General features: G+C 49.5%; 3 protein-coding genes and 1 long non-coding RNA gene across 4 annotated transcripts; 1 reads left to right on the top strand and 3 right to left on the bottom strand.

Annotated features, from left to right (window-relative positions):
- Positions 1-61,761: 61,761 nt before the first annotated feature.
- LOC308530567 lies at positions 61,762-69,498 on the bottom strand. Its single transcript, XR_013996864.1, has 4 exons — positions 69,116-69,498; positions 68,515-68,598; positions 67,193-67,295; positions 61,762-61,999 (listed from the first exon to the last, which is right to left on the bottom strand). It is a non-coding gene; the product is annotated as an uncharacterized lncRNA (long non-coding RNA).
- A 1,166-nt stretch (positions 69,499-70,664) lies between these two features.
- ZNF606 (zinc finger protein 606) lies at positions 70,665-89,512 on the bottom strand (the record flags this gene model as incomplete). The annotated part of the gene is made up of 7 exons (XM_081107432.1): positions 70,665-73,858; positions 75,893-75,988; positions 76,402-76,528; positions 85,353-85,504; positions 85,790-85,897; positions 86,705-86,797; positions 88,840-89,512. 7 exons carry the CDS (start codon positions 89,510-89,512, stop codon positions 71,883-71,885), a joined length of 3,225 nt encoding a protein of 1,074 aa, XP_080963558.1. The 3' UTR covers positions 70,665-71,882.
- A 15,222-nt stretch (positions 89,513-104,734) lies between these two features.
- LOC308530546 (uncharacterized protein) lies at positions 104,735-111,104 on the top strand. The gene is made up of 4 exons (XM_081107266.1): positions 104,735-105,380; positions 105,499-105,625; positions 108,437-109,835; positions 110,005-111,104. Exons 1-3 carry the CDS (start codon positions 105,348-105,350, stop codon positions 109,831-109,833), a joined length of 1,557 nt encoding a protein of 518 aa, XP_080963392.1. The 5' UTR covers positions 104,735-105,347; the 3' UTR covers positions 109,834-109,835; positions 110,005-111,104.
- Positions 111,105-118,178: 7,074 nt separating this feature from the next.
- Positions 118,179-120,972, bottom strand: LOC308530564 (zinc finger and SCAN domain-containing protein 18-like). The gene is made up of 2 exons (XM_081107288.1): positions 120,913-120,972; positions 118,179-118,840 (listed from the first exon to the last, which is right to left on the bottom strand). Exon 2 carries the CDS (start codon positions 118,621-118,623, stop codon positions 118,312-118,314), a length of 312 nt encoding a protein of 103 aa, XP_080963414.1. The 5' UTR covers positions 118,624-118,840; positions 120,913-120,972; the 3' UTR covers positions 118,179-118,311.
- Positions 120,973-144,179: the final 23,207 nt, after the last annotated feature.

Below are 144,179 nucleotides of genomic sequence, written 5' to 3' on the forward strand. Positions count from 1 at the left end.
AGAATCAAACATGGGACCCTTCATTACACATCTATTCACTGTGCCAAACTGGCTAGCCCCCCCCCCCTTTTTTTTTAAATCCTCACCAGAGGATATGTGTATTGATTCTTCCTGAGAAGAATGGAGAAACATTGATAGGTTGACTTCCCTCTGTGCCCCAACTAGGGATCAAACCTGCAAACCAGGTATGTGCCCTGACTCAGAACCGAACCCGTAAACTTGTCTTGTACAGAAGGTTGCTCCAACTGAGTCACTCAGCCAGGGTTTCTCCCACTTATTGATCCACTCATTGGTAGATTCTTGTATGTGCCCTGACCAGAGATCAAACCCACCACTTGGCAATTTGGGATGACACTCTAACCAACTGAGGGACCCGGACACAGCTAAATTTTCATTTATTCACATTAGAGAAGATGTCAGAGAGTGAAAGAGAAAAACATCAATTTGTTGTTCCATCAATTTGTTGTGGGGTTTATTTATGCTTGTATGTGCCCTGACCGGAGCTCGAACCCATAACCTTGGCATATCAAGAAGACACTCAAATGAGTTTACACAGCCATAATTGATTTATAGTGTTAAAAAACAAAATTCGCCTTGACTTGCTTGGCTCAGTGGATAGAGCGCCGGCCTGCGGACTCAAGGGTCCCAGGTTCGATCCTGGTCAAAGGCATGTACCTGGGTTGTGGGCACATCCCCAGAAGGGGGTGTGCAGGAGGCAGCTGATCGGTGTTACTAACTCTCTATGCCTATCCCTTCCTCTCTCTAAAAAAAATCAATAAAGTATGAAAAAAATTTTAAGATGTTCTAAAAAAACATTAAAAAATCAACATATATATGTTTAAAAATAGCCTGTTGTTCTGAAGCACAGACAACATGTGGGCTTTCCATTGGCATTTAAGGAGAGGATCGCGCACAGACTTGTGGGGCTGAGCCTGTAACCAGTCTCCAGGTGGGTGGGGTCAGAATGGAGCCTTTGCTGTAGTTACCCAGGAGCCAGTCCTTCCCTCCGGGGGCAGCATCACTTTGCAGCAGCGGTTCTCAACCTTCCGAATGCCGCGACCCTTTAATACAGTTCATGCTGTGGTGACCCCCAATTTCATTGTTAAATATTGAACATAATGAAAGCATAGTGATTAATCACAAAAACAATATGTAATTATATATGTGTTTTCTGATGGTCTTAGGCAACCCCTGTGAAAGGGTCGCTGGACCCTGGAAGGGGTCTCGACCCACAGGTTGAGAACCGATGCCAGGATTTCCCCAGGGGCTGTCTTAGTGGCTCACAATAGCAAGCCTGTGGCCTCTGGACCGCCTGGAACTACATTACCCAGAAGGCCGTGCGCGGTGTCCCGCTTCGGAGAGGCCGGTAGGAAAGCATTTCCGGGATTTTGCCACCTGACTTCCGGCCTCCTCCGGTTGAACCTCTTCGGTCTTTGGGGTTCTCTGTGGGGTTTTGAGGCGACGGAACAGAGGAGGCGCGGCCCCCGCCGCACAGACGGGCGGACGGAGCCCCGAGGCCCCGCGACACCGCGAGGGACCCGCTTCCGGGCGGGAGGGGACCGCCCGCCGCCCCCGCCCGCTGAGCGCCATGGCGGAGGCCGCGCCGGGGCGCCCGACTGAGGTGAAAGCGCACCGGGGCCTCCCCGCCTCCCTCACCCAACCCCGCAGCCAGGGGTGGGGGTGGGGGCCCCGCGTCAGGACAGCGAGGCGCCCGTGGGTGACACCGGGGAGACGGGGGTGCGAGGGGGCGGGGCTGAGGGTTCCCCGGGGAACACCCCGCGAGCACCTGCACGCGTGGGGCTGAAATCGGGGAGGGAGGCTCGGGAGGGAGGCTTGCAAATGTGGGAGCTCCTGCCCTGGCCGGTGTTTCTCAGTGGGTAGAGCATCGGCCTGCGGAGTGAAGGGTCCCGGGTTCGATTCTGGTTGAGGGCATGTGCCTTGGTTGCGGGCACATCCCCAGTAGGAGATGTGCAGGAGGCAGCTGATCGATGTTTCTCTCTCATCGATGTTTCTAACTCTCTATCCCTCTCACTTCCTCTCTGTAAAAAATCAATAAGATATATTTAAAGAAATAAGGGGGAGATCAACCAAAGGACTTGTATGCATGCATCTAGGCCTGACCAATGGACACAGACACGGGGGCGAGGGGGCATGATTGGGGATAAGGACACATATGTCATAATTTTTTAAAAATATATTTTATTGATTTTTAACAGAGAGGAAGGGAGAGGGATAGAGTTAGAAACATCGATCAGCTGCCTCCTGCACACCTCCTACTGGGGATGTGCCCGCAACCAAGGTCCATGCCCTTGACCGGAATTGAACCTGGGACCCTTCAGTCCGCAGGCCGACACTATCCACTGAGCAACACCAGTTAGGAACACATGTAATAATCTAATCAATAGAGAAATTTTTTAAAAAGTGGTAGCTTCCTGGTGGGGGGTGGGGGGGTGGGAAGGGTAGATCAACCAAAGGACTTATATGCACGCATCTAGGCCTAACCCATGGACACAGACACCAGGGGGTGAGGGCATGAGTGATGGATTGGGGGGGTGATGTGGGGATAAGGACACATATGTAATAATTTTTTAAAATACTGACTTTTTACAGAGAGGAAAAGGAGGGATAGAGAGCTAGAAACATCTACCAGCTGCCTCCTGCATATCCCCTACAGGAGATGTGCCCGCAACCAAGGTATCTGCCCTTGACCGGAATCGAACCCGGGACCCTTCAGTCCACAGGCCAGCGCTCTATCCACTGAGCAACACTGGTTAGGGCCACATATGTAATAATTTAATAAATAAATACATTTTTTAAAAAGTGGTAGCTCTTGGGGGAGAGATCAACCAAAGGACTAATGTGCATGCTTACAGGCCTAACCAATGGACACAGACCACAGAGGGGTGAGGGCATGAGTGAGGGTTTGGGGGGGAGGTAATGTGGGGATAAGGACACATCCTATATAATAAAAGGCTAAAATGCAAATTGACCGAACATCAGAATGACCGGTCACTATGATGCGTACTGACCACCAGGGGGCAGACACTCAACGCAGGAGCTGCCCCTAGTGGTCAATGCACTCCCGCAGGGGGAGTGCTGCTCAGCCAGAAGCTCTGAGCCCGGCTCACAGCTGGCGAGTGCAGTGGCGTTGCCGGGAGCCTCTCCTACCTCCAGACTGCGAGGGCACAGGCCAGGCTGATGGACCCCGACCGCCCCCACCCCGAGTGCACAAATTTTTTGCACGAGGTCTCTAGTATGTAATAATTCAATCAATAAAGAAAATTTTTAAAAAGTCATAGCTCTTTTCTGCACCAGGACAAAGGAGGCAGAGCTGAGGGAGGGAACCTGGTGTGTGAAGATGGGAAGCAGCTGGGGGTTACACAGTGGTGTGAAGACAAGAGGATGTTTGAGCTGATGGTCCTGGGTGCCTGGTGTGTGGATTTATTTTAAAAAAAAATAAATTTCTTTATTGATTTCGGAGAGGAAGGGAGAAGGAGAGATAGAAACATCATTCATGAGAGAGAATCATTGATCGGCTGCCTCCTGCACACCCCCTATTGGGGATCGAGCCCGCAACCCGAGCATGTGCCCTTGGCCGGAATCGAACCCGGGACCCTTCAGTCCACAGGCTGACACTCTAGCCACTGAGCCAAGCCGGCTAGCGCTGGAGTGTGGATCCAAGGGTGAAGCACAGCCCATGTTTTGCTGCGTCCTGCAGGAATGACCTGGGACATCCCAGTGGATTTGCGGGGCCGGAATGATGGAGCCCTTCTGGCAGGGCCCCGAGCTGTGGTGGCATTTACCTGCCCCCCTCCCCTCCCCTTCCCCTTGCCCTCCCTGTTGTTGTGAGGATGATAAGAGTGGTTAATGGGACTGTGATGACAGAGCAGGCAGCCCTGGCACCAGGGCTGGGTGTCTTCTCAGAACTGGGGGCCCTGGAGGTGGTGGGTTGTGAGGAAGAGGAGGATTGTGGGTTCTCCGACGGGCTGTTCCTGACTCAGATGTATTCATTCCGACAGGTCGGTGTGGCCTTTGAGGATGTCGCCGTGTTCTTCTCCAGGACAGAATGGCGCCTCCTTGATGAGGCCCAGAGAGGCCTCTACCTTGAGGTGATGCTGGAGAATTTTGCTCTCATATCCTCACAGGGTAAGACCTTCACTCTCCTGGTTCCTTCTTCTTTGCACTCGCCTGCATCCCCCTTAAGTCAGGATTGTACTTTGTTTCTTCTGTTTGAAGCCCTGAAGGTTTTGAGGAGACTTGCCCCCAGGCAGCTACGGGCAGCGGAAACTACCCTTGGGCTAACCTCTGATCTGTTCTTTATTTTTAAATATATGTTTTAAGTGATTTTTTTCAATATATTTTACTCTTTTTTTAAAGAGAGGAAGGGAGAGGGATAGAGAGTTAGAAACATTGATGAGAGAGAAACATCGATCAGCTGTCTCCTGCACACTCCATATTGGAGATGTGCCCGCAACCAAGGTACATGCCCTTGATCAGATTCGAACCCAGGACCCTTGAGTCCACAGGCTGACGCTCTATCCATTGAGCCAAACGGTTAGGTCTTTTAATTGATTTTTTTAAAAAAATATATTTTATTGATTTTTTACAGAGAGAAAGGGAGAGAGATAGAGAGCTAGAAACATCGATGAGAGAGAAACATCGATCATCCGCCTCCTGCACGCCCCCCATAGGGGATGCGCCTGCAACCCAGGCACATGCCCCCGACCGGAATCGAACCCGGGACCCTTCAGTCCACAGGCCGACGCTCTATCCACTGAGCCAAACCGGTTTTGGCTTTTTTATTTTTTATTTTTTATATATATTTTATTGATTTTTCACAGAGAGGATGGGAGAGAGATAGAGAGTTAGAAACATCGATGAGAGAGAAACATCGATCAGCTGCCTCCTGCACATCTCCCACTGGGGATGTGCCCGCAACCCAGGCACATGCCCCCGACCGGAATCGAACCCGGGACCCTTCAGTCCGCAGGCCGACGCTCCATCCACTGAGCCAAACCGGTGTTGGCTTTTAATTGATTTTTTACAGAGAGATGGGGACAGGGATAGAGAGTTAGAAACATCGATGAGAGTCCCTTCCCCTCCCCCCATTTAGGGACCATTTAATGTATAAAAGCCATTTTCTCAGATTCTAAGATGTGTTTTGAACATCATTCAATAGAATCATGCCTTGGTGTGATAGATGGACATTTATGATGAGATTTCCTTTTTTTTTCTTTTTAAAATACATTTTCATTTATTTCAGAGTGGAAGGAAGAGGGAGAGAGTTAGAGAGAGAAACATCCAGGACGGGAGAGATTCATTGTTTGGCTGCCTCCTACAAGCCCCTGACAGGGGGATTAAGCCCACAGTCTAGGCATGTGCCTTACTGGGAGTCAAATCCTCACCTCCTGGTCCATAGGTTGAACCACTGCGGGCCGGCAAGATTACCTTCTGCTATAGGACCAACATGTAATTCACCAGGCTTTCCTTTTCTTCAGGTTGCTGCTGTGGCAGTCAGGATCTGGAGGCATCCACTGAACAGAGCGTTTCTGTAAGAGTGTCACAGGCAAAGAAGACCAACGTAGCTTTGTCTTCCCAGATGAGCCATCCCTGTGTGTGTTGTGCTGCAGTCTTGAGGGACATTTTCCAGGTGGTTGAGCAGCAGGGAACGCCATATAGTACGACACTGCTGAGGTGTGGTGCATGTGCAGAGTCATTTTATTTTAGTACACAGCTTCACCAGCACCATAAGCAGCACATGAGAGCAGAGTGTGTGGACAGGGCCTCACTTGTGAAGAGCTGCACATTCAGTGTGTCCCAGAAGCTTTTTACCTATCAGAAGGTCAGAGACAGCATCCTTACTGCCTCCGGACAACTCCAGCACCAGGCTCCTCATCCCAGGACGAAACCAAGTGAAACCTCCATGTCTGGGGTGACATTTCAAAACAGAAAAAGTTACCATAGCAAGAAAGACTGTAAAAAAGCCATGAGAGGCAACGACACACTTGGTCTAGATCAAGCTGTCCATACTGGAAGGCAGTGTTTTGTGGGCACCGAAAATAAAAACTATTTTAAAGAAATCTCTGGACTTAATTGTCATCAGAAAGTTCCCTCATTGGAAAAGCCGTATGAGTGCCGTGAGTGTGGAAAATGTTTTAAAGAACACTGGATCCTTATTCAACACTGTCGAGTTCATTCTGGAGAAAAGCCTTATGCGTGTGGTGAATGTGGAAAGTCCTTTAGCCAAAGTGCTGGCCTCACTAGACACCAGAGAGTTCACACTGGAGAAAAGCCATATGAGTGTGGTGAATGTGGGAAATCCTTCAGCCAAAATTCCAGCCTCATTCACCACCAAAGGGCTCACACTGGAGAAAAGCCTTATGAGTGTGGCGAATGTGGGAAAACCTTTACCCAGTGTTCCAGCCTCATTGAACACCAAAGGGTTCACACTGGAGAAAAACCTTTTGACTGCAGTGAATGTGGAAAGTGTTTTACCAGAATAGCCTGCCTTCGTCGTCATCGGAGACTTCACTCTGCTGAAAGGCCTTATGGGTGTAATGAATGTGGAAAATCTTTTAAGAGGAAATCTCTCTTTTGTTATCATCAGAGATTACACACTAGACAAAGTTTGTATGAGTGCAGTGAATGTGGGAAATCTTTTATCCATAGCTCTGGACTCCATTATCACCAGAGAGTTCACAACGGAGAAAGACCTTATAAGTGCACTGATTGTGGGAAATCTTTTATCAGGAACTGTGACCTTCATAACCATGAGAAACTTCATACTGGAGAACGACCTTTTGAGTGCAATGACTGTGGGAAATCTTTTATCAGGAACAGTGACCTTTATAAACATCAGAGAGTTCACACTGGCGAAAAACCATATAAGTGCAATGATTGTGGGAAATCTTTTACCCATAGCTCTGGATTCCATTATCATCAGAGAGTTCACAGTGGAAAAAGACCTTATGAGTGCACTGATTGTGGGAAATCTTTTATCAGCAATTGTCATGTTCGTACTCATCAGAGTTCACATAAAAGAAAGGCTTTTTGAGTACTGTGAAGGTGGGTAAATTTAACAAAAATTCTAGCCTCAGGGCAAATGAGCTTACACATTAGAGGAAATTTTTAGATGTGGAGGAACTGTAGTTTCCTTGTTCAGTGTTAACAACACTGAAAGAAATTCAGGCTTCAGATATGGGACTTTCAGCTCATAAATCCCATCCTCACCAGTAGGGAGATTTTGCATAAAGTTAGTTGTTGTATGTTTGTTCCCCCTCGTCCCACGTGGTTTAGGGTTCAGGATCTGGAAGAGGAGCCGAACACAAATGAAAGAGAAGAGACAAGAGGTCATTTGGAAATATTGGGGGGCCAGGCGGGCAAGTCCAACTCAAGGGGAAGGACCTCCCCAGTGCCCAGGCCTCACCAGCCTTTTATTCAGCTTTGGTTAAACATAAAGCCCTTAGGGTGGTAATTGCAGTAGCAGACAGGCTATCTTAAAGGTCAGTAAATATTAGAAGGATTTACTCTGAGACTATTTGATCAGGAAATAGCTTGAGCCCCCATTGTCAGGACAAGACAATCCGTGCATAACTCAGGCCCTGCCGTGGGTACAAGGGTCACCAGCCTTCTGGGATCCTTGTTTGCACTTCTCTGCTAGTGAAGACAGTGGGTGGCGTCCTGCATCTCCCGCATCTCCCCCGTTTCTGTTCCTTAATAATTCTTGAAAGGTGACAGCTGACTGAAGGGTTCGAGTCCTTTTAAGACTCTTCATTCCGCATCTGCAGACTCAAAATAAGCATATGAGAACAAAACTGAGACAAGCAATAGTGGTTATGCTGAGAGGCAAATGTACTGAGATCCAAGGGAAGGGGTTGAATTCTTTCATGTCCTTTTTAAATTGTTGCCAAGCATCTAAGGAATTGGTAAGTTTGCCTTGGATAATTGTACAATATGCTGTTGTAATTCTACAATATCAAGGGTTGTGTTACCTTTACCCCAACCACCAAGAAGGTGATTTTTTTTTACTGATTCCCAAGGGTGCAAGGTACTATTATAAGGAACAGGGGTAACACAAATCTGAGAAAAATTATAATGACACTGCAAGGATATTCTTTGCTCTAGGCCGTGGATTTTATCACCCATCCACAGGACTGTAGACGTCAGTGCTGTCAAGTCAATCTCAAACTGGCTGTCAATTTTCTTTTGTATAGACAAGGTCTTAGTTACATTTTCCTTAACTTGTTGCACAAACTGAGAAGTTTGAACAGTTTGTACCATGGATGAAGCAGCGATGCCCACAGAAGTAGGTAACATTACGAGGGCAAAGATTCCTGCAATTAACATTCCAAGAAATCTTTTTTGTCTTTTTAAGATTCTTACCAGATCATGTAACAGTTGGTAGGTTTGATGAGATTCCCAAGGCTTGGTTAGGTTAGTAGGAACCCAAGCGAAAGCTGGTTGTTTTAAAAGCATAAGGGAGTCCGTTTGGAATGTAGAATTAATGCAATGGGATAGGGTGCAGCCTGTGCATGACGCTTCATATAGATGGCTTGTAACATTAAGGTGCATCTGGATGGGATCTGAGAGGAGTACAAAAGGATCAAATACACAAATGGTGGCAGATACTGTCTTATTGGGAGTTCCCCATAAGGTATGAATGGAATTATCTGTGCCATAATGAAAACTATACCATTTGATAGGTGCAAGTGCAGCAGCTAATTTCCATTGCGTATTTTGTAGGGGCCAATTGTCATGTTGTAGTTGAGATCCAACAAATCCTCCTCCACGCCATAAAACAGGGTGATTAGCTTTAACATATAGATAAGATGTGTTCCCCTCCCATTTTAGGGTGCGATTGTTACTATATGCAGACCCGTGGGGGCTCCAATCCACAAAAGAAAAACTGTTACTAACTTTGCTGCTGGTGGGGTGGTCACTGTAACAGTCTTGCCAATTAATTTCTGCCTCAGTGAGGTGCCATTCGTAAGACTTTATACATAATGGCTTAGTCGGGGGGTGACTTAGTACAGTTACATTTTCTGCACCTCTGCCCGGAGCAAGGAGGGATAGTATTTGGGCACTTTCTTCCCCTTCCTTTGGTGTCCATGCAAACCAGAAGCCTCTCTTTAATTTTACACATCAAGGAGCAATGGTTTGATTCTGTGTCATACAAAAGGGAAGCTGGGTGGCGACACCCGTATAATTATACTTTGCCCATATACTTCCTTGCCCCACCCATGGTCCTCCTGGGTGACCAAGGCATTTGGTATTATTGGTGACTACATTAGGTGGGAGATCAGCCCACGTAAGGGGTCTCACCCATGGTGGGTCAGGAACATAAGTCCAGAATACTTCCCCATTTGCCCCTGGTAATATTACGGCACAGCTGATTACTGCTAGCATGTTCTCAGGCGTTCTTGGGGTTCTGGTCTCCTCACAAATTCGCTCAGATTTCTGGACCGTCTTCTTCACCTTGCCCCAGGTGACCTCTGGGCTGTTTGCTGCCTTTCTCGTCCTCCTCCCACTCCTTATCTTCAATGGATTGTTTGAAGCTGCTGCTGTCTGCGGCTGGGTTAGCTGATTGTCTGCAGCTTCAAAGCATGGCTCCAGGTGCAGGGTTCTCATTAACCTGGCCAGTTCCTCCCTCGGATCCATGTTGAAGTCTAATATTCCTTGCGGGAATCCACACGGGCTTGGAGAAATTTTCTGGAAATACACAAGCGTACCCTCGGCCGAATGTTAAGAGGGGATCGGGGCCCTTCCATAACCCAGACTCAGGATCTTTCCATTTAACCAGACGGTTTTCCTTTGACTTATTCTGACACCAGTGTGTACTTCCATGGGTGTCTTGCCATCAGCATCACAAGTGAAAAAATTTAAAGGAATTAAAGCTTGGTGTAGTCTACTTACAGGCGATTTCTCCATAATCCCCCCTTTTTGCTGCTGAACTGAGGTCAAGTCGTCACCTGGTGTCGATTTGCCACCAAGGGCTCTAGCAAGTTAATTTAACCTGGGGAGAGCTTCATAGGATTTATAGGATTTTGAAAATTCTTATTTCTGTATTTTTACTTATTAATTTTATAGAGGGTGAGAGAGAAACATTGATGTTTTTGTTGTTGCTGTTAAACTTTGTTGTTTTAATCCTCACCCCAGGATATGTTTATTGATATTTGGAGACAGGAAGGGAAGGGAATAAATATTGTTTTGTTGACTTCCCTGTGTGCCCTGACCGGAGATCAAACGTACCACCTTGATTCTAACCAACTGAGGTACTCAGCCAAAGCTAAATTTTTATTTATTTACTTTAGAGAGAGTGTGAGAGAGTGAAAGAGAGAAACATCAATTTGTGGTTCCATTTCTTTTTTTTTTTTTTGACTGTTTTTTTTTGTTTTGTTTTGTTTTTATTGCTTAAAGTATTACAAAGGGTATTACATATGTGTCCATTTTATACCCCCACCCTAGACAGTCCCCTAGCCTCCCCTATCCCCCAGTGTCTTATGTCCATTGGTTATGCTTATATGCATGCATACAAGTCCTTTAGTTGATCTCTTACCCCCCTACCTCCTGCCCCCCAACCCTCCCCGGCCTTCCCGCTTCAGTTTGACAATCTGTTTGAGGCAGCTCTGCCTCTGTATCTATTATTGTTCAAAAGTTTATAGTGCTCTCTATTATCCATGAATGAGTGAGATCATGTGGTATTTTTCCTTCATTGACTGGCTTATTTCACTTAGCATAATGCTCTCCAGTTCCATCCATGCCGTTGCAAATGGTAAGAGTTCCTTCCTTTTTACAGCAGCATAGTATTCCATCGTGTAGATGTACCACAGTTTTCTAATCCATTCATCTGCTGATGGGCACTTAGGCTGTTTCCAGATCTTAGCTATGGTGAATTGTGCTGCTATGAACATAGGGGTGCATATATACTTTCTGATTGGTGTTTCTGGTTTCTTGGGATATATTCCTAGAAGTGGGATCACAGGGTCAAATGGGAGTTCCATTTTCAGTTTTTTGAGGAAACTCCATACTGTCTTCCATACTGGCTGCACCAGTCTGCATTCCCACCAGCAGTGCACAAGTGTTCCTTTTTCTCCACATCCTCTCCAGCACTTGTCGTTTGCTGATTTGTTGATGATAGCCAGTCTGACAGGTGTGAGATGGTACCTCATTGTTGTTTTTATTTGCATCTCTCGGATGATTAGTGACTTTGAGCATGTTTTCATATGTCTCTTGGCTTTCTGAATGTCCTCTTTTGAAAGGTGTCTATTTAGGTCCTTTGCCCATTTTTTGATTGGATTGTTTATCTTCCTTTTGTTAAGTTGTATGAGTTCCCTATAAATTTTGGAGATTAGGCCCTTATCAGATATGACATTGGCAAATATGTTTTCCCACACAGTGGGTTTTCTCGTTGTTTTGTTGATGGTTTCTTTTGCTGTGCAGAAGCTTTTTATTTTGATGTAGTCCCATTTGTTCATTTTCTCTTTAGTTTCAAGTGCCCTAGGAGCTGTATCAGTGAAGAAATTGCTTCGGCATATGTCTGAGATTTTGTTGCCTTTGGATTCTTCTAGAATTTTTATGGTTTCCTGTCATACATTTAAGTCCTTTATCCATTTTGAGTTTATTTTTGTGTATGGTGTAAGTTGGTGGTCTAGTTTCATTTTCTTGCATATATCTGTCCAATTTTCCCAACACCATTTACTGAAGAGACTATCTTGGCTCCATTGTATGTTCTTGCCTCCTTTGTCAAATATTAATTGAGCATATTGGTTCGGGCCGATTTCTGGGCTCTCTATTCTATTCCATTGATCTATATGCCTATTCTTGTGCCAGTACCAGGCAGTTTTGAGAACAGTGGCTTTGTAATACAACTTGATATCTGGTATTGAGATCCCACCTACTTTGTTCTTTTTCAGGATTGCTGCAGCTATTCGGGGTCTTTTTTTATTCCAGATGAATTTTTGGAGAGTTCGTTCTAGATCTCTGAAGTATGCCATTGGTATTTTAATGGGAAGTGCGTTGAATTTATAGATTGCTTTGGGTGGTATGGACATTTTAATGATGTTGATTCTACCAATCCATGAACACGGTATGTTCTTCCATCTGTTTATGTCTTCCTCTATATCTTTTTTCAACGTCCTGTAGTTTTCTGAGTAGAGGTCTTTTACCTCTTTAGTTAAGTTTATTCCTAGGTAGCTTAATTTTTTTTGGTGCGATGGTAAACGGGATTGTTTTTATAATCTCTCTTTCTGAAAGTTCACTATTGGTGTATAGAAATGCCTCAGATTTCTTGGGATTAATTTTGTATCCTGCTACATTGCCAAATTCATGTATTAAGTCTAGTAGCTTTTTGATGGAGTCTCTAGGGTTTTGTATGTATAATATCATGTCGTCTACAAATAAGGACAGTTTTACTACCTCTTTTCCAATTTGGATGCCTTTTATTTCTTCTTCTTGCCGAATTGCAAAGGCTAACACTTCCAGTACTATGTTGAACAGGAGTGGTGAGAGGGGGCATCCCTGTCTTGTTCCTGTTCTTAGGGGAAATGGTGTTAGTTTTTGTCCATTGAGTATGATGTTGGCTGTGGGCCTGTCATATATGGCTTTTATTATGTTGAGGTATGATCCTTCTACTCCCACCTTGCTGAGAGTTTTTATCAAAAATGGGTGTTGAATTTTGTCAAATGCTTTTTCTGCATCAATTGATATGACCATGTGGTTTTTTTCTTTCAATTTGTTTATGTGATGTATCACGTTTATTGATTTGCGGATATTGTACCATCCTTGCATCCCTGGGATAAATCCTACTTGGTCATGGTGTATGATTTTTCTGATGTACTGCTGGATCCGATTTGCTAGGATTTTGTTGAGGATTTTGGCATCTATGTTCATGAGGGATATTGGCCTGTAATTCTCTTTCATTGTGTTGTCTTTACCTGGTTTTGGTATTAGGGTGATGCTGGCTTCATAGAATGAGCTTGGAAGTGTTCCTTCCTCTTGAATTTTTTGTAGTAGTCTGAGGAGGATAGGTTTTAGTTCTTCCTTGAATGTTTGGTAAAACTCCCCTGTGAAGCCGTCTGGTCCTGGGCCTTTGTTTGCTGGAAGCTTTTTGATGACTGCTTCAATTTCTTCCATAGTTATTGGCCTGTTGAGATTTTTAGATTCTTCCTGATTGAGTTTTGGAATGTTGTATTTTTCTAGGAATTTGTCCATTTCCTCCAGGTTGTCTAGTTTGTTGGAGTAGAGCTGTCCATAATATTTTTTAACAATCATTTGTGTTTCTGTGGGGTCTGTTGTTATTTCGCCTCTATCGTTTCTGATTTTGTTTATTTGGGTCCTCTCTCTTTGCTTCTTGGTGAGTCTGGCTAGAGGTTTGTCAATCTTGTTTATCCTTTCAAAGAACCAGCTCTTGGTTTCATTGATTTTCTGTATTGTTTTTTTGGTCTCTATGTCATTTATTTCTGCTCTAATCTTTATTATCTCCTTCCTTCTGCTCACTCTGGGGTTTTCTTGTTGCTCTCTTTCTAATTCTTTGAGTTGTAGAGTTAGCTGATTTACTACCATTTTTTCTTGTTTTTTGAGATAGGCCTGTAGAGCTATAAACTTCCCTCTCAGGACTGCTTTCATTGTGTCCCGTAGGTTTTGGATTGTTGTGTTTTCATTGTCATTAGTTTCCAGGATGTTTTGAATTTCTTCTTTGATTTCATTGGTAACCCAATCAATATTTAATAGCATACTATTCAGCTCCCAGGTGTTTGAGTATTTTGGGTTGTTTTTATTGTAGTTTATTTCTAATATTATGCCATCGTGGTCTGCGAAGACGCTTTTTATGATTTCAATCTTCTTGAATTTGTGGATACTTTGCTTGTGACCCAATATGTGGTCTATTTTTGAATATGTGTCATGAGCACTTGAGTAGAATGTATATTCCGTGGCACTGGGGTGAAGTATTCTGAAGATGTCTATTAAGTCCATCTGATCTAGTGAGTCATTTAGGATTGCTGTATCTTTGCTGATTGTTTTTCTAGAGGACTTATCCAGTGCTGTCAGTGGTGTATTAAAGTCCCCTACTATGATTGTATTGTTGTCGATCTCTCCTTTGATATCTTCCAGGAGTTTTTTTATGAATTTGGGTGCTCCTGCATTGGGTGCATATATGTTTACCAGGGTTATATCTTCTTGTTGTATTGATCCCTTTAGTATTATGAAGTGGCCTTCCTTATCTCTTGTTATGGCCTTCACTTTGAGGTCTATTTTGTCCGATATAAGTATTGCTACCCCAGCTTTCTTTTCCTTTCCATTTGCCTGAAAGATATTTTTCCATCCTTTCACTTTCAGTCTGTGTGAGTCCCTTCTAATGAGGTGGGTTTCTTGTAGACAGCAGATGTATGGGTCATGTTTTTTTATCCATTCAGCCACTCGATGTCTTTTGTTTGGAGCATTTAGTCCGTTTACGTTTAAAGTTATTATTGAAAGGTACTTGTTTGTAGCCATTTCTTTTTTTTGTGTGGCTGTTTTCTTTCTGAGCTTTTTATTATTTTTATACAAGTCCCTTTAGCATTCCTTGCATTGCTGGCTTGGTGGTGATAAACTCCCTTAGCCTTTTTTTGTCTGTGAAGCTTCTTATTTCCCCTTCAAGTTTGAATGATAGCCTTGCTGGATAGAGTATTCTTGGATTCAGTCCTTTGCTTTGCATCACTTTGTAAATTTCAGTCCATTCTTTTCTGGCCTGATGCGTTTCTGTTGAGAAATCATTTGACAATCTAATGGGAGATCCCTTGTATGTAACTTTCCGTCTCTCTTTTGCAGCCTGTAAGATTCTCTCTTTGTCCTGAACATTTGCCATGGTAATTATGATGTGTCTTGGTGTGGGTCTTTTCGGGTTCACCTTGTTTGGGACTCTCTGGGCTTGTGTGACTTTTTTCTTCCCCACCTCAGGGAAGTTTTCTGATATTATTTCTTCTAATAGGTTTTCTAATCCTTGTTCATTGTTCTGTTATTCTGGTACCCCTATTATTCGCATGTTGTTTCGTTTCATGTTGTCCCAAAGCCCCCTTAGGCTCTCCTCCTGTCTTTTAATTTTTTTCTCCAATTGCAGTACATTTTGGGTGTGTTTTGCTTCCTTGTCTTCTAATTCACTAATTCGGTCCTCCGCTTCTCCTAGTCTACTGTTGATACTTTCAATGGAGTTTTTCATTGCAGCTATATCACTCTTCATTTCTTCTTGGGTCTTAAGTTGTTGATTTTTTCATCTGTTTCTTCTAGCTTCTTCCATATGTTATCGATTTTTTCATCTGTTTCTTCTTGCTTCTTGCTGAGGTTGTCGATTTTTTCTTCCATCCGGTTTATGCACTCTAGGACCCTTATTCTGAATTTTTTTTCTGTCATGTTGCATGCCTCTGTATTACTTAGCTGCTTTTCTGGAGAGTCCTCCTTCTCTTTCCTTTGGGGGTTTCTTTGTCTACCCATGTTTGATCTCACTGACATATCTAGACGTCGAGTCGTTCAGTGGTTGCCCCCTTGGTGGCAGTGACTCCTTGATCTGTGGTTGCTCTTCGGGGGGTTGTGGTAGCAGCTGCTCTTCAGTTGGCAGCAGCTCCTCTGGTGGGTGCTGTTCACAGCTGTGGTGGCTCTTCTGGCTGGTGGGGCGAGGTTTCACGTACAGCTGCTGTTCCTCAGCAGAGGGTGTGTGGCTCAGGAGGTTGCTGTTGCTTGGATCTGCTGCGTTGATTTAAAGGCACAAAATACAACACAACAAGGCACCACGTACCAGGCAGTATACACAAATATATTCACGATATTAATAACCCCAAATAAAGGTGACCACCGGAATTAAGAGAATTAGGGGATAAGGAGGAAGGAAGGGAAAAAGATAAAAGAGAAAACTAAGAAAAGAAAAGTAGGGACCAAAAAAAGGAGTACAAAAGTGAAATTGGGAAAAAGGAGGGGGGAAAATAAAAGCAAGAAAAGAAAAGAAAAGAAAGAGAAAAAAGAAAAAAAAAGAGCGGAAAGAGAGAATGAAGTGGAAGAGGGGAAGAGACTTTTAATATGAGGAGAATACTCCTATAGAACAGCCATTAATCCCAACAAATTCCAGCAACAGCTCCCTGGAGATGAATGCAAACTAGAAACAACCAATAATATAATGATGAAAATAGAATGGAGAACACTAATCCCAAAATAAAATAAAGAGAAAATAAAATGGCACTTTAAAAAATGGTAAAATGGTAGCAGTAATAATACTGGTTAAAAATAAGAAGGTAGTAATTAAAAGGGTAAAATCACGTGATGGAAAAAAGAAAAAAAAAAGAAAAAAAATTGGTTTCTTAGTTAAAAGGTGAAAAAAGAAAAAAAAAATTGCAGTAGTGAAGGTCCTTCGGTTCTTCTATTCTTCAGTGTGGCTCGCCTTAGACCTGCCAGGTATTCAGGAGAGTGTTGGGTTTCCCTGCGATACACTGTTCCTCTGTGTTGTAAACCACAGTCCTTATTATAAAGCAGGCTGCATTTGTTTCCCAGACTGCCTTATTTTGTGTTTAGCAAAGAGTCAGTTTGTGGGTCAGCCTCTGGGTGGCAGTGTTCTGGGGTTGGCCTCTGAGGCTATAGGGCCTCTCTGTCCAGTGGAAGTTCACTGCCCAGAGCTGGCTGCGTAATAGTTAGTTACCGGCGCTGTGTTGTTGCTGGGATTGAAAATCCCTCTATAGGCCAGACCCTGTTAACTCCCAGGGACTGATCAGGTTATTTTAATCCTTGATCTCCTACAGGGTGGAATCTGGGTGTGGCTGTGCTCCTTGCCTGGGGGCTGGGGGGAGGAGTCTCACTCTCCAGAGAGAATGGCTGCCCCAGACCTGGGCTCAGGGGTGTCTCAGCACTCAATTCGCTGCCACCTCTCCCCGCCCCCCTTCTCTCCTCAGTCTCTCCCCAGATTCCACTCCTCCGCACACTCTCCCTCTCTTCAGCCCAGGTGAGTGTCTGTATCCGAAATGTCCCATGAACAGGATTCAGTGAAAACAAACAAACAAACGCGGGCCGCGGTAACGCGGAAGGCTTGGTTTCTGTAAGCTTCTTCTCTTACCGGGACTGTATGGTCTGGTCAGCTCTTCAGGCTGCCCCCTTTAGGCTCAGTCCTGTGTGATCACAGAACCCGGCTCTCAGTTCCCCCGGCGGCGCCAGGAATCCCGCGGTTCTCCTTTCCCCCGTCAGGGGCTATGCCTGTCCCAAGGGACGTGGCTGTCTGCCACGCGGTCTCCCTCCGACTCTCTGGGCTCAGAGGTCTGGCAAACTTTCCTGCCCAAATCCCTGGTTTTTTTTACCTTTCCAGGGGAGTTCTGCTCTTCCCGGCTGCAAACCGTCTCACCAGCTGAGCAATTTCGCCAATTCATTGTGGGTGCTATTAGTTTCAGCTGCTCTCTCCATTTGCTCCGGGACACGACCTGGGACGCGTCTGCCTATATCACCGCCATCTTCCTTCCGTCTATGGTTCCATTTCTTTATATTTTCATTGTGTGATGCTTGTGTGTGCCCTGACCAGAGATCTAAACCACAATATTGGTTTATCAGGTTGACACTCTACGTGACTTACCTGGCCACAATTGATTTGTAGTGTTAAAAACAAACAACAACAACAACAACAAATAGAACTTGCCCGGCCTGGGTTGCTCATTATTTGAGTGACAATCCATGAACCAGTTGGACGTGGTTCTATTCCAGGAAAAGGCACATGGCCCATGTGGGCTCAGTCCCGTGTGTGGGGCCTGCAGGAGGCAGCCAACCAATGAGAGAAGCACCAGCCAAGGCCCTGCGGGCTGTAGGAGATGCTCTCCCGCAGGGAGTGGCTGCTCCCAGGGGGTGGGGGTGGCGCCAGGGCCAGAGAGCATCGTAGTGGCCAAGTGAAGGGCAGCCGGGTGAGGGGTGGCGTGGGCCACCTCCCCAGTGAGAAAGTCCCGGAGTGTGCCTGTGCGTCCGTGTGTCCACCGGTTGTCTGGAGCCCACGTCCTTGCTTGTCTAAAGCCGTCAGTAGCACTCCTCCCCGCCGCTGGCCCTATGTAGTGACTTTCTCAGGGGAAGCTTACCTGGTGCCTGGAAGGGGCGGGGCCGGGTGCAAATATTGGGAGATCCCGGGATCCAAAGCCAGATGACCACGCACCTCCCATGCGACTGCTTCCCTCCCTGCTCCTTAATGCATTAGGAACCAAAGAGTAAACTGAGTCAGCAACCCCCCAGTGCCCTCCCTCCGCTCTCATCCCGGTCCCCAAGGGCTGCCCCCCGCCACCAAGAACTGCTGGAGAGAGATTCAGGCCCGATGGACAATGGGCGGGCGAGAGGGCAGAGTGCGCCCTGGGGCGAGCTCGGTTCGGGAACTGGACCTCCTGTTAGCACGTGGCGGCCGCAGCTAACGGTGGGAGAGAGAGGCCGGTGTCAATGCTGTACTGGTTTACAGCGTGTGCTTTTTTAAAAAAATATATTTTATTGATTTTTTTTTATAGAGAGGAAGGGAGAGGGATAGAGAACTAGAAACATTGATGAGAGAGAAACATCGATCAGCCGCCTCCTGCACACCCCCTACTGGGGATGAGCCCCCAACCAAGATACATGCCCTTGACCGGGATCGAACCTGGGACCTTTCAGTCCGCAGGCCGAGGCTCTATCCACTGAGCCAAACCAGTTCCAGCTACAGCGTGTGCTTTTGTTATTTATTTATTTATTTATTTATTTTTAAAATATATTTTATTGATTTTTTACAGAGAGGAAGGGAGAGAGATAGAGAGCCAGAAACATCGATGGGAGAGAAACATCGATCAGCCGCCTCCTGCACATCTCCCACCGGGGATGTGCCCGCAGCCCAGGTACATGCCCTTGACCGGAATGAACCTGGGACCCCTCAGTCCGCAGGCCGACGCTCTATCCACCGAGCCAAACCGGTTTCGGCCAGCGTGTGCTTTTGATACCTGCAATGAATTCATTCAGATGTTTTACGCAACCAAGGACTAACCCAGACTTCCTGCCTCTGTGCTCTCAATCCGCTTCACTGTACAAGAGGTGCCCGCGGGTCCATGGCCGAAGCCTGGGTCGCCAGCTCACAGCCCTGTGTCCCTCCGTCCCTCCCTTGGTCAGAATGCTTTCGCTGGGTGGTCTCGGCCACCATCTCTGCACGGCAGCGGCCTTCTGTCATTTACACACGTTGTTCTCATGAAAAAGCGAATTATCCTCGGAAAAAAAACAAAAGAAAGAGGAATGCCATTTGGTGCCTGTGGTTTTCTGTTCAAAAAGTAGCCTGTTGTGCCCAGCTGGTGTGACTCAGTGGTCGAGCTTGGACCCTTGAGTTACAGGAGGCCAAGGTTCAATCCCTGGTCAGGGCACATGGTCGGGTTGCAGGCTCCATGCCCAGGAGGGGCCTTGCAGGAGGCAGCCGGTCCCTGATCCTGTCATCACTGATGCTTCTCCCCCTCTCCCTTCCTCTTTCTGAAGCGAATAAAAACGTGTATCTTTAAATGAGCCTGTTGTGCCCTGACGTGCGGCTCGGTTGGCTAAGTCAGGTCCCACTCATCAAGAGACCCCCCAGTTCTGTTCTGGGCAGGGTGCCTGCCCCGGGCTCAGCTGGATCCCCAGTAAGTGGCATGGAAGAGTGTTTCTGTCTCATGGATGTTTCTATCTCCCCCCTCCCTTTTTCTCTCTCTAAAAGCAATTAAATCATTGATGCTTCTATCCCTCCCCCCTGTAAAACCAATAAAAAAATATTTTAAAAATAAGGAGAAAAATTCAGTGGAGTAAATTTGAATATCGAATTGTCTTTGATTCAGAAATGGAAAGCAACCCATGAGCTAAATTGAAGGGTATATTCAGAATCGTTCTGAAGCACGAATAACAACTGGACTCGCAATTGACATCTTAGGGGAGGGGCGTGCACAGCCTTGTGGTGCTGAACCCGTAACCAATCCCCAGGTACATGGGGTGAGAATGAAGTTTTTTTTCTGTAGTTAAATTAACCAAGAGCAAGCCCGTTCCTCCAGAGAACAGCATCACTTTACAGAATCCATCCAGGGGCAAATATCCTGGTAACTCACAACGGAGAACTCTGTGGCCTCTAGAGCGCTGGGAACTACATTACCCAGAAGACAATGCACGGAGTTGAGGCGATGATAGATCAGGATGAAAGCATTTCCCTGACATTTCCCCGACTTAGGGCAGGGCTTCTGGCTTTGTCCTACTTGTGGCCTTTGGGTTGCTGTGCAGATGTTTGCTTTTTTAAAAATAATTTTTTAAAATATTAATTTTTCACAGAGAGGAAGGGAGAGGGATAGAGAGTTAGAAACATCGATCAGCTGCCTCCTGCACACCCCCTACTGGGGATGTGCCTGCAACCAAGGTACACACCCTTGACCAGAATCGAACCTGGGACCCTTCAGTCTGCAGGCCGATGCTCTATCCACTGAGCATCCAGGGCAAGAGATTTTACTACAACTGGAAGATGTTTCCCCCAAAAAACACACCTGAAAAATGATCTTATTCCAGGAGCTTCCCTGGAGTGTCAGAGCAGGCCTATAATCACTGTGCCAGAAGCCGTGTGCTGGAGACTATTTTTATATTTTATTTGTTATTGTTGACAGCATAACAGATGTCTCCCATACACCCCTGTAGACCCTCCACCCTGCCCACCGCTACCCGCACCCTTATTCTGAGATGTTGAACTGTGCCATGCATCAGAACGTATTTCCTCAGTTTGTTCATTAGATCCCATAGATAAGCAAGATCATGTGACATTTACCTTTAACTGCTTATTTCACTGAGCATCATCATCTCCAGGTCCATCTATGCTGGTAAGAGATCTGTTTTACAGCCCCGTCGTATTCCATTGTGTAAATACATCACAGCTTTTTAACTCACTCATCCACTGGTGGGCACTTGGGCTGCTTCCAGATCTTAACTATTGTAAATGCTGCTGCGATGAACACAGAAGTGCATATATTCTTTCCTATGTTTCAGGATTCTTAGGAAGCATCCCCAGAACTAGGATTGCTGGGTCAAACAGCAGTTCCATTTTTAGTTTCTTTGAAGGAACTCCGTCCTCCTTCCACGTGACTGCACCATGTGCATTCCCATCAGCAGAGCACCAAGTACCCTCTTGTCTGCCTCCTCACCAGCACTTGTTCTGATTTATTCAAAGCAGCTAGTCTAGTATTTGTGAGGTAATACTTCATTATATTGACCTGGACCACTTTTTCATGTACATACTAGGGCCCCAGTGCACAAATCTGTGCACCTTAAAAGGAACTGTGGGTCATGAGGCTGCGGTGGGCACAGGACCAGGTCTCAGCCCATTCTCCGTGCCCCTCCCCAGCCCTTCCCGCTGCAGTCCCACTCGAACCGCCGGCCAAGCTCACACCTGCAGGTGGCACTGGCAGCAGGTGCAAGTGGGGCCATTGCCAGCTGCAGGTGCGAACAGCAGCTGATGGGCCCCGATCGCCCTTCAGGAGCAGGGGAAGACGGAGAAGCCCTCAGAGGCAACTGGGGCCAGCAGTGGCTGCAAGGGGGCCGTGGCGTGCAGGAGCCAAGAATTTTCAATAACCACCAGCGGCTCGCCCTGATGAGCATGCCCAGCGCCCCATCTTGGTCTGGCACAAATGCTCACCTGCTCCACCATCCCGCCGCAGGCAATGCCTGCCATGCTCAGCATGCGCCCCCTGGTAGTCAGCTCCCATCATAGTGACCCGTTGTTCTGCCATTCAGTCTATTTGCATATTAGCTTTTTATTATATAGGATATTGGTCATCTGTACATCATCTTGGGATAAATGTCTATTTAGGTTCCTTGCCCATTTTTTTGAATTGAATTATCTTCCTTTTGTTCAATTGTAAGAGTTGTATCATTGCCAGGTGCAAGTGACCAGGGCTGTGAATCGACCCACAATGGAGTAAGGTTTTTATAATTTCTGGGAAATGTTTTGACATTTTTCTACTCCCGTCATACTTTGCTTTAGTATTTCTCATAAAAAAAAATCCTCACCAGATGACATTTTTTCCCATTGGTTTTTAGAGTGGAGGGTCGGGAGGAGGGAAAAAAGAGAGGACCATCAGCATGAGACACAGGGATTGCTTCCCCAAACGCCTCATTGGCGACTAGGGATTGAACCTGCAACCCAGGTACCTGCCCTTGACCTGGAATCGAACCTGCTACCTTTCTGGTGCATAGGTCGATGCTCAAACCACTGTACCACACTGGCTTGGGCAACACAAATGTTTTTTTATTTTATTTTATTTTTTTTTTAAATATATTTTATTGATTTTTTACAGAAAGGAAGGGAGAGAGATAGAGAGTTAGAAACATCGATGAGAGAGAAACATCGATCAGCTGCCTCATGCACATCTCCCACTGGGGATATGCCCGCAACCCAGGTACATGCCCTTGACCGGAATCGAACCCGGGACCTTTCAGTCCGCAGGCCGACGCTCTATCCACTGAGCCAAACCGGTTTCGGCTCACAAATGTTTTTTTAAATTATGTACATTATTGTTTGAAAACATAATGGTATCGTACATTTCACAGACTACAGTGATGTAAACGTAATTTTTATGTGCACGGTGAACCATTAAACCTGTGTGACCGGCTTTATTACAGTTGTTCTGGAACCAAACACTTGTCTTCCCGGAACGTGTGTATGTCACACCATTGATGTCCTTAACTTGTACTCCTTTGTTTGCAATAAATACGTAGTTGGAGCCAAAGGCATTAGATCAAATCCTCCTTGATTCTAGCCACACTGCTGCACAGGCAGAGCTTAGACTTTTGATTGCTTTAGGCACAGATGCTATAAGTATCAGTCATTTTTGTGTTGTGAACGTTCCATAGTGAGTTTAACTGTTAAAAGGTTTTTCATCCAGTTTCATTTTTACCCATTGAAATTTTGTCTACTCTGCCGGCTGTCACTGAATATATTTGGTTGAAGTAATTGGTTGATGATTTGGGGCTAAATCATTTTATGAGCTGTTGAGACATGTCTGCATTCTACAAAACTTTATCAGGATGTTAGCACTTATTAAATAGAAATCATCTCTAAGTTTTCCTAACTTTATGTTTACCCAAAGTACATTTTAGACATAAAAAGAGAGGAGAGCATAATTCCCTGATTTTGGTTTCCCATATTAAAGATGTCTTTTCGCCCTTGCAGGTATGACTGAATGGTTAGAGCATGGGTCCACATACTGAATTATCTCAGGTTGATCCTAGTCAATGGCATGTACCTGGGTTGTAAGTTTAGTCCCTGGCACCTGATTGGAATATGTGTGGGAGTCATCTAATACAATGTCTCTCTCACACTGATGTTTCTGTCTCTCACCTTCCCTTCCACTTTCTCTAAAATACAATGGAAATAATACCCTCAGGTGAGGAATAATGACAAAGAAAATATAAGGCCTTGACTGTTTGACAAGGCAAAGCAATGTGCAATAGGCACTTCCAAATCTATGAACTGGAAGCTGGTAAATTCCATCACAAGTGTCAGGTGAGACCAACGCATCCCTGGAACCGGTAGTCATTTCTCTGTAAGCTTGAAGCAGAAGTCAGGATATTCACTGAAATCCATGTCCAAATTAGTCATAAAGGGAAAGCTGACCACTGAGGGTTTGGTTATTCCTAGATTTCTACAATATATGAAACCAGAGGTCAGCTTCCCAGAACACATTAAGCCATGACTGTTGCAAAAATTCTAAGGACATGCCAGTGGGAAAGGTTAAAGAACTTTAGCCACATAAACCTAGGAAGAGGCCCAGCCAATCAGAGAGTGTAACATATTTACACAGGCTTCTCATAAATGAAACTTACAGGGAATCTATCCACTGTACATATTTTCAGACGTATGAGTCTCAATTCAGACAAATGAGTTCTGAAATAACTTCCTCCGGGGCTTTTACACTGAACAGAAAATTTCACATCTAGCACTTCTAAGGCCTTTCCCTCACGTGAACTCTCTGATGTTGCGAGAGCGTAGATTTTCGTATAAAAAGTTTCCCACATTCACTGCACTCATAAGGTCTTTCTCCAGTGTGACCTCTCCGGTGTTGACTGAATTGGGAACTATCCCTAAACAGTTTTCCACATTCAGTGCATTCATAAGGCCTTTCACCAGTGTGAACTCGATGATGATAACGAAGTTTGGAGCTACAGATAAAAGATTTCCCACACTCACTGCACTCATAAGGCCTTTCTCCTGTGTGAACTCTCTGATGATAACGGAGGGTGGAACCAGAGGCAAAAGATTTTCCACACTGACTGCATTTGTAAGGCTTTTTTCCTGTGTGAACTCTCTGGTGATAAGAAAGTGTGTCACTACTGGCAAAACATTTCCCACATTCACTACACTCATAAGGCCTTTCTCCTGTGTGAACTCGCTGGTGTCGAACAAGTATTGAGCTACTGGTAAAAGACTTCCCACATTCAATGCACTGATATGGCCTTTCTCCCCTGTGAAGCCTCCGATGATAACCAAGACCAGAGGTAGAGGTAAAAGATTTACCACACTCGCCACACTTGTAAGACCTTTCTCTATTATGAATTTTCTGGTGTATTGACAGGGAAGATTTGTGGCTAAAAGATTTCCCACATTCATTACACTCATAAGGTCTCTCTCCAGTGTGACCTCTCTGGTGTTTAGTGAATTGTGACCTATCCTTAAACGTTTTCCCACATTCACTGCACTCATATGGCCTCTCTCCAGTGTGAACTCTGTGATGATAACGGAGGCTCGAACTAAAAGTAAAAGATTTTCCACATTGACTGCATTTATAAGGCCTTTCTCCTGTGTGAACTCTCTGATGGTAATTGAGGGTGGAACTAGATGTAAATGACTTCCCACATTCACTACATGCATAAGGCCTTTTTCCCGCATGAGTTCTCAGATGATAGGAGAGGGTGGAGCTAGAAGTAAAGGATTTTCCACATTCAGTGCACACATAAGGTTTTTCTCCTGTGTGAACTCTCCGGTGTTGAATGAGTGTCGACTTATTGTTAAAAGATTTCCCACATTCACTACACTCATAAGGCCTTTCTCCCGTGTGTACTCTCTGGTGTAAAATGAGGTTATTTCTTCGAATAAAGGATTTTCCACATTCATTACACTCATAAGGCCTTTCTCCTGAGTGCGTTTTCTGATGATACTGGAAGTCAGATCTGGAGATAAAAGATTTCCCACATTCACTGCACTCATAAGGCCTTTCTCCTGTGTGAACACTCTGGTGATAACGGAGGGCAGAGCTCGTAGTAAAAGATCTCCCACATTCACTGCACTCATAAGGCCTTTTCCCAAGGTGGCCTCGCTCATGATACTGAAGTGTGGAACTACAAGTAAAAGATTTGCCACAATTGCTGCACACGTAAGGCTTTTCTCCTGTGTGAATCCTCTGGTGTCTAACAAGTGTCCACCTATTGTTAAAGGATTTCCCACACTCACTGCAGTCATAAGGCCTTTCTCCAGTGTGAACTCTATGATGATAACGGAGGCTAGAACTAAAGGTAAAAGATTTCCCACATTCACCACACTCATAAGGCCTGTACCCTGAATGAACTCTAAGGTGTATAAGGAGGTTATTTCTTCGGGTAAAGGACTTCCCACATTCACTACATTCATAAGGCCTTTCTCCAGTGTGAACTCTCTGATGGTAACGAAGAGCTGTACGGGTGATAAAAGATTTCCCACATTCACTGCACTCATGAGGCCTTTCTCCAGTGTGAACTCTCTGATGGTAACGGAGGTCAGACCTAGAGATAAAAGATTTCCCACAATCACTGCACCCGTAAGGTCTTTCTCCCGTGTGAGAGCTCTGATGATAACTGAGGGCAGCGAGAGAGGTAAACGATTTTGCACAGTCCTTACACTTATAAGGTTTTTCTTGCGTTTGAACTTTCTGATATTCAATGGACACTGAACTATGACCAAACGGTAGTGTACATTCACCGCACACATAACTGTTCTCGCCATTGTGTTGTTCCTGGGTATTAACGAGGACAGGTTTGTGGCTTAAGGATTTTCCACATTTGCTGCACTTGTACTGCCTTTGACTTGTATCAATTTTTCGATGCTGACTGAGGGTTGAGCGTCCACTAAAGGTTTTCCGACCTTTGTCACACACATAAATACTTTTTTCAGTGTGGACTCGGCAGTGAGTAACAAATGAGGATTTGTACCTGAATATTTTTCCACATTCACTGCACACAAAACATTTCCTTGCAATATAGACATCTTGATCCTGAACAAGCAGGCGTTTGGGGTGAAAGGCCTTTTTGCATTTCCCTGGATGGTCAAGACATATTCTGCTCTGTGAAGATGCTTCCCACTGGGGGACCTCCTTCGGCTCCTTCGCTTTACGAGTGGGCTGTGGTTGCTGATGTCCCAAGCTGGGTAGAAAGTCCCTCTCATTCTGCTCAGAGGCCAAGGTCTTCCCTGACAGGTGGGTGCTGCCGCTCTTCATGAATGAAGCCTTGTCCGCACGACTTCTGAAGGGCTCCCCTACCACGTGCTGCTCCTTAAGCTGGTGACACTTTGCACTGAAATAAAACCGTTTTGCGCACGCCCCACACCTCAGCAGTTTCTGGCTGTGCTGTGTCCCCTGCTGCTCGACCAAGTGGAAAATGTCCCTCAAGACCGGCCCGCAGCTCTCGCAGGGGTGTCTCTTCTGGGAAGATGAGGCTGCCTTGGGATTCTTCCCCTGTGAGATTCCCACAGAAACCCTCTGTTCGCCGGGTGCTTCCACATCGTCGGCTCCACAGCAGCAACCTGAACGCAAAGAAATGCTTTGGAATTACATGTTGACTAAAGGGAGGGGAGAAACACATCTATATATGAAATGCTTTGCAAAGGAAGAAAATTCAGTGGAAGGACTGGCCGACTGCTTTGTGCTCCTAGGCTTCTAAGGTCAGAAAATGGTGAAAACACACCAGGGGGAGGATCTGGGTCTGACACAACAAGGAGAGGCACAGCATACAATGCATTTTCTATTGCAACCGATTCCTGCATATCCTTCTCTGCTGCTGAAGCAGAGCTGGGGAGAAGCACACATGTAAGAACATCACAGTGCAAACACTAGCTGCTGTCCAAGGTCAATACAGAAACTTTCAACATCTCACAGCACATATGTGAGGGGCAGTGTTGAAGAGCACTGAGGAAAGAGCGGGGAGAGAGCAGGTGAGATGGGAGTCCAGGGAGGGGGCACTATTCCTGGGCTAGAAACCACAGTAGACATGGGAAAGTGCCAAAGCTGCAAGAGGAAGAGGGGAAATGGGTCTGGCTATTGGCAATGACACAAACCCTCTGGTTGAGCAAAGACAGGTTCATGGTATGATCTGAACAATGTCCTGACAGCACAATTTTCACAACTGCCAATCACTAGGACCACACCCTCTGTGACCCCACTTGGCCATGGCTGGACAGAGATGCATCCTGTGATACACGCAGAAAGGACTCTTCCCCAAAAGTCTTAGCAGGGCAACTACATACAACATGGATGATACAAGACAAAAACAGAACATGTGAATGGAGAGCTCTTTTCCAGAGTAACTCAGCACACAACACACCTAGACACACATCTAGTGAGTGATGTCAGCAATGTGGTCAAGGACACCAGCTTTTGTCACCAACAGCAAAACATTAAGGCAGTTCTTTACAAGCAAAATTTGCCCTTAGCGTTCTCCAGAACACAATTAAGACACAACAGCAGCCCATGGAGCATATAAAGGAGAATAAACACACAAAGAATAAACATCAGCATAGTGAAGACACCTGGAAAAGAAAGAGAAATAAGAAAGGCAGGACAAACAGATTGTCAAACTGCAGCGGGAAGGCCGGGGAGGGTTGGGGGTCAGGAGGTAGGGGGGTAAGAGATCAACTAAAGGACTTGTATGCATGCATATAAGCATAACCAATGGACATAAGACACTGGGGGATAGGGGAGGCTAGGGGACTGTCTAGGGCGGGGGGATAAAAAAGAAAAAAAAAAAGAAAGGCAGGAGCCATGTGTATCAGCCAAAGGGCAAATGCCATTCCATTGCCACCGTCCAGCTCTGTGGAGGACCCCAGAAACCTTTTCCAGAAAGACCCTCAACAGCTCGCGCTACATCTGAGGACACCCAGTTTGCACAGCAGACTTGGCCGAGTGACTACAGGCATGGATCCCAGCTGCCTTCTCCAGAGGCCCCACCCCATACCCGCCAGACCCCGGAGCCACAACTGTTCCTGAAATACCAATACTAGATAACCTGACCCCATTGCTGTCACATGAATGCCCGGTTCTCAGGCACCAAAGCCGTGGGCAATACGGAGTAGCTGAGCCCTCAGACACTAGCTCCTTGTGTGTGTCCCTGTGCTCTGCTCACAGGCTCGATCACTGATCAGTGTGGGACTGCATCTCAGAGCAAAGTCAATGCCACTGGAGGCTGTTACAATCAGACACGAATTCCCCCATCACCACGAGGACACCCTGCACTCAGCACCTAAAGCAGGGGTCTTCAAACTACGGCTACATGCAAATACAAATATTGTATTTGTTCCCATTTTGTTTTTTTACTTCAAAATAAGATATGTGCAGTGTGCATAGGAATTTGTTCATAGTTGTTTTTTTTAAACTATAGTCCGGCCCTCCAACGGTCTGAGGGACAGTGAACTGGCCCCCTCCCTGTTTAAAAAGTTTGAGGGCCTCTGACCTAAAGGGAACAACTGAGCCAAAAACATTTCCCTTGAGAGAACAAAACCACCTTGTCTACAGCCATCCTCTCCACAGGTGTGAGCACACACAGCCTTGGCTACTGAGGAACCTGCAATTTCACTAACACTGACTTCAGGTTACACAGCTGCAGACATTACTCGGTTTGGCCTTGTTATAGTCAGAACTGCAACACCAACCAAGTTCGCACAGTGACACCACAACACAGGTGAAGCTCTTCCCACCAAAACCTTTCCAGAAAGTCAAAGTAATTCACCCTCTGAAATGTACAGACATCAACACAAGTCTACAAAAAACAAACATGCCAACAAAACATTTTTTTTAAAAATCAAGGAAACATGACACCCCACCAACCAAAGGAACACACTAATTTAACAATCACTCCGAAGAAATGCACATCTGTGTATGGTCAGAAAAGGATTTCAAAATAAATAATTTAAGCAAGCCCAGGAAGCTAAAAATAAATAAAATAAAATAAAGGACACACAATTGCCCTGGCTGAGATAGCTCAGTTAGTTGGAGTGCAGTCCTAATCACAGGAAGGTAACAGGTTTGATTGTCAGTCAGGGTACATACCTATGTTGTGGGTTAGATCCCCAGACAGGGTGCGTACAAGAGGCAACAAATCAATGTCTCTCTCACATCCAAGTTTCTCTCTCTCACCCCCCTTCTCCTTCTCTAAAATCAATTTAAAAAATAAAAATGCAAATTTAAAAAAGGCCAGAAAACAATATACAAATAAAATAAGATTTTTCATCAAAGAAATAGAAAATATACAATAGGAGAAAATGAAAATTATTGTGCTGAAAAATAAATGAAATGAAAAAGTGCTATAGAGAGCATCAATAGCTCACTTGATCAATCAAAACAATGGTTCTGAAGATGGATGTTGGTCCTTTGATATTACGCAGTCAAAACAAATTTAGAAAAAGAGAATAAAGAAATCGTACATGAATTATGGATTGTCATGAAATAACGATATTCACGTTATGGGAGTTCTAGAAAGAGAAGACAGAAAAAAAGGGATAGAAAGCTTATTTAAATAATGGCCCTAGCTGATTTGGCTTAGTGGATAAAGGGTTGGCCTGCAGAATGAAGAGTCCTGGGTTCAATTAAAGTCAAGGGCATGTACTTGGATGGGGCATGTGCATAAGACAACCAATCAATGTGTCTCTCTCACATTGATGTTTCTGTCTCTCCCCCTCCCCTTTCCACTCTCTCTAAAATTCAGTGGGAAAATATCCTCAAATGTGGATCAACAAAAACAAAAATTTTAAATAACAGAAACAAACTCAGAAAATCTGGAGATAGAAGCGGTCTCCTAAGTGCATGAGGCTCATAAATCCAAAAACACATTCCATTCAAAAAAGGCTGCACCAAGAAACAGAATAAAACTCAAAAAGAAATGACAAAGAGAATTCTGAAAGTTGCAAGGAAAAAGAAACTCATCTCATTAATACCCGGGTGATAAAGGCAGGAGCGGTTTTCTTAGCTGAAACACTGCACTCCCAGAGAGTCGGACCAACTGGTTTGGCTCAGTGGATAGAGCATCAGCCTGCGGAATGAAGGGTCCCAGGTTCGATTCCGGGCAAGGGCATGTACCTTGGTTGTGGGCACATCCCCAGTAGGGGGTGTGCAAGAGGCAGCTGATCGATGTTTCTCTCTCATCGATGTTTCTAACTCTCTATCCCTCATCCTTCCTCTCTGTGAAAAAAATCAATAAAATATATTTAAAAATAAACAAATGTGCTTTAGCACATTAACAGAATGAAGGCGAAAAAAATCTTATCATCACAATAGATGCAAAAAAGCATTTAACAAAATTCATAATTCTTTCATGATAAAAACCTCACAAAATATTAGATGTAGAGGCCTGAGCTGGGTAGCTCAATTGGTTAGAATGTCAGCCTAATACACCAAGATTGCAGGTTTGGTCTCCAATCAGGACACATAAAGAAGGAATAAATGATGCATAAATAAGCGGAACAATAAATTGAAGTTTCCCCATCTCTCTTTCTCACTCTCCATTCCTCTCTTCCTTTATAACAAAAAAGATAAATCACCCTGGCCTGTGTTGTTAAGTGATTAGACCCTTGGCCCTTGGAAGAAGGGGTCACAGGCTCCTTTCCTGGTCAGGTTACAAGCCTACGCTGTGGGTCCATAGCCCACCAGTGCAGAAGGTAACTGGGTCAACGTGTCTCTCTCACATCGATGTTTCTCTCTCCTCTCCTCCTCCTTCTCTTTCACTCTCTTTAAAAATCAATAGAGAAGCTGAAACCGGTTTGGCTCAGTGGATAGAGCGTCGGCCTGCGGACTGAAAGGTCCCAGGTTCGATTCCGGTCAAGGGCATGTACCTGGGTTGCGGGCACATCCCCAGTGGGAGATGTGCAGGAGGCAGCTGATCGATGTTTCTCTCTCATCGATGTTTCTAACTCTCTATCTCTCTCCCTTCCTCTCTGTAAAAAAATCAATAAAATATATATTAAAAAAAAAAATCAATGGAGAAAGTATCCCTGAATGAAATTTAAAAACATTTAAAATTACCTGGTCAGTGTCGCTCAGTGGTTGGGTGTCAACCTAGGAATCAGGAGGTCACAGTTCGATTCCCAGTCAAGGCACGTGCACAGGTAACAGGCTTAGTCCCCAGTAGGGGGGCATGCAAGAAGCAGTTGAACAATGATTCTCTCTCATTACTGATATTTCTTTTTTTTATTTTTCGAATTAAAGAGTCACATTTATTGGAATCCGGGACTATGTGGGGCCATTCCCAAATCTCACAGCGATAAGATGGTGGCAAAACCAGACTTATATAGGCAAAGATCACAAAGGTATTGATTACATCTCAAGGTTTGGAATGAGGAACCTGGTTTGCAAAAAAGCAGTTTACAGAAGCAGAATTAAGCATGTTCATTATAGTTTTGGGTCTTGGGGTCACTGAATTGACAGAAACACCTTATCTAGAGCCCTCGGGTCTTGAGACCACTGGGTTGCCAGGAACTCATTATCTAGAACCATCGAAGTAATTTAGAGAAATTGTCCTGGTCTTGGGACCACTGAGTCAACTGGAACGCATTATCTGTGGCCACTAATCATCACTGATATTTCTATCTCTCTCTGCTCTCCCTTGCTCTTTGAAATAAAACACACACACACATATAAAGGGAGTAGAACTGCCTGTGTTTGCAGATGACATTATCTCATATAAAGGACATCCTAAAAACTCCACCTAAACACCTCCAGCAGGAATAAACAAGCCCAATAAATTTGCAGCATCCCAAATCCACATACAAGTCAGTTGCATCTTCACACTATCAATAAAATATCTGAATAAGGAATTTAGAAATCAATCTCATTTATAATACCATTAAAAACAATAAAATATTTAGCAATAAAGTTAATAAAGAAGGTGAAAGATCTGGACAATGAAAACCATGACAACTCATGAAAAGAACTGAAGACTCAAATTAATGAAAAGACATCCTGTGTTCTTGGATAGGAAGAATTATTGTTAAAATATCTCTACTAACCCAAGCAACATGATTCCATGCACTCTCTACCAAAATCCAATGGAATTTTTACCAGAAATAGAAAACAAATCCTAAAATTCAAACTACAGATGATTTCTAACCGTCAAAGCAATTTTGATAAACAAGATCATCACTAGAGTGACAGGCATGAAACTTCATGATTTAAACCATATTACAAAACAAATTAATCAAAACTAACACAAATAGACACACAGGTCTAAAAACAGAATACATGCAGCCCAGAAATAAACCCACATATGTGATCAAGTACTCTTTGACAAGAACCAAACACACAAAATGGGGGGGAAAGTGTCTTCAATAAACAGTGTTGGACCCTGGCCAGGTCGCTCAGTTTGTTAGAACATTGTTCAGATAAGCCAAAGTTGTGGGTTCAATCCCCAGTCAGGGCACATATAAGAAACAACCAATGAATGTGTAAATAAGTGTAAGAGCAAATCAATGCTTCTCTCTCTCATTCACTCCCTCTTTCTCTCACTTGCTCTGTCTCTAAACATAAACAAATGAAAAACAATGTTGAGAAAACGGGATATGCACCTGCAAGAAAGAAACTGGGGCCCGACCTTACACCGCTCACAAAAATTAATTCAAATGCATTAAAAACTGAAATGTGACGTATGAGAATTTAAAACTCCTTGGGGAAAGAGAGGTCCTTGACATTGGTTTTAGCAATGACGTTCTTGGATGTCACCAGCAGACAACAAAGACAAAAATACAGGAGCTGAGCTACATCAAACTAAAAGGCATCAGCACAGCAAAGGAAGCAGTCATCAGAAATGAAAAGTAAAGTGGGCGGGGGAAGGGGGGTGCCTTGGACAAAATATACTTAAATAAAAATAAAAAAAATTTAAAAAAAGAAATAAGTGAGAAAATATGTGTAAAGGCTGTCTCATAAGGGAGAGCTAAAATATACAAGGTGTTCATACAACTTAATAGCAACAAACAATCCAATTAAAAAATGGGCAGCCCTGGCCGGTGTGGCTCAGTGGATAGAGCGTCAGCCCTAGAACAGAAGGGTCTTGGGGAGCATATTGGAGACAACCAGTCTATGTGAGCCATCACATCGATAGTTCTCTCTCTCCCTCCCCTGCTCCCCTCCTTCTACTCTCTCTGAAGAGCAATGGAAAAAATATCCTCAGGTGAGGATTAACAAAACAAAAAAAGGGTAGGGCCAACCGGTTTGGCTCAGTATATAGAGTGTCGGCCTGCAGACTGAAAGGTCCCAGGTTCGATTCCGGTCAAGGGCATGTACCTTGGTTGCGGGCACAACCCCAGTGCGGGGTGTGCAGGAGGCAGCTGGTCAATGTTTCTCTCTCATCGATGTTTCTAGCTCTCTATCCCTCTCCCTACCTCTCTGTAAAAAATCAATAAAATGTATTTAAAAAAAAAAAGAGTAGGAAGCTTCCTTTATAAGATGAATGAGTTCTAAGGTTGTACTTAAGATCATGGTGACTACAGTTAATAATGTGATATAATTGAAATTTATTGAGAGTAGATCTTAAGCATACACAGCATAAAAATATCAGGCAACTTCAAATGGGAAAAGATGTTTAATTAACTTTACGGTGGCCATTATCCTATATAATAAGGAGGTTATATGCAAATTGACCATCGCACCCTTGCACAAGATGGCCAACCCCATGTGGTCACAAGATGGCCGGCAGGGGAGGGCAGTTGTGGGCAATCAGGCCAGCAGGGGAGTGCACCTAGGGACAACCAGGCCGGTAGGGGAGGGCAGTTGGGGGTGACCAGGCTGGCAGCGGAGAGCAGTTAGGGGCGACCAGGCCGGTAGGGGAGGGCAGTTAGGTGTGACCAGGCTGGCAGGGGAGGGCAGTTAGGGGTGACCAGGCCGCTAGGGGAGGGCAGTTAGGGGTGAACAGGCTGGCAAGGGAGGGCAGTTGTGGGAGACCAGGCCGGCAGGGGAGGGCAATCGGGGTGGCAGGGGAGGGGCAATTGGGCCAGCAGGGGAGCAGGTAGGCATTGATCAGGCTGGAAGGAAAGTGTTAGGGGTGATTAGGCTCAGAGGTAGAAGCAGTTAGGGGCAATCAGGCAGGCAGCGAGGTGAGCGGTTGGGGCCCAGCAGTCCCAGATTGTGAGAGGGATGTCAGACTGCCGGTTTAGGCCCGATCCCACCACAGGGATGGGGCCTAAACCAGCAGTCGACATCCTCCAAGTGGTCTCAGATTGGAGAGGGTGCAAGCTGGGCTGAGGAACAGCCCCTTCCAGTGCACAAATTTCGTGCACTGGGCCTCTAGTCTTTATATATATCCTATATAATAAAAGAGAAACATGTAAAGTAACTGTCCCTCTCCTACACTCAAGCCACACCCACCAGCCAATCAGGAGCAAGTATGCAAATTAACCCAACTAAGATGGCAGCAGCCACGGAGCTGGAATGAGCAGGAGGCTTGGCTTGCCCCGAGTGATGGAGGAAGGCAAGCTTCCTGCCTGCCCTGGCTGGCCCTCGGCTCTGCTCAAGGCTACAAAGTTTCAATTACAGAAAATAAATAAATCCCAGAAAAAAGAAAAGACAGTAGAGGCTGGGAGTTTGGGTCACCGGGGGGATAATAAATAAAATAAATTTATTTAATTATATAATAAAAGGGTAATATGCAAATTGACCCTAACAGCAGAACTGGGAATGACTGGTCACTATGACACACACTGACCACCAGGGGGCAGAAGGTCAATGCAGGAGTTGCCCCCTGATGGTCAGTGCACTCCCACAAGGGGAGCTCTGCTCAGCCACAAGCCAGGTTGACGGCTGCCAGCATGGCAATGGTGGCGGGAGCCTCTCCTGCCACCTCAGCAGTGCTAAGGATGTCCGATTACACCTTAGCCCTGCTCCCCGCTGGCAAGTGGACATTCCCCGAGGGCTCCCGGGCTGCCAGAGGGATGTCTGACTGACAGCTTAGGCTCAATCCCCCCAGGAAGCAGGCCTAAGCCAGCAGGTGGACATCCCCCGAGGCGGCCCAGACTGCGAGAGGGCACAGGCTGGGCTGAGGGACCGCCCTGAGTGCACAAATTTTTGTGTACCGGGCCTCTAGTATATATAATAAAATCAGTCCACTGTACACTTTAATGTATACAAGTCTGTATTGCAACCAGGTTAGGAAACAAAAAAGGAAAACAGATCTAAACACTACACACTTTAGGAGAGTCTTAAAGCAAAGCCCAGGCTTCAGGTAAATAGCTACCCAGACAACACCTGCAAGTCCTGGCACAGGTGGGCAGGAGGAAATGACGGCTACCAGAAGGGATCGAACCCTGGGAGACAGAAGTGGTGTGGATCTGGACACATTCACCCAGACACTGAGAGGCGAACCCATGAAGCTCAATGCAGTACCATTTACTGACCCTGAGTCCCTTCCCCAAAGGGTTCCCTATGGGGACTGCAGCGGAGAGAAGAGGGCCGTGTACACCCACCAGCCCCAGCCACACAGCAACGGCCCAGAACACTGGGGAGGCAGCAGTGCTGGGGTCCAGGCCCGAGGACTGAGGGAGGGGATGGGGGGAGGGAGGCGAGTCCAGTCCAGGTCTCCGGTGAGGCTGTGAGTCTTACCCAGAGAGGAGACAAGTGCAAAGTTCTCCAGCATCACATGCAGATACAGGCGTCTCTGTGTCTCATCCACCAGCCTCCATTCCTCCCGGGAGAAATGCACAGCCACATCCTCCAAGGTAACGCCGGCCTGAAAGGACAGGGACAGAGGGAACCATGACCATCCTGTGCCTGAGAACCCACAGTCCCTCTCCCCACCCATCTGGCCCTCCCGCCTCCTCCTCCCCAGCTCCCACCTCAGGGGAACCCCACAGGTGGGCACAGGGGCCAGGGGCACCCACCCAACCCTCAGGGTCCCGTGAGGCAGGAGGCTCTGCCCTCAGCAGCGCCAGGCAGAAGGGCACAGAGATGGACTCCAGGTCTGTTCCTGGCGGGCAGGGCCCCCATCATGCCATGCCTTCCCCTCGGGGTGACGAGGCCCTGCCAAGCCTTGGCTCAGGCTTTACCTGTCAGTCCCCAGTGCTCGGTCCCGGAACCCTAACTCCCACTTCCCCCCAATATGCACAGCCCTCTGTGGACTGTACTCCTCAACCTCCAGGCCCCAGGGGCACCCCACCACCTTGCGATGCCACCCTCAGTCACGCTCAGGGTAGGGCCGATTGGGGAGGTTGCGGCGCCACCCCGTCACGCACAGAGCAGGGTCCATCAGGGGGTTGGGGCACTGCCCCCTGTCACGCACAGAGCAGGGCCCATCAGGGGGTTGGGGAGCTCCCCCCTGTCACGCACAGAGCAGGGCCCATCAGGGGGTTGGGGCGCCGCCCTCTATCACTCACAAAGCAGGGCCGATCAGGGGGTTGGGGCGCCGCCATCTCACACTCAGGGCAGGGCCAATGGAGAGGTTATGGCTCTACCCCGTCACACACAGAGTAGGGCATGTGGGGTGGGGGGGTTGGGGCGCCGCACCCTGTCACACACAGAGCCGCAGGGCAATCAGGGGTTTGGGGAGCTCTCCCCCTATCAGGCACAGAGCAGGGCCAATCAGGGGGTTGGGGCGCTTTTCCCTGTCAGGAACAGAGCAGGGCCAATAGGGAGGTTGTGGCCCTGCCCCCTGTCACACACAGAGCCGCAGGGCGATCAGGGGGTTTGGGCGCTGCCCCATCACGCTGATCCCGGTGCCAGGAGACCTCGCGGCTCCCCTGATCCCGGTGCTGGGAGGCATATTACCCTTTTACTATATAGAATAGAGGCCTGGTGCATGTGTGGGGGCTGGCTGGTTTGCCCTGAAGGGTGTCCTGGATCAGGGTGGGGGTCCCCACTGGGGTGCCTGGCCAGCCTGGGTGAGGGGCTGAGGGCTGTTTTCAGGCTGGGACCGAAGCTCCTAACTGCTCCTTTTTTCTTTTTTTTTTTTATTCTGGGCCAGCTTTAACTCTGGCTCCAGCTCTGAGGCCTCAGCTGCTGAAAGCAGGTTTCTGGTTTGTTTCGGTTCTATAATCGAAACTCTGTATCAACTCCAGCTCTGAGATCCCAGCTCACTGAAAGCAGGTTTCTGTTTTGCTTCTATATTTGTTACAATGTTTCAAACTGCAAGCTCAGAGGCCGGAAAGCAGGCGGGGAACATTGGAGTCCTCTGTCACTGAAGCAAGCAAGCCTCATGTTAGTTTCAAGCTGCCTGGCTGCTGGCAGCCATCTTGGCTGGCAGTTAATTTACACAGCACCCTGATTAGCCAATGGGAAGGGTAGCAGTCGTACGGCAATTACCATGTTTCTCTTTTATTAGATAGGATATTTTTTAAAAAGATGTTCATAAATTTTACGTTTATTAAAGATTTGTTTTTGTGAAATCACGGTGATGGACAACAATGACAAAGCATATGGGGACTATGGCATCCTATTTGGGTAATAAAATCCATTTCCAAAAATTCAAAAAAAAAAAAAAAAAGGCCGCATCGGGCCAGGTCTCACCCAGGAGGAACCGGAAATTCCCGCGCCCCCAGCGCGCACCCCCACATTCTGGGGGCTCCACGCGGGAGGGGTAGACGGGAGCTGCATCTCGGCTCCGGGATCCTCCGCCTCCAACACCATCCGGGTCGCGTCTCCTCCCGGAGCCTCAGCCACCCGCCCGACCAGCCGCCCGACCCGGAGTCACGTGACCACCCCCACCTCCACCTTCCCTTCGGGGCGCGGGGCCTGCGCTTCCTCCCCGTCCGTCCTGCACGGGGTCGCCGGGGCCGGGACTGCGGGGTCGGGAGGGGGAAGGGGAGGGAGACGCGCTCACCTCAGCCGGGCGCCTCCGCGCGGCCGCCGCCATCGGACCTGCGGGGCGGCGGGCGAGGGGGGACCCCGTACGCCCTGAGCGGGTCCCTCGCGGGGTCGCCGAGCCGCGCCCACGCGTGTTGCGGCGGCGGGGACCGCTACTCCTGGGTGCCGTCTTGTTTCGTCGCCTGAAAATACACACACAGGCCCCCAAAAGCAGCAAAGACTCCGAAAAGCGGCAAATATGGCCGCGAGGAGGACGACGCCGGAAGTCCCGCCTCAATTCCCGGAAATGCCCTTACACCGATCGACTCAGCGCATGTTCTTCTGGGTAATGTAGTTCCTAGCGCTACAAAGGCCACAGATTTCTCCCTGGAGAGCAACTAGGACTTTTTTGTTGTTATTGATTTTTTTATTTCAACTTTTTTTTTTTAATATATTTTATTGATTTTTTACAGAGAAGAAGGGAGAGGGATAGAGAGCTAGAAACATCGATGAGAGAGAAACATCGATCAGCTGCCTCCTGCACGCCCCCCACTGGGGATGTGCCCGCAACCAAGGCACATGCCCCTGACCGGAATCGAACCTGGGACCCCTCAGTCCGCAGGCCGACGCTCTATCCACTGAGCCAAACCGGTTCGGCTTATTTCAACTTTTAATTTAAATTTTTAAATATATATTTCTTTATTGGTTTCAGAGAGGAAGGGAGAAGGAGAGAGAGATAGAAACATCAATGATGAGAATCATGGATCGGCTGCCTCCTGCACACCCCCCCACTGGGGATCGAGCCTGCAACCCAGGCATGTGCCCTTGCCCGGAATCGAACCTGGGACCCTTCAGTCCACAGGCTGATGCTCTATCCATTGAGCCAAGCCGGCTACGGCTTATTTTTTAATTGTTTAAATTCTTACAAATAGTACGTATGTCTCTTTTTTTTCCCAACTGACCTTCCCCCCCCTCCCCTACCCCCCCCCTCCAATATGCCCTCACCCCCTCCCAGTGTCTTCTGTCCATTGGTTATGGGTCTATGCACGCATACAAGTCATTCGGCTGATCTCTTACCTCCCGCCCCAACCCTCCCCAACCTTCTCGCTGTAGTTTGATAGTCCACTCAATGCAACTAGGACTTTTTCCCCTGGAGGGATCCTGTAGTGATGCTGCTTCCAGGAGGGAAGGGCTGGCTCCATTCTGACCCCATCCACCTGGAGATTGGTTATGGGCTCAGCCCCACAAGTCTGTGCACAACCCTCCCCTCAGATGTCAATTTCAAGTCCACCTGTTAACTGTGCTTCAGTACAACAGGCTATATATATATTTTTTTCAATATATTTTTTATGGATTTCAGAGAAAGGAAGCGAGAGAAAGAGAGAGATGGAAACATCCATGATGAGATAGAATCATGGATCGCTTGCCTCCTGCACGCCCCACACTGGGGATGGAGCCTGCAACCCGGGCATGTGCCCTTGACCGGATCATACCCAGGACCTTTCAGTCTGCAGGATGCTCTATCCACTGAGCCAAACCGACTCATTAGGGCACAACAGGCTATATATTTAATGTTTTTTTTATTTATTTTAAATATGTTTTTAAAATTGAATTGAGAGAGAGAGGGAGTGTGAGAGAAACATCCATGAGAGAGAAACACTCCTGCACACCCTCTACTGGGGGATCCGGCTGGGCATGTGCCAGGACCCGAATGGAACTGGGGACCCCTTGATGCATGAGAGGCTGCTCAGACACTGAGCCACACCAGCTGGACACAACAGGCTGTTTTTCAACAGAAAGCCAGAGGCCCAAATGGCATCACTTATGTTGAAAGCCCATGACCCCACCTAGTTTAACACCTGATAGAATGCAGTATCCCCCTCTCCCAGAAACAATCTTAATCATCTAGTGTTAAACCGTCCGCTGAATTACCAGGAATGTGAAGTGTCTCATAATCCTTTCCATCCCCCATAGGTAAGAGAGGCAATCTTATGATGAAAATTCTTCCAGGTGGGCCCTTGCTGGTTTTTGCTCAATGGATAGAGCATCGGCCTGCGGACTGAAGGGTCCCAGGTTTGATTCCGGCCAACGGCCCATGCCTGGGTTGCGGGCTTGATCCCCAGTAAGGGGTGTGCAGGAGGCAGCCAATCAATGATTCTCTCTCATTATTGATGTTTCTATCTCTCTCTCCCTCTCCCTTTTTCTCTAAATTCAATAAAATATATTTTAAAAAAATTCTTCCAGGTCTTTTTTCACGAAAGAAAAGGTGTCCCTTCTCAAAAATACTCTGATTTTTAGTTTCGCTAATTGCTTCGCTCCTCGAAAACCTTTTAAATAAGACCCCTGTCTTGCCCTACGTGAAGGTGATGGCCTGAAATAAGGCACTCTCTTAACTTCTTAGTCCCCACCTTTCCCGTTTCTACCAATAAAAAAGTTCCATTTTTATAACTCTGAATATACCCTTCAATTTGCTAGTGGGGTGCTGCCCATTTATCAATCACTTAAAGCCAATTAGACCTTTAAATTTACTCCGTTGAATTTTATTTTTTCACATCATAAATCAATCATGGCCGGGTAAACTCACTGTTTGAGTGTCATCGTGATATGCCAAAGTTGTGGATCTTACAAACACCAATCAACGAATCCACATATAAATTGAACAAATTGATGTTCCTCTCTTTCTCTCACTGACACTCTATCTAAAGTCAATAAGTAAAAATTTTACTTTAGCTGGGTCCCTCACTGGGTTAGAGTGTCATCCCAATATGCCAAGGTTGTGGGTTGGATCTCTGGTCAGGGCACATAAAAGAATCTACTAATGAATGCATCCGTGATTGGGCCAAGCCCGGGCTGAGTGCTCACTTGGTTCGAGCATCCTCCTGTACACCAAATGTTTGCAGGTTCGATTCCCAGTCACGGTGCATACCTGGGTTGCAGGTTTGATCTCGTGTTGGGTCCCATAGGGGAGTCAATGGATCAATGTTTCTTCCTTTCTCTCTCTAAAAACCAATAAACATATCCTTGGGTAAAGATTTAAAAAAGTGCAACAGCAACAACTAAAAATGAACGTTTCTTTCTCTCCTTCCCTCTCTCTCTCTCTCTTAAGTCAATCCATAAAAATTTAGAAATAATAAGAATTTAAAAGGCAAAATAAAAATAGAGATTCCTATGACGCCCTCTTCAGGTTAAATTAAGTTGCTAGAGCTGTTGGCAAACCCACACCACTTGTTCCTAGTGATTTGACCTCGGGTCAGCAAAATGTTTTTTTTTTTGTTTGTTTGTTTTTTATTTCAGAGAGGAAGGGAGAGGGAAAGATGGAAACATAAGAAAATCATTGATTGGCTGCCACTGCACACCCCTACTGGGGATCCAGCAGCCAGACATGTGCCCTTGACTGGAATCCAACCCTGTACCCTTCAGTCTGCAGGCCAATGCTCTATCCACTGAGCCAAACTGACCAGGGTTTACTGTTCTTTTTTAAAAAAGATATAACAATACATGAAAATCACCAAAATTGATAGCCAATTAGGCTGAACATATGATCACACATTTTACCCAATATACAGATATATAGCAAATACACATCTGAAAAAAAGGCTCCCCATAAATCTGTTGGGAAATGCAATCAAGTCACAGTGTGGAGCACAACAAAGTTATAAAAAGGGTTGAAATAAAGAATGATTGACCAAACCAAATATTCTCTAGGATGTAGAGCAGTGATGGTGAACCTTTTGAGCTCGGCGTGTCAGCATTTTGAAAAACCCTAACTTAACTCTGGTGCCGTGTCACATATAGAAATTTTTTGATATTTGCAACCATAATAAAAAAAAGATCTATATTTTTGATATTTATGTTATATATTTAAATGCCATTTAACAAAGAAAAATCAACCAAAAAAATGAGTTCGCGTGTCACCTCTGCCATGCGTGTCATAGGTTCACTATCACTGATGCAGAGGAACTGACTCCCTCATATATTGCTGGAAGAAGGTAAAAAGTATAATCAGTTTATACCACAACTTGCTAATACTGTTAAGTTAAATATTCATAGGACTCATACTATTCACTGAGTTATTGACAAAAGTAAACAAGACATACCTATATGATACACATACGCTTGTACCAGCTTTATTTTTAAAAATCTATTTATTTTAAAATAAAATAAAAATCTCTTTATTTTAGAGATAGACAGTAATAGAGACAGAAACATACATTTGTTTTTCCAATATTTATGCATTTATTGGTTGATTCCCCAATGTGCCCTCAAAGGGGATTGAACCCACAACCTGACGTATCAGGAGAGCGCTCTAACAAACTGAGCTACCCAGCCAGGGCCCAGGTTTATTTTCAATGGTCAAAAAGTAGAAATAACCCAATGTGCATGTACAAAATGAATGGATAAACTAATGGTTTATATATTTGAAGGTAATAGACTCAAAGATAATATTTCTCTGGAAAAGAAATGATGAGGTACTAATACATCATTAAATACATCTTCAACTATTCATGCAACAGAACTGAAGGCAGAAAATCCACTTTTATTGCCATCATATAAATTCTATGAAATGCAAAGTCAGCTATTAAAATGAAAAGTAAATTAATGACAAGGAGAGATTACAAAAGGACATGAAGTAAATAGTAACACATATGGTTAGTATTATGACTATGGTGATGGTTTCAGCTTAATACATGTCAAAATTCATCAGATACTATACTTAAAATGTCATTTACCACATGTATATTATACCATACTAATAAAGATTTTTTAAAATGTCTCAAGATTAAAAAAATTATCTTCAACTCTTTAAAAATACAGTTTGCAACTCTATATTCAATCCACGTCCTCATAACCCCTGGGGGTCAGTCTTTCTTAGTGACAAGTATATCAAACAATGGACTTCCATTGAAATCAACAGGAATGCCGGCTGGGTAACAAATGTCATATCCCTGGAATTGACCCCTTTTCTTTATCTTTGATTTCCTGCCTGGGCATCAATGGTCTTGAGGTGAACATCTAAGACCCTATAGTAATTCACACATACAAAAATTTTTTTTAAGTGTTGACATTTTATTTTATTTTTTAAATATATCTTTATTGATTTCAGAGAGGAAGGGAGAAGGGATAGAAGCATCAATGATTACAGAATCATTGATTGGTGGCCTTCCGCATGCCCCGTACTGGGGATCGAGCTTGCATCCTGGGCATGTGCTCTGACCGGGAATCAAACCATGACCTCCTGGTTCATAGATCGACACTCAACCACTGAGCCATGCCAGCCAGTCCACAAATTTTTTTGTAAAAAAAAGAGATAGAAACATAAATGAGAATCAACCCTAGCCTGTTAGCTCAGTGGGTAGCGCATCGGCCTGTGGACCAAAGGTTCCTGGGTTCAATTCTGGTGAAGGGCATGTACCTTGGTTGCAGGCTCCTTCCCGATGGTCAGGTCCCATGCAGAAGGCAACCAGTAGATGTGTTTCTCTCACATCAATATTTCTCTGTCTTTCCCTCTGTGTAAAAAAGATTAATGGAAAAAATATCCTTGGGTGAGGATCAACAACAGAAAAATAAAATGATGAGAATTACTGATTGGCTGCCTCCTGCACATGCCCTACTGGGGATCTAGCTCACAAGCCAGGCATAGGCCCTGACCAGGAATCAAACTGTAACCTCCTGGTTCATAGGTCAATGCTCAACCACTGAGCAATACTATCCAGGCCTAAAAATCTTTTGATTATCTTTGATGAAAATGATGTAAGTCACAGAAGATAAACATGCCTGGAGATCCTCAGTGTGTACACACTGATACATTCTTTTTCGCAGAAACATTTCTGGATGCACATTTAGGAGAGGCACATTCCATCCAGTTGGATGCAGTCTCCAACAATACCAATTAGGCCAGTGATTCTGTAGCAATCATGGCTTTCCCCTCACCCTTACGTCCCCACAACCAGTTGCCATCAACCATGTAAGTGTAGACATATGGGCACATGGCTCTTCATAAGAACTTGGAAAATAATTCCCTTCAAAACTGTTGGCATACCTCGTGAACAAGGTGTAAATTCATGCTGCTCCCAGAAGCAACACCTGACCCTCCTTAGGGTGATTTCTGAGGCTCCTAAAGTTCATAGCATTTAGGCTTCACATGACCAGAAAGCCCTGCAACCTTTCCTCAAAAGGTGTGAACAGTAATGCAAATTTGGCAAAAACCTGGTGAGCTAGTTTCTGTCCCCAGGCCATCCTGTGATACAGAGAAATTTTGAGGCCCCTCCAATAAAAAGTTGTTTGTAGAACCCAAATTTGCTTATAAGTTACGCCACACATTAACTCGGATACCCAAGATTGAAGAGTCCTTAAAACAGTAAGATACTCATTATTTTACAAACCAAAGGATGACGGAAATATTCGTCACAGGTATCCAAGGAAACCAGGTCCCTGAAAAAGTCCTTCTCAAGCTGCCAGCTGAATTCAGATGACGTTCTCTGGGTTATCACCGAGTCAGGTCCATTCCCCAACTATTCAGAGTGAACAGAATGCAGATCCCCTAAGTGCTCAGGCTATTTCTAATTTCCTTCAACAAACCAAGAAACAGAGTAAGCTGCCCTGAGCACATTAGTCTGGTGACTGATACAAACTTTGGGAATCTTCTAGATGTTATCGGTGAAACAGCTTCGACCAGAGATATCTGTAGTGACATAAATCTGGCAAGAGATGTGTGTAGATCAGAAAGTGCAACGTAGACACACATGCTTCCCACATAACTAAAACTTATGGGGAACCTCCTTACTGTTGATGTTTTATGCCTGAAATTAAATTCAGACAAATGGAACCTCAGTGTTTCCTCCAGTGTTACTAACACTGAAAACAAAAAACACAAGCAAACAAACAAAACCACCTTAGAAGGCCTACACATCTAAGGCCTTCCCCCAGTGTGAACTCTCATGTGCTGAGCAAGGTTAGATTTTCGGCTAAAAGATTTGCCACATGCAATGCAATCAAAAGGCCGTTCTCCCGTGTGAACTCTCTGATGATATTGGAGGGTGGAACGAGAAGTGAAAGATTTCCCACATTCACTGCATTCGTAAGGCCTTTCTCCTGTGTGAGCTCTCTGGTGAATAATGAGGTGAATTCTTTGGGTAAAGGATTTCCCACACTGACTGCACTCATGAGGCTTTTCTCCTGTGTGAACTCTACGGTGTCGAATGAGTATGGAGCTATTTGTAAAACTCTTCTCACATTCATTGCACTTGTAAGGCCTTTCTCCTGTGTGAACTCTCTGATGATACCCAAGGGCAGAGACAGAAGTAAAAGACTTCCTACATTCACTACACTCATAAGGCCTTTCTCCAGTGTGAATTCTCCTGTGTTTAGAGAGGTACGAATTCTGGCTAAAGGTTCTCCCACAATCAGTACATTCATAAGGTTTTTCTCCCGTGTGAACCCTCTGGTGTTGATTCAACTGGGAACTATCCCTAAAAGATTTCCCACATTCACTGCAGTCAAAAGGCCTTTCTCCTGTGTGAACTCTCTGATGACAACGGAGGGCGGAGCTAGAGATAAATGACTTCTCACATTCACCACACTCATAAGGCCTTTCTCCAATGTGAACTTTCTGATGATAACGAAGGGAGGAGCCAGAGGTAAAGCATTTTCCACATTCACGACACTCATAAGGCCTCTCTCCTGTGTGAACTCTCTGGTGTATATTGAGATGATTTCTTTGGGTGAAAGTTTTCCCACATTCACTGCATTCATAAGGCCTTTCTCCTGTGTGAACTCTGCGGTGTCGAATGAGTATTGGTCCATTGGTAAAAGATTTCCCACAGTCACTGCACTCATAGGGTTTTTCTCCGGAGTGAACTCTCTGATGATAACAGAGGGCAGAGCCAGAGGTGAACGATTTCCCACATTCACTACATTCAAAGGGCTTCTCTCCAGTGTGAACTCTCTGGTGTTGGGAGAGATAAGATTTGTGGCTAAAAGACTTTCCACACTCACTGCACTCATAAGGCCTTTCCCCTGTGTGAATTCTTCGGTGTATAATGAGGTGATTTATTTGAGTGAAAGATTTCCCACAATGACTACACTCAAATGGCCGTTCTCCTGTATGAACTCTCTGATGATAACGGAGGCCAGAGCTAGAGGTAAAAAACTTCCCACATTCATTGCATTTATAAGGCTTTTCTCCACTGTGAACTCTCTGATGATAACGGAGGGCAGAGCTAGAAGTAAAAGACTTCCCACATTCATTGCACTCAAAAGGCCTTTCTCCTGTATGAACTCTCCCATGTTCAATGAGGTCAGATTTCCGTTTAAAGAATTTCCCGCATTCAGTGCACTCAAAACTCATTTCTCCAGAATAAACTGTCTGTTGTTGTGGAATAAGAGCAGAGCTTTGCCTGAAAGATGGTGCACATTCACAGCAGACGTAACAACTTTCTCCAGTGTGGCTTCTCTGAGGATAAATGAGGACAAATTTTTGGTTAAAGGATTTCCCGCATTTGCCGCACTTGTGCTGCCTCGCCGCAGAATGAACTCTTCGGTGTTGAGTGAAGGCTGAGCTTCCCCTAAAGGATTTCCCACAGTCATCACATACATGAATTCTGTCATCATCATGGACTCTCTGGTGAATAACAAATGAGGATTTGTACCTGAATGTTTTCCCACACTCACGGCACACAAAACACTGGTTTTTAATGTGCACTCCTGAGTCCTGAACATGTGTGTGTTTAGGACTGAAGGCTTTCTCACATTCTTCCCTAGTATAGTTACTTTTTCTGTGCTGAAGAGTCCCCTTACATTTGGAGATCTTGTTTGGTTTCTCTCTGGTGTGAGTGGCTTGTTGGAGATGTCCTGAGGAGGTCAGGCAGTCCTTTTCAACCCCCTCACGGGTAGAGGGCTTCCGTGACATATGGAAATTGCAGCTCTTTACAAACGAGGATCTATCCACAATGCTTAGGAGGAGTTTCTCTCCCGTGAGCTGCTCCTGGTCATGTTGACAGTTTGCACTGAAATAAAATTGTTTTCCACACGCCCCACACCTCAGTCTGTGTAGTGTTTCCTGGTGCTCAGTCAAACGGAAGATATCTGTCAAGACTGGACCACACATCTCACAGGGGTGGGTCTTCTGGGAAGACTGAGATTCCCTTGAAGTCCTGGCCTGTGACACTCCCACAGGAATGCTCTGTTCAGATGGTGCCTCCACATTCTTTGTTCTACAACAGCAACCTAAGTGCAAAGAAATGATGGTAAATTGCACACTGACTTTATTGGAAAGGGGCAACCCAACCACAAATGTGTAAAAGTTCCACAAAACAGAGCAGGGGTAACTATGATTATGTCAGATAACATGACTTTAAGTCAAAAACTGTCACAAGAGACAAAGAACTTCTTTATATAATGATAAAGCAGCCAAGTCATCAAGAAAATGTAACTGTTATAAAAGTACATATGTAACCAATATCAGAGCACCTAACTATATTTAAGAAGTGCTAACTGATCTGAAGAAAGAAATAGACAGCAATGCAATAATAGTTGGTGACTTCAATACTCTACTTTCAACAATGGATAGATCACCCAGACAAAAATATAAGTAAAAGAATATCGAATCTAAACTTTTCTTAAGAGCAAATGGACCTGGCCCTGGCCAGGTAGCTCATTTGGTTACAGTGTGGTCCTGATATGCCAAGATTGCAGGTTCAACACCTGGTCTGGGTACATATAAGAATCAACCAATGAATTGATGCATAAATAAGTGGAACAAAAAAATCAGTATTTCTCCCTCTTTTCCTCTGACTTTCTAAAATCAATAAATAAAAAATTGAAAAACAAAAGATATATACAGAACATGCAGCAGAATATACATTCTTCTCAAGTGCAAAATGAACATATGATATAAGAAATCATATTACAATGATAAGAGTAATGGAAGTATTTATTGGTTATAATATTTGGATTTTATCCTCAGTTCTTGCATTTTTAGTTCTGGTGACAAAGATGAAAGGAAAGTCTTTTGTTATTTAGTTTTCCTTTATAGAGTGACCCTTTTAAACATGTAAATAAAATCACTTCATTTACTTGTTAAAAAAAAAAAAAGAAATCATATTAGGTCACAAAACAAGTCTTAACATGTTAAGTACCCAGTCAGTCACCGGTGACTGACACTATACTTTCCATCTGGAAGTCAAAACGGGTTGGGCACTTAACATGTTAACAAACTTAAGACTGAAAACATATGAAATGTCTTTTCCAAACAACATGGCATGAAACTGGAAATCATCAGAGGAAGAAAGCTGGAAAATAAGAAACATGTAAAATTTAAGTGACAAACTCCTGAAAAATCAATGGATCAAAGATATCAAAAATGCATATTCAGACAAATGAAAATGGAAACATAACACACCAAAATGCAACAAAAGCAGCAGAGGTAAGGTTATAGTAATAAATGCCTACCTTAAGATAAAAGAAAAATCTCAAATAACCTGCCTTTATATTTTAAGGTATAAGAAAAAACAACAACCCTAGCAGGTTTGGTTCAGTGGACAGGGTGTCTGCCTGCAGACCGAAGGGTCTCAGGTTCAATTTTGGTCAAGGTTATCACCTCAGTTGCAGGTTCCTGCTTGGCCCTTACCCTAGTCAGGGCCCGTGCAGAGAGCAACAAATCAATGTGTTTCTCTCACATTGATATTTCTCTCCATCTTTCCCTCTCTATTCCACTCTCTCTAAAAATCAATGGAAAAGTCCTTGGGTGAGGATTAAAAAAAGAAGAAGAAAAAAAACAACAAACTAAGGTCAAAGTTAGTAAAGAAAGCAAATAACAAAGATAGCAGAAATAAGTGAAAAAGAGAGAGAGAAAAACAACTGAAAAGATTCATAAAAAAGAATTGGTATTTTGAAAGGATAAACAAATTGATAAGCATTTAAACTAAGTGAAAAGACACATAAGATCAGAAATAAAAGGAGATATCACAACTGGTAGTACTGGAATGCAATGCTATTTAATAAAAGGCTAATTGCCGGAACCGGTTTGGCTCAGTGGATGGAGCGTCGGCCTGCGGACTGGGGGGTCCCGGGTTCGATTCCGGTCAAGGGCATGTGCCTGGGTTGCGGGCACATCCCCAGTGGGAGATGTGCAGGAGGCAGCTGATCGATGTTTCTCTCTCATCGATGTTTCTAGTTCTCTATCTCTCTCCCTTCTTCTCTGTAAGAAATCAATAAAATATATTTTTTAAAAAAAAGGCTAATTATGTGAATTATCCCCACGGGCAGGAGTTTGACCAACCGGGAGTTAGATGTGGGCTGACCACTACGGGGTGGCGTGGAACATGGTGGGTGTCAGCGACTGGGCGCTGGCAGTGGGCGGCAGTGGAGGCACTGCCGGCCCCGATGGGCCCTGACGAGAGTGGGACTGCAGCGGGATGATGGAGCAGGTAAGCGGGTGGTGCCAGGCTACTGCGGGGGTGAGCCGGTCGCCCCTCAGATCAGTCCTGATCACTGGACAGGCATAAGAACCCTACCCATGCACAAATTTGTGCATTGGGCCTCTAGTAGGAAAGTAAAATAAAGAACACCCAAATTAGAATGGAAGAAGGAAAACTGTCTGTTTGCAGATGACATCATCTTATATATAGAAAACACTAAAGACTCCAACAAAACACTCTTAGAATTAATCAATGAATTCAGCAAAGTTGCAGGATTAAAAAAAAAAAAATCAATAGACAAAACTCAGTTGCCACGGCCAGTTAGCTAAGTTGGTTAGAGTCATCCCAATATGCCAAGGCTGCAGGTTCAATCTTTGATCAGGGCACATGTAAAGCACCAACCATGCTCAGTGGATAGAGCGTTGACCTGTGGACTGAAGGGTCCTGGGTCAGATTCCAGTCAAGGGCCCATGCCTGGGTTGCGGGCTCGATCCCCAGTGAGGGACATACAGGAGGCGACCGATCAAGGATCCTCATCATTGTTTCTCTCTCTCTCCCCCTCTCCCTTCCTCTCTGAAATCAATATATATATATTTTAAAGCAGCAACCAATCTATCATCATAAAAGCATAATATGCTAATGAGACCAAACATCCTTCTGAACGACCTTCCAGACGAAGCCAGGGTGCCAGACGGAAGCTGGAGCTGGCAGCTGGGAAAGGAAGGCCTACTCTTGCATGAATTTCGTGCATTGGGCCTCTAGTGAATGCATACTAGTAAACAAGTGGAACAACAAATCAATGTTTCTCTCTCTCTGTGCCTCTCCCTCCCTCCTCCATAAAAACAAATAACCTATTATTTTCCCTCCCAGGAAAACACCTGGGTCTTTCTCTTTCCTCTATTCTTCCTCCATACCCATGCATCTCCTAAACAAAAAGGGAACCCATGAGACTTGCAACCAGGGAGCAATGGCGGCAGCAGCTTGTCCCAGGCTAACCCCCTGACCCTGTCCCCAAAGCCACATTTTCTGACTTCTTAGTGAGTCAAAGTGGCCTAGGCTCGGCTCATTTCCCCACCTAGTCCCTCTCCTGTTGCTTCTTCTATCCTAGGCCCTTCCTTGTTTCACTGTCCCCAGATTTAATAAATATCTTCTAAAAACAATTAAAAACAAAACAAAATGTATTAGAAAAATTTTAAGTCATCTGTGTTTATATACACTAATAATAAACTATCTGCAAAGAAAATTTTTAAAATCCCATTTAAAATAGCATCAATGCCCTGACCGGTGTGGCTCAATGGAGTGAAGGTCGTCCCATGCACCAAGAGGTCACCATATTGATTCCTGGTTAGATTCAGGTAGAGCACCTGCTGGGTTTGGGATCTTGATCCCCAGTAGAGGATGTGCGGGAGGCAGCCTATTGATGTTTCTCTCTCATGAGTGTTTCTATCTCTTTCTCATCTCCTTTCCTCTCTCTAAAATAAATAAAAACATATTTAAAAAAATAAATCCATGAAAAAATATCCTGATGTGAGGATTAACAATAAAAAAAAAATAGTATAAAAAATACTCAGGAATAAATGTAACCTAGGAGGTGAAAGATCTTTATTCTGAAAATTACTGAATAAGTCACAAATAAATAGAAAAATATCCAGTGTTCTTGGATTGAAAGAATAAATATTGTTATGTCCATTTTACCCAGGTAATCTCCCCAGTGTGAGCTACAGATTCTATGTAATTCATATCAAAATTCCAATAACATTTTTCATGGATACAGAAACAACAACCCACTAGACTTGGGATGATGAACACAGTGGACAGATGATGTATTATAGAATTGAAACCAGTGTTATTTTGTTAACCAGTGTCACCCCAATAAATTCAATAAGAAGGGAGGGTGATCCTAAAATCCATATGGAATCACAAACAAAAAATCCAAATAGCCAAAGCAATCTTTTTAAAAAATATATACATATGTTTTTATTGATTTCAGAGAGGAAGGGAGAGAGAGAGAGAGAGATAGAAATATCAACGATGAGAATCATTGATTGGCCACCCAGGCATGTAACCTGACCGGGAATGGAATCATGATCTCCTGATTCATAGGTTGATGCCAGCAAGGCAGCAATCTTAAAAAAAAAGAAAAAAGAAAAGAAAAAAAGAAAGAAAAACAAAAACACAAAGCTAAAGGCATCGCACTTCCTATTTCAAAATATTGCAAAGCTGTAAGTAATCAAAACACTATGGTACTGGCATAAAAACAGACCAATGGAAAACAGCAGAGCCCAGAAATAAACCCATGCATCTATGGTCAAATAATCTTTGAAGAGGGACCCAAAAACACACAATGAGGAAAGGACAGTCTCTTCAATAAATGATGATAAGCCCTGGCCAGGTAGCTCACTTGGTTACAGCATCATCCCAATACACCAAGGTTGCGGGTTTGATCCCAGGTCAGGGTACATACAACAAGAACGAATCAATTAATGCATAAATAAGTGGAACAATAAAGTGATACTTCTCTCTCTGTCTCTCTCTCTCAGATCAATAAAGGAAAAATAAACAAGTGATGAGATAAATGGATATTTATCATGTGAAAAAATTAAAAGTAACTTGAATGTAAAAAATATTTAAGACCTGAAATTGTTAAACTTTTAGAAGAAAACGTAAAGGAAAAGCTCCTTGACATTGGTGTTGTAAATGATTTTTTTGGATATGAAAGCAACAGCACAGACAACAAAAGCAAAAATAAACAAGTGGGCTATATGAAACCAGAAAGCTTCTACACAGCAAGAGGCATAATCAACAAAACAAAAAGGCAACCTAAGAAATAGGAGAAAATATTTGCAAATGATGTATCCAGTAAGGGGTTAATATCCAGAATACATAGCTCTGACTGTATGGCTCAGTTGGTTGGAGAGTCGTCCCTGCACCAAAAGGTCACAGGTTTAATTCCCAGTCAGGGCACATACCTGGGCTGCAGGCTCGATCCCCTGCCCCAGTTGGGGAATGAGTGTGAGAGGCAACCCCATCCATGTTCTCTCTCTCTCTCTCTCTCTCTCTCTCTCTCTCTCTCTCTCTCTCTCTCTCTCTCCTTCCATTACTCCCTTCCCCTAGCTCTCTAAATAAATAAATCAATGAACCTGTTCTCAGGTGAGGAAAAAAAAAAATCCAGAATGCATATATAAAGAACTCACGCAATTCAACAACAAAAGAACAATTCAATTAAAAATGGCAGAGGATGTGTATAGACATTTATTGAAAGACATACAAATGGCAAAGAGATACCACAAAGATGCAAATTCAAACCACAATGAGATACCACCTCAGAGCTGTTAGGATGGCTACTAACAAAAAAAACAACAAGAGATAAAAAGTATTAACCAGGATGTGCTAGAAAGGAAGCCTTTGTACACTGTAGGACGGCACCTCAATACAGCCATTCAGACCACCTTTAGGGAAGTTCCTCCAAACATTCAAAATAGAACGACCATATGGCCCAACAGCCCCACTTCTGTTATATTTTATCCAAAAGAAACAAAAATCAGTATCTGAAAAAGGTATTTGCACTCCTGTTTACTGCAGCATTATGAATAACAGCCATGGTAAGAAATTACTTCAAGAATCTGTCAGCAGCCCTGACCGCTTTGGCTCAGTGGATGGAGCGTCAGCCTGCGGACTCAAGGGTCCCGGGTTCGATTCCAGTCAGGGGCATGTACCTTGGTTGCGGGCACAACCCCAGTAGGGAGTGTGCGGGAGGCAGCTGATCTATGTTTCTCTCTCATCGATGTTTCTAACTCTCTATCCCTCTCCCTTCCTCTCTGTACAAAATCAATAAAATATATTTAAAAAAAAAGAAGAATCTGTCAGCAATTGAATGGATAAAGAAAGTCTGATACACACACACACACACACACACACACACACACACACACACTGGGGTATTATTCAGCCATAAAAAGAAAATCATGCATTTGTAACAATATCAATGAACCTGAAGGACATAATGCAAAGTGAAATAAGCCAGACTGAGAAAGAAAAATACTGTATAATATCACCTATATGTGGAATCTTAAAAAAACAGTTGAATCATAAAACCAAAAAGAATGCCAGGGACTGGGGGTTAAGGGAAATGGGAGATATTGGTGAGTTACAAAATTAAGTTCTGAGACTCTAATGTAAAACATGGTGACTATACTAATAATAGAAGAATATGCAAATTGCCCAGGACACTGTCACAGTAATAGTAACAACCAAACAGCAGTCTGCGTGGGGCAACCAGGCCGGAAGGGGGCAGCAGTAAGGGGTGATCAGGCAGGTGGAGGGGGGCAGTTGGGGGCAATCAGGCTGGCGGGGGCGGGTGGGGCATTTGGGGGTGACCAGGCCAGCACAGGGGACAGTTAGGGGCGATCAGGTCAGCAGGCAGAGGTGGTTAGGGGTGATCAGGCTGGCAGGGGGGCAGTTAGGAGCCAATGGTCCTGGATTGTGAGAAGAATGTCTGACTGCCAGTTTAGGCCCAATCCCCGGGATCCAGCCTAAACTGGCAGTCGGACATCCCCCGAGGGGTCCCAGATTGGAGTGGGGGCTGGTTGGGCTGAGGGGACACCCCCCCTCACTGCACGAATTGCATGCACCAGGGCTCTAGTAGTTAATAATGCTTATTGTATACTTGAAATTTGCTAAGAGACCAGATATTAAGTGTAAATCACACAAGAAAAAGTTAAATACAATAGTCTTCTCTAATCATGGGTGATACAGTCCAAGCAGCCATGAGTAGTATCCAGCCCCGTACATAAGGTGATGGGTGTGTTAATTTGATTGGACTAATCATTTCACAATGTATATGTACAATAAATCACATTATACATTTTCAATATGCATAATAGTATTTGTCAATTATACCTCAATAAAGCCAGAAAAAAAGATCTAAATACTATAAATAGAACCAGACAGGACAGTCTTAAAAAATCACCCATGGAGCCCTAGCCGGTGTGGCTCAGTGGATAGAGCACTGGCCTGCAGACTGAAGGGTCCCGGGTTTGATTCTGGACAAGGGCACATGCCCGGAATGTAGGCTCAATCCCCAGCAGGGGGCGTGCAGAAGGCAGTCATCATTGATGTTTCATCTCTCTCTCCCTCTCCCTTCCTCTCTGAAATCAATAAAAAAATATCAAAAAAATTAAAATAAAATAAAAGTAACCGATGGGACTGGTAAGTAATGACCATGATGATGCCTGTAATTGCCAGCACAGGCCAGCACAAGAAAATGTCAAATAAAAAAGAGGGGGAACTGAGGTGCCATCTACCTGGATACACGGCCCAGCCAGGTGGGTCATGAGGCCCCTGTGACTGTACAGCGCGTATTCAGGCTGCGGGGAGAGATGAGGGCCGTGCGAACGAATGGGCCCCACCACGGACAGCCACTGCCCAGAAAACCGGGGAGGCAAGCAGAGCCCACAGTCCACGCGTGAGGACAGAGCGCCCCCTGGGGGAAGGGGGACTTGGGGCCAGTCCAGGTCACTGGGGCGAGTGAGGGCCTTACCTTGCGAGGAAACAAGGGCAAAGTTCTCCAGCATCACGTCGAGGTACAGGCTTCTCTGAGCCTCAGCCAGGCGGCGCCACTCCTCCTTGGAGAAGCGCAGAGCGACATCCTCAAAGGTTACGCGATCCTGCCAGGATCAGAACAAACAAAACCATGAACCGTGCCTCTCGGTGCCCAGCTCCTCATACATCTTTCCATTGCTCACCCTCTGGGGCTCCCCTCTCGGAGGAGATACCAGGCCCTGGTGCCGGTGGTGCCATCTGTCACCGCGCCATTAACCACTGTTCTCGCTCTCAGCAACAACAGCCAGCGGGTGGGGGGGAAGGGGGAGAGCGCAGATCAATGTTATCTAAGCTCTGAACCGGGCCTGCACCCCTCCTGGGAAACAATTCACCTGGGGCTCCCCACATTGTGCCTCTAAGACAGCCAAAAATTTGGTTGCATGTTCAGTCCAACAGCTCTGCCACCTCCTGGTCCATACCACAGGCATGTCTCTGGACTCAGCCAGGTACTTGGCACATGACACCGAAGAGTGCGCAATCCGTCCTCTGCGGGACCTCCCAGCCACGAAAAGCCCCAAATGAGGCTCTGAAGACCTCCCTGCCCGCCTCTGATATTTACTTCTGTATCAGCCCCCAGAACCATTTGAATTTCAGATGAAAACCCCTTCTGTTTTCTGCCCTGTACCTGATACCCACACAGCAGCCACGATCCTCCTTCCTCCGCCCGACCTCCCTTACAGGTACAGTGACACAAGGACCACATTTGTCCCAGGCCTTACCCACCGGCGAGGTGTAAACGCCCAGATTCCATCCAAACTCACCACAAAGTTCTGTGAATCCACACAGCGGTGGGTCAACAGAAGCCCTGTCCTCTAGTGTCATCCCTCTCTTTTTTTAAAATATGTTTTTACTGGTTTCAGAGAGGAAGGGAGAGGGAGAGATAGAAACATCAATGATGAGAGAGAACTACGGATCGGCTGCCTCCTGTGCGCCCCCTACTGGGCATGGAGCCCGCAACCCGGGCATGTGCCCTTGACCGGAATCGAACCCGGGACCCTTCAGTCCGCAGGCTGACGCTCCCAAACCGGCCAGGGCGAGTGTCATCTCTTAACTGCCCCTCTGCCTTCATGGCTATCCCATGGACGCCTGGGCCCCCCACACCCTGCCAGGTCAACCTCCCTCCACACCATTCCCGCCAGCACTGCCCTCCTCAGCCCGCACTCTCTTCTTCCCGACCCCACAATTAGCATTACCACCACGGACTGCATTCCCCTCCTCACACGTGATCCACCGCCACCCTGGTCCACAATGAGAGCCATCCCCTTGCATGTCTCCATCATGAAACCCTCCCAGATTTCCCGGCCTGTGTGTCCCGTTGCCCACTTGATGCCTCCGCTCACTGTTCTCTGAAACTTCTCAGACCAACGATGACAAGCATTATCGGATGAAGATGCGTGTCAAACTCAGAAACAACTTGCAGAAAGATTGAACGTTGCTCAGCAAACACTTTCCGATCGTTTACAAGCAACGGGAAAGATTTTAAGGGAAGGAAAATGGTGCCACATCAACTGAATGGAAGACAAATGGAAAACCGAAAAGTCATCAGTAAAATGTTGTTTCAACGGCACCAAAGAAAGTCTTTTTTGCATCGAATTGTGACTGGCGGGGAAAAGTGGATTTATCTTGAGAATCCCAAACGCACAAAATCGTGGGTTGCTCCAGGTCAACCATCAACATCGACCGCCTCCATTGCTTCAGCCGCTAAGCTAAGACCAAAATCCTGAGGTTGTTTCCAACTCCTCCTTTCCCCCTCACCTACAACATCCAAAAACCTACACGGCCCGTCTTTAAAAATGGACCCAGAATCCAACTTCTTCCACCTCCACAGTCACCTCTCCTGTCCAACAACTTCCGTCTGGATTAGAGCAGTGGCCTCCTCCCCGGCTCTGACTCCTCCCTCAGCCCCACAATCTGTCCTCCATGTGCAGCCAGAAGAAACCGATTCATCCAGGAGAGACCAACTCCTTCTTCTTGTCCAGCAGCCTCCATCTGCCTCCACAACAGATGCCCCACTTCTTAGGCAGCGACAGTACAGGCATGATTACTGACCCCCCTGCTCTTCTCTCTTAAAAAGAATGGAGACCTGCCCTGGCAGGAGGTTCAGTGGTTGGAGCGTCGTCCTGTATGCCAACAGATTGCGGGTACGGACCTAGTTTGGGGGTTTGATTCCTGGTCAGGACGTGTAGGCAATCGATGTTTCTTACATCAATGTTTCTCTCTCTCAAGTCGATAAACATATCCTCGGGTGAGGATTTAAAAACGAATTATTAAAGTAAAAATAGAAAAAGGAAAGAATGGAGATCTGCACTGCCTACCGTATGCCCAGCTTCGTGGCACCTCCAAGCATTTGCACCTGCTGGTGTCGGCCCTGGGTTAACCTCCCACACCTGCTTACACTGGTTGCCAGAAATGGGAGCCCCTTCGTGTCACCTGTGCCCCATCCCTCAGGACACAGGGATTGGGGGTATCCCAAGGGTCCCCACATCCAAGAGATGGGAACATACCAAGGGGAGTGTCTGCAGACACCACAACCTCGGAGAGGCTCAGGTATCTCTAACGGTCTCAGACCCAACATCTTGGAAAAGAGATGAACTTGGCCATCCCAGACATCACAGGGGTGGTGTCAGGACCGCGGAGGGGCTGGGACACCCTGTCCTTCCTTGTGTGGGTTCGAGGTGGTTTTCAACCTTGGGGACCTGTGGGAAGACGCAGACAACCACCCTTCGGCGCCAAGGGAGTGGGTCTCCGCTGAATCCGCGGGCTCCTCACGCCCATCCCAGACTTGCTCTCTCTCTGAGCAGCTATTTTTTTTTTTTCTGAGCCGCTTTTGTAAAACATTAAAAGGCCTGTCACATCCCTAGCCGGTTTGGCTCAGTGGATAGACTCTATCCGATAGAGTCTGGCCTGCGGACCAAAGGGTCCTGGGTTCGATGTGTTTTTCTCACATGGATGTTTGTCTGTCTTTCCCTCTCTCTAAACATCAATGGAAAAATACCCTCGGGTGTAGATTGAAAAATCCTGTATAGCCCTAATGGGTTTGGCTCAGTGGCTAGAGCATCGGCCTGCGCACTGACGGGTCCCGGGTTTGATTCTGAACAAGGGCATGTATCTTGGTTGCGGGCTCATTCCCAGTAGGGAGTGTGCAGGAGGCAGCTGATTGATGTTTCTCTCTCATCGATGTTTCTAACTCTCTATACCTCTCCCTTCCTCTCTGTAAAAAAAATCAATAAAAAATAAATATATTTTAAAAAGCTCTACATATTAAAAAAAAATCCTGTATAATAAAAAACTAATATGCTAAGTGTCCAATCGTCTGGTTGGCCGTTCAACCAATCAAAGCGCAATATGCTAGTGACATGCTAAGGCTGCTCAACGGCTCGCTATGACGTGCACTGACCACCAGGGGGCAGACGCTCTGATGCTCCGACCGGTAGGTTAGCTTGCTGCTGGGGTCCAACTGATGGGGACTGAGTGAGACGGGCTGGACACCCTCTGGAGCCTTACCCCGATCCTGCGGGTGGGGCCCCTCGGCCTGGCCTGCGCCCTCTTGCAACCCAGGACCCCTGGGGGATGGGAGAGAGCCAGTTTCGGCCGGAAGCTGACATACCCCAGTGTTGGCGAACCTTTTGAGCTCGGCGTGTCAGCATTTTGAAAAACCCTAACGTAACTCTGGTGCCGTGTCACATAGAGAAATTTTTTGGTATTTTTTTAACCATAGTAAAACAAAGACTTGTATTTTTCATATTTATTGTACATATTTAAATGCCATTTAACAGAAAAATCAACCAAGAAAAAATGAGTTCAGAGGTGACTTGCGTGTCATAGGTTCGCCATCACTGACATGCACTGGCGGTCCAGGGGCAGATGCTCGATGCAGGAGCTGCCCCCTGGTGGTCAGTGGGAGCGCTGGGGCAGACACGGGGAGGGGCCTAAGCCATCAGTCGGACATCCCCCAAGGGCTCCCGGACTGCCAGCGAGCGCAGGCTGGGCTCAGGGGGACGTGCCCCCCCCCCCCCGCCAGTGCACAAATTTTGTGCACCGGGCCCCGAGGAAGCAGATAAAAAGGCCTGTCCTGCAAGTGTCCCTCTGCTGTCCACAAACTTCCACGACGCGGTAAAGAGGATCCCAGGTTCCCGGATGCTCTGGCCCAGCCGCCCCTGCGCGGTTCCCGGGGGGCCCCTCAGCGCCGCACCATCTCCTACCCGATCCCCGTCACACCGGGGGGCACCCCCTCGCGGGCCTGACGCGGGGCCGGGGCTGCAGGGTTGGGCGGGGCCGGCGGGGAGGCCCCGGGAGGGGGGTCTCGCTCACCTCATCCGGGCGCCTCGGCGCGGCCCCCGCCATCGGGAACTGCGGGCGGAGCGGGCGGGGGCGGCCCGGCTGTCGGTCCCCGTCCCCGCGAGTCCCCGGTGGAGCCGCCGGCCTCACCCCCGCGTCCGCGCGGCGGGAACCGGGCCTCTGACGCCCGCAGGTTCCAGCGGGTCGTCCCGGGCCCACCTACCCGCAAGCCTCCGACGCGGTCTAAAGGCCCGTGAGGAGCCAAGTGACCACCAAAGCAAGAGGACGGAAGTCCCGCCTTGGCGGGATCCGCAGACCGGAAGTGCCTCGTCCCTGAGCCGCCATTGGCTCACCATCCGGTCTCTCGCGCACTGTCTCCTGGGTAGTGTAGTTCCCAGAGCCCGCAGCACCATAAGGAATGTGTTCAGGCTGGGATGAGAGAATGGGCCAGCCTGAGGAATGATCAGGAATGGTGAGGGGCCCGGCCGGTGTGGCTCAGTGGATAGAGCGTCGGCCTATGGACTGAAGGGTCCCGGGTTCGATTCTGAGCGCCAGCACATGCCCCGGTTGCGGGGTCCATCCGCAGTAGGGGGCGCGCAGGAGACAGCTGATCGATGATTCTCATCACGGATGTTTCTCTCCCTTCCTAAGTGAAATTAATTAAAATAAGTTTGTTTTTTTTTTAATAAATGGTGAAGGGAAGAGGGCAGACCGAAAGAGGGTGTGAGTCAAGGGGTATACTTTTAACTTTTTCAATATGTATCATCAAGCCTGTTCCTTCTGTTTAGAAAATGGGGTGTAGGTTTGTGCGCCTCTGCATATACAGTGGTTGCCATTTCCTCGTTTTCATATTCCACTTCCCACGCTCTGTAATACAGGAGTGACTACTGTTTCCTCCCAGAAATCATTTTCATTTGTTAGTACATTTATGATCACCAACTTGCATTTTTTCAAGTCTGATGCTCCCTAAACTTTAATCCCCAATTACTCACTTGTTGTTATTTAATAACTGACTATTAAACAAAATATTAGTATGGATTTTAAGTAAATGATGCTATGATAAGTCCGAATTTGAACAGTCTGGGATCATATTCATTTTTAAAAAAATACATTTTATTGATTTTTTACAGAGAGGAAGGGAGAGGGATAGTTAGAAACATCGATCAGCTGCCTCCCGCACACCCCCTACTGGGGATGTGCCTGCAACCAAGGTACATGCCCTTGACCGGAATCGAACCCGGGACCCTTCAGTCCGCAGGCCGAGGCTCCATCCACTGAGACACACCGGCTAGGCATCCCCCTATAATCTTACAACGACACTCCCCGAGGAACGCTGAGCCCTGGGGCCATGGCTCCTCTGAAGGACCAGGGTAACAGGGTTCCCTCACGAGGGCTGAGCACATGGCAGCAGCCATAGTGAGAACAGTGTCATGTTGCTCCTGAAACACCACAGGTTGTCACCACCACCGCCCCCTCCACAGGTCGATGCCTAAACGCACACGAGATCGTGGGGTTCGGGCGACACATTTGGGCGGCCACAGAGTCGAGGCCAGACCTGGAGCGGCAGCCGTGTCCCCTGAGCCGTCACGCGATCCCCTCTGAGACACACAGTGTGGGAGCCCGACGGGAGCTGGTCACTTCTTCATGTCAGCAGGACACACTTGTTTTCAAACCACCAGGTGCAGTTCACAGGATCCCAAACTCCCAGGAGCTGGAACGATGAAGCCTCCTTTCTGGTCACACACTCACGTGTCAGCCCGGCCGGTTTGGCTCAGAGGATAGAGCGTCAGCCTGCGGACTGAAGGGTCCCGGGTTCGATCCCGGTCAAGTTACAGAAAGTAACATTTTTGGCCCTAGCTGGTTTGGCTCGATGGAAAAATACCCTCGCATAGGATTTAACAAAAATTAAAAAATCCGCCCTAACCGGTGTGGTTCAGTGGATAGAGTGTCAGCCTGCGGACTGAAGGGTCCCAGGTTCGATTCCGGTCAAGGGCATGTACCTGGGTTGTGGGCACATCCCCGGTGGGGGATGTGCAGGAGGCGGCTGATCGATGTTTCTCTCTCATCAATGTTTCTAACTCTCTATCCCTCTCCCTTCCTCTCTGTAAAAAATCAATAAAAATGTATTTTTAAAAATCAAATAAAATAAAACAACCCACAAAGAATTAGGTCCTCCCCCCCGACCCCACCCCGCCCCTCGACTCCTTATTCTGGTACCCAGTTGACATTCTCAGGCTCCTCTTGTAAAGACAAGCTACTAGAATTGACAGGTATCAGTGGGAACGTACGGTTTAGGGAAAGGAGCTCCCCAGCATGGTCTGGGAGGTTCCCCAAAGAAATTCCTTGTATTTCTGGTTAGGAGCAAGGAAAGAAAATGCAGACAATTTCTCGTTCATTCTTACGAAGTTGGATTTTCCTCTTTCCTGTTACACTATAATTATTCGTGAACCATGAGAGCTAAGAGGCACGGACAACTATGTTGTGGATTTATATTGTGTTATTTATTTCTAGTTTTCTTCCCTGAGGGTCCGCATGTCCTCAGGCTGACGTCCCACCCTGTGCTCCCCACACGGGATAGTGCGGCCTGTGGCTCTCTCACTGGCTTTCACGGTTTCCCACATTTGCAAGGGGCCCAGCATTCAGCGTTGTGCTTCCTTTACTGCTTTTGCGCGCTCTCCAATCCTGCTTCTTCGAGATGCTGTCTTCTTTTTGATCTAATGGCTAAAATAGAGGCATAGTGTTGTTAAGTTACAAATAACGGAGGAATAGAAAGGAAGGAAAAGGGCCCATGAAAAAAGGATGGAAAAATAAAGGTGTGAATGGTGGGATTTTTAGGACATAATGCATGTGATTTGATAAGGACGGTGACAATTTGAAAGTTTAAATTATTGTCCCATTTTCCGTATTCAAGCAGTATTTTTTTTTCCATTGAATTTAGTGGGGTAACATTAGTTAGCACAATTATATAGGTTTGTTAGCACAATTATATAGGTTTCAGGTATACGATTCTATAATACATCATCTGTATCTTGTATTATGTGCTGACCACCGTACGTCGTCTCCTCCCATCACCGCTGATCCCCCCTATACCTCTTCTACTTCCCCCAATCCCTTTCCTGACTGGTAACCAACATAACCCTTGTCTGTATCTGTGAGTTTGTACACAGTCCTTTTATTTATATATATATATATATTTTTTTTTTCTTAATTAACTTTAGACAGGAAGGGAGAGGGAGAGAGAGATAGAAACATCAGTGATGAGAGAGAATCATTGATCAGCTGCCTCCTGCACACCCCACACTGGGGATCGAGCCCGCAACCCAAGCATGTGCCCTTGGCCAGAATCAAACCCGGGACCCTTCAAAGTCCACAGGCCGATGCTCTATCCACTGAGCCAAACCGGTTTTGGCTGTACTCAGTCTTTATAAATGGCCAGGAAAGAGAGAATGTAGGAAATGTATACTTCACTGTAATGAAAAGACACTGAAAAATTATCTTCTGAAGGCTGACGAGGGCTGTCTGCCTGGTGAGCATGTTATCACTCCCCGGGCCTGGCAGCCTCTTTAGGATTGTCTGTGTCCAGGGCAGTCAGGGAGGCGCCCCATCCAGGGTGTGGTTAATAAAACTGAACGAGATAATGCCTTCTCTACAGACCTGTGCTCTAGGAATATTTTTACATATATTTGTATTGATTTCAGAGAGGAAAGGAGAGGGAGAGAGAGATAGAAACATCAGTGATGGCAGAGAATCATGGATCGGCCGCCTCCTGCACACCCCCCTCTGGGATCGAGCCCACAATCGGGGCATGTGCCCTTGACCGGAATCGAACCCGGGACCCTTCAGTCCACAGGCCGATGCTCTATCCACTGAGACACACAGGCCGGGGCTAGGAATTTTTCAAAGCAAGTATCGAAGAATGTCAGAGCGTCTACCCAGTCAGGCTTCTATGCCCGTGTATGGGGCCCGCTCCGCCCAGGGGCTGGCAGGCGAGACGGGCGGAGCTGACAGGGGTCTTTGAGCCTGGGGCAGTGGCCTCTGCTTCTGGGCCTGGGTCCTGGCTTCACGTCGGGCTGAGGCCCCCGGTGAAGGCGGGACGTCCGCTTGTCCGTGTTCTCAGCGTGAGAGTCATGTCACTCTCATCAGTATCTGTAAGGAAACGTCTGTTCTGGGAAAAGGGCCGTTTCCTAATGTCTGTTTTCAACCCTCGGAACGTCCTCGCGAAGGAAGCCAAGCAGCCACACAGGGGTTTGCCGCGCGAACAACGGGACGGGAGCAGGTCGTGTCTGTGGGTGGGGCTGTCGAGATTCACCTTCCTTCCCTCAAACTCCATCACTTCCCACTTTGATTGGCCTTTGAAAACCAACCATCGCCCTGGCCGGTGTGGCTCAGTGGGCAGAGCATCGGCCTGCAGACTGAAGGGTCCCGGGTTCGATTCCCGGTCAGGGCACAGGACCAAAGGGGTGTGAGCTCGATCCCCAGTAGGGGGCGTGCAGGAGGCAGCCAATCAAGGATTCTCTCTCATCAGTGATGTTTCTACATCTCTCTCCCTCTCTGAAATCAAGAAAAAAAAAAATTTTTTTTTTTTAAAGAAAAGAAAACCAAGCCCTCATGGCCAGCTCAGCTCTCCTGTGACGGCGGATCTGCCCAGATGAGCGGGTCGGCTCCTACCTGAATTAATGAACTCCGCCAGCTCCTTCTCGTTCCCCGAAAGCAGATACCCAGCCTCGCCGGGGCGCCCGGCCCTGAAGGCCTCCTCTTCGTCTCCGGACAGTGGTATCTCGATATTTTCATAAAGCGCGGCAAGCTGTTCCCTCTCCTCATCCTGTCCCAGTCGACTGGAGAGTAACACAGGTGAATTCGGGAGCACAGCGCCCACAACATGTCCTCGTGTCTTTTTTTTTTGGGGGGGGGGGGGAACGTTAATAAATTTGGGCTAGTTTTGTTTCCACCCCCAAATATTCTTACTGATTTTCACTTTAGATAATATTTTAATTGATCTCAGAGGGGAAGGGAGAGGGAGAGATAGAAACATCAAAGATGAGAGAGAATCATGGATCGGCTGCCGCCTGCCCGCCCTCCCTGCATTGGGGATGGAGCCTGTGAGCTGGGCAGGTGCCCTGACCGGGAATCGAACCGTGACCTCCTGGTTGATAGGTCGACGCTCAGCCACTGAGCCACGAGGGCCGGGCTTCTTACTGATTTTTAGAAAGAGAGGAAGGGAAAGGGAAAGAGAAACACGGACGTGGGAACAAAGCATCGATCGGCCGCCTCCTGCATCCTGCAGGCTCCACGCTGGGGAATCCAGATGGCAACTTGGACATGAGCCCTGACCAGGAGTCAAACCAGCAACGCTTGGGTGCACAGGGTGACACGCAACCAACAGAGCCACACGGGCCAGGACCCGTCATGTCTTCATCATGTGACTTTTTGACTGAAGAGTCCCCAGTACGAGTTGGTGGGTGGGAGAGGGAGGCAGAACGATACGGCGGGATCAACGTGGTCACAGACCTTAACTGTGTGCCGACAGCAGGAAAGGCGTCACTGAGAATGCCCATGTGGATTAGAGAAGTTTGGGGCTAGTTTTGTTTCCCATCCCCCAAATATTCTTACTGATTTTCACGTTATATATATATTTTAAATTGATCTCAGAGAGGAAGGGAGAGGGAGAGAGAGAGAGAAACATCCAGGATGAGAGAGAATCATGGATCGGCTGCCGCCTGCATGCCCCCTACTGGGGATGGAGCCCGCCCCTTGGGCGTGTGAGGCAATCACCTTAGGTTCCAAACTCCTTCATCAATATAAATAATATCTCGCCCTCGCTGGTTTGGCTCAGTGGATAGAGCGTCGGCCTGTAGACCAAAGGGTCCCAGGTTCTATTCCAGTCCAGGGCACATGCCCAGGTTGCGGGCTCCATCCCCACTGGGGGGCATTCAGGAGGCCGCCCATCGAAGTTTCTCTCTCTCATCAGTGATGTTTCTATCTCTCCCTCTCCCTTCCTCTCTGAAATCAATAAGAATATATTAGAAATAATAATAACATCTTTTTGTGTTTGTGGTGCTGTTTTTTTTTAATCCTCACCTGAGGGTATTTTTCCATTGATTTTGAGAGAGAATGAAAGAGAGGGAAAGAGAGAGAGAAACATCCATGTGACAGAAACACATCGATGGGTTGCCTCCTGCACGTGCCCCAATCAGGGCCCGGGCCAGGGAGGACCCTGCAACCGAGGTCCATGCCCTCGACCGGAATCAAACCTGGGACCCTTTGGTCTGCAGCTGACGCTGTATCCACTGAGCCAAACCACTAGGGTTACATAGGTAACATCTTTTTTTAAAAAAAAAAATATTTTGATTGATTTTTTTTTTTTTTTACAGAGAGGAAGGGAGAGGGATAGAGTTAGAAACATCAATGAGAGCGAAACATCGATCAGCTGCCTCCTGCACACCCCCCACCGGGGTTGTGCCCACAACCAAGATACATGCCCTTGACGGGAATCGAACCTGGGACCCTTCAGTCCACAGGCTGACGCTCTATTCACTGGGCCAAATCGGTCAGGGTAACATCTTAATGTAATATCGTACAAAAGAAAAATAAATGCCAAGAATCCCACGATGAACAAAACACCAACATATGAAATAAAGACATTACAGGTATTACAGATTTTTCCTTTGGGTCAGTCTACAGTATGGCTTGTCCCAGCACCATTGCTGATCCCGTGCTGAAAGGGTTGATGCTTGGTCCCTGGCTGGGTAGCTCCGTTGGTTCGAGTGTCCCCCCGCTACAGCAAGGTTGAGGGTACAACCCCAGTCAAGGCACATGCAAGAAACAACCAACAAATGCATTAATAAGTGGAACAACAAACTGATATTCTTCTCTCTCCCTTCCTCTGTCTAAAATCAAGAAATACAAAAAAATAAATACAATTTTTATAAAAGGAAGCATCTTGATTTAAGTACTCAATGAAAAAACGGTTGCTATTTTGTTCATCGTGGATTTGGGGGACATTAATTAATATATATTTTTTTAAATTATTGCTTTAAAGGCTTAGCCACTTTGGCTCAGTGGATAGAGCGTTGGCCTGCAGACTGAAGGGTCCCAGGTTCGATTCCGGTCAAGGGCACAAGCCTGGGTTGCGGGCTTGATCCTCAATAGGGGGCGTGCAGGAGGCGGCCAATCGATGATTCTCTATCATGGATGTTTCTATGGCTCTCTCCCTCTTCTTTCTCTCTGAAATCAGTAATAAAAAAAAAGGGTTGGGCCCCAGCTGGATTGGCCCAGTGGGTAGAGTGTCTCTCTCTCTCCCTTCTGCTCTGAAATCAATACAAATATATTCTAAAAAAACAGGATCCAGCCGTGACAGCCCGTGAGGGAGCCGAGTCCAAAAGGAGACGGAGTACGCCTTTGTGTGTGTTCATTCATTTTTACTTACTTCAATACAAGGAATGCTTTTTAACAGAGTCTATTCTTCTAAATAAATTACATTTGGTTCTGTTTCTTTCTTTCTTTTTCTCTTCTCACCCACCACCCACTGATGTCATAATCCATATTCTGAAAACACTAGCCTTGGAATGTATGAAGGTGATAATTTAGTGATTATAAGAATTGTCATCAGCCCTGGCCGGCTTGGAGCATCGGCCTGCGGACTGAAGGGTCCCGGGTTCGAGTTCGGTCAAGGGCATATACCTTGGCTGCGGGCACATCCCCAGTGGGGGGTGTGCAGGAGGCAGCTGATCGATGTTTCTCTCCCATTGATGTCTCTAACTCTCTATCCCTCTCCCTTCCTCTCTGTAAAAAAATCAATAAAATATATATATTTTTAAAAACATTATCATCATGGTCATCATCACCACCACCAAATAATGACCCAGGTAATGTGTGTCCGGCTTAAGGCTGGCAATGCTACTAACAAGGACTTACTATAGCACGTAGGAAACGGCGACCCCGCAGACCAAGGCCGTGCTCAAGGCCGCGCACGCGATGGTCACCACTCGAACAAGAGCACGTCGACGCGGACTGGGCACTAAAAGGGAGAGAAAAGACGTTCGCACTAAAAGGGAGAGAAAAGACGTTCTCATCTAATTTCACTGCCGCTGTGCCTGTCGGTTATATAGTAGTCAGTCATACTGCTGTCACAAAGGGGAACGGGAGATACAGTCAGAAATACATAAAAAAATAGCATATTGCCGAAACCGGTTTGGCTCAGTGGATAGAGCGTCGGCCTGCGGACTGAAAGGTCCCAGGTTCGATTCCAGTCAGGGGCATGTACCTGGGTTGCGGGCACAATCCCCAGTGGGAGATGTGCAGGAGGCAGCTGATCGATGTTCCTCTCTCATCGATGTTTCTAACTCTCTATCTCTCTCCCTTCCTCTCTGTGAAAAATCAATAAAATAGATTTAAAAAAAAAAAAAAAAGCATATTAGTCCGGCCGGTGTGGCTCAGTGGTTGAGCGTCAACCTATGAACCAGGAAGTCATGGTTCGATTCCCGGTCAGGGCACAGGCCCGGGTTAACGGCTGGATCCCCAGTGTGGGGTGTGCAGGAGGCAGCGGGTCAATGATTCTCTCATCATGGATGTTTCCCTCTCCTTCTCCCTTCCTCTCTGAAATCAATAGAAATATATATATATTTTTTAAAATAGCGTTTTAAAATACGGAGGCCTATCACATGATCTCACTCACCTGTGGAATAGAATAAACAACATGAATTGACCAATAGGGTAAGACCGGAAGCAGGTAGGGAGGGAACAGACTAACATACCTTGATGTGAGGGTGGGGGCACGAGAAGAGATAAACCAAAGAACGTATATGCTTATATGCACAGCCCATGGACACAGGCAATAGGGTGATGAAACCCTGGGGGTGGATAGTGGCTGGGAGGAGGGGGGAAATGGGAGGCATCTGTAATACCATCAACAATAAAAAACTATTTATAAATAAAATAAAAATAAAAATAAAATAAAATAAGGAGGCGAGATTGCCCAGCCTGTGTGAACAGGGATAATCTGAATTTCCACGTCATTGCGGGCTCCCCTCCCACCTGCCCCCTTGCTCTGTGGAGACGTGCATCCCTGAGCCACACTGGCCAGGCTGCTTTTCCAGGGCGGCCGCACCTGCCACCACCGTCGCCCGAACCCCAGCACAGTGGCCTTGTTTACAGCTCAGGGCTGCCCTGATGGGCCCAGGGGGGCTCGTGCTGGGAGGAAAGGACCCCACAGGGCAGCCCGGGGCCGTGCCACCCACCTGCATCCCAGGTGCTGGTGCTGGGGGCCGGCGCACGCGACGAGACGTCCTTTACCGGCTCAGGTATGTCACCCTTCCTATCACCTGGAAACAAAAAGCAACACACACACACAGAGAAGCACTGTTTGTACAGACTGAACAAAGGTGCAAGAGGAGAGCCCTGGCCGGTGCAGCTCAGTGGATAGAGCGCCGGCCTAAGGACTGAAGGGTCCCGGGTTCGATTCCAGTCAAGGACACATGCCCAGGTTGCAGGCTCAATGCGGGAGGCAACCAATAGATGTGTCTGACTCGCATCGATGTTTCTCTGTCTCCTCCACTCCCCTCCACTCCCCTCAAAACGGAAAAATACCCGGCTGGTTGAGAGAGTCGACTCTATGAACCAGGAGGTCACGGTTCATTCTGGGTCAGGGCACACGCCCAGGCTGCGGGCTCGATCCCCCGTAGGGCAAGTGCAGGAGGCAGCCGATCCATGATTCTCTCTCATCCTGGATGCTTCTCTCTCTCTCCCCCCCACACCCCTTCCTTCTTCTCTGAAATAAATAAAAAAAAACCACATATATTTTAAAAGGCCTGTCATTTTTCCAACTAGGCCTGAACTCACCTGCATCAGGCAAGCACACACGCAGCGGCCATCCCATTAAAAACAAAATTAGGAGGGCGAAGGAACGCGGAGGCTGGCCCATCACTCCAGCACCGTCGTCTCTTATCCTGCGGGCGAAAGGCGCCGTTCCACTGGAGCCAGGCTCCCTGCCCGGCCTCTGGTTCTGCCTTGGAGCCACCAGTGTGAGGTCAGCCCAGGTTGCCACGCGGAGTCCCTCCACGGAACCGGGCCAGCCAATGGGAGGCTGAGAGGGGAGGGGTCGGGGGGCAGGAACGAGGACGGGACGGACCACGGTGGAGGCAGAGCAAGGCCCTGCCCCTGCCTCCTGGGATACTCCTCTTCCATCTGGTTTTGGTCCCAGGCCTGGCCCCTCCTGTCTCCCCAACTTTCCCCAGGTTCTCCCTCCTGGGCGCACCCCACACCCCACCCTTTGCTGCCTCCTTAGCCGCGTGTTCACAAGGCAGACCTGGACCCATCTGAAATCAATGGAAATATATTTTAAAAATAAAATACAACTGCCCTGGCCGGATGGGCTCACTGGATAGAGTGTCGGTCTGCGGACTGAAGGGTCCCGGGTTCGATTCCGGTCAAGGGCATGTACCTTGGTTGCGGGCACATCCCAGTAGGGGGTGTGCAGGAGGCAGCTGATCGATGTTTCCAACTCTCTCTCCCTCTCCCTTCCTCTCTGCAAAAAAATCAGTAAAATATATATATTTTTAAAAAGACTGTGAGAAGATGAATTTCAGTTGTTTAAGCCGTCCAGTCTATAATATTAAAAAATAAACATTCAGCTGCTTGAATTCCCTCCTGCAGCATCCGCTGGGCGGCCGGGATGCAGTGAGCCCTGAACGGTGGGGAATCAGGTAGCAGGTGCCTGTGGCAGCTGGTGACTGGACTCAGGCCGGGAGCTTCCTCCGCCTCCAGGACCGTTTCTCACCTGGGGAGTCGGCACCCAGATGGACCTTCTGCCCCGGGATTTCTAACCAAGACCCTGGAAGCCGCTCCAGGAAGGACTGCTGGCCCCTCATGGCCGCCCAACAGGAAATCTCTAGGGAGATCGGGAAATGCTTGAGAACTGGAGAGAAACCACCCAATTCGCCCTATTCTGCTTGCCCCCGACCCTAACCCTAACCCTAACTCAGAGAGGCTTCCTCACGCTCCGGGGCCTGTGAGCTCCCTTCCCTTCCCGTGGAATCCTCTCTGCCCTGAGGCAATCGCTCCGTCTGGAGAAGATGGGAAAGTGTAAACCTGAGTTCGAGGGAGAAGGCGAGGAGCGCTGCGCCCACGGGCAGCGCTGGGTCTTGCCCTCTGCAGTGCGGACAGGCGAGACCCGTCGAGCACCCCTCCGACCTGTCTGCACCTCCAGGGGGTCTTCCAGCTCCTGGCTCGCTCTCAGCCTCAGGGCTGTGGGTGGTGAGTTTACGAAATCCCGGCTCCAGGAGATGCAGTGAGTCTGACTGTCCAACCCAGACTTCCTACTCCGAAGGGAGCTCAGCCCTGATACCAGACATCCGTCAGGACAGAGAGCCGGGTAACTTCAGTTCTCATTACTTAGGAATTTCTTGACTTTTATTAGCAAATATCTACCATAGAAACACTGAACAGTAACAAAAACATCGGGGGAATCAATGGAGAGAGCCAGCACAGCTGTGGTTAAACACAGGGCCTCTGAGGCCAAACAATCTCAGCGCCTCTCTGAACTGTGTCCCGAGGACGGTTTCTCAACATCTCTGCCTCAGTTTCTCCATTTGTAAAACTGGGATAACAACAGCACCTACCTCATAGAACTAAGGGGATTGAACACATTAATAAACTGAAAAGCATTTAAAACAAAGCTTAGCACGTGGTAAGTGCTGTATGTGTTTATAAAACTTTAACATTTTTAAAATTAACTGGGTTAATTTACCCATGGGTTTTTCCAGTCCTTATCCATACACGATTTTAGATGTTATAGAGGACATGTATATACAACTCTGTGTCCCTGTTATTCCTTCAGGGTATGTACTCTGACGCAGTGTCTATAATTATAACTTATAGTGATCGCCTAAAACAAATTACAAACATCCAACAATGAGTAAACCATGGACATGGACACACTGTGATATTAAATGTCACTTTTTGTCCCAACAACATCAGCCTCATACTTCTAGAAAATAACTTTTCCACCATTAGTAATCTCATTTACTAATTTTTCTAAAGTTAATCTCGACTAACAGTAAATATCCCATTCAATACTATTTTTTTTCTTAACCTCAAACTTAGTATTCCATATTCCTTAAAGGGCACCCAGACCCTCCCCCTAATAAGAGCAAAATCTGTATTTTCACAATTATGCACAGAACGTTATTATAAAGCTTCCCACCCAATACTCCAGCTTGATGCAAAACAGCTTATTTCCAGCTGAAGCACTTCCTAGAACAAGGTTTTTCTCCTCCATCAATGCACTCTGGTCCACAAATCCTTGAGATCTCTCACTAAAGGTGTCTCATCCCTACATTCACGTTCCTCAAGCAAGATCCTGGTGGACCGTGAGGAGTGGGGCTTTCCTTCTTCACTGTAATTATCTAACGTTAAATGAGGGCTACATAACCGCTACGCTTTCCTCTATCATTTTCATTCATACGTTTCTTCTAGATGTTTCTATTGAGTAGTAAGGGGAAGAGCCTCCCTGAACTCTTACTAGGAAACAACCCCTCCTGATTATACTTCTAGTGTTTTTTTCAAAGTATCACAGGTACAAGGAAAGGAAGTCTCCCATCAGTTCAGTTCAGACTTTCTCTGCACTGTGGCTCCTCTGGTGTTGTAGCAGGGCCGAGTGGCCACTGTAGGACTTCCCACAGTCATTGCATATAAAGCGTTTCTCTCCGCTGTGCATTCTCTGATGAATGATGAGAGAAGAATTCTTACAGAAAGCCTTCTCACAATGGTTGCATTTGTAGGGTTTTTCTCCAGTATGGTTTCTCAGATGGACAATGAGGGAAGAACTCTCATTAAACGCCTTCCCACACTCGTTACACCTATATGGTTTCTCTCCAGTGTGAGTTCTCCGGTGCGCAATCAGGTGAGAGCTGCAGTTAAAGGACCTTTCACACTGATTACACTTATAGGGCTTCTCGCCCGTGTGAATTCTCCGGTGAGCAACAAGGTGACAGCTCTGGCTGAAGGACTTCCCACATTTATTGCACTCATAGGGCTTTTCTCCAGTGTGAGTCCTTTGATGTCTAACAAGGTGAGCCATTTGGCTACAGGATTTTCCACATTTATTACATTCATAGGGCTTAATTCCAGAATGAATTATTTCATGTTTAGTGAGGGCCGAGCGTTCCCTGAATGCTTTGCCGCATTCCTGACAGTTATAGGGTTTCTCCCCCGTGTGAGTTCTCTGGTGGGCGATAAGGTGGGAGCTCCAGCTGAAGGACTTTCCACATTCAGTACATTTATATGGTTTTGCTCCGGAGTGAGTTCTTTCATGTTTACTGAGAGCCGAGTAATCCCTAAAAGCTTTTTCACATTCATCACATTTAAAGGGCTTCTCTCCAGTATGCATCCTCATGTGGGCGATCAGATGGGAGCTCCAGCTGAAAGCCTTCCCACACTCAGTGCATTCAAACGGTTTCTCTCCGGTGTGAGTCCTCTGGTGGCCAATCAGATGGGAGTTCCAGTTGAAAGACTTCCCACACTCAGTACATACATAAGGTTTCTCTCCCGTGTGAATCCTCGTGTGCACAATCAGATGGGAGTTCCAGCTGAAGGCTTTCCCACATTTATTACATTCATAGGGTTTTATTCCAGTGTGAGTCCGCTCATGTTTAGTAAGGGCTGAACGACTCCTGAACACTTTCCCACATTTATCACATTCGTAGGGCTTCTCTCCAGTATGTGTTTTCTTATGTTGGATAAGGTAAGAGCTCCAGATGAAAGACGCCCCACATTCATTGTAGTCATAGGGTTTCTCTGCGGTGTAAGTGCTTGTATGTTGAGTGAGGAAGGAGTCATACCCAAAGACTTTCTCCCACTCATTGTATTTATATGCTTTCTCTACAGTGCCAATATTTTGACGCTCCATAAAGGACGAGAAGTAAAAGATATTCTCATATTCTTTATAACCATACTGGTTTTCTCCGATCAGAGGTCTGGGATGTTCAATAAATGATGGGCTCTGGTTAAAGATTTGATGGCATTCCTTATACTCATAGAGTTTCCCTCCTGTGTGCATTCCCTTATGATCACCAAAATGTAGTACGTGATTGAAAGATTTAACAGCATCAGAACATTTGAAAAGATTATCTCCAGTTTGCATCCTTGCAGGGTGAATAGGTGGCATGGACTGGTAGAAGGCTGTGTCATAATCATTATTTTCACAGGTAATCTTATCTGCATACATGATGGCTGACTTACACCTCCAACTTTCAACATGTGTATCAGGCTTATAGAAATGTTCTATTTGAGAAACTCTCTGAGAGGGAATAAAGTTTAAGCTCTGGCCATATCCCGCTCCAAGGTCACAGAATTCAGAGCCTCTTTGAGACAGCACTTGCTTCTGCATGAAGACCATCTGCCTCATAGCTGTACTCTGGTTCACACGGTACATTTGTAACTGGTCGTCACATCCCAAAATTTCTAACCTGGAGAACCAAGGATCATCCCACACGAATCGTTCCAACTTCATGCTGTGAGACTGGTCTCCCTCAAAAATGCGACGTGCTGGGATCAACGCCTTACTTTCAGGATTTCTCACCATTTCTGAAGTAAACAGAAAAAAGTCGTGAGAAAGAATGTTTAAGAATCAAGTGGAAAAGGTGGGGTTTTTGTCATATTATTGAGAAGGCAAGTGTGAACTTGGTTTCAGAGACTCACAACTCCGAGGAGCATCGTAACAGGGAAAAGGAAAATAGTGAAGAGTGAACAAAGGAGCTGGCCACACAATGAAGTGTGCTGAGTGCTAATAAAATCTATGGAGTATTTGTGCATGAGAAGGAAGGAAGGATCGATAAGGGCGTGCAGGGAAGAGGTGACTACCCTGCATGAGCTGCTCAAACTGCACATTCCCAAGAAGGCCTGCGTCATGACCGGCCCTTGGCCAACTCCTAGGAAGTGAGGTCTCGGAATGTCTAACTCAGGAGAGTGTTTTACATGCCTGAGGCCTTGGAGCAAGGGCACCAGCTTCCCTACATGGTTTATATACACAACACTGTCCACGGTGAACACCTTTCCTTCCAGAGTCTGGAGCTCCCGTGGTCCCAGCCAGTCGTGTGGGCCTGTGTGACCAACCCCCAGGAAAGACCCTGGGCTCCCAGGCCAGCTTCCCCTCGTGTATGACACTTCACGTCGGCCACCATTTGTTGCTGAAAGAATTAAGTGTGTCCTTTGTAATTCCACTGGGAAAGGACTATCAAAAGCTTGTACTTGAGTCCCAGCCTTTGGTCAGCGGACAGAACGTCGGTTGTGGGCTCGATCCCCAGTAGGGGACGTGCAGGAGGCGGCCAACCAATGATTCTCTCTCATCATTGATGTTTCTATCTCCCTTTCCCTCTCCCTTCCTCTCTGGAATCAACGAAAAATATATTTAAAAAAATAAAAACGCTTGAACTTAAAAAAGCCAAAGGGGAAAACAACAACTGGTACGTGGTGCCCTCCTCTAGACGCAGCCCCAGAGCCTGTTGGTGTCTTTTCCCTAGAACAAAGCAGCACCCGAGGGTGACGACTCTGAGTGGGAGAAGTTTCCACAGGCTGCCCCAGCTTAAGTGGGATGAGTTCAAAACGGATGATTACAAACTGAGATGTTACTAATAACTGAAAGATTCACAGGAAAGCCCAGCCAGTGTGGCTCAGTGGTTGAGTGCCAGCCTATGAACCAGGAGGTCACAGCTCGATTCCTGGCCAAGGGCACATGCCCGGGTTGCAGGCTCCATCCCCAATGTGGGGTGTGCAGGAGGCCGCCGGTCCGTGATTCTCTCTCATCTTTGGTGTTTCTCTCTCTCTCTCTCTCTCTCTCTCTCTCTCTCTCTCTCTCTTCCTCTCTCTGAATTCAATTTAAAAAAAAAAACATATTAAAAAAATCATAGCCTTGGCTGGCTTGGCTCAGTGGATAGAGCATCAGCCTGCGGATTAAAGGGTCCCAGGTTCGATTCCGGCCAAGGGCACATGCCTATGTTGCAGGCTTGATCCCCAGTGGAGGGCATGTAGGAGGCAGCCAGTCAATGATTCTCTCTCATCATTGATGTTTCTATCTCTCCTCCCTTCTTCTCTGAAATCAATAAAGAAAAAAATATATATATATATATATTAAAAAAAAAAATCATAGTAAAAAAACACTGGTTGCCTGTGCATGTGCCTGTGTGTGCCTGGGTGTGCTCATGTGTGTGTGTCTGTGTCTGGGGGTAAGAATAACGTGTGGAAGGAGGAGTATAAATGAGATTCCTTTCAGCTTACAATTCATACAGCTCAGAGTGTTTCCAGCCACGGGAATATATCACCTACCTTACAAACCTGTCTTCTTGTTTGGTTTTTTAAAGCCGGGTCTGAGCTACAGGCTACAGGTTTGGCAATAAACAAACTAAGAACGAAGAAGCAGGTGAGAGAAGGAGACGCTGCCAGAGGGAAAGGCGCAGCAGAGCACGTGAGACGTCGCGGTGGGCGGCCGGTGGGAGCTGCAGCTGCGAAGAGGCAGCTGGTGAAGGAGGGCACGTCTGCTCTGCCTCAGCAGCAGCAGGGACCACGCGCCGGTGAGGAACCTGACTCCTCAGACAAGATCCCCCTCCCACCCGCTGCTCTCACCTGGACACGGGCTCCGGGGCCGTGGCTGCTCCACCCGCCAGGGCTCCGCGCCCTCCTCCAGCAGGGAGATGACCTCGGGCTTGGTGACCTGAGCCCCTGCGGGGGGGAGAGCAGCGGCCGTCACCGGGAGAGCTCCCTGCCCTTCCCTCCCCGACTCTCCCGCTTCGAGCTGGATAAGCACCAGGAATTTCACCCTAGAACCTCGGCTCATGATCATCTCAGACCATCTTTATTTTTAAATGTTCTTATTGACTTTAAAGGGAGAGTGACAGAGAGAGAAACATCGATTGGCTGCCTCCTGCATGCCCCCTACTGGGGATCGAGCCCACAGCTGGGCATGTGCCCTGACGGGGAATCAAATCCTGACCTCCTGGTTCATGGGTCGGTGCTCAACCACTGAGCCACACCAGCCGGGCATCCTCTCGGCCTGAGGCCTGTGAGCACTCAGCCTGGAGCACGGAAGGGCTGGGAATGGAAACTGCTCCATGACGTGGGCAGCACCCGCTTACCCACAGAGAGCAGGTGCCCGAAGGTCTCCAGCATCACGTCCCGGTACAGGGTCCTCTGCGAAGGGCCCAGCCGCCCCCACTCCTCCGGGGAGAAGTCCACGGCCACATCCCGGAAGGTCAGCGGCTCCTGAAAGAGCACAGGCCCCTCAGCTGGCCCCTCGGGGCTTCCTGAGGACGAGGGGCTGACAGCCGGGAGGAGAGGGGTGTGGAGACACACCTGGCATCACCAATGACCTCACGGAGGGCGGTCGCCTGGACTCGGGATTCGCTCCCCGGGCCACAACGACCACAGCCGATGAGCAGGTGCCTCCTGAGACCCCGACCCAGTCCTGGGACACAGACTGTGCGGAAGGGGGCCCCCCAGCACCTTCTCTGGAGATGCAGGCACTCAGGAGGCAGACAGGGCGGGGCAGGCCTGGGGCCTGGGAGCTGGGCGCTGGGCGCTGGGCGCTGGGCGGCCCCGACACGCACACCCGTCCTGCGGCCACAGCCCTCTTTCCTGAGGACCAGGCTGGGGTGGGGGGAGCAGGACTCGGCCACGGGGACCAGTCACGCTGCTGTCAAGCAGCCGAGTCCTAACAAGCCACCCTGAGGATCTTAGGAAAAGCAGATCCAGAAACACTCACTAGAGCCCGCACAGGAAAAGGGACTTCTGCCGCGAAAGCACCGAGTCTGGTCCTTCAAGGAGCCGTCAGCGCGAGCCCCGGGGCCGCAGGGGAAGCTGTGAGCCCACGTGCACCGTGACCCTCCCTCGGCCTGGAGCCCGGCTCTCTGGCCCCCCAGCCCCTCCCCAGGTGCAGTCCTCCCTGCTCAGGGCTGGCCTCCTGCTGGCCTCTGTCCAACCTGCTTCCCCGCCCCTCCCAGGACGACGGGCACAAAGCACAGGCCTGTCCTGCTCCTGCGATTCCGACTCCGAAAAGCACGTTAACGGGCCGACGCCGCCTCCACTGCTGAACCCCACCCCACCCCCATCGAGGCCACTGTCTGGGTTTGCTCCTCCAGACCAGCCGGCCTGTTTCCTGGGTGGCTGTGCTACACGCTGGGTCAGTCACCTCCTTACCGAAAGGTGCCATCGGGGAGCCATGGACGGGTACTGGGTGGTGGGAGGACATGGGGATGACTGAGCATGGATGGGTACTGGGTGTAGGGAAGACACAGGGATGACTGAGCACGGATGGGTACTGGGTGTAGGGAGGACACAGGGATGAATGAGCATGGACAGGTACTGGTTGGTGGGAGGACACGTGATGAGTGAGCACGGATGGGTACTGGGTGTAGGGAAGACACAGGGATGACTGAGCACGGACGGTGCTGGGTGGTGGAAGGACATGGGGAAGACTGAGCATGGATGGGTACTGGGTGGTGGGAAGACATGGGGAAGACTGAGCATGGATGGGTACTGGGAAGACATGGGGACGACTGAGCATGGATGGGTACTGGGTGGTGGGAGGACACAGGACGACTGAGCATGGACGGTTACTGGGTGGTGGGAGGACACGGGACGACTGAGCATGGAATGGACAGTGCTGGGTGGTGGAAGGACACAGGGAAGACTGAGCATGGATGGGTACTGAGTGGTGGGAAGACACGGGGAAGACTGAGCATGGATGGGTACTGGGTGGTGGGAGGACATGGGGTGACTGAGCATGGACGGTTACTGGGTGGCGGGAGGACACGGGATGACTGAGCATGGATGGGTACTGGGTGGTGGGAGGACACGGGGACGAGTGAGCATGGACGGGTACTGGGTGGTGGGAGGACACGGGATGAGTGAGCATAGACGGTGTTGGGTGGTGGGAAGACACAGGGAAGACTGAGCATGGACGGTGCTGGGTGGTGGAAGGACATGGGGATGACTGAGCATGGATGGGTACTGGGTGGTGGGAGGACACGGGAACGACTGAGCATGGATGGGTACTGGGTGGTGGGAGGATATGGGACGACTGAGCATGGACGGTGCTGGGTCGTGGGAGGACACAGGGAAGACTGAGCATGGACAGTGCTGGGTGGTGAGAGGACACGGGGACGACTGAGCATGGATGGGTACTGGGTGGTGGGAGGACACGGGAATGACTGAGCATGGACAGGTACTGGGTGGTGGGAGGACACGGGAACGACTGAGCATGGACGGGTACTGGGTGGTGGGAGGATATGGGACGACTGAGCATGGACAGTGCTGGGTCGTGGGAGGACACAGGGAAGACTGAGCATGGACGGTGCTGGGTGGTGGGAGGACACGGAAACGACTGAGCATGGACGGGTACTGGGTGGTGGGAGGACACGGGGATGACTGAGCATGGACGGGTAGTGGGTGGTGGGAGGAGTCGCTGTCGTTTTGCTGGGTGCTGTGGCTGCTGTGTAGAGTGGCCTCTCTCTGTAAGCGCACAGAGGTGACTATCAGGTGGACAGGAGGCGGCTACAGGTGGACAGGAGGCGGCTACAGGTGGACAGGAGGCGGCTACAGGTGGACAGGAGGCGGCTACAGGTGGACAGGAGGCGGCTATAGGTGGACAGGAGGCGGCTATAGGTGGACAGCGTCTGAGATGTGCTGCAGACACTCTGGCTTTTAGAAAAGGTGGTGCCCAGCCTGGGGGGGCTCGGCGGCTGGAGCTGGTCCCTGCCGCACCGAGAGGGCAGGTCTGGTCCCGTCAGGCGCACACAGAGCACCAGTTCGTGGGACAGACTATCCAGGGCAGCGATGCTTCTCTCTCAAAAAAGAAAAGAGGCCGAAACCGGTTTGGCTCAATGGATAGAGCGTTGGCCTGCGGACTAAAGGGTCCCGGGTTCGATTCCGGTCAAGGGCATGTGCCTGGGTTGCGGGCACATCCCCTATGGGAGATGTGCAGGAGGCGGCTGATCGATGTTTCTCTCTCATGGATGTTTCTAACTATCCTTCTCCCTTCCTCTCCGTAAAAAATCAATAAAATATATTAAAAAAAAAAAAAAGAAAATTGGAGCTGAGACGGGGGAGTGGTCAGGTGGGCCGTGTTCCCACAGGGTCCTCAGGAGGCAGGCAGGGGGGTCGGAGCAGGAGTGACACGGAAGCAAGCGGGGGTTTGGGAGCCTGGGAGCTGGGAAAGGGGCTCAGGAGGGAGGCACCTGCAGTCCAAGACGGTTGAGCCCCGAGACGGCTGGGCCCCAAGATGGCTGAGCCCCGACACGGCTGAGCCCCGAGAGGGCTGGGCCCCGACACGGCTGAGCCCCGAGAGGGCTGGGCCCCGACACGGCTGAGCCCCGAGACAGCTGGGCCCCGGGACGGCTGAGCCCCGAGAGGGCTGGGCCCCGGGACGGCTGAGCCCGGAGAGGGCTGGGCCCCGACACGGCTGAGCCCCGAGGGGGCTGGGCTCCCGGCAGGAGAGCAAGTCGGAAGCGGCTCTGAGCTGCCACCATGAGGGAACAGTGGCCACAGGAGACCAACACTCGCTTCAGCTCCCCTGTGCATTGAAAGATCTCCTACGAAAAGGTTTTGTGTTTTAAAAAAAGGGAAAGAAACATCCCAGCCAGTGCCGGTAAGAGGCCAGTGGCCGTGGTGGTCCCCACGCTCCTGGGAGACGGGGAGCAGGGGGGGCCGCCCGGGACGCAGTGCACAGCAGGGCTGAGGCAGCGCAGGCCCCAGGGAGGCGCTGGGCTCGGGCTTGGAGGAGGCAGGGAGGCAGGAGCGAGCATGGCACACAGGTGCGTGCGGGACAGCGCAGCCGGCTGCCTCCCCACCCAGCCACCCCCCTGCAGGCAGGGCCCCAGCAGCCCTGGCACGGCCTGGAGTGGGGGCGGCACTGGAGGCACAGAGGCCTCTCAGCCCCAGGGGAGGGGAGGGCGCGGTGGCCCGACAGCCGCTGTGTCCAGGGAGGTGGGCACGGAACCGGCCTGGTCCCCCGGCCCCACCCCCAGGCCTGGGGAGCTTGGCCTGAGACTTGTGGGGAGACGGAGACAGGGACAGGAGGGTGAGGGGCCCCTCAGGAGCCAGACCTGCCTCTGAACCGGCCTCAGGCTCTTCCTGTGAACACCGACCCTGCGAGGAGCCAGGAGGCGGGACTGAACCTGGCCCGAGGCCAGAGCCCAGGCAGCGCCATCCACTGCCCGAGACCCGCCTCGGAGAGAGGTTTCCGTGGAGCAGGACGGGGAGGGAGAGGCTGTCCAGGCGGGAGGGACGCTCAAAACACAGAGGAGGGAGGCAGCACAGCGAGGAGGCCCCGAGGGCAGGAGCCGGGAGCTCCGTGCTGGCGAGAAGGAGGGCCCGGCGCCCCCACCCCCACCCCCACCCCCAGCAAGGGCAGGACGGAGGGCCCGGCGCCCCCACCCCCACCCCCACCCCCAGCAAGGGCAGGACGGAGGGCCCGGCACCCCCACCCCCACCCCCACCCCCAGCAAGGGCAGGACGGAGGGCCCGGCACCCCCACCCCCACCCCCACCCCCAGCAAGGGCAGGACGGAGGGCCCGGCACCCCCACCCCCACCCCCACCCCCACCCCCAGCAAGGGCAGGACGGAGGGCCCGGCGCCCCCACCCCCACCCCCACCCCCACCCCCAGCAAGGGCAGGACGGAGGGCCCGGCACCCCCACCCCCACCCCCACCCCCACCCCCAGCAAGGGCAAGACGGAGGGCCCGGCACCCCCACCCCCACCCCCACCCCCACCCCCAGCAAGGGCAGGACGGAGGGCCCGGCACCCCCACCCCCACCCCCACCCCCACCCCCAGCAAGGGCAGGACGGAGGGCCCGGCGCCCCCACCCCCACCCCCACCCCCACCCCCAGCAAGGACAGGACGGAGGGCCCGGCACCCCCACCCCCACCCCCAGCAAGGGCAGGACGGAGGGCCCGGCGCCCCCACCCCCAGCAAGGGCAGGACGGAGGGCCCGGCACCCCCACCCCCAGCAAGGGCAGGACGGAGGGCCCGGCACCCCCACCCCCAGCAAGGGCAGGACGGAGGGCCCGGCGCCCCCACCCCCACCCCCACCCCCAGCAAGGGCAGGACGGAGGGCCCGGCACCCCCACCCCCACCCCCAGCAAGGGCAGGACGGAGACTCAGAGACTCGGCGGTTCGCTCAGGACGCGCCCAGCTAAGGGACGACCCCAGGAAGGGAATATAATGCCAAGGGCAAAGGGAATTTATAAAATACCAGCCTTCTTTGAACAACAACAACAAAAGCCACCAGGCAGATCCGTCTCACACCAACTACTGAAAGCAGCCGAGTGACGGAAGACACCCCAGTTCAGAGGAGCTGCAGTGGGGACCTCGACCAGGATGCGTGAGAAATGCCCCCGTCGGCCGAGTCACAGCCGGAGACCCAGGGGCAGGGCCGGCTCCCACCCACCAGCCACCACGGGGGCAAACCACGCACAGCTCGCCACGCTGCCCCCCCCCCCCCTCCTCCGCAAGGACGAACCATGGCCCAGTGCCGCGGTTCTCAACCTGTGGGTCGCGACCCCGTTGGTGGTCGAACGACCCTTTCACAGGGGTCGCCTAAGACCATCCTGCATATCAGAGATTTACATGACGATTCATCACAGCAGCAGCATGACAGGGATGAAGTAGCAACGGAAATAATGTTATGGCTGGGTCACCACATGAGGAGCTGTATTTAAAGGCCCAGAAGGTTGAGAATCACGGCCCAGCGGCTGCAGACGGAAGGAGACGTCCTGGCTCTTCCGAGACCACGGCAGCACGAGTCACGGAAAACACGCGCCAACGTTCAGAAAACCCCTCGACTGCCACAGGGTGAAACCACGGGTCGTGCACACAACACAGCCTGGGGCAGACGCAAGCCTGGTGGGGGTGGGCGGGCAGGCGGGCTCCCAGCCTGTCCAGAGGGAAGAGTCCCCATGGGGCGAAGCGTGTGAGCCTGACCTCCACCCTGCACAGGCACGGGCTCGTGCTGACTGTGTGCAGAGTTGCAGAAAAGCTGTGTGTGTAGCCCTGGCCGGTGTGGCTCAGTGGATAGAGCACCGGGCTGTGGACTGAAGGGTCCGGGTTCGATTCCTGATCAAGGGCACAGGCCCGGGTTGCAGGCTCGGTCCCCAGTGTGGGGCGTGCAGGAGGCAGGCGATCCACGAATCTCATCATTGATGTTTCTCTCTCTCTTCCTCTCTGAAATCAATAATAATGTGGTTTTTTTAAATAAATCTTAGTACCTGCATGTGAGAACGAAAACGCACACCATGCACTGCCCTGAGGGCTGGGCAGGGACGAGGGGGGACTGCATAAAGACAGGAACGCGAGTGGGCCCAGCATTAACAACGGTTACCTTGGAGAAGGACCATGTTTTGCTTACTTTTTATTTTCTAGTAATTACGGAATTTGTCAAAATATTTTTAAGGCACATGCAGAATCGAAGGTGGTGTCAAACTGGAAGGGCCATGGACTGGGGGGAGGGGGGACAGACCCCAACTGAGTGTGCCCCGTGCCAGGGTCTACAGCTCATGGAGGCCTCAGTAAACCTGGCCGGACACGGGGAGGCGGAGTGGGGACCAGGGGGCCCCCCCCAGCAGAGGACCTGCAGGTTCCCGCTACCTGACACTGTGGGGACAGAGCAGGGCCCTGCCGGCCCGTCTGGTCCACAGGGGACCCCTCCAGTCGCCTGCTAGGAGGACTGGCAGAGACGAGCCACCCAGTCTTGCAAACACTGCTGCTCACGGGCTTTGCACACACGTGCTCCCCTAGGCATTCCAGGGCTGGAGCCTCCCAGCACTCCAGCTGCACGGCTGAACCAGGGGCTGGGGGCCGCAGGGGCTGCGCCCATGGGATCTCGGGGACGGCTCCTGCACTGCCTGAGCTGACCACGCCCCTTCCTGGGACCAGGGGGCCTCAGACAGCCTCTTTGGAATCCCCGGAGTTTCATTATTTATTAATATTTTAGGGCAAGCTCTTTCAGAGAATGAAGATGTAGCCAGACTGTGTTCTGGGACAATCGAGGAGGGTGCGGTGTCGGACTTTGGTTTTACGGGCGTGTGGGCCATGCGGACAGGCTGGCGGCTGGCACAGGGGCTGGGCGTCCTCACTGTCCCTGATGCTCAGACTAACGGGGTCTGGGTGCCCGCCGCTGGAACTCCTCCGCCCAGCAGGCCCGGGACAGGCTGTTCGCACCCGAGGGACGAGGGGGGCCGCCCTGGCTGCTTCACGGGTGAAGGCTATTCTCAGGGACGTTTGATGTGGAGGGAACAGGGGGTCTGGGCTCTGTGCTCCCGAGTCCCTGAGGGTTGGGGGGGGGGGGGGGAGTCTGTGACTCTCCTGACCTGGAGGGGGGTTACCGAGCCTCCCGATTCTCAGGAGCCCTCCCCTGCAGGGACGCACAGAGCAGCCGGGGGCGAGGGCTCCTCAGAGCGTTTATCACACTCACTCCTGGCCCGAGATGGACCGCCACCCCCCACCCGCCCGGCCGCACCCCCGACGTCAGGACCGGAAAGCGACCTGCACAGCAGCAGCGAACACCCGGCCACCGAGTCCCGAGGCCGGACACACCCGCGGGCTCCATGGCCGCAGGCCTCCGCCACCCAGGGCAGCGTGCGGGCGCCGGGCGCCTGGAGACTCTGGGAGGTTCTGAACTCCTTTCTAATTTGGGGGGAGGCAGGGGCTGAGGCACTTGTGCTGCTTGTGCGTCAGTTACCGCACGTTTGCTGGACTCGGCTTTTTACTTTAGGAATGAGAGACCTGAACACAGCGGTGAAACGGGCCCCTCCCTCTCCTGTCAGGGCGTCAGCAGCGTGAACCGCACCTGCAGTTTTAGGGACAGGGCCCTAGGAAACCGAAACGGGACGTGAAAACCGGCTGCTGGCGTCAAGAGAGAGAGAATGCTGACCCGACACGATGCCCAGGGGCACACGCGCCTCCCGTGGACAGGCCGGGGCTCAGGGGCTCAGGGGCTGGGGGGGGCGGGGGGTGAAAACGCCCAGAATTCGCTGCCGGTGGCGGTCACACCCCCTGCGATCCCCTAAGACCTGTGCGTTTTAAGGGGTCAGACTTCATGGTATAGGAACAGTATTTTAATGAAGCTGTTATCACAAATATTTATTTTCCTTTTATTTTAAATATATTTTATTGATTTCAGAGGAAGGGAGAGGGAGGGACAGAAACATCAGTGATGAGAGAGAATCACTGATCGGCTGCCTCCTGCACGCTCCCCCCGGGGATCGAGCCCGCACCCCAGGCCGGTGCCCTGACCGGGAATGAAGGTGACCTCCTGGCTCACAGGTCGACGCCCAACCAGAGCCCCTGCCGTGGGGAGGGGAGGGCACCTGTGGGCACCATGGCCCCTCCTCTCGGGAGCCCGCGGGCCCTCCAGCCGCAGTCCCTGTGCCACCCCCTGGTCTCTCAGCTCCTGCTCCCGGGCCCCGATGCCAGCTGCTCCCACAGCCCATCCCAGCCTGGCACCGGGACCCGGCCTCCCGCTCTGTCACCAGGACGGGCCGGGCCGGGCCTGCAGCACCAGCCGGTCTCCCGGGGTCCGGCCCCCCCCCACTCCCTGGTCCACTGGCTCAGGCAAGTCCCGTCTCCCAGGCCCCCCAGCAAAGTCCCTGCTGCTCTGCGCCCCGACTGTGCAGACACCGACCCCCTCAAGGCGTCCGCGAGCCTCGGCCTCAGCGTTGGTCCCAAACCCCAAACCCCGTGCACAGCCCGCAGACGGGAGGCCTGGGGCGGAGGGAAGCCGCTGAGGGCTCCTCAGACAGCGCTCCCCGCGGCACCCGCCCCGCAGCAAGCACAGCTGAACCCACACTGAACACGGGGGGCTGTCAGCCAGGGGGTCCCCTCGCCCACCACACCCCCAGCACAGCGGGCTCCGGGGCGCGGGCTGGCGACAGCGAGGCCCCGGGCGGTGGAAGCTGGGCCTCCCGAGCCCAGGACAGACTCCTCCTCCGCCGACCAGCTGTGGACACGGAACCACACGGAACCACACGGAACCACAGGAGGGAGGGGGGCCGGGGAGCAGGGACCGCGAGGGGAGCGGGCGCCCATCTCACCTGCACCGGGGCTGGTGGGGGCCCGGCAGCCCCGCTCCCGGCCTCGGGGGCCGCCTCCTCCTCCTCCTCCTCTTCCTCCTCCTCCTCCTCTTCCTCCTCCTCCTCCTCCTCCTCCTCCTCCAACCGCCAGGCAGGGTCCCGAGGACTCGGGGCTGCGGGGAAAGCGAAGCTGGAGCAGCTCTCCCTCCGCCGCCGCCCGCCCCCGCCAGCCCCCGCCCGGCCGAGTGGGTGCTCCGGCCCGGCCGCCGCCAGCAGGGGAGACCCCCCCCCCGCCCCGATTCTCCAGATGGAGGGGCCCGAGAGAGGGGTGAGCCCGGTGCAGGCACCCGCCCGCTCGCCCCGCTCCGAGTCCGTCTGCAGCGTCCGCTCAGCCCTGGAGGCGCCCCCCCACCCACAGGGTGAGACCCCCCCCCCCCAGCTGGCCCAGACCCGCCCACCTGGCTCCTCGGGGCGGGTGCCCAGGTCGGAGGTCACAGCGCCGCAGCCGGATCGGCCGGGGGCAGCACAGGCTGTCGGTGCCCCCCGGGGCGGGTCGGCGAGGGCACCTGCGAGGAGACCAGGGAGAGGGGAGCCCGTGACCCACCCGGTGACCCGCCCGGTGACCAGGCCCCACGGGAGGGGCGTCTCCCACGGGCACAGCCAGGCCGAGCGGAGCCCGCGGGCGGCGCTGTCACTGCCGGGCGCACCCGGGACACGGCCACCGGCAGCGGCCGAGGCCGACCGACCCAATGTCCAACGTTCCCCGAATTTAAAAAAACACAAGTAACAGCCCTGACCGGTGTGGCTCAGTGGATAGAGCCTCGGCCTGCGGACTCAGGGTCCCGGGTTCGATTCCCGCCAAGGGCATGTACCTGGGTCGCAGGCACATCCCCAGTGGGGGGCGGGCAGGAGGCAGCTGATCGGTGTTTCTAACTCTCTATCCCTCTCCCTTCCTCTCTGTAAAAAATCAATAAAATCTATTTAAAACAAAACAGAAAAACACAGTAACAGACCCACACGGCCCTGCGGCCGCCTGAGCCCGGAGCCCGCACCCAAGTGTAAATCGCACACGGACGCCCGCGGGCCGCGTGGCCGGAGCCGCAGGCAGCGCAGGCGGGTGGGGAGCCGCAGTACATGCACCCCCAGGAGCGGAGGGGCCGCCCCCCGAGAAACCCCACGGACCGGGGGGCCGGGCATCGGGGAAACCACACCGACCGCACCGTCTGCGGAGACACCGGGCCACCGACAGCCCCGTGACAACCCCCCGGCCCCTCCCCCAATTCTGCCCCAGAACAGACCCGCCCCTGAGCCCCAGAAACCCCCGGCCTCCCCTTCCCCGACCCCCAGCCCCCAGGCAACCGGCTGGGACTCACCCCAGGAGGCCCGGGGGCCGGCGGCAGCCATCCCGGACGGACGGACGGACGGACGGACGGACAAGGCGGGTGCGGGAGTCGGTGCAGCGCCACCTGCGACACAGCGAGAAACAGAGGCGGCCCCTTCACACGGAGGCGGAGGCCGTGGGAACAGAGAGCCCGGCCCAGGGAGGCCGTGAGCAGCCCTCGCCCCTAAGGGGCTCCCTGGGGCGGGGGCAGGGGGATGGGAATGTTCTGGAAAGAGGGGTGGTAACTGCCCGGCCAGCGAGGGTCAGGGCTGAGCATCCGCCTCTGAACCAGGAGGTGAGGGTTCCATTCCCCGGCAGGACACATGCACCCCCATCCCCCGCCGGGGGGTGAGCAGGAGGCAGCCGATCCGTGATTCTCTCTCACCATTGATGGTACTTTTCTTAATCTTTATTGTTAATACATTTTATTGATTTGTTTACAGAGAGAAGGGAGAGGGACAGAGAGTCAGAAACATCGATCAGCCGCCTCCTGCACGCCCCCTACTGGGGATGTGTCCGCAACCCAGGTACATGCCCTTGACCGGAATCGAACCTGGGACCCTTCAGTCCGCAGGCCAGCGCTCTATCCACTGAGCCACACCGGCCAGGGCTTCATCTTTATTGTTGAAAGGACATGTGTCCCCTTTCCCCCCACTGCCCCCCCCCACCCCGGCCGCCCCAGGCCCTCAGCACCCTGTGGTCTGTGTCCATGGGTGATGCGCACACATCAGTGATATTTCTTTCTCCCTCTCCCTTCCTCTCTGAAGTCAATTTAAATATAAATGCAAAATCTATACATTTAGCCCTGGCTGGTGTGGCACAGTGGATAGAGCCTCATGGGCCTGCAGACCAAAGGAGCCCGGGTTGGTTCACGTCGAGGGCAGGGACCTGGGCTGCAGGCTTCTCCCTGGCCCGGACCCTGGTCAGGGCTCGTGCCCGAGCCACCAGGCGATGTGTTCCTGGCTTCCCCTCTCTCTAAAAATCGACAGAAAAATATCCTCCCCCGGCCAGTGTCGCTCAGTGGATAGAGCGTCGGCCTGCGGACTGAATGGTCCTGGGTTCGATTCCCACCAAGGGCACATGCCAGGGTGGCGGCTCGATCCCCAGTAGGGAGGGGGGAGGAGGCGCAGGAGGCAGTCGATCAGTGATTCTCTCTCATCATCGTTTATCTCTCCTTCCCTCTCCCTTCCTCTCTGAAATCAATAAATATATTTTTTGCCCTAACTGGTGTGGCTCAGTGGATAGAGCGTCAGCCTGCGGGCTGAAGGGTCCCGGGTTCGATTCCAGTCAAGGGCAGGTACCTTGGTTGCGGGCACATCCCCAGTGGGAGGTGTGCAGGAGGCAGCTGATCGATTTTCTCTGTCATCGATGTTTCTAACTCTCTATCCCCCTCCCTTCCTCTCTGTAAAAAGTCAATAAAATATATTTTAAAAAAAAAATATCCTCCAGTGAGAACTAAAAAAAATAAAGTATATAATGTATAAAATGTATGTAATTAATAAAATGTATATACTTATACATATACATCCATAACACAATATACTTTTAAAAAAGTACATATAAATTTAAAGAGCAGCGACAACTGCACCACCTTCCGAATGCACAACCAGCCCACCCAATTGTGCACTAAAACCGCTCATCTGATGAGGTGAGAAAAAAAAATTACGTAAATTTATTTTTTTAAAAAAAGTCCTCCGCAACCCGCATCGGCCCAAGCCTGTCCCCCCCACCGCCCCCACCCCCCCAGTGAGGGGCCCCCCGCCCCGCTCCCGGGCCTTTGTTTTAAATTTTCCTTTCAATCCTCACCCGCGGCCACGTTCCTAAGGATTTTAGAGAGAAACACCCACCGATCGCCCCACACGCCGCGCCCCGGGCCAGTCCGCGCCCCGAGGCCCAGTGCCTCCGGGGCCGGGGGCGGGGCTGGCGGACTCGGGTCCGAGAATAAAAGATCAAAGCCCCGGAGCCGCCTGCGCCTCGCGGTTTGCGCCCCGACGCGGCCGCCAGCCCCGCCCCCGGCCCCGGAGCGCACGGGCCGGACCGAACCGAGCCGCCCGCCGGGAGCAACCGGGACGCCCCCCACCCCCGGCCCGGCCTCCCGCCCCGCCCCCCGCCCGCGAGCGCCCTCACCTGGTCCGCAGCCGCCACGCCGCCCCCCGAGGCGCCCGGGGGACCCTCGGCTTTTGTTCGGCGCCGGGTCGGCCCGCGCGGCCTCGGGGACAAAGGCGGACGCGCGGGGCCGGGGCCGGGGCCGGGGTCGGGGCGTCCAGTGACGAGCGGGTCGCAGGGACCGAGCGGGCCACGGGAACCGGAAGCGCAGCCGCCCCGCGGAGGGCGGGGGCTGGACCCCCCTGGCGCCCCGCGACCCCGAAGGCGGCGCCGCCTCTCCCGCCCGGCGCTCCCGACCCCCCGGGCGCCTCCCACGGCGTCCCCGCGACCGCCTCACCTCGGCCGCGGACAATGGCGATCGCTCCCCCGGCGTCGACCGGGGCGCGCCGCGCGAGCTGCTGGGAGTTGTAGTTCCAGGCGGCGCACTTGCGGTTTGGGCGGGCGGACAAGTGTCGGGCGCTTCTCCGCCTGGAGTCCCTCCACTCCAGCCCCTCGGCTGATCTGGGCGCGCCGCGCGGGCTGCTGGGAGTTGTAGTTCCAGGCGGCGCACTTCCGGTTTGGGCGCCAGCGCTGGGCGGCCAGGTGGTGGGCGCTTCTCAGCCTGGAGTCTGCCAGCCCCTGGGCTGATCGGGTGCGAGGCCGGCGGTACTGCCCGGGCCCCGAGCGCCCTCCCCACCCTGGTCGGGGGCGGCATGCGTGTGTCTGTCCTGCCCGTGGTGCCCTCAGTTTGCCCGTCTGTGAAATGGGAGCTCACGGGAGCCACACTGAGCAATAGGATGGTGACCTCTGAGCTATTGGGGGAATCCCTTAGTTCAGCGGTTCTCAACCTGGGGGTCGAACGACCCTTTCACAGGGGTCGCCTAAGACCATCGGAAAACGCAGCGATAATTACATATTGTTTTTGTGATGAATCACGATGCTTTAATTATGCTCAGTTTATAACCATGAAATTGGGGGGTCACCACAACATGAGGTTCTGTATTAAAGGGTCGCGGCGTTAGGAAGGTTGAGAACCACTGCCTTAGTTCAATAGCTGCAAGTGTGGACGAAAAGGGGGGTGGGGGGGGCATGGAACCTCACAGGGTGATCTGACCCTAAATTCCTTTCTTTTTTCTTTTTTTTTTTAATTCCTTTCTTTTTAAATTTATTGATTTTTTTTTTATTTTTTTTATTGTTTATTTTTATTTTTTTATATTGAGGAAGGGAGAGGGATAGAGAGTTAGAAACATCAACCAGCTGCCTCCTGCACACCCCCTACTGGGGATGTGCCCGCAACCAAGGTACATGCCCTCGGCCGGAATCGAACCCAGGACCCTTCGGTCCGCAGGCCGACACTCTATCCACTGAGCCACACCGGCCAGGGCCTAAGTTCCTAATTGGGCAGGTGTGGTGGGTAGTCACGGCCCAGACAGGAAGCTTTTCCAGGAACAGGCTTACCTTTGCCCTAAGAAAGCCCTGCCTGGTGCCTTGTGTCCATTGGTCATGCTTATATGCATACAAGACTTGGGGGGGGGGGGTAAGGTCATGTGCGCGGGTTGGGGGGGGGGAGATGGGAGGGGAAGGTCAATTAGGGAAAAAAAGAAGACATATGTACTACTATTTGTAATACTTTAAACAAGAAAATAAAATTTAAAAAAATAATAATTAAAAAAAAATCCCTGCCCAGCTCTGCCAGCGTCGACCTGTGGACCAGGAGCTCACAGTTCCATTGCCTTCAGGGCACAGCCCCAGGCTGGGGCCTCCATGCCCAGGGCGGAGCTTGAAGAAGGCAGCCAGTCAATGATTCTCCCTCCCTCTCCCTTCCTCTCTGAAATCAATAAACATATAAAAAATAGCCCTAACCGATTTGGCTCAGCGGATAGAGCGTCAGCCTGCGGACTCAAGGGTCCCAGGTTCGATTCTGGTCAAGGGCATGTACCTTGGTTGCGGGCACATCCCCAGTGGGGAGTGTGCAGGAGGCAGCTGATCGATGTTTCTCTCTCATCGATGTTTCTAACTCTCTATCCCTCTCCCTTCCTCTCTGTAAAAAATCAATAAAATATATTTTAAAAAAAATAAAAAATAATAATAATAATAATAGCCCTAACGGGTGTGGCTCAGTGGATAGAGCGTCGGCCTGCAGACTGAAGGGTCCCGGGTTCGATTCCGGTCAAGGGCATGTACCTCGGTTGCGGGCCCATCCCCAGTGGGGGGCGTGCAAGAGGCAGCTGATCAATGATTCTAACTATTCCTCTCCTTTCCTCTCTGTAAAAAATCAATAAAATATATTTATAATAATAATATTTTTAAAAGCCCGTGCGTTGTTCCTGTGCACCTGGGTTAACGCACCTTGGAAATAGCATGTCTACCCTCAACCGGGCAGGTCCTCCCCTTTAATGCCTGTAATCCACTCCCCACCTGCCTCCCGCCTCCCGTCAGCATCCTGACACCCCCTCCTTCATTTCAGACGCAGAAAGAAACCGTGAAGCTGTCGTTCTCCGAGGCACTTGGGATCTTGCTTCCCAGCAACGTCATCCATGTTGGCTCAGAAACTCATAAAAATTCCTGACGGGCCCTGACCGGTGTGGCTCAGTGGATAGAGCTTCGGCCTGCGGACTGAAGGGTCCCAGGTTCAATTCCGGCCAGGGGCACATGCCTGGTTTGTGGGCTTGGTCCCCAGCTGGGGGGGAGGGGAGGTGCAGGGGACATCCGATCCATGATTCTCTCTCATCATCGATGTTTCTATCTCTATCTCCTTCTCCCTTCCTCTCTGAAATCAATACAGAAATATATGTATATATTTATAAAATATATTTTATTGATTTTTTGCAGAGAGGAAGGGAAAGGGATAGAGAGTTAGAAATATCGATGAGAGAGAAACATCCATCAGCTGCCTCCTGCACGCTCCCCACTGGGGATGTGCCCGCAACCCAGGCACATGCCCTTGACTGGAATCAAACCTGGGACCCTTCAGTCCACAGGCCGACGCTCTATCCATTGAGCCAAACCGGTTAGGGCAGAAATATATATTTTTTAAAAAATACTAGAGGCCCGGTGCACAAAATTTGTGCACAGGAGGGGGCATCCCTCAGCCCAGCCTGCACCCTCTCCAATCTGGGATCCCTCTCGCAATCCGGGACCACTGGCTCCTAACTGCTCACCTGCGTGCCTGATCACCCCTAACCCCTCTGCCTGCTGGCATGATCGCCCCTAACTTGTTCCCCTACCGGCCTGATCGCCCTAACTTGTTCCCCAGCCGGCCTGATCGCCCCTAACTGCCTCTGCCTCTGCTCCAGGCCTAAGCCACAGTCTGGCCTCCCTCTGCAGGAGGAAACCTGGCGGATCAGGGGAAGGCGCCGCCCCCATTACCCAGCTGCTGCTGCTGCCACTGCCGGCCTGAGCCTGGGCCCTTCGCTGCCTGAGCCTTGGCCCTTGCAGCTGCTGCATCTTTGTCCGGGAGGACATCCATAAGGCCGTCCAAAAGACGTCTGTCTGTCCTAATTAGCATGTTACCCTTTTATTAGTATAGATATTTTTATTGATTTCAGAGAGGAAGGGAGAAGGAGAGAGAGATAGAAACATCAACGATGAGAGAGAATCATGGATCGGCTGCCTCCTGCACGCCCCACACTGGGGATCGAGCCCGCAACCTGGGCCTGTGCCCTGACCGGGAATCAAACCATGACCTCCTGGTTCATAGGTCGACACTCAAACACTGAGCTATGCTGGCCGGGCAGATGTGTCCTCTTGGATACGTGAAGCTCTCTTTCATTTCTTTGCACTGCTGTGTGAATTTCCCTTTCATTCAAATGATACAATTCACTGTAAAGACGTTAAAATCACACCCACAGATAACCAGTGTTAACCCATGTCCATATATGTAACCATGTCAACGTACGGCTACAGAGAGCTGGGACCACCCAGGTTGCTAGGAACCTAACGTTGTCTCCCAACAAGATGAAATTTAATTTCTGCACCATAATTGCTAAAACATCCTCCCAAGCCGGTCAGCTGGTTAGAACGTCCGTCGTCCCGATAGACCAATGTTGCAGGTTCGATCCCGGATAAGGCAAGCAGCAGCCAATGGATACACAAGTAAGAGGAACAACAAATCGATGGTTTTCTCTCTCTCCCTCCCCTCCCTAAAATCAATAAATTAGAAAAAGAAACATTCTCCGATTGCTGAGCGTGCTTTCTTAGGATTTTGCTGTTACTGAACGTAGCGTTACAAAGGTCCTAGGCCTGCGTGCTTTCAGACTTGGGCGGTGAACTCCACGAGGGACCTGCAACGGTGAGATTGCGGAATCAGCTCATGAACATACCTGTGGACACGTCCATCCAGACCACCCTGTAAAGATGGTGCATCAGACAGCCATCCACAAGTGCTTAATAGCAGGGCCCATGTCCCCACGACTTTCACCTGTACCCAACACAGTCCTTTCATTTTTTTTTATCTTTTTATTATTTTTATTGTCTAAAGTTTTACATATGTCGCCTTTTCCCTGGATTAACCCCCAAGTCCTTTTATTTTTTTTATTTTATTTATAACTGTTCAGGAAATGGTAGTTCCACTTTATTTATTTTTATTTTTTCAATATCCTATACCATAAAGAGCTACTATGCAAATAGTTGCCACGCCCTCACGCTGTCACACCATCACGGCTCAGACACTCAACACTGGGGAGAGAGGGATGGGGACCAGCCGGGCACACATGAGCTCCCAAGAGAGAAATAGAGAGCGGCCAGGCTGGGGCCCGGGAGAGGGACCAGCTGCCTGCCCTGCGGTCCTGCACGCCTGGGCGAAGCATGCACCCCGGGTCCTGGTGACTGCAGCCGGCCAGAGGGAGGGAAGCCTGGGTCCCAGGTGCGGGGCAAGGCAGAGGCGGTTAGGGGCAATCAGGCCATAGGGGAGCAGTTAGGGGCCATCAGGCAGGCAGGCAGAGGGATTAGGGCGATCAGGCAGGCAGGCAGAGGGATTAGGGCGATCAGGCAGGCAGGCAGGTGAGCAGTTAGGAGCCAGCGGTCTCGGATTGGGAGAGGCAGGAGGACATCTCCTGAGGGGTCCCGGATTGGAGAGGATGCAGGCCGGAATGAGGGACCTCCCCCCCTGCATGAATTTCATTCATCGGGCCTCTAATGTGTATATATATATATATATATATATATATATATATATATATATATACACACATATATACATATACACTATATACATATATATACACACACACACACACACATATACATATACACTATATACATATATATACATATATATTTCATTGGTTTCAGAGAGGAAGGGGGAGGGCCAGAGAGATAGAAACATCAATGATGAGAGAGAATCATTGATTGGCTGCCTCCCGCACACCCCACACTGGGGATCGAGCCTGCAACCTGGGCATGTGCCCTGACAGAGAGTTGAACCATGACCTCCTGGTTCATAGATCAACGCTCAACCACTGAGCCACACCAGCTGGGCTTCACAGTCCTTTTAAATCATTGCCAATCTTGCCGAAACCGGTGTGGCTCAGTGGATAGAGCGTCGGCCTGCGGACTGAAAGGTCCCGGGTTCGATTCCGGTCAAGGGCATGTACCTGGGTTGCGGGCACATCCCCAGGAGGGCGTGTGCAGGAAGCAGCTGATCCATGTTTCTCTCTTATCGATGTTTCTAACTCTCTATCCCTGTCCCTTCCTTTCTGTAAAAAATCAATAAAATATATATTTAAAAAAAAAAAAAAAGAAATAGGAACGCTTTGGTGTACAGCTGTTCCAGAACACGGAGAAAGCTGAACAAATTACCTCTTTCATGACACCAGTCTGTCAACGCTGAAAGAAAGAAACATAAAAGGACAAATCTCTCAGGAATATGAATGCAGAGGTTCCAGATCAGGTAACGCCAGCCCTGACCGCACAGCCAGTCCCCCGGGATTTAGGAGCATTCGGCCCAGCAATTGAGGTTCTTCCTTTTCGGAAATAAACAATGTCCTGATCCCCCTTAATCAGCGAACAAAAACCAGTCATCTCAGTGATGACGGAAGAGAAAGTGGATAAAATTTAATGTTTATCAATTATTTCAGAACCTGTAACAGGAAAAAGGTATTTTTTACAATCTGGACATTATCAGGCTTAATGGTGACTCCAGAGCCGAGGTCGGCCAACCAGGGCCTACAGGCCACATTCAGCCCAATGTGTTTCTGTAAATAAAGTTTTATGGGAACACAGCACACCTATGCCTTTCCAGATTGTCTACAGCTGTTTCATGAGGCAGGGTTGAGTAGCTGTTAGCGATCACATGGCCTGAAAAGCCAACATTTTTACCCAAAAAGCTTTGCCAATCCCTGATCTAGGGCCATCTCCACTCCATTCAGGGCAGACCACGGCCAGGCTGCTCCCAAGGGTGACCGTATGAGCAGGCGATTCACGGGAGGAGCCCAAATGGGCAGTCATTCCATGTAACCGTGTGTTTGCATCTTGCCAGTAACTGAAGAGATGCAAATAAAAACGGAAAACATGTGTACTTGAGCACTTTGATGAGGCAGGCAGGGTTCCGAGCCCCCCATCTGTGTAACATCATTCACTACAGAAACCCTGGTGAGGGAAGCTCTGTCATTTCCGTTTCCACCGATGCAGAAAATGCACTACAAAGAGGCCAACTGGCAGGTAAAGATGGGCAATGATTCATTTATTAATTATTATTATTTAAAAAAAAATAAAACCTGGGACCTTTCAGTCCGCAAGCCGACGCTCTATCCACTGAGCCAAACCGGTTTCGGCCACAAAGAATTCTTATTAAAGAAACATTCCATCAAATTGATCCAGGAGTTCAAAGCTTATAGCATAATTTTGTTTTTTGTTTGTTTGTTTGTTTGTTTTTTGTTTGTTTGTTTTTTGAAAAATATATTTTATTGATTTTTTACAGAGAGGAAGGGAGAGAGATAGAGAGTTAGAAACATCGATGAGAGAGAAACCTCGATCAGCTGCCTCCTGCACATCTCCCACTGGGGATGTACCCGCAACCCAGGTACATGCCCTTGACCGGAATCGAACCTGGGACCCTTCAGTCCGCAGGCCGACGCTCTATCCACTGAGCCAAACCGGTTTCGGCAACATAATTTTGTTTTTAAAAAAAATCATCAGGAAATCTTGTTAGGAAAGAAACCTTGTAAAGACAATCCATGTAAACCTTGGAAAACCTGTATACAGGACAGAAATTTTATGAATATAAATGAAGTGGAGATTTTTTTTTTCCCCCCATAGGTCATATCTGTCTCGGGTAATGAGAACTCATAGTGGGGAGAAAACCTATGAATGTAATGAATGTGGGAAAGACTTTGAGAAGCTTTCATCTCTGACTCATCATCTGAGAAATCGAAGTAGAGAGAAAATCTGTGAATGTAATGATCGTGGAAAGTCCTTTGCACTTCATTTTGCAACAACAACAAAAAAAAGTGTGCACCAGGGAGAAACCTTATGAATGTGACAAATGAGGAAAAGCATTTAGCCAGAATTCTTACCTTAGTGTGTATCAGAGGACTCATACTGGATAGACACGATGAGTGTGATGAATGTAACGAGTACGGCAAAGCCTTTAGTGACCACTCGTCACATGCACAACATGAAAGGACGCATATTGGAGAGAAACCCTACAAATTGGAGAGAAACCCTACAAATGTAATGAATGTGGAAAAGCCTTCACCACCGCTCTCACCTCACAGCTCACAAGGGAATCCTTGCTGGTGAGAAACCATATCCATGTCCTCAGTGTGGGAAAGCTGCCAATGAAGGCTCTAACTTTGTTGGGCACCAGAGAACTTAGACCAGAGGGGGCAAAACTGCACATTTAATTTTAATATGTAAATGCTATGCAATTCTGTTTAGATGTTGTCATTTTTGACCCATTCCTAAAAAAGGGCTGAGCCTGGGTGGCATTTTTTTTACCCAGGGAAATTGCCAATGAGAAATATAATTACTAAGATCAAAACTCACTTCAATACTAGTTGATATGGTTAACCAAACAGTGTGGGAAAGGCTGTTGCTGAGATGGCAAAATAGGTTGACGATATTTGATTAAATGACAGTGGACTATTCCAAAAAGCCAGCGTGCCATTGTCCTCTGATGCTAGAAAGCTAAGCGGGGCCTAATTTATTTCAGGAAGTCACTATCAACTGTAATCATGAACACCCGTGCAGAAACATGGAGAACAGCTGGAATGAGCTGTAAATGGTGCAGAATCTCCCTGGCCCATAGCTTAGTTGGTGGGAGCATCGTCCCGATAGGCCAAGGTTGTGGGTTCAATCCCCTGGTCAGCGCACAAGAGTCATAAATGGAACAACAAATCTCTCTCTCACACCCTCCTTCTAAAATAAAAAAAAAAAGCAGAATTGTGGCTATATTACATTCTTTGTACATTTGGACAAGCGCTTGAAAGGAAACAGAAATGAACATAACTAATTAATAAGAGTCTTGGGATATTGTGATTTTTTATTACATTTCTCTCAAAATTGCTATAATTCTGCAGTAAGTGAAAAGGTGAGAAGAAAGAAGTGGATCAAGTGTCAGTCTGAATCATTAGCAATGGGTGCGCTAAGGTAGTGAAAACAAGAAATGGAAATACATTTTAATGGTCAGCACAAGAAGTTAGAAAAAGAGATTATTTGTAATCAAAGCAGAACGAAGGATACAATAAGAAAAACAGAAAATGCTTGGTAAAAGGTGACCCTGAGAAAAAAAAAACAACTAAATAATGACTTACCGATTTGTCACCTTGGGAAGGAAAAGGGAAACAAACAGAAAATAATATCAAAAGGATTGTACATTTGTGTGTACACTTGAAAACAGTTGAAAAGACACTTTTCTGGGGAAATATAATCCTGATTGAAGAAGACACAGAAAACCTAAATAAACTGAACATTTTGGAATACATTGAAAAAGTTCCCAGAGAATTACTCCATAATAGACTTCTAAGCCCAACCCCGGCTGGTGTGGCTCAGTGGTTAGAGCGCCGGCCCACACATTGAAGGGTCTTGGTTATATTCCCCGTCAAGAATACATACCTGGCCCTAACCGGTTTGGCTCAGTGGATAGAGCATCAGCCTGCAGACTCCAGGGTCCCAGGTTCGATTCCGGTCAAGGGCATGTACCTGGGTTGTGGGCACATCCCCAGTAGGAGATGTGCAGGAGGCATCTGATTGATGTTTCTCTCTCATCGATGTTTCTGGCTCTCTATCTCTCTCCCTTCCTCTCTGTAAAAAATCAATAAAATATATTTTTTTTTAAAAAAGAATTCTTTGTGAAGAAAGTAATCTGAATTGTAGCTTCATTTTCCCCACAACTTCAGCACTTCCCCCGGTCCCCGTCCTGGGTCACTACTTGCCTTTGTTTATATTCCTCTGGCACAATACTTCCAACGTGTTCCTTCTGCTCTTCTGATTCGTCCTCAGATTCCCAATCACCCGCTATTCTAGAACTCAGTCTCCCATTGTGGATCCAACCAGGTTCATGTTGCTAGGAAATTCTTCACCAGAAATGGCCTTGGTTGATGACAACTCTTGGCTTCTAGGTCTGTTCTTCCATTCTGGAAAGTAATGAAAAACAATTTGGGTACTAAAAAAAAAAAAAAGACTCGTAGTGTGAGAATGATTAGATAAAAGTAACAAGATGTGCATGGCACAAGTAGAGGTTTTAAAATATCAAGGGAAGAGATGGAACTAGAAATAGAGAAGCCACAGAAGTAATCTACAGAAAGGTTGATCAACAAAAAGGGTGATCAAGAAAATAGATGGAGAGGACACCACTGGGGGAAATAATCTATAATAATAAAAGGGTAATATGCTAATTAGGCTGGATGTCTTCCGAACGTCATTCCAGACGTCCTTCCTGAGAAAGCTGGGGCTGGAGGGAAGCCAGCTGGGTCCAGGGTGCCGGCAGCTGGGGGAAGGAAGGCCTACTCTTGCATACATTTTCATGCGTCGTGCCTCTTGTACAAAATAAGCAGACATTTCTAAAGATGAAACGTTCAGGACAGCATCCCCTCTTTAATGCTTAGATATCTCAGACTTCTGATGCATCTGCCTATTTAGGTCCATTCCTCCTGTAATTGACACCATGTTAATCTTTCTAACAAACCGGTTTCACAACGCCAAGAAAATACCTCTTCAGATCCAGCTCTCCCAAGCACCCAGAATCAGGGTGAAACTACCACAGTTATTCTTGTCCTATTAATTCATTTATTTATTGCCCGTTAATTTATTTATACTTAGTTAGTCCCTGGTTCAGTCCCCAGTCTATACAATGCTCTGTCCCCTAGACATCACCTCTCTCTCTCCCTACATCATCTACCTGCTCAAAACTTGGCCCACTCTACCCTGTCTTCTGAGTTCCTTTAGTTCTCACTCTGTGTGACCATTTCTCCCATGAATACCCAGTTCTGATCCACCCAAAGAACTTCCTTTGATCCCCAATGTCTCAGGGGACACCCACCCTTCCCCTTTTCCTCATTTATGTGAGGAATCCCCGGTCACCTCCTCTGAGAGACCCAGCCAAAAATATGGTTTCTCCTCACTATCCTGTTTGATTGGCATCCTAGCACAGTTTGGTGCTATTTAACATCACCTTGCTCTTATTTTTGTCTGCCTTTCCCCAGAAACCATAAGTTAGAGATTTTAAGTTCCACAGAGGTGATGCTCTGTTCACACTATGTCTCCAGGGACCAGCACAGCACCTGAGCTATTGTGGGTTCACGGGACGAGTCTGTGAGGCGTGCACACAGGATACCTGATTGTGCGCCCCCGCAGCCTGACTCCCCTCAGGTGGCGATGCCTTCGCTTTCTGACCATGGGGAGGAGGCTATGGAATTGCCTGTAAGGAGGGCTTTGCAGTGACTTGAGAGAAAAAAGGAGGCACAGAAACTTGCAAAGAGTAACTCCTTAGCTGGCCCCCAACTGCAAACGCATCGTAAGACCTGGCCAAGAGCAGCCACTAGAGGAGAATGGTGATCCGAGGACGCGGCCAGGGATGACAGGCGGACTTCGTGCGGCTGGGTAGGTTGCTTCTATTTGCTGGGCCTGAGTTTCCGCAGGAGGAAGAGAGTGAATGATTGCTCTGTCTCCTGCTTTATAAAGTCAGGCTGCTCAGGGCTGGAAGGTGTCTCAGGAGATCATCGGAGCCAATGGTTCCCATTTTAAAGATTAGGAAACGGAAGCATAGGGAGGGGAGAAGCGAAGGGGCCAGTCTAAACTACAGCCGTTTTTGTTGTTGTTGTTGTTGTTGTTGTTTTCCCAATGTGTCCAGAGTAAGGAATCGCGGTTATGCTGGCGTCAGCTTGCAGGTTCGGTTCCAGATCAGGGCACACACGTAGGTCCAGGTTCCATCTCTCGTTGAAGTGCGAATCAGAGGCAACTAGTAGGTAATAGATTTCTCTATCACATCCATCCATCTCTCTCTCTCTCTCTCTCTCTCTCTCTCTCTCTCTCTCTCTCTCATCTATAAAAATAAAAAACAATCTTTGTGCAATGGCCGTATCATAGCCAATGAGGTTTATCCAAGGCACGATTATTGCCAATTGAAAGAACAAAAATAAATTTAAAAACCCCACATATCCTTGGGTGAGGATTTTTTAAAAAGTCAACGCATCGAGAGATGTTCCTTCTCTTAGACAGATTATTCAAGATGATGGAAAGACCAGAATTGTTCGTCCCTTGGGTGCGGTGGCCGAAGAGTTATGGGGCTTTGTTGGTACCTTGAAGGGACAGTATGACTCGTTGGAGTTACTACCTCTTCTGTTTCCCTGCATGGACAAATGACCGGCTAAGGGGCCGTCCAGAGGGAAAGTGAGGATGCCCCAGATGCCCATCCCATCGGCCACTAAACCAGCGATGAGCTGCCGGGAGCCCCATGAGCTAATCTCAAAGCCTAGAAGGGGCCCTAGCTGGTGAGGCTCAGTGGATAGAGCATCGGCCCGCGGACTGCAGGGTCCCAGGTTCAATCCCAGCTAAGGGCACAGGCCCAGGTTGCAGGCTCGATCCCCAGTGTGGGGCGTGCAGGAGGCAGCCGATCAATTATTCACTCTCATCATTCATGTTTCCATCTCTCTCAAGTCCTCTCTGAAATCAACCCTATATAATAAAAGCCTAATATGTAAATGGACCAAATAGCAGCATAACGGGTGGAACAATCGGTCGCTATGATGCACACTGACCACCAGGGGGCAGACGCTCAATGCAGGAGCTGCCCCAGCCCGCAGGCCCCAGGCCAGCCCAGACAGGTGCCAGCAGGGGGTGGGGGGTGGGGGGGCCAAGGGACGGAGGGGGGGGCCTCCTGATGGCCCCGCCGGTCGCCCCACAGATCGGCCCTGATTGCTAGCCAGGCCTAGGGACCCTACCCATGCACACATTTCGTGCATTGGGCCTCTAGTAAAAATATTTTTTAAAAAAGAGTTCAAAAGAGGCTCCTGTATGGAAAGTAGTGAGAGGACCACCTGCCACACTGCCCCCCTCAGGCCCCGAGACAGACTGCACCAAGGGCACCAGGACTCCCAGCTGGAGTCAGTTCCGGACCAGCCAATGGGCCTCAGAGAAAGGCGAACTAGCGCGACCAGAAGTCTCCGCGCGAGGCCACCTGACCAATCGCTGTGCCGCCCTAAGGATGCCGCGCTAGTTCTTCTGGGAGTTGTAGTCCCAAGGCCCCCAGCCTTATTTGGGTCCAACAGTGGGAGCAACTGGTGCCCGGAGAGTCCGACTTTCCAGAAAGCGAGCCAGTGAAGACGTGCACCCAGCGGGCGTGCACTAAACCTCGGTCTTTGGGGACATGGAGCCCAGGCTCCCGGCCAGGCCTGGGCCCCGCTGTGATGCTCACGGTGCTGACCCCCAAAATACGGTTGGAGGCTCCGCAGGGTCCGGGAAACCCCGGGTTGAGAATAACGGGTCATCGGGACTCGTGGTTACACCAGCCTCCTCCACCAGGAGCCGCTCTCGGACACACACAGCCTCGTACTACTTCTCCCAGAAGGCACCGCGGCACCGCGGCACCGCTATCCACCTTCACAGTGGGCCGGAGTGGGCGGCTCCGGCAAATGAACCTCATGTAGGCGCGAAGCCTCTCGGGAGTTGTAGTCCTCATCTCGATAGAGCTGCGGACTACATCTCCCAGGAGGCTGTGCGACAACGCCGTGGGCTTCCCCGTGTCTTAGGTCTGCAGCTCGGATTTCAAATATGCCACCTTCGAATAGACATATTCCTGGGACGAAATGAGAATAAATGTCACAATGTACTTTCTGTATATGACAAAGACGACCCTTAAATGTTATGTCGCTGTCCCAGACCCGTCCTTTTTCTGCCTCCTAGGATGGAACCCAGAAAGCGATCGAATATCCCGGACCATCGTCCTTGATTCTTCTGTATCTTTTTTTTTTTTTGCCTCACTCCTTTTTTATGTCTCTGTTCTCCATCCAAGCTGGCGGTCTGTCCGCAAAGACCATGACGTGACGGGCAGGGCAGTGAATATGTATAAGGGGGAAATAAGTACCCCTCCGGGAATCGAACTAGGGTCCCAAACACTCAGCCAGGAGGGGAAGCTGCGCACGCAACCCGCGGGTAGCCCTCTGGGAGTTGTAGTTCGAAGTGCGCTTGTGCAGGCGCACCACAGGTGAACGCCGACCGTGGCCTTCGACAGCCCTTCCATGAAACAGGGCGGAGTGGGAGGTTTGGGCAGGACCGACTGCTTCTGCGAACCGAGCTCGGATCCAGCCTAACGCCTTAGGACGCTGCCCTGGTGCTTAGCGAACACGGAAATGACCGGAAGCGCGAGCGGGTCCCTCTGGGAGATGTAGTTCGCCGCCAACGACGTGGCCTGCGCCCTTGGTCCACAGATCGTGCTCGGATTCCGATCCTCGCGTAAGCAATTTTGGAGCCGCGGGCGGGCGACGGGTGAAGCGGAGAACAACCCGGATGCGAGCGCGCAGCCCTATGGGAGCTGTAGTCCGCCCGCTGTTGGCGCAGGCGCAGTCCCCGTCGGTACCGGCCGCGGCCTCCATCCTGACGCCTGGCGGGTAAGCGGAAACGGGGCGGCCTGGCGGAGAGGCTGGCGGTGTCTGCCCGGGGGCGCGGCCTCAGTCCGTACCCACCGCCCGAGATCGTGTCGGGTCCGTTTGTTCCTTTGCTCCCGGGCGGGTCGCGTAGGGGGCAGCTGGAGGGGGGCGGGGGGGCGGGGCCTGGTGGATGCGGGGGGGTGTCCTCGCTGTGGCGCCAGGGGGCAGCCTCCGGGTTTGGGGGCGCAATTGGAGAGGCGGCCGCCGCGCCCATCAGGGACCGGGCCAGCCTGACCGGCACCCCTCGCCTGCTGTGGGGGGGTTGCGGGTTCCGAGGGTGCGGCCGCGCCTTCCTAAGGGGCCTTCTGTCCCCAAAGCATTGGGGGGGGGAGGGCGCTAAATACACCAGATTTCATTTTATTTATTTTAAACATTTTATGGATTTTTTACAGAGAGGAAGAGAGAGGGTTAGAAACATCCATCAGCTGCCTCCTGCACGCCCCCTACTGGGGATGTGCCCGCAACCAAGGCGCATGCCCTTGGCCGGAATCGAACCCCGGACCCTTCAGTCCGCAGGCTGATGCTCTGTCCACTGAGCCACACCGGCCAGGGCTGAAACACCAGATTTTAATCCCGGACACTGGGACCCAGAAAAGAGAGGAGTACTGACTATGCCAGGCACCATCCAGGCTCCTTTACTCATTAATCAACCAGATCTCTTTAATTTTTAAAATATGTATTTTTTATATATATAAGATTTTAAATATATTCTTATTGATTTCAGAGAGGAAGGGAGAGATAAAAATATCAATGATGGCCGAAGCTGGTTTGGCTCAGCGGATAGAGCGCCCGTCTGCGGACTGAAGGGTCCCGGGTTCGATTCTGGCCAAAGGCATGTACCTTGGTTGAAGGCACATCCCCAATAGGGGGCGTGCAGGAGGCAGCTGATGGATGTTTCTCTCTCATGGATGTTTCTGACTCTCTGTCCCTCCCCCTTCCTCTCTGTAAAAAATCAATAAAATATATTTTTGAAAATATATCAATGACGAAAATAAACAAAAAATTTTAAAAAAGATTAAAAAAAATCAATGATAACTGATGGCTGCCTCCCGCACGCCCCCCACAGGGATGGAGCCCGTAACCAGGCGTGTGCCCTGACCCAGACGAACCGTGACCTCCTGGTTCCTAGGTCACTGCTTAACCACTGAGCCACACTGGTAGGGCTTTAATATATATATATTTTATAGATCTCAGAGAGGAAGGGAAAGCGAGAGATAAAAACATCGACGATGAGAATAACTGATGGCTGCCTCCCGCACGCCCCACACTGGGGACAGAGCCCGCAACCCGGGCTCAGGTGCCCAGGTCGATGCTCAGCCACTGAGCCACGCCAGCCGGGCGTTCAACCACGTACCTAGACGTCCCAGATGCTAAGCCCCAACGTATGCCCGAGAACATCTGCGTAGACCCAACATGGTCTCGGCCCCCGGCAGTGCGTGGAGTGGGGGTTGTCAGGGAGATGATTTTATTTTTATTTATTTATTTTTTTTAAATATATTTTATTGATTTTTTACAAAGAGGAAGGGAGAGAGATAGAGAGTTAGAAACATCGATGAGAGAAACATCGATCAGCTGCCTCCGGCACACCCCCACTGGGGATGTGCCCGCAACCCAGGTACATGCCCCTGACCGGAATCGAACCCGGGACCCCTCAGTCCGCAGGCCGACGCTCCATCCACTGAGCCAAACCGGTTAGGGCAGGGAGATGATTTTAAAAAGCCGTACACACTTCACAGCCAACCAGCTCCCATCCTGAACCCTCAGTGAGGACGACACAGAACAAACACGACGAGGCGGAATCCGGACGCACAGTCAGGGCCGCCCAGGGCAGGTACGAACACGAGGGAAACGCATCCGACCTCGGGCCTGACTTCATTCTGGCAGTCGGACGGGGTCCAGCTTGTCAGGCACCGGGAACACGGGGCAGGAGGCGTGTCTTCGACGGTAACAGTCACTGCCGTGTATAGACTGCCCTCCTGCTCCGGGTTCAGACGTTGTCGCACCGTGATTCTGGTGACCTCCATGTCCCGTCCCCACCCTCACTGTCGGGGAGAGGGAAACTGAGGCACACCAAGCCGTGCCCAGGGAACCCAGAACAGAAACAGTCGCCCCCCCGGAAGTCATCCGTGTAACCAGGGCCGAGTCCCTTGCCCAGGCCGGCCCTCAGGTTCCCCGTCTTTGGAATGGGCGTGCGTAAATTTGCCATCGTCCATCAGCCGTGCCCGGAACAGCTCTGGCTCACCGCCGGGGCCCAGGAAATGCCAAGCGGAGGTTCGCAGCTGTTGGGTTTGGCCTGGGTCCTGGGCTCCAGGCTCTCTGACACCATAGCTCCTTCCACCTGAAGGCAGGGGTTCTGGTCTTTGGTTCCGGGTCCCCACGGACACCTTCTCAGTGCCTCGCATCCTCTCCCCCCGAACGGCCTGCAGAGCAGCCAGCCGTTCCCGCGAGAGGCCGGAGGAGGAAGGAATGGACGCTGGGCTCCTGGACGCGGGGTTCCCGGTGAGTGCACCACCGCCCTCACGCTCGGGCCTTCGACGTGAGGGAACCCCCTCCCCTGACAGTCCGGCTCGGCCTTGTCCGGCTTCCCCGGTGAGGAAACTCCTGTGTGACGTTCCAGGAGCAGGTGTCCTTTGAGGACGTGGCCGTGGACTTCACCCGGGAGGAGTGGGGGCAGCTGACGCCCGCCCAGAGGACCCTGCACCGGGAGGTGATGCTGGAGACCTGGGGGCTCCTGGTCTCTGTGGGTAAGGCCACCCCCTGTTCCTCACCGTCCTCCCCTGGGTGGACCCCACTTCGCCTGGGTTCACAGGGCGGGTGGGTCTTGGCATGAAGAGCAGAAACTCCTGTGCCTTGGGCCTGAGGGTCCAGACTGCCTGGGTTTAGAGGGTGTCCGTGAGGATGTTCTGCCTACAAGTGACAGATCCCACCTGAGAATGCCAGGGGCAGGAATCTCGGGGTCAGAGGGCACACTGGGTCCGGAGCTGCAGAACCCCAGGTGCAGTCTTCCCGTGTTGCCCCCTCGCCCTCTGCACCTCTCTGAATCAAGACTCACACGGGGGCCTTCCGACGGTGAAAAGACAGTGGCCAGCGTCCAGGGGCCCAGGGGAGGCCTGTGGGCTGTCTTGTTTCAGCCACCAGGCCCCCTCCCTATTGGTCGTTGTTGCCAGTGGGCAGCGGAAGAAGAACTCACTGGGTGCCCAGATCTGGGTCACGTGTCCACCCCAGAGCCAGAGGGGGGGTTGGGGCTGAGAGTGAGTGGAGGCAACTAGAGGCTGTTCTCACCTAAGTCACTGGGGCCTGTCTGGCTTCCCAGCCACTTGCGTCCTGAAAGGGTGAAGGCGGAGTGGGCAGGGGGGTGGGAAAGGCCCTGGGACACGAATGCTCTCGTCCTGGGTCTCCTCCTGAGCCAGACGGTGGCTCCCGAGACCCACCCTCATCTCGCTGCTGGAGCAGGAGGACGGGCGGGGGCTGGGGGCCGGGAGGTTCCGCCAGGTGTGTGCCCAGGTGAGGTGAGGATGTGCAGGGCACCCCACACCCCACGTCTCTCTCTTCGTATCTGCTCCCGGGGCCTTCAGAGCAAACTGACTCCTCATTCTCTCAGTGAACATTCACCAGGCACCGTCTGCTACGAGGAGACATGGCTCCTGTCTTCACCGAACATACTTATTGCTGAGGGAGAGGGGCACACCGTAAATAGCTAGAACACAATAACAACAGCGAAAGGGGTGATCACAGATGTGACAGCAGGTGATGGGGTGGACAGAATCGGGGCGAGGACTTGAGCAGCGAGACGAGGGCTCCCCTCTCGAAGGAGGTGATGAGGGAGGTGAAGCTGGGCCGTGGACACAGAATCCAGGCGGAGGGAACGGCAGGTGCAGGGGCACGGGGTGGTGCAGGGCTCTTACTGTGGATCAGACACTCCCGCCTCGGGCTTTAAACCAGAGACTCGTTTACGACTCTGCACCTATGCCTCTAGGCCAGGCTCACCCGGATGCCGAGGTTGGCTGGGTGGTTCTTCTCTTCGGACCTGCTGTCCAGCTCCCGAGACAGGCAGCCACCTCTGTAGGAAGTGGGGTTGTCCTGGCCCATCGATAACCAACTTCCCACTGGCGTCCGGCCGTGACGCCGTGTAAGCAGTGACCATCGCCAGCGCCCAGGAAGGATGGACGTGTGGGAGGGGGTCACAGCAGGGTCTCCCCTGCCTCAAATAATGACCAGCCTTCACCTCGTATGTTAGCCGCCTCTTGCTGCTGTAACAAATGACCACAAATGTAGGATGTGAAGCAACACACATGACCTTGCAGTGCTAGAGGTCACGAGTCCAGAGGGGTCTGGCCGGGCGATGTGCGAGGGGCCAGCAGCCAGCGTTCCTTCCCGGGGGCCGGGAGGCTCCATGGCCTTTCGTGTCCAGCATCTAGAGGTGCCCATTCCTGGGCGCGTGGCCTTGTCCATCTCAGTGTCAGCAGAGGCGGGTCAGGTCTTCACGCATCACGTCCCCCTGCCCCCGACCTCCTGCCTCCCTTGCACATGTAAGAACCTGTGGTTACACGGGGCCACCCCAACAGTCCAGGGCGATGTCAGGTGACGGGCTAATGTCACAGATTAGCACCCTTCATTCCTTGTCCACATACAGGTGACAGCACACTCACAGGCTGCCAGGCTGAGGCTGGGTACCTGCCACCCTGCCAGGAAGGAGGGGGAGACGCTGCTTGTATTTTCCGTTCAGCATGTGTGTGGACCCCTGTTGTTGTTGGGGGTACAGTGGTAAGGTCCTGCCCGAGGGGTCTTCTCGCTTAGGGAAACAGACAGACTGAACCAGCTCAGAGGGCTGTAACGCGCCACAGCCATTTGTCAATCCTCTCGTAGACGGACATGTCAGCAGTTCCCACTGTGGGGATCTGACGGGTTTCTTCACGTCTGGAGTGAGAGGCACAGCAGGGAGGGACCTCCAGGAGCAGACGGGCTCTGAGAAACGGAAGGGCTGAGGGTTGGAGAACCTCTTTTCTGTCAAGGGCCATTTGGATATTTATAACATCATTCGCAGGGCATATAAAATCACCAACTTAAAATTTAGCTGCTCTATTTGGCCAGACAGTTAATTATGTCCCTCCTAGTGCCTTGGCAGGGCCAGACCAAGTGATTCAGCGGGCCTTTCACAGCCTAAAGGCCGCACCTTGCCCACCCTTGCTCTCCCACCATCTGCTGCAGTGCAGGCTGCGTGAGCCTGTACCTGACTGTTACTCCGCTCCTTCCAAGCCTGGGTGTCTGCTGCATTTTCCCTGAAGGCTCACTCTTTTTTTTCAGCACCGACTTCCTCCCAAATTCTCTGTGCAAACTCCATCTGTACCCATTATACTAACTCAGCTTCCTGTTCTCTGAACACTCTCTTCCTTCTCTGCTTTGCAAAACCATACGGTTCAATGGTCAAAGCCACTCGTGCCTTGAACTTTTAGAAAATGTTGGTTTAATTCTTCCATTCACATATTTACCAATAAACTTTTCCTCCCAGAACAGCGATTGAGGGACGATTCCTTTTTATTTTTATTTTTTTTCAGACTTGGAAACGAAATTGAAAACGGAACTGTCAGCTGCAAAGCAAGACGCCTCTGAGGAACTATCCAGCCTTGTCCTGGTAGAAGGGTTCCTGTGGGACGGTCTGGGGAGCTCTAAGGGTGAAGACGCCAAGGGGCCCCGGGAACAGAGCTGTGAGAGCCTGGATGGCCGTGGGGTGCAGGCGGCCTGCACACCTGTGAAGACTTCTGTTCAGCGGCAGCAGCCTGGGAATGGGTTTGGGGAAAACTTCACTCTGAGCCCTGATCTCCCAGGTCAACCCGTGACTCCTGAAAAACAAGACTCTCGTGCATGGAGAATGCACAGAAAAAAGGAGAATCCATGCTCAAAAACGAACGCACAACAGAAAACCTACGCAAAAGAGAAAGCCTACAGGTGTCCGGAATGTGGAAAGGCGTTTGCTCGCAGCTCTGCCCTCACTGAACACCGCTGGACGCACACAGGAGAGAGGCCGTATGAGTGTCAGGAATGCGGGAAAGGCTTCCGAAACAGCTCGGCACTCACCAAACACCAGAGAATCCACACTGGCGAGAAACCCTACAGGTGCACGCATTGTGGGAGGACCTTTAACCAAACTCCCCCACTGATCCAGCACCAGAGAACTCACACGGGCGAGAAGCCCTACGAGTGCAGCGAATGCGGCAAGTCCTTTAGCTTTCGGTCCTCCTTCAGCCAACACGCACGGACCCACACGGGCGAGAAGCCTTACGCGTGCAGCGAGTGTGGGAAGGCCTTCCGGCAGAGCATCCACCTCGCCCAGCACCAGCGGACCCACACCGGGGAGAAGCCTTACGCGTGTCCGGAGTGCGGCAGGGCCTTCAGTCACAGCTCGTCCTTGACGAAGCACCAGAGAATCCACACCGGGGAGAGGCCCTACGCGTGCCACGAGTGCGGGAAAGCCTTCACCCAGATGACACCACTGATCCAGCATCAGAGGACGCACACGGGAGAGAAGCCCTATGAGTGCAGTGAGTGTGGGAAAGCCTTCAGCCAGAGCACACTCCTGACCGAGCACCGGAGGATCCACACAGGGGAGAAGCCCTACGGGTGCCACGAGTGTGGAAGAACGTTCAGCCACAGCTCATCACTCAGCCAGCACGAGCGGACACACACGGGAGAGAAGCCCTACGAGTGCAGTCAGTGCGGCAAGGCCTTCCGGCAGAGCACACACCTCAGTCAGCACCAGAGGATCCACACGGGGGAGAAGCCCTACGAGTGCAGCGACTGTGGCAGGGCCTTCGCCCACAGCTCATCTCTAACCCAGCACCAGCGGATCCACACGGGGGAGAAGCCCTACGAGTGCCATGCCTGTGGCAGAGCCTTTAGCCAGCTCGCTCCACTCGTTCAGCACCAGCGAATCCACACCGGGGAGAAGCCCTAAGAGTGCCATGCCTGTGGCAGAGCCTTTAGCCAGCTCGCTCCACTCGTTCAGCACCAGCGGACCCACAGCGGGGAGAAGCCCTGTGCGTGCCATGCCTGTGGCAGAGCCTTTAGCCAGCTCGCTCCACTCGTTCAGCACCAGCGAATCCACACCGGGGAGAAGCCCTACGAGTGCCATGCCTGTGGCAGAGCCTTTAGCCAGCTCGCTCCACTCGTTCAGCACCAGCGAGTCCACAGCGGGGAGAAGCCCTATGAGTGTGATACGTGTGGCAGAGCCTTCAGTCAGAGCTCCCTCCTCGTAGAGCACCAGAGGATCCACACCACAGAAAAACCCTACACGTGCAACGAATGTGGGAAGTCCTTCAGTCACAGCTCCTCCCTCAGCCAGCACGAGAGGACACACACCGGGGAAAAGCCATACGAATGCCCAGATTGTGGGAAATCCTTCAGGCAGAGCACTCACCTCACCCAGCACCGGAGGAACCACACAGGAGAAAAGCCGTATGAGTGCCCGGACTGTGGGAAGGCCTTCACACACAGCTCCTCCCTGGCCAAGCACCAGAGAACTCATCCTGGGTAGAGGCACCTGCAGGAGCTGGGCCACAGGAAGCCTGCAGCCATAGCTCACCTCTTCCCTTCCTACGCTTGCCCCAGTCATACTCCTGGGTGATATCACAGACTTATGCATACACCTTCACAAATGTTAGTAGTACACATGCTCCTCAGATCACTCTAACAGGGGAAATGTAGGGATGGTCAGTGTTGAAGACCTTCGGATGTGAGTGCCCGTCAATGCTGTATTCTAGAATCCACAGAAATGAGAATTGGGAAAAGGTATTGGATTTGGGCATGACTTAACAAGAATTCACCAGATTCCAAACTTGAGAATTTCAAAATGGTGAGACCCCAGCTAATGCTGTTCATAAAAAAGAACCAAGTGCAGTGACATTTTACCTTTAATGCACATTCTATGCTCGAGTGGGGAGAAGTGCTCATGCATGGTGTAGCTGACACGGATACTCCCTACAAACACCATGGCAGTGCCCCGCACGTGAGAGTGGCATCCATGTGCAATCCCCATGCACTGAACTGTCCCAGTAAGACCTTCTGATCTGTGTGTAAAGCATTTGATCAAGGTACACGGCAAAAAGCCTCACAGATTTGAATCCCATATGACAAAGTACCAAGTGTACTGTAAACATTTTTTTTTTAATTTTAAAATTTTTTTTGTGTGTGTGTGTATACTGTAAACATTTTAAACTAGTTTTCTGCATTAGTTTGCAATAACTCTTTGTCATGGAATTGAAAACTTTTGAGTAGGACAGTGATGGCGAACCTATGACACGTGTGTCAGAGGTGACACGCGAACTCATTTTTTTGGTTGATTTTTCTTTGTTAAGTAGCATTTAAATATATAAGATAAATATCAAAAATATAAATCTTGCCGAAACCGGTTTGGCTCAGTGGATAGAGCGTCGGCCTGCGGACTGAGGGGTCCCAGGTTCGATTCCGGTCAAGGGCATGTACCTGGGTTGCGGGCATATCCCCAGTGGGGGATGTGCAGGAGGCAGCTGATCGATGTTTCTCTCTCATCGATGTTTCTAACTCTCTATCTCTCTCCCTTCCTCTCTGTAAAAAATCAATAAAATATATAAAAAAATATATATATATATAAATCTTTGTTTTACTATGGTTGCAAAGATAAAAAAATTTCTATATGTGATACGGCACCAGAGTTCAGTTAGGGTTTTCCAAATGCTGACACGCCGTGCTCAAAAGGTTCGCCATCCCTGGAATAGGAAGTCTTGAAATGCAACTTCCATGGAGCCTTGCAGGATCTGTGATGGCTTTTGCTACTCTGTTCAGGCTATAATTTTTTTTTTTATAGGACTCATAGGAATTAAAGAGACAGATGAGCCCAGCCGGCTTGGCTCAGTGGTTGAGCATCGACTTAGGAACTAAGAGGTCATGGTTTGATTCCTGGTCACGGCACAGGCATGGGTTGCAGGCTCGATCCCTAGTGTGGGGCGTGCAGGAGGCAGCCAATCAGTTACTTTCTTTCATAATTAGTGTTTCTATCTCTCCCTTTCTGAAATAAAAATATACATTTTTTTAATTTTCCTTTTTTAATTTTTAAAATAGATTTTTGTTAATTTCAGAGAAGAAGGGAGAGGGAGAGAGAGATAGAAACATCAATGATGAGAGAGAATCATTGATTGGCTGCCTCCTGCACACCCCCCAATGGGGATGGAGCCCACAACCCAGGGATGTGCACCTGACTGGAATCAAACCCAGGATCCCTTCAGTCCGCAGGCCAACACTCTATCCACTGAGCCAAACCAGCTCGGGCTAAAAACATATTTTAAAAAGATAAAAGAAAAAGACAGACGGTGCCATTGCACAAAAAGAGCAAGGTTTTTCCTAATTCCCGTCTCATAAACAATAGGAATTCCATGTTGTAACCTTTTATTTTGCAAGATCTAGTCCTTTGATAAATGTAAACGATAGCCCTTTCTTGCAGCATGTTTTCATTGATTCTTCACTGTTTCTATTATAATTTCACTTGAAAATCCATTGTATTTAATTGAACCTTAAATCCTCTAAAAGCATCTGGCTGACAACCACGCCCCTTAAAGGGTGACTTGCCACCCTTGACGATTGCCACACGGCGACAGTCACTAATAGCACTGGGAGAGAATCTCTTTTCATACAAATGTGATGGGGTCAGTCCTGCCTCCGACCCCGCAATGAGCGGTTCCTACCACTTCAGATAAAGAGAAACCCCTGACCGACACCTTCCAACAAGGTGCTCCAGCCTGGGCATCGGCCCCACTGGGCTCTCAGTCTGCCCCAGACGCCTGTGTGCCAGCCGCCCAGACCGTGTTGGTTGTTCGGAACCAGCGTCTCACAGTGGGACCCAGGGCTTGTCACCAAAATCACCCGGGTGCTGCTCACCAATGCCGACTCTTGGGCCTTGCATCCCCGCAGATGAGTCCAAATCGTTGGGGTGGGGTGAGGAGGCTGGTGGTTGCATCCTCCCTGTGGTGAAGGTCCTGCTGCCCTTCTCAGGGCCTGGAGGAAGGCCCTCTCTGCCTCCTGACGGGGCTGCCCCCTCCAACGGCCACTAGGCCATGTGCACATCCTCTCCCATCTCTGTCCCATTAAGCTTTCCTCAAGGCGCCCTTTCCAGAGACTTGAGGTGCACACAACAGTCCTTATTCGTCTGCTTCTGGGTTTAGACCAGCCGTGGGCAAACTACGGCCCGCAGGCTGGATCCGGCCCGTTTGAAATGAATAAAAATAAAAATAAAAAAAAAAGACCGCACCCTTTTATGTAATGATGTTTACTTTGAATTTATATTAGTTCACACAAACACTCCATCCATGCTTTTGTTCCGGCCCTCCGGTCCAGTTGAAGAACCCATTGTGGCCCTGGAGTCAAAAAGTTTGCCCACCCCTGGTTTAGACTGTTACCCTTGGCAGACTGGAGGTGGGGGTACACTCTCTGACCCACTGAGGATTGAGGGTCACCCCCCCCCAGCCTTTTACCCTAATTTGACCCACAGCACAGACCCATTGCCACCAATGCCTGGGCCAACCAGCTTCCCCCGAGAGTAGAAGGGGATATCTGGCTGTATCTTTGTCCCTAAACAAGTCATCCACTGAGGAGCTTTGCAGGGAGGGAGGTGGTGGTTAGGGGAACAGGAAACTCCTGAAATCTTTCCAGAAGGTTTGGGTTCTTGTAGAGTCAGCCAGTTAATGCGTTGCTCTCGGAGGTGCTGGCACGCTCTATGGCCCAGCTGCCTGTCCCAGGAGACGCACTCGGTGGACAAGCACCGATGGGCCTGCTGGGCTTGCAGTCCAGCCTCCCAGCCCTGCCTGCATAGCACCGAGGTCGCTTTCTCACGAGGAAACGAGTCCACCTTTGCGTGGACGTCCTGACATCCACAAGGCGGGGGATGGACATTTCAGCAGAGACCCGGGAGCCTCGCTGTGGTTGGAGAATTCCAACAGCGGCTGGGAGTCATGATGACACCGACCTTATCCTCCAGCTTGCAAACCCCGACACCTGGTGCCTCCTCCTGCTCCCCGAAGGTGCTCAGGGTGGGTGTCCCACGGGAGGACACCTCACCTGGGAGCAAAGCCTTTGGGGAACTGTAGTTCGGGCTCCCCCCACCCTGTCTAGGCCGCTATTAGAAGGCTTTTTCTCACTGCATTTCCAAGACCCTGCCGTTGGAGCAGCGTTCCGACCTTGGGAATGGCGCTGTAGGTTCCACGGAGTCCTAGAAACCCAGGTTTTGAGAATTCCGGGGACTCACGGTTGCACTAACCTTGTCCACCAGGTGGCGCGGCAGGACAGCTACAGCTTGGGGGTGAACTCATACTGGGTAGAGAGGCACCTTCAGGAGCTGGGCCCATGGCTTCAGCCAGCCGTGGGCAAACTACAGCCCGCGGGCCGGATCTGGCCGTTTGACATGAATAAAACTAAAAAAAAAAAAAAGACCGTACCCTTTTATGGAATGATGTTTACGTTGAATTTATATTCACACAAACACTCCATCCGTGCCTTTGTTCCGGCCTCCGGTCCAGTTGAAGAACCCATTGTGGCCCTCGAGTCAAAAAGTTTGCCCGTCCCTGGAAGCCACGGTTCATCCCTCCCTAGACTTGAGCCCGGTTATGCTGATGAGCACCAGGACACACACAGGCCTTCACACACAGCACACTCCTCGGGTTGTCCTAGCAGCGGGGAGATGGGGAAGTGACCCACGTGGAGGACCCTCAGCCACGAGTGCCCACCAACATTACAGGAGAGAGAAGCGGGAGAATGCCGTGAGTTCGGACGTGACTTAGGTCCACAGGTTCACAAGCTTCCAACTGGTGACAACCCAACAGGTGCCTTTCATAGGTATGAACCAAGGGCAGTGAGACTTGATCATTGGTTCACATTCTATTCTCTGGGTTGGGGAGTGTGTATGAGTGGTGTCAACTGACGGATATAAACACACGCAAGTGTATACTCGGCTGTCTCACCAGAGTTTTCCGGTTTGAGTATAAATCACTTACCTGGTCCAAGAACACAGCTAATGTTTGAGTTTCCCCTGAAATATCTGTCCCGAGTGGGGACGATCAGGCTCTGAATGCGAGTGATGATGTTACCCATTCTCCTTGCCTTCCCTGATTGCATCTGTGCACGTGTCTTGCCCCTTCAGAAAAAACCTAGGGTGCTTGGCCCCAGCTTTACAAGACAAAAGGATACCAATATTTTAAAAATAAAATCAGATGTTCTCTCTTAAAAAAAAGATACATGGCAACCAGTCTCACAGATTTGAATCCCATGTGAGGTATCAGTGCATTTTAAACAGAATTAAATTATCTGCATTATTTTTGCAATAAATTAATCCTTTTCAGTAGGTTTGGAGTGATTCGAGAAAGCAATTCTGAAACTATATTTTTAAAATATATTTTATTGATTTCTTACAGAGAGGAAGGGAGAGTGATAGAAAGCTAGAAAATCGATGAGAGAAACATCGATCAGCTGCCTCCTGCACAACCCCCACTGGGTATGTGGCTGCAACCCAGGTCCATGCCCTTGACTGGAATCGAACCCAGGACCCTTCAGTCCGCAGGCCAACGCTCTATCCACTGAGCCAAACATGTCAGGGCCTGAAACTATTTTAGAGGTACTTTAGCATCCAGCATTCTTTTAATTGTGTGGGTACCAGAGTTCTCATTATAGGGACATAAAAATATGGAGGAGTGAAAATGTAGTTGTAAACTATGCAGTTATAAAAACGTATAGATTGACATTGTGTTTGTCCACACATACACAGACCTTTATTTGTGTACGGATATACACTCATATATGTGCCTGTACTTCTAACGCAGCAGAAGACAAGGCTAGTAGCAAGGACCACACCTGGCACTCAGATTGGGGCCCTCAGGCAGCCCCCTCCTAAAGGGGATGAGTTATTTGAAACTGGAGAAGTGGCTGGTTTCAGAGCTGAAGCAAGCAGAAAGATAAGCTTGGAACATTGGAACATCCTATACTTAAAAAGAAATTGTTCCCAAAGTGGCGGAGGTATAGCACAGGGTGCGGGATTCCTGTTAAGACTCGTGAGCTCACCTGGCACAACTTGGGCACCGAAACCAGTAAGGACGGCAGTGAGTTACACACCACGGAGAAAACAGGAGCCCACGAGTGCGTCTGATGACAGACAAACGGGCAGAAAGGCGTGCCCAGGGCTGAGCGGGAAGACGGAGTGCGGGCTGGCACTGGGTGAGCGACACCCTGCAGCCCTCGGTGCTGAGGACTGGCTCGGGCAGGAACCAGTGGAGGCTGGCCCGGGGGCGGGCTGGCTCTGGGTGATGGACACCCTGCAGCCCTCGGTGCTGAGACTGGCTCGGGCAGGAACCAGTGGAGGCTGGACCGGGGGCGGGCTGGCACTGGGTGATGGACACCCTGCAGCCCTCCGTGCTGAGGACTGGCTCGGGCAGGAACCAGTGGAGGCTGGACCGGGGGCGGGCTGGCACTGGGTGATGGACACCCTGCAGCCCTCCGTGCTGAGGACTGGCTCGGGCAGGAACCAGTGGAGGCTGGCCCGGGGGCGGGCTGGCTCTGGGTGATGGACACCCTGCAGCCCTCGGTGCTGAGACTGGCTCGGGCAGGAACCAGTGGAGGCTGGACCGGGGGCGGGCTGGCACTGGGTGATGGACACCCTGCAGCCCTCCGTGCTGAGGACTGGCTCGGGCAGGAACCAGTGGAGGCTGGACCGGGGGCGGGCTGGCACTGGGTGATGGACACCCTGCAGCCCTCCGTGCTGAGGACTGGCTCGGGCAGGAACCAGTGGAGGCTGGACCGGGGGCGGGCTGGCACTGGGTGATGGACACCCTGCAGCCCTCCGTGCTGAGGACTGGCTCGGGCAGGAACCAGTGGAGGCTGGACCGGGGGCGGGCTGGCACGGGGTGATCGACACCCTGCAGCCCTCGGTGCTAAAGACTGGCTCGGGCAGGAACCAGTGGAGGCTGGACCGGGGGCGGGCTGGCACTGGGTGGGCGACACCCTGCAGCCCTCGGTGCTGAGACTGGCTCGGGCAGGAACCAGTGGAGGCTGGCCCGGGGGCGGGCTTTGGTGAGAACTGGATATCTGCGTTATCCCCAAGGTCTCCCCATGGGTCAATCATTAGTTCAGGGGGGAAGTAGTAACTATATGGGGGAGAAACTGGGCAACACTGGGTAACAAGAGAGTCACCGACAGGACCCATGTGGGCTTCGCACACCCCCAGGGGTGTGTGTGTGTGTGTGTGTGTGTGTGTGAACATGGTAACAGGTGGGTCCTGGTGAGGACACCTGTGTGAGCTTTGTACTGCTTTCACTATTTCTGTGCCTTTTCTATAAGGTTTAAGTAATTCCCAAATAAAGCAAACAAGGCACAGGCATCCGGCTGAGCACTGACTGGGACACGGGGTGGGGAGCTGAGGGCACGGCGTGGGGACGTCCTGGTGACAAAGGAGTCACCGTGGGCCTGGGAGCTGAGGGGGACGCATGCTGGGAGGGTCTCCCCGAGGCAGGACGGGACTCACGGGTCAGGCTGGGAGCAAAGGCTGAAATAGTACATTTAGTTGTTTTTAAATTACCGGGGCCACACCCAGCTTGGGGTTGGGGGATGGACAGGCTAAGAGGTTGGGGGGTGGGCAGGTGGGAAGGGGTGGCAATTCAGAGGAAAGCCAAGTTGAAAAGGACCTAAAATTAAAACTATGAGGGGCTCCGGGGTCTGTGGGGCCCTCCTACTGTCCGCCGGAGAGGGGAGCCCCGCGAAGGCCGAGCGGGGAGGACAGGAAAGCTGGTGCCTTCAGGCCACGGAGCCTTTCCAAATCCGGGAGCTGCAGGTCTCAGGCGGGGGCCACGGGCTCCAAGGCCCAGGGAGAGCAGAGACCCAGGTGGGCACCTGGCAAACTCAGGTAAGGCCACGTCAGATACGCTCACAACACCCTCAAGCCCAGACAGACAGTCAGCACACTGGGTGCCCCAACCAAAGCCCCGTGAGGGAGTCAGTCGCCCAGGCCAACCGTTTGGTAACAGAACCCAGGGTCCAGGTTCGAGGGTGGGGGGACTGGCTCCTGCGGACTGGGGAGCTGCCCATCAGCGGAGGGATGCTCACCTCTGAGCCCCTCACACGTGGGGGAACAACTCTCTCAGGGGAGCAGCTGCCTGGGATCTAGGCCACCGGAGGTCCGTTTCACGCCTACCTCCCAGCGCCGGCCCCTTCTCCTTTCCTCTGAGGCCGGGGGGAGCCGGTGTCTGCCGCGGGCCATTCGGCGGCCAGACAGAACGACCCACTTAGACATCAGCCTGCCGAATTTGGTCCAACGTTTAATTACCTCGCCCCTCACGCCTCAGCAGGGCCAGACCAAATGGTTCTGCAGGCCTTCCCTGGCCCTCGGGCCGGACGTTCCCCACCCCTGCTGGGCGGCGTGCTCCCCTCACCTGGCTCCTCCTCCCGGTCCTTGGGGAGGCCCTCCGCCAGGAAGGCCGCCTTCTCGCGGCTCTCGGGAAGGCGCGCCAGCAGCCAGGGCCGAGCGGACCTTGCCGGGCAGGGGGACTTTCAGGAACGCATCCAGCGGCAGCACCTGCTCCTTGGAGCACGCCTCGGGCTGCAGCCGCCGGTGGCACAGCTGGTGGAGCTGGGCGAGGGCCTCGGGGGTGAAGTTCCGGAGCAGGTGGGAGACGTCCAGGTCGGCCGGAGTCCTCCTGCAGGTGGTCCCGCGCTCCTCCGGCGGGTCCCCCGCGGCCATCCTGGCTCGGGCAGCGCGGGGGGAGTCGGGCAGGTCCTGGGGGGGCTGGCGCCTTCTCCGGAGGCAGCATCTTCCCAGATCTACGCTGGGAGACGTGACCGTGCCAGCCAGGGGCAGGGCAGCGCTGTCGAGGGCAGGTTCACGTAACCATGGCTCCAAGGAAGACACAAAACAAGCAACAGGGTCCTGTGAGATCTCGGCCGGCTGGAGTCCAGACCTGCACGGGACGGACAAGGACGTGCCCAGGTGGTGAGAAGCGGGCCATGGGGCACCCACACTCACCAGCCAGCACCCTCCACACCCGGAGTCCATGCAAGATTATTTCCAAGCAATTCCCTTGTTAAGTATCAGTGGAGGGTTGGACGCGTGTAGACAAAAACGACCACAAAAAGTGGAAAGTGGCAACTCATTCTTTAAGACGAGTACTACCAGAACTTAAGAAAAGGCCCAGCCGGTGTGGCTCAGTGGCTGAGCTTCGACCTAGGAACCAGGAGGTCAGGGTTCAATTCCTGGTCAAGGGCACAGGCCCGGGTTGCGAGCTCGATCCCCAGTGGGGGGCGTGCAGGAGGCAGCCGATCCATGATTCTCTCTCATCATCGATGTTTCTCTCTCTCTTCCTCTCCCTTCCTCTCTGAAATCAATAAAAATATATATTTTTAAGAAAGAACCAAAGGACTTGTATACAAGCATATAAGCCTAACCAATGGACACAGACACAAGGGAGGTGAGGGCATGCGTGTGGGGGTGGGGGGGAGGGGGTGGCAATGGGGGGGTAAGGACACATATGTAATACCTTAATCAATACAGAAAAAAAAAACAATTAAAAAAAAATCATGTCAGCCCCAACCGGTGTGGTTCAGTGGATAGAGCGTCGGCAAGCCGAAAGGTCCCTCCCAGGTTCAATTCCGGTCAAGGGCATGGGGCACATCCCCAGTGGGGGGGTGTACAGGAGGCAGCTGATCGATGTTTCTCTCTCATTGATGTTTCTAACTCTCTATCCCTTTCCCTTCCTCTCTGGAAAAAAAAAAAATCAATAAAATATATTTTTAAAAAATCATGTCAAAGTTGCTTAAGCTCGTTTCCATTTTCAATATACTGTGTGCATAAATTCTATAATGTTTATCTTTTTATATTTTCTGCATTTTTTTCAAGTTATTTATTTTTACTGGTAATGGTAGATTGGAGTGGAAGGGAGAGTATTAAGTTGGGCATATTAAAAGAAATTAAACTGCCGTAACCGGTGTGGCTCAGTGGATAGAGCGTCGGCCTGCGGACTGAAGGGTCCCAGGTTCGATTCCGGTCGAGGGCATGTACCTGGGTTGGGGGCACATCCCCGGTAGGAGGTGTGCAGGAGGCAGCTGATCGATGTTTCTCTCTCATCGATGTTTCTGCCTCTCTCTCCCTCTCCTTTCCTTTGGTAAACAAATCAATAAAAAATATATTTAAAAAAACAACAACAGCCGAAGCCGGTTTGGCTCAGTGGATAGAGCGTCGGCTTGCGGACTGAAGGGTCCCAGGTTCGATTCCGGTCGAGGGCATGGACCTGGGTTGGGGGCACATCCCCGGTAGGAGGTGTGCAGGAGGCAGCTGATCGATGTTTCTCTCTCATCGATGTTTCTGCCTCTCTCTCCCTCTCCTTTCCTTTGGTAAACAAATCAATAAAAAATATATTTAAAAAAACAACAACAGCCGAAGCCGGTTTGGCTCAGTGGATAGAGCGTCGGCTTGCGGACTGAAGGGTCCCAGGTTCGATTCCGGTCAAGGGCATGTACCTGGGTTGCGGGCACATCCCCGGTGGGGAGTGTGCAGGAGGCAGCTGATCGATGTTTCTCTCTCATCGATGTTTCTAACTCTCTATCTCTCTCCCTTCCTCTCTGTAAAAAATCAATAAAATATATTTAAAAAAAAAAAAAACAACAACAACAACACACACCTCAATGGTCCCCACTCCCTCTTGACCGCCACAGGCAGCACCCATGGGGTCCCCTCGCCAGACCGTTATACCCCCCCCCAACCCCCTCCCACCCCCGGTGACCGGGAGAAACCACACTCCCCGCCCCGGCCCCACCTCGGGGCGCTCGGCAGCCTGCGGGCTCCCAGGGGTCGCACTCGGGGCGCCTACAGCCTCCCCCGCCCCCTCACCCCCGCCCCCGCAGACCCAGCCGTTACCGCTCGGCCCTCCCGGAACGCGGGCCCCCCACCTCGCCACGCACTCGGACCCGACCGCCTCGAACCGAACCGCCCAGGAGAGCCAGGTCGGGGTGCCCCACGGCCGCCGGGAAGACCCACCTCAGCCCCGAGCCGTTCTTCGCTGCCGGACCGCGGCCGGTAGAACTCGGCTTGCGCACCGCGGACTACAACTCCCAGAATGCAACGCGCCTCCTCCGGAGCTAGCCAACCAGCGGCGGAGCTAGCCTCTTGCGCCTCACCAATCCCTGCGCGCCTGCGTCACTATGGATACCATGGCAACCTGGTAAACAAGAGAATTGCAAGGCATCGCCTTGGCAACCAGAGACGCAGTGCCCCGGGGAGAGAGCCAGGCAGTGGGACAGAAAGGGACAGGGACGGAGAGAAAGAGGCGCAGACACGGGGCCAGGGCGACAGAAGCGTGAGGACCCGGCGACGGTGAGGCGGGGCCGGGAGACACGGCCGCTCAGGGGTCGGCAGAGAGACGGTGAGAGGGAGAAAGACGCACAAGAGGAAAGGCAGGCATGGACAGAGACCCAGAGGCAGGGTCCCACCGAAGGGGGTCCACCCAGAACTGGGGAGATCAGACGACCTAGAAAGGAAGAGAGAGGCCTGGCCGGTGTGGCTCAGTGACTGCGCGTTCCTCTGTGAACCAGGAGATCACAGTTCGATTCCCGGCCAGGGCTCCATCCCCAGTGTGCGGCGTGCAGGAGGCAGCTGATCAATGATTCTCTCTCATCATTGATGTTTCTCCCTCTCCCTCTCCCTTCCTCTCTGAAATCAATAAAAGAAATGAAGGTAGAGAGGAAGGCAGCAGAAGCAGGGAGATGACAGAGAGGTGGAGGCCCAGTCTGCATATCCCGGGAACTAATAAAGCTTGAAGAGCAGCCATAGCTGGGGACGTCAAGAGATGCTAAAGCCCTAGCCTGGTTAGCTCAGTGGGTAGAGTGGTGGCCTGCAGACTGAAGGGTCTCGGATTCCATTCCAGTGAAGGGCGCTTACCTGGGTTGCTGGCTAGATCCCCAGCATGTGTGGGAGGCAACCAATAATTGTGTCTCTCTAACAACGATGTTTCTCTCCCCGCCACCCCCAACCATTCCACTCTTTCTAAAAAATCAATGGAAAAATATCCTCAGATTAACTAAAATAAAAATAATAATAGTAATAAATAAAAAGTAAATCTTCGCCCTAGCTAGTTTAGCTCAGTGGATAGAGCATTGACCTGTGGATCAGAGAGTCCCAGGCTCTAATCCTGTCAAGGGCATATACCTTGGTTGCAGGCTCCTGCAGGAGGCAACCAATCAATGTGTTTCACATCGATGTTTCCCTCTGTCTTTCCATCTCTCTTCCACTCACCCTAAAAATCAATGGGAAAATATCCTCAGGTGAGGATTTACAACAAAGAATAAGTGAGCCCTAGCTGGTTTGGCTCAGTGTCAAATAGAGCATCAGCCTGTGGACTGAAGGGTTCTAGGTTCAATTCCAGTCAGGGGCATGTACCTTGGTTGCAGGCACGTCCCCAGCAGGGAGTGTGCAGGAGGCAGCTGAACAATGTTTCTCTCTCATGGATGTTTCTAACTCTCTATCCCTCTCCCTTCCTCTCTGTAAAAAAATCAATAAAATATATATATTTTTAAAAAAGAATAAGTGAATCTCCTTTGAATAGCATAAAAGATCCGAGAGAGAGAGAGAGAGAGAGAGAGAGAGAGAGAGAGAGAGAGAGAGAGAGACGCTGAAATGGAAGAAATTTTAAGAGAGAAGCAACTGGGGTGAGTGATGCGCTCAGAAGCCCAAAATAAATGTCACTGCTCCAGCAAGCCGGACTAACAGGATGAGGGCTAGGATGCTGCTTCCCATTTCAGAATATTCTAGATAGCAGAGTTTATGAGGCTGTCATTTTGTGTAAGCTGATTTTTAAAAGGTTTATCTAAACAGTTTATATTATTTATTTTTGGGTATTCAGGTCTAAGTTTAAAAACAATTTTATTTTTTTTTGCCTTGCCAGTGTAGCTCAGAGGTTGAGTGTCCAATGGACCAGGAGGCCATAGTTCAACTCCTGTCGGGCACATGCCCCAGTTATAGGCTAGGTCCCCAGTAGGGGGCATGTAGGAGGCAGCCAATCAATGATTCTCTCTCCTCATTTATTGATTTAAAAATCAATACATTTTTAAATATATTTTATTGATTTTTTTACAGAGAGGAAGGGAGAGGGAGAGAGAGTTAGAAACATCGATGAGAGAGAAACATCGATCAGCTGCCTCCTGCACACCCCCCAATGGGGATGTGTCTGCAACAAAGGTACATGCCCTTGACCAGAATCGAACCTGGGACCTTTCAGTCCGCAGGCCGACAGTCTATTAGGCAGCTCCAAACTGTTTAGGGCTAAAGAAAAAATTTCTTAATTGGTTTTACAGCGAGAAACAATGATTTGTTGTTCCACTGATTTATGCATTAACTTGTTGATTCTTTTTTTTAATATATTTTATTGATTTTTTACAGAGAGGAAGGGAGAGAGATAGAGAGTTAGAAACATCGATGAGAGAGAAACATCGATCAGCTGCCTCCTGCACATCCCCCACTGGGGAAGTGCCTGCAACCCAGGTACATGCCCTTGACCGGAATCAAACCTGGGACCTTTCAGTCCGCAGGCCGACGCTCTATCCGCTGAGCCAAACCGGCTTTGGCGATTTTTTTTTTTTTAATCCTCACCTGAGGATATTAATTTTAGAGAGAGAGAGGGAGAGGGAGAAAAGCATCACTGTGGAAACAGAGAGCCTGTAGGCCTCCAAGAGGCTGGGCTGTCTGATGCTACAGAGCTGCTTCCTGACCATGGAGTCCCAGGGCACATAAGGTCAGCCATATTCCAGGGGCACATGTCTCACTCTTCACGTGACCCACACGAACCATCTCCTGGGAAGTCGAACCCTACACTGGACTCCACGTGTCTGACTCGGTTCCCCTGGGAGCAGCAATTACCTCACTGATTCAACTGCTGGGCAGGGTCGCTGGGGAGTCGGGTCGGTGGGAGAAGCTGTGACATGGGACGGAAGTCCCTGTGGTCGTGAGCCCAGGAGTGTGGCGCCCAAACTCCCATGGGATGGATGGATGAATGTGGACCACAGTGGAGTGAGCCCTGGGCAGCATCTTCCTTCTCCTCCCAACACATGCCCTCTTTCTACAGCACAGAGGCCCAATGGCCAACCTGCTGCGACCTCATCTTCTCGGGGGCCTGGAGCCCCACTCCACGTGAACCCCAGTCGCCATCATCCATCTCCTAGCCCTCTTTTTTTTTTTTTTTTTTTTAAATATATTTTATTGATTTTTTACAGAGAGGAAGGGAGAGAGATAGAGAGTTAGAAACATCGATGAGAGAGAAACATCGATCAGCTGCCTCCTGCACATCTCCTACTGGGGATGTGCCCGTAACCCAGGTACATGCCCTTGACCGGAATCGAACCCGGGACCCTTCAGTCCGCAGGCCGACGCTCTATCCACTGAGCCAAACCGGTATCGGCTCTCCTAGCCCTCTTGACCTCTGGTCCTCTCTCCACTAGCTCCTTCAACTCCGCCCACTTCAGGAGGCCTCCAGCCAATACCGGACACTAGAGTTTGAGAAGCAAAGCCATCTAGGAACGACTGGTCATAGAGGTTCTGAGAGTCCACAGCAAGCATGTCAAACTCTCGGGCCGCACGCGGTTCATGACAAATATTTTTGCAGCCCAGCCAATTTAATGGTATGTAAGAAACATTTTAATAAAAATTTAATTTTCTTGCCCTAACCGGTTTGGCTCAGTGGATAGAGCGTAGGTCTGCAGACTCAAGGGTCCCAGGTTCGATTCCAGTCATGGGCATGTACCTTGGTTGCGGGCACATACTCAGTAGGGAGTGTGCAGGAGGAAGCTGATAGATGTTTCTCTCTCATCGATGTTTCTGACTCCTCCTATCCCTCTCCCTTCCTCTCTGTAAAAAAATCAATAAAATATATTTTAAAAAATAAAATAAAAATTTAATTTCCTAACTTAATTTTTACAATATCCTGTTATGCATAATTATTCATAACGAACTACAACGTTCGCTAATGACTGATGACTATAATCACCTTACATGCAGGCGCACCATTTCTCTCCACTAATAGTAGCAGCGAATATTTTAGCAGCCGATGGCCACATCATTAGTCTTGGACTGACTTGGTGGGTGTGCGCAACAGGAAATATTTTGCTTTCAGAGAACAAAAAAAAATAGGTTTATTTGTGTGATGCTTATGAATTTGTGCTGTTATTCCGTGTCTGGTAAGTTAATGTTCAAGAAAAAAATACTAATTTTTATTAAAATTTTCTATTATTTTATGTTGGCAATTACTCATTTATTTCAGCCCTTTTTTTTAATATGTTTTATTGATTTTTTTACAGAGAGGAAGGGAGAGGGATAGCGAGTCAGAAACATCGATGAGAGAGAAACATCGATCAGCTGCCTCCTGCATATCTCCCACTGGGGATGTGCCCGCAACTCAGGTACATGCCCTTGACCGGAATCGAACCCGGGACCCCTCAGTCCACAGGCCGAAGCTCTATCCACTGAGCCAAACCGGTTTCGGCTATTTCAGCCCTTTGTATTCAGCATGTTTCTGTCAAAATAAACCTATGTTTCTATGAAAATTGAAGCTTTTTGTTTTTTTTGCGGCCCACATAAAGTTAAACCTTGTTTATTTGGCCCATGTTAGCCTTTGAGTTTGACGTGCTTGGTCTACAGAGCTTTGGGGAGGTGGCTAGCATCTACCTCTTCCAGCCTCCTAGTTAGAGAAGAGTAGCATCAATATCATCATCATTAATGGCAACAACAAAAAATTATCAATAAGCCCTAGCTGGTTTGGCTCAGTGGATAGAGAATCAGCCTGCGGGTTTGATTCTGGTCAGGGCACATGCCTGGTTTGTGGGCTCAGTCCCTAGTAGGAGACGTGCAGGAGGCAGCCGATCAATGATCCTCTCTCATCATTGATATTTCTATCTCTCTATCCCTCTCCCTTCCTCTCTGAAATCAATAAAAATCTATTTAAAAATTATCAACTATAAAAACATCAATAACAAGAGCAGACGTAATAAGAGGATGAGCAATCACATCAAGAATAGGTAAGAGCGACTGATGCAAGACATGGCAGCATCAGGGGAGAACCAAGATGGCGGCATAGGTTAACGCCGGAGTTTGCTGCTTTGAACAACTACTTCAAAAGTGAAACTAAAAGACAGAGGGACATCACCCAGAACCACTGGAACGCTGGCTGAGTGGAAGTCCTACAACTAGGAGGAAAGAGAAACGCATACGGACACTCAGAGGAGGCGCAGTGCTGAAGTCAAATTCTGAGGTGCGGAGTGCGCGCGCGGAGCGGGCTGGCGGCGGAGGGCGCGGTTGGCGTTTTCAATCGGGAGGGAGTCGCAGACTCTGAGCTCCAGATCCGGGCGAGTCTTTAGGGACCCAGACTCAAACGGGAGAAGCGGGACTGCCTGGCTTTGGTCAGAGCGAGTGCAGCTTTCCCTCCGAGCTTTGCAGCCATTGCTGGGACTCAGAGAGGCAGAGCCCCTGGGGACAGGACTGAGAGCGGCCATAACTGCTCTCTCTGGCCCACCCTGTTGATCCTGTGCGACCAGCCCCGCCCAAGCCCTGCACAGAGGCATTTGCCGGATAGCCTCAGGCAAACGCCAGATTAGCACCTCCCTAGAGGACAGAAGTTCTCTCACTGCTGACACAGCTGATTCTCATAGCCACTTGGCCTGGAGGGCAAACCCTCCCTGGAATTAGCTACAAGACTGCACACAAAGGCCACTAGGGGGTGCACCAAGGAAGCATAACAAAATGCAGAGACAAAGAAACAGGACAAAATTGTCAATGGAAGATCTAGAGTTCAGAACCACACTTTTAAGGTCTCTCAAGAACTGTTTAGAAGCCGCCGATAAACTTAATGAGAGCTACAAGAAAACTAATGAGACCCTCGATGTTATATTGGGGAACCAACTAGAAATTAAGCATACACTGACTGAAATAAAGAATATTATACAGACTCCCGGCAGCAGAACAGAGGAGCGCAAGAATCAAGTCAATGATTTGAAATGCGAGGAAGCAAAAAACACCCAACCGGAAAAGCAAAATGAAAAAAGAATCCAAAAATGCGAGGATAGTGTAAGGAGCCTCTGGGACAGCTTCAAGCGTACCAACATCAGAATTATAGGGGTGCCAGAAGATGAGAGAGAGCAAGATATTGAAAACCTATTTGAAGAAATAATGACAGAAAACTTCCCTCACCTGGTGAAAGAAATGGACTTACAGGTCCAAGAAGCGCGGAGAACCCCAAACAAAAGGAATCCAAAGAGGACCACACCAAGACACATCATAATTAAAATGCCAAGAGCAAAAGACAAAGAGAGAATCTTAAAAACAGCAAGAGAAAGAAACTCAGTTACCTACAAGGGAATACCCATACGACTGTCAGCTGATTTCTCAACAGAAACTTTGCAGGCCAGAAGGGAGTGGCAAGAAATATTCAAAGTGATGAACACCAAGAACCTACAACCAAGATTACTTTATCCAGCAAAGCTATCATTCAGAATTGAAGGTCAGATAAAGAGCTTCACAGATAAGGAAAAGCTAAAGGAGTTCATCACCACCAAACCAGGATTATATGAAATGCTGAAAGGTATCCTTTAAGAAGAGGAAGAGGAAGAAAAAGGTAAAGATACAAATTATGAACAACAAATATGCATCTATCAACAAGTGAATCTAAGAATCAAGTGAATAAATAATCCGATGAACAGAATGAACTGTTGATTATAATAGAATCAGGGACATAGAAAGGGAATGGACTGACTATTCTTGGGGGGGAAAGGGGTGTGGGAGATGCGGGAAGAGACTGGACAAAAATCGTGCACCTATGGATGAGGACAGTGGGTGGGGAGTGAGGGCGGAGGGTGGGGCGGGAACTGGGAGGAGGGGAGTTATGGGGGGGAAAAAAAGAGGAACAAATGTAATAATCTGAACAATAAAGATTTAATTAAAAAAAAAAAAAAAAAAAAAAAAAAAAAAAAAAGAATAGGTAAGAGCAGGGCCAGCTAATTCATACAGAACCCAGTTATGTCCCAAGCATTCTACATACCTCACTTCTCTTCATCCAAATGAGGTAGGTCTTGTCCACGTTTTGTAATAGAGGAACTAAGGCACAGAGAGGTTGAATAATTCACCTAAGATCACACAGCTGTTGAGACATACACCCCTGAGGAAGTAAAGAGAAGCAGACAGAGATGCTGTCATATTCACTGAGTCCCCACAGGGCGCGCCAACTCTGCTCTGGAAATGTTCCCCACATCTGAACCAGGTACAGTTTCCCTGAAAACTTTGCAGTCCTGGCACCATTCATAGGCATCTCACCAGTATGAGTCCTCTGGGGCCGGGTGCCCCAGGGGATATCCCTGAAAAGTGTCTGACACTGGTTAACAGCTACAGAGCCTCTGGCCAGTGTGAATTCTCGGGTGCTGGATGAGGTAGGCGCTGTCGATGAAAGTCTTCCTACGCTGCTTGCACAGGTAGGGTTTCTCCAGAATGCATTTTTTTTTTGCCGCACAATCCTGTGAGAGTCACCGCTGAGGGTTTTCCCACAATCCATACACATAGGGTTTCTCTCCAGTGTGCATTTTCTTTTCTTTTTTTCTTTTTAAAAAAATTTTTTTTTAAATATATTTTATTGATTTTTTACAGAGAGGAAGGGGGAGAGAGAGAGAGTTAGAAACATCGATCAGCTGCCTCCCGCACATCTCCCACTGGGGATGTGCCCGCAACCCAGGTACATGCCCTTGACCGGAATCGAACCTGGGAAACTTCAGTCCACAGGCCGACGCTCTATCCACTGAGCCAAACCGGTTTCGGCCAGTGTGCATTTTCTGATGGACAATAAAGGGGAAGAAATCTGGGGAGGACTTTTCACACTTGTTACATTTGAACGTTTTTTTTCCTCCAGTGTGAGTTCTGTGGCGCAAAACAAGGGAAGGGCCCAGCAGCGTGGCTCAGTGGTGGAGCCTCGACCCATAAACCAGGAGGTCAAGGTTTGATTCCTGGTTGGAGCACAGGATTCCAAGTGGGAGGCCTGCAGGAGCCAGCCAATCAACGACTCTCTCTCATCATTGATATTTCTCTCTCTCTCTCTCTCTCTCTCTCTCTCTCTCTCTCTCTCTCTCCCGTTCCCTTTCTCTCTTTGAAATCAATAAAAATATATTTAAAAAAAACAAAAACAAGGGTAGAGTGGCAGCTTAAGGATTTACTTGTTATTGTTGAGAGTATTACAGATGTCCCCTAATTTTACCCTCATAGGCCCCCCTCCTCCCAGCCCCTGACCCACCCCAGGCCTTCACGTTATTGTCTGCGTCCATTGGTAATACACACATTGCATGATTTCACATACATGAAATGTCCAGGATAGTCAAATCTATAGAGACAGAAAGTAGGACAGAAGGAGGAATGAAGAGTATTTGCTCATTGGTATTTCGTTTCTTTGGGGAGGTAATGAAATGTACTAGAATTAAAGAATGGCAGCCCTAACCGGTTTGGCTCAGTGGATAGAGTGTCAGCCTGAGGACTGGGGGGGTCCCAGGTTCGATTCTGGTCAAGGGCATATACCTTGGTTGCGGGCACATCCTAAGCGGGAGGTGTGCAGGAGGCAGCTGATCGATATTTCTCTCTCATCGATGTTTCTAACTCTCTATCCCTCTCCCTTTCTCTCTGTAAAAAGTCAATAAAAAAAAAAAAATATATATATATATATATAAAGAATGGCAGTGACTGCACAACCTTGGGAAAATACTAAAAACCACTCAGGCTCTGGCTGGTTTGGCTCAATGGGTAGAACTGACATGGGGCTGCTAACCTTAGGGTACCGGGTTCAATTCTGGTCAAGGGCACATGCCCAGGTTGTGGGCTCAAGCCCCACTAGGGGGCGTGCAGGAGGCGGCCAATCCACGATTCTCTCTCATCACTGATGTTTCTCTCTCTCTCCCATCCTCTCTGAAAACAAAAAATATATATATATAAAAAAACCCACTCAGTTGTGCACTTAGAGAATGTTAGCTTAAAAAGTGTTTATAAGTTGTGGCTGGCTAGGTCAGTTGGTTAGAGTGTCATCCCATATGCCAAGGTTGCAGGTTCAATCTCTGGTCAGGCCAGATACAAGTATCAACCAATAAATGCATAAATGAGTAGAACAACAAATTGATTTCTCTTTCTCTCTCTTTCTCTCTCTCTCTCTTTCCCCCCTTCCTTTCTCTCTAAAATCAGTATTTTTTTAAATATATTTTTTAAAAAGACCAAAAAATTTTGTTTCCTCTTTTTTTCTACCAGAAATAGCCACTGATCCAGTTAAGTTCCTTTGGTCACGCTCAGCCTAGATGTGCCCCACCAGCATGGTCAAGGGTGAACCCTGAGGGGGGAGCCGTGAATGAATCAGAAAAGACAGACAAGAGAATGAAAGCTGGGTCTCGGTGGGACGCGGCTTCTCTGATGGAGAGACAGTAACCGTGGCCACAAGCCAAGTCTTCATTTTATAGGCAGATTCCACAAGGTAAAAAAAAGTAAGGGCGAGGGCAAGATGTTAAGGCTCATCTACTCAGTTACATGAACCTGAACTCTATCAAGCCCACAGCACTCAGACACGTGGGACCACGTGTTCCGACCACAGGTTCAAGCTTACAACTCTAGCCTCTGGCCATAATTGTGCTGGGAGGGCTCTGCCCTCTAAGCTGGGACGTGCATGTGGCTTTGCCATGAGAGGACTGTGCCCTTTCATTAGTCCAAGGCTTGAACCTGTTCAAACGCTGTAGCCGCTCTCCACACCTAGACGTCCATACGTACTGATGTATTTCCTATTTTCCCCTCCTGGTGTCATGCCCAGATTTCAGGATCCCCAACAGACCACGCGAGGGAGCCAGCCATGTCTGATGCAAAAGCAAAGAGTCCTTTATTTCGAACTAGTTCCGCTCCCCGACCACACTCACCAATGCAACGGTAAGCCCAGTGGCAGAGAGAGAGAGCTAGCCGGATGTGAAGAGGAGTTTTATAGGGGGGTGGAGTAAGGGCAGGAGAGGGGACTGTGGGCCCCGCCGATTGGCCAGGCGCAAGTCGGTGTCTCATTACACAGGATGTGGTCATATTGATGGCGTGCACTTCCCTTGATTATCATTGGTTAGTCCAGGGAAATCCTGGGTGTGGCTAGCAGAGGCTTGGGCACTTCCCTTGATTATCATTGGTTAGTCCAGGGAAATCCTGGGTGTGGCTAGCAGAGGCTTGGGGCTTCCGGGAAGAAGCCTTGCTGAGCACATGGCTCTGCCCAAAAATGGAGGACCCAGGGTCAGATGGAGGGCATAGTCCTCACCCTTTCACTGGCACTTAGTACACATCCTGTGGTAAATGCTTCCCTCCACGTCCCGCTTGGTTCAGGGTTCAGGATCTGGAAGAGGAGCCGCACACAAATGAACGAGAAGAGACAAGAGATGATTTGGAAATATTGGGGGACCAGGCAGGCAAGTTCAACTCAAGGGGAAGGACTTCCACTGGTACTCAGGCCTCACCAAGCTTTTATTGATCTGGGATACACCCATAGCATAGCCCTTAGGCAGGCGAGACTCCCGGCAACAGGCAGACTAGCCCATCAGCAAGGATTCACATAATAATAAATGGGGAAGTTGCTTCAGCTACCACCGTCTGGACAAACAGAGGTGGCGCCCAGCTCCAACCTTTGCTAGGGCTTGAAAGGCACCCAGCCTTCAGGCGGTTCTCTGTCGACGCTTATCAGCTAGTGAAGACAATAAGCGGTTCCCACAACATACTCTCAACCCGTTTGTCACCTGGGGTCTGAACGCTTGCCCTTGTAAATGTGGATTTTTAATTTGGGAAAGGAAGTCTTGCACCCCACACCCCGCCTCCTGCAGTGAGGTCACTTCGCTGAGAGTTGCCCGTTGAAGGGATCCCACCTCTGGCCTTATGGCCCATTCCTGGTATTTGACATGGTGGGGGGGGGGGTCTCTCCTCCGTAAATCCCATTCTCTCTTGGTCCATCACCCATCTCAAGCTGCCCTCCTCCCGCCTTGGCCATTTTTTCTTCATCTGGCTGCCTTCTTTCGCCGTTTTCCCCGTGGTCACTTGCTTCTTGTGTCTCCATGCTGAGTGTTTACCTCCGGAATGAGGCCCGGAAATCAGAATTTTAAAAAGATTTCCAGGTGATTCTAATGTGCAGCCAAGGTTGAGAACCACTGACCTAACAGAACCTGAGGTTTACAAGGTTCTACCTACCCCATCCTGCCCACTCCCATCACATCTCCCTCCCAAAGCCCCTGCATCCCCCCCATCAGCACATACCGATCCCTGTGTGGGGCAGTCTTCCCTCCCCACCCCATGGTCAATCTCTCCTCCTCTCACAGCTCTTGGTTCTTTCCCCAACTACATTTCACGTGGATGTTTTCGCGATTGTTTGGTAAATGCCCATCTTGCTCTCTAGCCGGACAGCCCCATGAGGCTGGACAGTTATGCTCCCAGTTAGACTATCCTGGGGACTGGCCTGCTGACATCGGGGATGCTCATAAAATTTTTGTTGATTGAATTGGAAAACATTTTCTGAGACATGACTGATTGCGGATTACAGGTGAGATTCTGGATATAATTTCTTTTTTTTTAAAAAAAAATGTTTTTGTTGATTTCAGAGTGAGGAAGGGCGAGGGAGCGAGATAGAAATATCAGTGGTGAGAGAGAATCACCGATTGGCCGCCTCCTCACATCCCCTACTGGGGATCAAACCTGCAACCTGGGCATGTGCCATGACTGGGAATCAAATCATGAACTCTTGGTTCATGGGTCGATGCTCAACTGCACCAGGTGGGGCTGGATGCAATTTCTTTATTTCCAATTTTTCAGAGCAGGGTGCTTACAATCCATCAAGGAAGATATACGATTACAATGTGTTGTGTATCCGTCAGATGGCAGGCAGTTAATGCCCAAGAAGACGAGAAAATGCATATTGGGTGTGCAGGAGGCAGCGGATTGGTGGTTCTCTCTCATCATTGATGTTTCTCTCTCTCTCTCTCCCTTCCTTCCTTTCGGAAATGAATAAAAATGAATTTAAAAATAAACAAAACAAAAAATTTTTAAAAAATAAAAAAACACCAACTAGCCCCACTGGCCTTGAGTCGGGAAGGGATAGTGGGACGAGGCGCTGGGCCCCTCGCAGTCCATTAGCCTTTCGCAGCTCCAGCTGTGAGCCTGGTGTTTTAGTTCTAGGCCAGTGATGGCGAACCTATGACACGTGTGTCAGAGGTGACACGCGAACTCATTTTTTTGGTTGATTTTTCTTTGTTAAATGGCATTTAAGTATATAAAATAAATATCAAAAATATAAGTCTTTGTTTTACTATGGTTGCAAATATCAAAAAATTTCTATATGTGACACGGCACCAGAGTTAGGTTAGGGTTTTTCAAAATGCTGACACGCCGAGCTCAGAAGGTTCGCCATCACTGTTCTAGTGTATCCAGAGCACGGGCTCTGCAAGGGGAGAGCATTCCTAGTTTGTATGAAAAGCGAGATGTGGACGGGAGTGTCGGTGGGAGCAGGCCAGCGAGGGCAAGGTGGACAGAGGGAGAGGGAAAGGGCAGGGGGAATGTTCTTCAAGGCTGTAAGTTTTCTATTGTTGCAGGAACAAATGACCACAAACTTTGCAGCTTGTGACCACACAAATCTATCCCAGGCTTATATTTTTTAAAATATTTTTTTTATTGATTTCACAGAGGAAGGGAGAAAGAAACATCCATGATGAGAATCACTGGCTGCCTCCTGCACACTCCACCCTGGGGATTGAACCCATAATCTAGCATGTGCCCTGTCCAGAATCAAACCCGGGACCCTCAGTCCACAGGCTGATGTGCTTTCCACTGAGCCAAACCGGCTAGGGCTACCGTAGCCTTAAGACCTCAGTGGCCTTCACTGTGACTCTGGCTCCACAGGAGCAAGTCAAAACCCCTGTCTCCGATGTGATGCCAGACAGCTGAAGTGGCTCTCACCCGGCCACCTGCTACGGGAAGGATGTTCCCAGTCATCCCTCACCTCTCTGGCCTCCTACTCCTCATTCTCTGAGGCCCACCCTCTCCTCCACAGTGACACCCCCTCATAATCCAAGTTCCTAAGAAGGAACTTATTATGTCCTGGGCCCTTGTATTCTTTTTGAAATTATTACAGCAACAATGTGTGACTTGTAACAGAGAAAAAAAATCATACACCATTGCAGTTCCCTAAGAAAACCACATTTATTTCTCCACGAACAACATCCACATGTAAACACACCTTCACACGGCAAATCTTCTACTTTATGCCATTTTCTGTTGTTGCCTGCCCCACTGTAACATTTCAATATGGCCACAAAACCTTTATAATTATGGTTCAGGATCGAACACATCGGAAGTGTCCTAAGTGAACAATAAAAGGTAAACATACCAGCTCAGTCATTCTGGTTCAGCGACTAAAGCAGTGCCTCACATTCCTAGAGCAGCCCGCAGCCCGTTCCTAGTGCTCAGTCTTTCCTTCACCGGTTAACTGCCACAATAGCTTGAATTTAATTAGAAAAGGTCCGCCGCTTGCATCTATAGACGGCTGCGGTGTACAAATGGTGAAGAACGATAATGTCACTGTTCGTTCACAAGCAACATCCTCCTCCAAGTGCCTCTTCTGAAACGAGTCCTCAGCACCCGGCAGGCGGGGATACATCCAAACAGCAACCTCCGTGAATTCTGTGTCTGCTGGGGTGTGGAGCATCGTGGGGGCCTCTCGCCGGGACATCACTGCTGATCCAGACGAGTCAGTACAGCTCCTGCTGAAAGCTGCTCTCACTGATCACACTGGATTCTGCTAAGGGTTTGCTTACGTACAACAGGCAGACACTCCTGATTTCAAGGATTCGTCAAGACTGATCAGTCACTGAACACATTCACAGGTTCTCTCCAGTCCACGCACTCTCACGCAGGAGCAGCTGGGTGTCTCCCAAAGGTGTTATTCCAGTGTCGCGTATTCATGTTCCGTACAGGGTGGGGTGATCATCCCCGAGGCCTTTGCCACGTTTACCGCCATCCTGGGTTCCCTCCAGGAGTTCGTAATCTTTCAACTTAACAATATGGGTAAGGAATGCCTCACATTCCATTTACTGGATAGGGAAGAGAAACACTTAAAAATAAGTTTCTATACTTAAAAGCCACATGTGTGATGGGACCCCATACATGCAAAATTATGTACACGTAAGGAGATGGGGGAAAGGAAGGCCACCAGAATACTAATGATGATTATCCCAGAGGGGGGGGCATTGCAGGTGACTTACTTATTCCTTAAAAAAAATAAACAAATTCTTGGGCCTGGCCAGGTAGTTCAGTTGGTTAGAGTGTCATCCCAATACACCAAGGTTGCGGGTTCAATTCCTGTTCGGGGCACATAACAAGAATCAAGCAATGAATGCCTAAGGGGAACAACAAATCAGTGTCTCTCTCTCAAAAAAAATCAATAAATTAAAAACACACACACGCACACACACACACAAAGATTTCATCACTCAAATTAAAAAAAAATTATTTTGCACTGACTGGGAGGAGTCACCCTTGAAGACACCCCTCGCTCACACAGGTTTTCGAGGGCACTCAGGAAACGAGCGTGCCCACATCCATTACGCTTCCATGGGCTGCTCTCCAGGGTGTGTCCTCTGATGTTGGACCAGGGCTGAGCTCCTTCTGAACATTTTCCCACACTCGGGACACTGGCTGGGACCCTCTCTGCTGTGGAGTCTCTGATGTACTGCAAGGTGAGAGTTCTGTTTGAAGGACTTCCCACACTCTGGACATTGGTACGGGGTCTCCTTGGTGTGAATTCTCTGGTGCTTGGTCAGGCAGGAGCTGTCCCTGAAGGCTTTGCCACACCGACTACACTCGTAGGGCTTCTCCCCAGTATGAGTCCTCTGGTGCCGGATGAGGCCAGCGATGTTCCTGAAAAGCTTCTGACACTGGTCACAGCCATAGGGCTTCTCGCCAGTGTGAATTCTCTGGTGCCTGATGAGGTAAGCACTCTCGATGAACGTCTTCCCACACTCTTTACACTCGTAGGGCTTCTCCCCAGAATGGATTTTCTGATGCACGATGAGGTGAGAGTTACGGTTGAAGGACTTTCCACATTCCACACATTCAAAGGGCTTCTCTCCGGTGTGAGTCCTCTCGTGCTGAGTGAGGTACGAGCCGTCCCGGAAAGCCTTTCCACACTTGCTGCATTCATAGGGCTTCTCCCCAGTGTGGATCCTGAGATGCACAGTGAGGTGGGAGATGTCTGTGAAAGGCTTCCCGCACTCGTTACATCGGTATGGTTTTTCCCCCGTATGAGTTCTTTGATGCAAAATCAGGGATGAGTTTCGGTTGAAGGTTTTTCCACATTCTAGGCATTGGTAAGGTTTCTCCCCGGTGTGAATTCTCTGGTGTTGTGTCAGAGCTGACCCATCGCTGAAGGCTTTCCCACACTTACTGCATTTGTAGGGCTTCTCTCCTGTGTGGATTCTTTGATGCACAATCAAATTATAGTTCTTGGAGAAGGATTTTCCACACTCGTTGCATGTATAAGGTTTCTCTCCAGTGTGAGTACGGTGATGCAAGATGAGAGAAGAGTTCCGTTTGAAGCACTTGCCACATTCCATACATTTATACAGCTTCTCCCCAGGGTGACTTCTCCTGCTTTCATTAAGAGATGAAGTCAAGGTAAAGATGTCCCCAAAGTCCTTGCCTTCATATAGCTTCTTCCCTCTTTTTGTTATCTTTTGTTCACCAAGAGGGGTAAAATGGCTGAAAGACTCAACACTTTCAGGGTATTTATAGAGGTTCTCTCTCATTGGACTTCTCCCCAGTTGTTGAACCACTTCCATGGAATGGCAGAATGCTTCCTCACAGGCAACACTGTCACCAGTTCTTGTAGCCACACAACTTCTTTGAGAACCATGTAAAGCTGGGTCACAATCCACACGTATAACCTCTGAGTCATGTACACGGAAACCATTTGTTGCAGGAATCCTCCGAGATGTTGGAAGGTCAGGGCTGGCACTCAAAGGCCTCCCAAGTCCAGGATACTCACCAATTGCTTCCTGAGCCCCAGGCTTTTCCCTAGTTAAAGCTAATTGTCTCAGGTGTCCCTCCCAGTTCTTAGAGTCCCACCTGTCACCTGGGATGGTGAAACGGGGGTCCTTTCTTGTAAATCCTTCCATTTCCACGTCACGTGGTAGTGCTTCCTCGGGAATACTCTGAGCTGTCATTTTCAGGCTCGTGTTGCAGGCTGAAAAGTGAAGAAGGAAAAAGGCGGAGTTCAATACATGGAGCTATGTCTTCAAGAATAATAAAAAATGGTGCCAGGCAGGAATAGGGGTGTGCTCTTTTACTTGTTTTCTTTCTCAAATTCATATCTGTACCAGGGGGAGATAAATTGAGAATCAGGGGATGAGGAGTAGAACAGGGTCAGAGAGAGCTACAGAGAGGTTTTTTTAATTTGCTTTCTAAACGGAAAACACAAGGAAAGTTTTATTTTACTTTTATTTTTTAAAATATATTTTTATTGATTTCAGAGAGGAAAGGAGAAGATAGAAACATCCATGATGAGAGAGAATCATCGACCAGTTGCCTCCTGCATGCCCTGCACTGGGGTTCGAGCCTGCAACCCGGGCATGTGCCCTTGACCAAAATCGAACCCAGAACTCTTCAGTTCCAGGTCGACGCTCTATCCACTGAGCCAAGCCAGCTAGGGCTACTGCAACTTCTTTTTAAGCCTCACTGGAGGATATGTTTTTATGGATTTTAGAGAGACAGAGAGGAAAGGAGTGGGAGAGAGAGAGAGAGAGGAATATTGATGTGACAGAGAGCCATCAATCAGTGGCCTCTCATATGTGTCCTGATTGGGAATCAAACCATGGCCCTTAAGTGCATGGATGATGTTCCAATCTCCAAACCACACTGCCCAAGATCAAAGTGGAACTACAAGAACACAAAATATAGCACAACCGGTGGTTCAGTGGTTAGAGCATTGGCCCATGCATCGATTCTGGGTCAAGCGCATGTACCTGGACTGCAGGCTTGATCCCTAGACCCAGGTCAGGTTATATGCAGGGGAGGCGACCAATCGATGTATCTTTCTCACATCCATCTCTCTCTCTCTCTCTCTCTCTTCCCCTTTTCCCCTCCCTTCAACTCTCTCTAAAAATCAATGGAAAAAATATCCTTGCCCTAACCAGTTTGGCTCAGTGGCTAGAGCGTCGGCCTGCGGACTCAAGGGTCCCAGGTTCGATTCCGGTCAAGGGCATGTACCTTGGTTGCGGGCACATACTCAGTAGGGAGTGTGCAGGAGGCAGCTGATTGATGTTTCTAACTCTCTATCCCTCTCCCTTCCTCTCTGTAAAAAATCAATAAAATATTTTTTTTTAAAAAAAAAAAGAAAAAATATCCTTGGTAAGGATTAACAAAAAAAAAAAAATAACACAAAATATGCACACTTCATACTAGTAAAAGTAAAACAAGGGATCTGACTGGGTGGCTCAGTTGGTTAGAGTATAGTCCCCATATGCCAAGGTTGTGGGTCTGATCCACGGTCAGGGTACATACAAGAATCAAACAATGAATGCATAAACAACTAGAGCAACAAATCAATGTTTCTTTCTCTCTTCCTCTCTCTAAAATCAACAAATAAATTGAAAAATAAAAAAGTAAAACAAGGTATGAAAACATAAAGCTTGGGCAGGTCATAAAGAGTTGGCGGGCATTGGAAGTGGACAACCAGTCGGTGATCAGTTAGCAGCAGTTGAAACATAAAATGGGCACATTTCTCACCCAGTGAATCCACCTACAGCCATCTCAGGCTCAGAAAGCATGAGTCCCGAGCATAAGTCCACATTACTCGATACCAAGGAGACACATTTTAAATTTTTAAAAATGTTTTTATTTTCAAAAAATAAAATTTTCTTTTAATGATTTTAGAGATTGGAAGGGAGAGGGAGAGAAGGAGAAAGAGAGAGAAAAACTTCAATGTGAAAGAGAAACATCGATTGCCTGCCTCCTGCATGCCCACCACTGGAGATCAAACCACAACCTGGGCATGTGCCCTGACCAGGAATCGAACCAGGGGACCTTTTGGTGCATGGATGTTCAACCAACTGAGCCACAACGACAGGGGAAGGTGACAGTCGTAAAGACCAGCAGGGAGAAGACTCACCACTGGTAAAGAAATGAAAAGTTGCCAAAACCGGTTTGGCTCAGTGGATAGAGCGTCGGCCTGCGGACTGGAGGGTCCCAAGTTCGATTCCGGTCAAGGGCATGTGCCTTGGTTGCGGACACATCCCCAGCGGGGAGTGTGCAGGATGGCGGCTGATCGATGTTTCTCTCTCATCAATGTTTCTGACTCTCTGTCTCTCTCCCTTCCTCTCTGTAAAAAATTAATAAAATATATTAAAAAAAAAAAATGAAAAGTATTGTGATTGCCCTAATCGGTGTGGCTCAGTGGATAGAGTGTCAGCCTGCAGACTGAAGGGTCCCAGGTTCGATTCCGGACAAGGGCATGTATCTTGGTTGTGGGCACATCCCCAGTGGGGGGTGTGCAGGAGGCAGCTGATTGATGTCTCTCTCTCATCAACGTTTCTAACTCTCTATCCCTCTCCCTTCTTCCCTGTAAAAAATCAATAAAATATACATATTTTTAAAAAGAGTTGACAAAGTTCCACATATAACAGAATAAAAATACATTAAAGTTTTTTTGTTTTTTTTTTAAAAAGAAAAGTATCGTGAAAGACCCCTCCATAGCAAACTAGAAACCTGCAGGTTACTTTCAAAGTGCGGAGGGAAAAACTATCAAATATGTCATTGTGCAAAAGTGAAGTCCTCGCTGGGTGGCTCAGTTGGTTAGAGCATTGCCCCAATATGCCAAGGCTATGGACTCATCCGATGAATACATCAATAATGAAACAGCAAATCGTTGTTTCTCTCTCTTTCCCTTCCTCTCTCACTCTCTAAAATCAATACATAGAATTTTAAAAAATAATAGAGAAGTTGTTCTTCAGGAAAACATACCACCAACACCACCCCCCTGCAAAAAAAAGAAAAAAAAAAAAAGGAAAGAAAAGGAAATGAGTAATGTGTATTTAAATAAATCCAGCACAGACCATATAAAATGTTGCCACAGGACTGGCCAGTATGGCTCCGTTGGTTGAGTGTCCTCCAGTGCACTGAAAGGTCACCAGTTCAACTCCCGGTCGGGATACAGGCCCTGGTTTCAGGCTCGATCCCCAGCAGGGGACGTGCAGGAGGCAGCCCACCACCTTGGCGTATGCCCTGACCAGCAACCTTTCAGATCATGGGATGATGTCCCACTGAGCCATACCAGCCAGGGCAGTGAGCACCCCCATTTTCCCCATCCTCTGGCCCTGTCCTCGGAGAACCACCATCCACTGCTCTGAGCCCAGTCGGTTCTTCTCTTCCCATGGCCATCCAAGGCTCTTCACACACTGAACGTTGCCTCAGCACATGCTGAGACCTCAGGTCTGGAGAACCTTCTGTGATAACTTGTCCGGATGCTGTTCCAGGTCATGACACAGGGGGTTACTCGCCTGTGGATAAGACCCCGTTCACCTGGATGCCTGGGGTGCCCTCTAGTGTAAGCGCTTACAGCCTGCCCCCACCAAGGTGCTGCCTTCCTTCCTTTCCTGTTTCACACACCCGGTCTGGATCCACTTCCCCGATACTGTGTTCCAGCAGCACCCACCCATAGCTCACCGCACTCAACTGCACTGAAGACGATGATTCCTGACAGTCCTGTTTCTCTTCATCCAAACCTACAGTCTCCAACACGGGACTGCTTCCTACGTCTTCTAGGGTAGCTGCGCCCAAGTCCTTAAATGTAGAAACAAATATTTTTTTTTTAAATTTTATTGATTTTTTACAGAGAGGAAGGGAGAGAGATAGAGAGCTAGAAACATCGATGAGAGAGAAACATCCATCAGCCGCCTCCTGCACACCCCCCACTGGGGATGTGCCCGCAACCCAGGCACAAGCCCTTGACCGGAATCGAACCCGGGACCTTTCAGTCCGCAGGCCGACGCTCCATCCACTGAGCCAAACCGGTTTTGGCTAGAAACAAATATTTTAATACTTTCCTTTCATTGACTCTTTACCTGCACATATGACTTGAGAATTTTTATAATTATGTGGATTTGTAATGTTATCTATAAAATTCCTTTCAGGATGGTGAAAGGCACACGACAAACTTGATCATAAAAAGTGAGCATTACACAAAAGTTAACTCAAAGTGGATGGCAGGCCTAAATTTAAGATCTAAAACTAAAACTCCTAAAAGAAGAACAGGTGTCAATCTTCAGAAATTTGTTTCCATCAGAAGCACAAGTGACAAAAAAAAAAAAAAAGTAGGTAATTAAAACCTTTTGTGCTTCAAATAGCATCACTAAGAAAGTGAAAAGACACCCACAGAATAGGATAAAATACTTGCAGATCATATACCTGATAAAGCACTGGTATCCAGAGTAAATAAATAACTCTTACAACTCAATAATAAAAAGATCAATAACCTGCCTAGCCAGTGTGGCTCAGCTGGTTGAACATCAGGAAATGGTTGGTTTGATTCCCGTCAGGGCACATGCCCAGGAGGGTTGCGAGCTCAATCCCCATCAGGGGATACGCAGGAGGCAGCCGATCAGTGTTTCTCTCTCTCCCTCTGAAATCCATAAAAAACACATATTTTTTCAAAGATTCTTAAAAAAAACCCAAAATGATCAAGAACCCATTTAATAAATGGGCAAAGGATCTGAATAAACAGTTCTCCAAAGAAGATATACAACCTGCCAATAAACATAATTGTGTATTGGAAAAGATGCTCAACACCATTAACCAGCATGAAAATGCAAACTGAAACCACAGTGAGATACTACTTCACTCCCACTCCATCTCTATAATCAGTTCCACTCCCAGCTTGTCCAAGAGAAATGAACACATGTCCACACAACACACACAAAAAACCTTGTCCATGAATGTTCACAGAACATTATACATTAATATCCAGAAAAATGGAAGCCACTCAAACGTCCACCAGCTGATGAACGGATACACACCATATGGTATATCCATACAGTATTACCCATAAAAATGCACTAAGCACCAATACACCCTACAAAGGCGGATGAACCTTGGGAATATTATGCTAAGCAACAGGAGCCAACACAAAAGACCGCACACTGTGCTTCCATTTTTATGGGATGTCCAGAACTCACAAACACAGACAGAGAGTCGATGAATGACTGCCATGGGCTGAAAGGGATCGAGGAGAGGGGGAGTGACTGCTAAGGGGCACAAGCTTTCATTTTGGGGATGATAAAAATATTCTACAATTGTTATTGGCAATGGTGAAAACCACTGAATTTTATACCTTAAGATGGTGAATGGTAACGGTTTGTGAATTATCTCTCAATAAATCTGCATTTTTTTTAAAAAAGTAGCAAAAAAAAAGCAGGTGTTGAGTCTGTCAGGGTCATAACCACTGGTCTAGACCCCACATGGCCCGATTCTCGTGCGTTAAGACTTCATGAAGTAAGTTTTATAGGATGAGCCAAGATTGTGTAGAATTCCAGGCACTCACCTCTGAAGGGCCTTATCCCCTGTCTCTACGACGCTGCAGAGAAATCCGCTGAGGCCAGTGCCTGCATGTTTGACGTCAACGGCTGCCAGACCTCAGCTGTACAAGCCCATCGCATGGCTCCTGCCATCTCTGTGGACCAAACACGATAATGTCTTCTTGTTCAAATGATGTATTCTTTAACAAAAATAAACCGTTGCCACCAACTTTAGCCCTGTCCTCACAAAGTCACCCACCTGACTACCCATTGTGATAAAGTCTGACTCCGTTTTTGATGATTGACTGCTGCCAGCTTTCCAGCACCATTCCCTCCCCGTCACCTCCTTCCACCCGACATCTAAGGAGGCTTACAGAAAAGCCTGATGCTTCCCCCTTGGAGTTGGCAGGAAGTTCTAACCACGCAGGCCCCAAGCAAGGTGAGGCCACCCTCATCCCAGCTCCACTCTCCACTCACAAGAAAAGCCCAACCAGTCAGTCTCCTGTTCCTGCTCGCTGAGGCTATTTTGGATTATCTTGAGAGCACTGCCCTGCTCTCCCAAGACAGCCTCATTATGTGAGTAATCAACCCTTTATCCTCTTAGTGTGTGTACGTGTATAAAATATATATATAGTGTGTGTAAAATATACAGTGTATGTGTGCAAAATAGAGTGTGTGTACGTGTGTAAAATATAGTGCGTATGTGTGTAAAATACATAGGGTGTGTGTGTGTAAAATATATATAGTGTGTGTGTAAAATACATAGAGTGTGTGTGTGTGTGTTTGAGACAGGGAGAAAAAAAGGTAAAGCTTATGTAGCAAAGTATTAACTTGAAAATCTGGATGGTTTTACAAGTGTTCATTGAACTGTTCCTGCAACTTTTCTTTTATATATATATATATATGTTTCAGAGAGGAAGGGAGAGGGAAAGAGAGAGAAACATCAATGATGAGAGAGAATCATTGATCGGCTGCCTCTTGCACGCTCCCTACAGGGGATCAAGCCCACAACCCAGGCATGTGCCCTTGATCGGAATTGAACCCGGGACTCTTCAGTCCACAGGCCAACACTCTATCCACTGAGCCAAACCAGCCTGGTCGGTGTGGCTAAGAGGTCGAGTGTTGACATATGAACCAGGTCAGGGCATGTGCCGGTGGTGCGGGCTCTGTTCCCAGTAGGGGGCATGCAGGAGGCAGCCCACCAGTGATTCTCAACATGGATGTTTCTCTCTCCCTCTCCCTTCCTCTCTGAAATCAATAAAAAATATATTTAATTAATAAATAAATACATAAGTAAATAAATAAAAAGTTGGTCCCAGGCAAGACAAAGATACAGGCGCTCATCACCAACAAACCGGTGTTACAAGAAATGTTAAAGGACTTCTTTAAGACAAAGAAGAAAAAAATATAATGAAATGTCAGTCACCACATACCTATCAATAATTACTTTAAGTCCCGACCAGGTGGCTCAGTGGGCAGGAACATCATCCCATACACCAAAAGGTTTGGGGTTCAATTCCTGACCAGGGCACATCCCTAGGTTTCGAGTTCCATCCCTGTGGTCGTAAGAGCAGGCAACCCATCTCTCTCTCTCTCTCCCCATTCCTCCCTCCCTCCTTTACTACCTCCCTTCATCCCACCCTTCCCCTCTCTCTAAAATCAGTAAAACCTATCTTCAGATGAGGA

Source organism: Myotis nattereri (assembly GCF_964212035.1).
Source record: "Myotis nattereri genome assembly, chromosome: 15".
Classification (NCBI taxonomy): Eukaryota; Metazoa; Chordata; class Mammalia; order Chiroptera; family Vespertilionidae; genus Myotis; species Myotis nattereri.

Coding starts and splice junctions, on each gene's coding strand:
- LOC308530546 (XM_081107266.1), top strand. CDS start 105,348: ATGGACGCTGGGCTCCTGGACGCGGGGTTCCCG. Junction 105,381..105,498: donor TCCTGGACGCGGGGTTCCCG/GTGAGTGCACCA, acceptor GTGACGTTCCAG/GAGCAGGTGTCCTTTGAGGA. Junction 105,626..108,436: donor GGGGCTCCTGGTCTCTGTGG/GTAAGGCCACCC, acceptor ATTTTTTTTCAG/ACTTGGAAACGAAATTGAAA.
- LOC308530564 (XM_081107288.1), bottom strand. CDS start 118,623: ATGGCCGCGGGGGACCCGCCGGAGGAGCGCGGGACCACCTGCAGGAGG.